Source organism: Bufo bufo, chromosome 7 (genome assembly GCF_905171765.1).
Source record: "Bufo bufo chromosome 7, aBufBuf1.1, whole genome shotgun sequence".
NCBI lineage: Eukaryota > Metazoa > Chordata > Amphibia > Anura > Bufonidae > Bufo > Bufo bufo.
The window spans coordinates 187,232,739-187,376,917 of record NC_053395.1 but is presented as its reverse complement, the minus strand read 5'-3'; positions in this window follow the sequence as shown (position 1 = coordinate 187,376,917).

Here is a 144,179-nt window from a genome sequence, read left to right as displayed (position 1 = left end):
TTTGCAGGAGACCATAAGGTCATCTGTCCTCCAGCTGAAGCTCAACAGAAGATGGGTGTTGCAACAGGACAACGACACAAAGCATGGAAGTAAATCAACAACAGAATGGCTTAAACAGAAGAAAATACACCTTCTGTAGTGGCCCAGTCAGAGTCCTGACCTCAACCCGATTGAGATGCTGTGGCATGACACCAGACATCTCAAGAATATTGCTGAACGGAAATAGTTCTGTAAAGAGGAATGGTCAAGAATTACTCCTGACCGTTGTGCACGTCTGATCTGCAACTACAGGAAACGTTTGGTTGAAGTTATTGCTGCCAAAGGAGTTTCAACCAGTTAATAAATCCAAGGGTTCACATACTTTTTCCACCTGCACTGTGAATGTTTACATGGTGTGTTCAATAAAAACATGGTAAAATTTAATTCTTTGTGTGATTAGTTTGAGCAGACTGTGATTGTCTATTGTTGTGACTTAGATGAATTTTATGATTACGCCATCACCTATAGATCAGGTCTTGTCCACATCAAATTCAAAGGCATTCTCCAGAAATAAAACCTAAAGGGGTTGTCCCATGAAAAATATTCTACAGTTTTCAAACCAGCACCTAGATCTTAGTTCTTTTCTAATTGCATGTAATTAAAAATTTGGCATGGCCACTGAGTTATTCAATAAAATGTATCTGTATAGCGCCACCTGCTGGTTTTTTTTTCTGATTTCTTTTACCTGCTCACTGAGGTGGCCGCACATGCTCAGTTTCATCCTTCAACTGCCTCCTGAGCTGTGATAGGGAGAGCTGAGACACACCCCCTGAGCTGCAGCAGAACAGACACTCCCCTTGAGCTGCCAGCTTGATATAAATCTAGCAGAGTAATAAATGGGGAGATCTCTGGATCCATGTGAGGTACAGGGCTGGTTCTAGCTTTCTTAGAAAAAGATTGTCATGTCCTGTATGATGTCTGATTTTCATTTTTTGCATTATTCATGGAATAACTTCTTTCAGGGGTTGTGCAAGTATTTAAGACTCATGGATAGGTTATCAATATATTATCGGTGGGGGTCCAACTGCTGTCATCCTTGCCGATCAGTTGTTTGAAGAGGCTGTACACTATAGCGAGGCCCGTGGCTTCTCCCTAAGGCCTCATACACATGACCGTATGTATTTTGCAGTCTGCAAAAAACTGATCCGCAAAAAATACGTATGACGTACGTGTGCATTCGGTATTTTGCGGAATGGAACAGCTGGCCCCTAATAGAACAGTACTATCCTGGTCCGTAATGCGGACAATAATAGGACATGTTCTATTCTTTTGCGGAATGGACAAACGGAATGCACACGGAGTACCTTCCGTTTTTCTTGCTGACCCGTTGAAATGAATGGTTCAGTGTACGGTCCGCAAACAGAATGGACACGGAAAGAAATTACTTTTGTGTGCATGAGCCCTAAGTCAGTGACGTCACATTCATTGGTCACAAGGCTTAGACGCAGCTCAGTTCCATTCAAGGGAATGGGGCTGAGCTGCAATACCAAGCACAGCCGCTATCAAATGGACGGCACTGTGTCTGGTATGCTGTGAGGAGTCCATCCTACAAATGACAGAACGTTTCCTATACTTGTCTGTTTTGATGACAAGAATAGCCATTTCTATAATGGGGACTGAGGAAAATGCGACTTGCACAGAGAAGGTATTTATACATTGAGGACTGAAAAACAGATATCGTCTTGTGCATGAGGCCTTAGGTTTGGTTCACACATAGGTTTTTAATTGAGTTATTTTTTTTTTTGCAATTTTAGTGGCCTTTTTGTTGTAAAAACACCAGCTCCAGATGTCTGAACGTCTGTGGGAAATATGAAATGCAGGACACACAAGCGTTTTTTTTCCACTGGGACTTTTATTAGCCTGGTGGCATATTTTGGGTCTATGGCATTTCTTTTAAATGCAGCATGTTGAAACTTTTGGAAACTCTACTATGGGGAAAAATGCCAGGAAAAAAAAGTTGAATAGAAAAAAAAAAAAAAACACTAGCGGCTCTTATGGCGGTTGTTAACCTGGCGCCCCATGCTTGTGATTCTGTCCCCACATGCAGGCACGAGCGTCTGGCTTTCTCACCACCCTCCGCTGCTGCGCGCCGCACTGACAGGAGCGGGCAGCGGGGTTCTTAGCTGCAGTCTGTGCTCCTGCTGCTGGCATTCACCTCCTGGCTCTGAGCAGAGCTTGTGCTCCAGCTCAGAGTTCCTTGTGTGCATATAGGGTGTGTGCAGGCGTGTCTCTCCTCCTTATGTGAGGCAACACGCACACACACCCTATCTTCCCCAGCCTATGGCTGGTCTGCAGGATGTATTTAAAGGCGCTTCCTTCTACAGGAAGGCGCCTGAGCAACTTGGTCACTAGCTCTATTGTGTGAAGGGGTTTAGTGTGATTCTGCATTACTGTGTACCGGACACTGCCTCTTGTTTAAACAGACTTTGCCTATTTGCTGTCTGCCCCTGAGCTAGGACTACATTCACAGACTTTGCCTCATTACTGCCTGCCTTGACCTTGGACTTCGTACCCTGACTACACTTCCACCTGATCAGCCTCTGGCCTTCCAGGGCCCTCTGGGTGTACTGTACCACTTGGAGGTCAATCCAGTCGGTCCACACCCAGGTCCTGATTCCCTTGTGTCCCAACCACTCTGAGGTAGCACCTGGTGTGCCCCTAGAGAAAGTCTCTCCTTACCATCAGAGGTATTGTGAAGAATGAGGGGTGTACTTAGACATCGCCCTCTGAGGGAGTTGGTCCCATGGGATGGGTTTTTTTAAGAAACAAAAGATGCTAGAACAAATTTGAGTGTTAAGGAGCCCCAAAAGAGTATGCGGTTAATGGTTGATGTACGTCACTGTATATCTCGACACAGAGTACTGTAGGCATACCTCCCAACTTTTTTGATGGTCAAATAGGGGCACTTTTGGTTCATTGTATGAAAGATAAATTTTTGCTGAATATACACTTCAATAGTTTTATTTTACACAATAGCGCAATAGGACTTGGGTCAAAAGTAGGGACTGTCCCTCCTAAAGAAGGACACTTTAAGGTCTGCTGTAGGAGGTATTGTTACGCTTCGGTGTGGGAGGGAAACACCACACCGAGCATAAGAGGGAAGGGGGGAACAGGGAATTAGGCCTGAGAACTAGGGAAGGAAAATAGACACCTAGTAAAATCCTGACCGACTACCAGTATGAACAGACCCCAGAGGTACAGTAGGTGTGTTCATACGCAGGAATACCTAGAGACCTATCGGACCCTGGTAATAATGGCAGGGACGAGACTACCTGTTTCTCCAAAAGGAAGGACAAACAGGAGTCTTCTTCAGGCCTAATACAAACAATAGGGAAATGCAACACACAGATCCCAAACAAAATACAAAAAAGAAAGGAAAGACTTAACTTCAAAGGGGCTATGGAAGCACCAGGAACTCCGCCGAGATCCACACACCAGCAACACTGAAGTTTTGAATTCCGTTTGTGAAATCCATTTCAGGGATCTCACAAACGGTTCAAAACAGATCAGTTCAGCCCCAATGCATTCTTAATAGATAAGGATCCGTTCAGAATGCATCAGTTTGGCTCCGTTCCGCCTCAATTCCGCTCTGGATGCGGACACCAAAACGCTACTTGCAGCGTTTTGGTGTCCGCCTGCGATGCGGAGCCAAACGTATCCATCCTGACTTACAATGTAAGTCGATGGGGACGAATCCGTTTTCACTGACACAATATGGTGCAATTGAAAACGGATCCGTTTTGACTTTGTTCTTCATAATGCAAACGGATCCGTTCTGAACGGATACAATCATTTGCATTATAGGTGCGGATCAGTCTATGCAGGTACCAAATGGATCCGCACCTAACGCAGGTGGGAAAGTAGCCTTAGCAACACCTGAGACAAGGTGGCGGGAATGTCTGTGACAGGTATACTCCGACACATATCTATTAAAGATGATAACCATTGTCACGTGACGTGGTTTGTGCCCCCTCTCAGGCGGTATCGTCTCCCAGTGGGTATTCAGGTCTGTTGCGCCCTTGCGTTCTGGCTGCGGCGTTCCGTGGTTGCTAGGGGCAATGTCCTGTATCGCAGCTTCTTTGCTGTGGTTCCTTGTTTACCCCTGACCTGATTAGGTACCTCCCTGCTTGGTTCTGACGGGGTTAAACTCCCTCTTCGGTTCCTGAGGTGTGTCCTTTCATGTGCGGAGCGTGGAGATTCAGGGCTCAGTCTGCATATCTTGTGGTCAGTTCTGTTAATTCAGGCTGTTCCTGTTCTTGTGTGCATTTTGGGGGTCAGTACTGTTAATTCAGGCTTTCTGTTTCTCCTGTCCATGCCACACCATGCCATGCCTTGAGGGCAGGGGTGGATTAAGTGCATGATAGGCCCAGGGCTGTTTACCCAACTTGGGCCCCTCCCTCCATTTTAGTTTAGTTTTTTTTCTTTATGAAGAGGCTGCGGAGCTTCAGGAGCGCCACAGTCTCTTCCTAGGCCATATGACATCTTCAGACTAAAAAAAAATACCCCAAATTGGGTCCTAAACTGAAAATGAGACATGGAGGAGAATACAGCACCACATACCTCTTACATCCAGTGACATCTCCTGTCATGTAGACCTTCTCTTTCCTCTTCTCCTCCATTTGACCCAGACCACCATGGCAAATTCTTTCAGCCACATCTCGACTCTACAGTTTGTAACACAGACACGTTAGATTTCTCAATTTTTCCATCAACCTCCCTATCCTGGTGTCCCCACAGTGTCATCCTGCTGCCACTCCCAATACTGTGCCCGTTTTGCTCCCCAATGCCCCAGGTACTATACTGCTGAAAAAATAGTGACCCTAATAGACATAATTGGAGTCATTTATCAAACTGGTGTAAAGTAGAACTGGATTTTCAAAAGAGCTGTCAAATATGAAAGGTGGAATCTGATTGGCTGCTATGGGCAACTAAGCCAGTTCTACTTTACACCAGTTTGATAAATTACCCCAAATGTCCCTATAGTGTCCACAGCAGCTATAATGTCCCCTAGAGTGCCCCCAGTAATAATACCACCCTCTATTGTGCTCCAGGCAATAATCCCTGTATAGTGTCCCCAAAAATAATAGAATTGCTCCTACAGTGCCTCCCCAATAGCAACACCCCCATATAGTAATCCCCCCATAGTAATTTCCCCCTACACAGTAATTTCCCTCAAACTGCCCCCATATAGTAGTTTGCCCCCACACAGTAATTTCCCCTACATAGTAATTTGCCCCAGACTGCCCCTACATAGTAATTTCCACCACACTGCCCCTACATAGTAATTTCCACCACACTGCCCCCACATAGTAATTTCCACCACACTGCCCCCACATAGTAATATACACCACACTGCCCCCACATAGTAATTTGTCCCCACATAGAAATTTCCCCACACTGTCCCGACATAGAAATTTCCCCACACTGTCCCGACATAGAAATTTCCCCACACTGTCCCGACATAGAAATTTCCCCACACTGTCCCCACATAGAAATTTCCCCACACTGTCCCCACATAGAAATTTCCCCACACTGTCCCCACATAGAAATTTCCCCACACTGTCCCCACATAGAAATTTCCCCACACTGTCCCCACATAGAAATTTCCCCACACTGTCCCCACATAGAAATTTCCCCACACTGTCCCCACATAGAAATTTCCCCACACTGTCCCCACATAGAAATTTCCCCACACTGTCCCCACATAGAAATTTCCCCACACTGTCCCCACATAGAAATTTCCCCACACTGTCCCCACATAGAAATTTCCCCACACTGTCCCCACATAGAAATTTCCCCACACTGTCCCCACATAGAAATTTCCCCACACTGTCCCCACATAGAAATTTCCTCACACTGTCCCCACATAGAAATTTCCCCACACTGTCCCCACATAGAAATTTCCCCACACTGTCCCCACATAGAAATTTCCCCACACTGTCCCCACATAGAAATTTCCCCACACTGTCCCCACATAGAAATTTCCCCACACTGTCCCCACATAGAAAATTACCCCTCACTGTCCCCACATAGAAATTACCCCTCACTGTCCCCACATAGAAATTACCCCACACTGTCCCCACATAGAAATTACCCCACACTGTCCCCACATAGAAATTACCCCACACTGTCCCCACATAGAAATTACCCCACACTGTCCCCACATAGCAATTTCCCCCACACTGTCTCCACATAGCAATTACCCCACACTGTCCCCACATAGCAATTTCCCCCACACTGTCCCCACATAGCAATTTCCCCCACACTGTCCCCACATAGCAATTTCCCCCACACTGTCCCCACATAGCAATTTACCCCACACTGTCCCCACATAGCAATTTACCCCACACTGTCCCCACATAGCAATTTACCCCACACTGTCCCCACATAGCAATTTACCCCACACTGTCCCCACATAGCAATTTCCACCACATAGTAGTCCCTCCCATAATAATTTGGCCCCACAGCCCCAATATTCCCCCCCCCATGTACTCGATGTCTCATAATATGTCCTACTGTTTGTCACCCACCCCCCACATGTCCCCCAAAGTAGGCACATGAAAAAAAATATTAAAAAAAAATGAAAAGCTAAATACTCACCAAGTCCAGGGCAAGGCGCTTGCTCGCAGAGGAAGGCGGGATGAGGCAGTGCTGCGTCCTGGCACAGGCGCGCGATGATGTCATCACGCACGCCTGCGTCAGGATTTCACTACCGCATAGGCCTGAAGCCTATGGCGGTGATCAGCGACGGACAGGGAGCTATGCGCTCCCGTGCCCCGACGCAGTATTTGGGCGTTCGGGGCGGTGCTGGGCCCGGGGCTGCCGACCTGAATGTCCCTATTGTAATCTGCCACTGCTTGAGGGTGTCTGTACCCTGCTATGTCTATGTTCATGTATGTCCTTGTCCATGCCCGGTGGGTGTCATGCCCTTTTGGCTTTGTCATGTCTGTCTATGTTTTGCTTTGCCAGGTTTTGCCTTTGCCTTTGTCCGGCCACCTATGTCTCGGTATGGGTCGCCTGGTTCTGCATTGTTGTCTTCTGTTCCGTTCCATGTCCTGTACCTCGCTATGCCCGTTCATGTTTCCATGCTATGTTCATGTCATGATGGTTTCTTTCCTTGTTCATGACATGATGGTTGCTTTCCTTGTTCAGGACATGATGGCTGCGCTACTAGACGGTTCCAGTCGGCTCCAAGTTCCATGATTGTTGCGTTCCTAGTCTGTTTTGGTTGATGTCGTGATGGTTGCGTTCCTTGCTCACGACATCATGGCTGCGCTCCTAGATGGCTTCAGTCGCTACCCGGTCCGCCTCCGAAAGGGGGCTCCATGAATTCCCCAGAGGGGGAATTCCCGTTCCAAGCGATGCCTTGTCCACGCCTTGCTCGCCATGCGTCTCGGAGGTTCCCTGCGGGCCCTCCGGCACGTGACAACCATCAGTATGAGCTAACTTTTTATAGACTTTGTATCCATTTTACTTGTTTATTATCACACATGTTGCCACTTGTCTCTTCACTTTGTCTTATTGTCCCTGCTACGGAGGAATGCCCAACATGCTCTACAGCAGGGATGCCCAACAGCTGGATGTTCCTCCAGCTGTTGCAAAACTACAACTTCCTTTATGCCTGGACAGCCTTCAGCTATCAGGGAATGCTGGGAGTTGTAGTTTTGCAACAGCTTTAGGGCATCTCTGCTCTATAGTATATGTCTGGTGACAGCAGTTGTAAACTTGATAGCTGCCAAGATTTCATTAAGATGAGATGCCCCTAGTGGCCACAATTCCAAAAAGAAGATATAGTCAAAAGAAACAACCCCTTAAAGGGATTGTACCAATAAACAACTTAGGGTTCCGCTGGTCACTAGAACAGGGGTCATGTTCCTCCATGTGAAAGGAGAAGCAGACACACATGCATGTCTGCTGCTCTATTCAAATGGAGGAACATGGGATCCCTGTTTTTGTGACTCGTAGGGGCCCCAGCAGTTGGTCCCTGAACGATCAGACATTTATCTCCTGTCCTGTGGATAGAGGATAAATTGTCACTGCACAACCCCTTTTTTACAACTCAGTCATTAGCTGATCACCCCAGGTTCAGTTTCTCTAGCCCAGGCTATGAGCTGTTATGTCTAAGTATCTGGCCTTTCTAATATGCAGTGAATATAATATTGTGGGACGGTCATTTAAGTGAATGGGGATGGGCCTGGACCACAAGAGCAGCACTGGGGAAATCCTTCTATGACATCCAGGGCCAGCGTCAGCACCCAGCAAAGCAGCCCACTCATGTCTAATTGCTGAACAGTGGGGAATCCCAAAGAGTCAGGACTCCTCCTGGCTTAGGAGTCCCTGCTCTGACTCCATATATGGATATGTGGAATCAGTGCTATAACCATGAAGGGGGTATACCTAAGCATTTTTCAGTATGCTTTGGGACTCCCTGTGTATTTAAGTCGAATTACCCTCTCTTTCTATAATGTTCCTGCTGGGATTTGAACTAGAACCTTAACCACTGAGCTATTGAGCTCAATGCTAAGCTGTGACAGAAAAACATCACAGTAGTTTCTCACGTATTAGGTATTCCTATACAACAGAAGTATAATTTTTTTAATTTTTTTTGTAATTGTAAAATCTGAAAGAAGAAATATGTAAAATCATACCTCTGATATATATGAATGCATAATATGTTGGCCTACTAGGCCTGAAGCCATATTATAGTGATCCTACTGAGGTTTTTAGCCATAATATAGCTACAACAGGTTAACATAAAGCTTTTTTGACTTTAACCCGTGTACGGAGCTGGAAGCTGGGACAGAAATCCCAGCGCCATACAGTTACAGGACCTTTACCCCTTAAGGACCCACGCCGTACATGTACGGTGCTGGTGGCCGTGATTTAAGGACCAGTGCCGTACATGTACGGCGGGCTGATCGGGCGAGTGTAGGAGCTGCGCCCCTCCCGATCAGCTGCAGGGGTCCGGCAGTCACTGATAGCCAGACCCTTCTGTATGCGCCGGCATCGGTTAAAACACCAATGCTGGCGCAATAAACCTCACACTGCCGCGGTCATCGCTGACGGCAGCATGTGGGGGATCCTGCGGGGTGGCCACCAGGTCCCTGCGCTGCTGTGATCGGGACCCGATGGCTGGGAAGGCAGCCCAATGCCTTCCTTAGGCCTCTTTCACACGGGCGAGTTTTCTGCGCGGGTGCAATACATGAGGTGAACGCATTGCACCCGCACTGAATCCGGACCCATTCATTTCTATGGGGCTGTGCAGATGAGCTGTGATTTTCACGCATCACTTGTGCGTTGCGTGAAAATCGCAGCATGCTCCTCTTTGTGAGTTTTCCACGCAACGCAGGCCCCATAGAAGTGAATGGGGCTGCGTGAAAATCGCAAGCATCCTCAAACAAGTGCGGATGCGGTGCGATTTTCACGCACGGTTGCTAGGAGACTATCGGGATGGGGACCCGATCATTATTATTTTCCCTTATAACATGGTTAGAAGGGAAAATAATAGCATTCTTAATACAGAATGCATAGTACAATAGGGCTGGAGGGGTTAAAAAAAAAAAATTCAAATAATTTAACTCACCTTAATCACCTTAAGCCCGGCTTCTCATTCCGCAAAAAAATAGCCCCTACCTAAGACAATCGCACACAAAAAAAAAAATATGGCTCTCAGACTATTGAGACACTAAAACATGATTTTTTTTTTTGTTTCAAAAATGCTTTTGTTGTGTTAAATGTAAAAAAAAAAATTAAAATAGTTTACATATTAGGTATTTCCACGTCCGTAACAACCTGCTCTATAAAAATATCACATGACCTAACCCCTCAGGTGAACACCGTATAAAATAAAAACAGTGTAAAAAAAAAATCACCTTATATCACAAAAAGTGTAATACCAAGCAATCAAAAAGTCCCAAGTATGGGGTGTTTCTGTAAACTACAGAATCAGGGCAATAAATATTGAGTTTTGTTTGGCTGTTAACCATTACTTTTTTACTGGAAAAAATAGATTAAAACGTAAAATCTGCCAAAAAAGTGAAATTCTGAAATTTGATCTACTTTTTCCTTAAATTTTTGTGGAACACCTAAAGGGTTGACAAACTTTGTAAAATCAGTTTTAAATACCTTGAGGGGTGTAGTTTCTAAAATGGGGCATTTATGGGTGGTTTCTATTATGTAAGCCTCACAAAGTGACTTCAGACCTGAACTGGTCCTTAAAAAGTGGGTTTTGGAAATTTTCAGAAAAATTTCAAGATTTGCTTCTAAACTTCTAAGCCTTCTAGCGTCCCAAAAAAAGAAAATTTTATTTACAAAATGATCCAAACATGAAGTAGACCTATGGGAAATGTAAAGTAATAACTATTTTAGGAGGTATCACTATCTGTTTTAAAAGCAGATAAATTGAAATTTCGAAAATTGCGAATTTTCCCACATTTTTGGTAAAAAAAAAATTTTTTTTTATAATTATTATAATTTTATAATTATTATTAAAAATAGCGGCTAAAAAAAACTTAAATAGACACACCAACCTTTTTAATTTGTGTAACTATTATTTTTTGTTGGGAAACGTGGCAACCCTAACAGAACCCCTGCTCCCCGGTGACCACCATAACTTTTTTTATAAACTGCAAAGAGGAAAAGGGGGGGTTAGTTAGCACATCCCAATGCGCAGATGCACATTGCTATGGCTAAAAACACAACATAGAACAAAACATACCAAACAACAGCACTTTGTTGTTCAATCAATTTTATTAAAGATGAAAGCACAAATAGATAAGACATCATGTCCATTTACATTGCAGAATGCACGTCAAAGTATTGTTCGTTTAGGCTACTGAACGTGGTTTGTAAGACATATTCAGAATAGCATCCTGCAATCCCAGGAATAATTGACCCGTAGTAGACATACATACATAACAAGACAGTAACACTACAAGACACACAAGGGAAGGGAGACAGACAAGGAAGGTATCCTTACATGAAACCTCATCTAGTCATTCCAGAGCAACTGGAGAGTTATTGGCCCGATCTAGCCAATCATGGAACGCTTGAGACCCCTTAAAAAGAAGCCATGGCGTCCATAATTTGATATACTTCTGGTCCTAACCTTTATCCTCTGCTATTAACTCGTCCATCCTATGTATATTTTCGAACGTCTCCAACCATTCCCCCACATGTGGGGCATCCCGAGACTTCCAGTGCCTCGGCACCACCAAACGGGCCACCTGAACAAAAAATCTCAGGAGGCCCTGCTTTAATAAACAAATGGGACCTGGAACCAGCGATAGCAAAGCCCTTTCCAGTGTCTATCGGGTCGTGGAACCTGATACCTGATTATATAGATCATTCAGTGCTGTCCAAAAAGGAACAATTTATGGGCACTGCCACCAAATATGGGACATCGTGCCAACAGCCCCCTCACACCTCCAACATATATTTGAGCATGTCGGATAAAAGGAGTGTAAGACCGCAGGAGTCCTATACCATCTGGAGAGGATCTTGTAATTTTTCTCCTGCAGCCCGCAACAGATGGAGGACTTGTGAGACAGCGTAAATGCCTTAACCCATTGTTCTGCAGAGAACTCCCTGCCTAATTCTTTCTCCCACGCCCGTACATAGGGCAAGGAGGAGGGAGGTCCACCACCCTCCTGAAGCAGTCCGTACACCAGAGACCCCAAATGAGTAGTCGGGGATTTTTGCATACATAGCGCCTCAAAGGATGTTAGGTCCCTGGATAGAGTAGCGATCGAGCCCAGGGATAAAATGAAATTCTTGACCCCGTTATAATGTATCCAAGCCCCCCTCTCACTTCGTCCCGGGAAAGAGTCCAAAGGGCGAACGGAGGTCTTCGTTACCAGCTGATACACTCTAACATTATCCTCCTTGCGTAAGCCCAATATCTCCCCCCGCTCCACTCCCATCGGGAAGCTAGGGTTATCAAATATGGGCGTCATAGGACCTGGGAAGGACCTACACCCTGAGGAAACTGCGCATCTGTCCCACACCTGAAGAACACCCGCCGTAAGGAACGGGAGCCTGCTACTGCGTAAAGATTTAGGTACCCATAGAAGATTCTGAGGTGGTTCCCCAACATCGCTCCTCTCAAAACTAACCCACCTTTTAGAGGCCCCACCATGGAACCAATCCAATATATAAGCAAGGATCGCCGCTCTATGGTATGAAGGTATATCAGGGACTCCCGCCCCTCCCCTCACCTTCGGTCTCATTAGAAACTTTATCCCCAGTCTAGGGGATGAACCCGTCCAGATAAAGTCAAGAAACATGGTTTTGAAGAACACACACGGCAGTGGGATGGGAATGGTCCTAAGTAGGTACAAAATCCTGGGTAGTACATTCATTTTCAGCGCGTGTATCCTCCCAAACCACGACAATAGTAATTGTTTCCAAGCAGACAAGTCCCTCCTAATCTCTGAAAGCAATGTGGCAAAGTTCAACTGGTACAGGTCCTTAAGTCGGGATGAGATAGTCACCCCCAGATAAGATATGCTATCAGTTTTCCATTGAAACGGAAAAACCTGTCTCAGGGATTGTACAGTAGTGTGTGGAACCGTGATATTCAAGATCTCGGATTTATGGAAGTTCACCTTGAAGTTACTTAAATCCCCAAATAAAGAGAACTCTTTCACAATGTTCAGTAAGCTGACAACTGGGTCTGAGCAATAGATTCATAGGTCATCTGCATAAATAGCAATTTTAGATTCTAGGGATCCAAAACAGAGACCCCGTATAGACGCGTTAGCCCTAAGCGCCCTTGCCAGAAACTCCACGACCAGAATATACAGCAGAGGAGACAGAGGACACCCCGGCCGGGTCCCATTATGGATCTCAAAATGGCATGATAAAGCACCATTCACCCTCACCTGGGCTCTTGGCTTATGATATAGAGCCATTATTCTTAGCACCATATTAGGACCAAGGCCGAATGTCCTCAGGAAATCCCAGTCGACGCGGTCGAAAGCCTTTTCCGCGTCAACTGAGAGAAGGCATAAAAACGAGTTCGTGGACGTAGCCCTTGCAATATGTGCTAGGGATCTAATAGTATTGTCTCTCGATTCACGACCAGGGACATACCCCACTTGATCTGCGTATATCAGGGAAGGTATATGGACCTTCAGTCTGTTAGCTAGAATTTTAGCATAGATCTTTACATCTATGTTAATTAAAGAGATTGGTCGGTAGTTACTACAAACCGAAGGATCCTTTTCTTGTTTAGGAAGTACGCAGATGTGTGCCGTCAGGGCCTGCGTCGGGAAAAGAGAGCCCTTCAAAATGGAATTACACATATCCGTCAAAGGACCTGTCACCTCGTCCAGATTATTATTTTTTAAACGTGGTGTGAACCTGTCCGGGCCTGGGCACTTACCCACCTCTAGCTGCCTCACAGCCCCCTGAATCTCCTGCTCAGACACTTCCCCCTCTAGGGCCTCCCTTTCCTCAGCCGACAGTTTTGGCCCCTTCAACCTTGACAAGTCCTGTCTGATCTTCTGAGCTTTAAGTTCAGGGGCCAAGTCCGCGTATTTCCCCATCAGATTATGCAGATTCTCATAGTAGGCCTGAAATTCCTTCAGTATGTCCCTGGTAACATGCACCTTCCCTCCCACTCTGCAGTTAATGGATTGAATATAACCAGAGGCCACCCGCGGAAGCAATGTCCACGCTAGAAGCCTGCCACTTTTGTCCCCCAGTCCATAAAATAACCGTTTAAGCTTATCTCTGGCCACTGGATATTTCTGGTCAATGAGTTTCCGCAAGGCGGACCTGGCATCGCACAGCTCCTGATAGACCCTCAGGTCAAGGCTGTCTTTATAGCGCCCTTCTAACGCGACCAATTTCTGTAACGGCTCAGCAATCTGTATGGAGCGCATCTTCTTCAACCTAGATGCTTGTGAGATCAATCGACCCCTAATCACACATTTAAGAGCCTCCCACTTAGGCTCCATTCACACGTCCGCAATTTCGCTCCGCATTTTGTGGAATGGAATTGCGGACCCATTCATTCCTATGGGGCAGCACGATGTGCTGCCTGGACACGGAATTTGCGGATCCGCACTTCCAGGTCCGCAAAAAAATAGAACATGTCCTATTCTTGTCCGCAATTGCGGACAATAACAGGCATATTCTATTAGTGACGGCAATGTGCGGCCCGCAAAATGCGGAACGCACATTGCTGCTTTCCGTGTTGCGGACGTGTGAATGGAGCCTTAATGGTAGGAGTAGAGGGGTCCGATTTGTGAACTTCCACAAAATCCGAGATAGCTGTTTTAATGTCAGCTATGCATACACTATACCTCAACACATTATCATTTAACTTCGAAGAGCCCTTTGTACTGGTGGGATCCCCCAAACCCAAAGCAACCCACGTCAGCGAATGATCAGAGAAGAGGACAGGTTCTATGCCCGCTGTCGGGCGCAGGTCCAAGAGTTCGTGTGAAATGAATATATAGTCCAGATGGTGGTACGAGTTATAAGCTAGGGAGAAGAACGTGAAGTCCTTCACCATAGGGTGGAGAACCCGCCAGACGTCCACCAAACGGAGCGAATGTAGGTGTCTCTGGAAGCGCCGGGCCACCCCAGAAGAGATAGAAGACCTACATGAAGACGTGTCTAATTTAGCGTCCAGAGGGAGATTAATATCCCCGCCCAGGACAATCGGCAGGCTGTCCGCAAAGTCCTCCAACGCCGCATCTGCAAAACCCATCTGTCCTGTGTTGGGACAGTAAATGTTAGCAAGAACCAGCAATCTAGAGGCAATATTCACTTTTAAAAACAGATAACGGCCTCGACCGTCCTAGGTAGAGTTCTGAATGGTGCACGGGACATATTTGTGAATGGCTATGGCAACCCCCCTGGACTTAGAATCAGCATAAGTACTGTGAGCCCACGTGGAGAAATATCTATTTCTACAGGTGGGGACATGGCCCGTTTTAAAGTGGGTCTCTTGCAAAAAGGCGATTCCCACTCTCTGTTTGTGGATGTTTATATAAAATCTGGTTCCTCTTAACCGGTTCATTCAGGCCGTTAACATTGTAAGAGCAAAACTTAATGGAAGACATAGAGCTGTAGTATGATATTCACAAAAGGGCATGGATACCACACTTTGTGGGGTAGGAACAACACACAAGGGAAGACAGGACACACCGGGGGAAGCACAAAACTAGGAGGAACTTGGGGAGGTCCTCCGGGTCTCTGAACACCGCCGTTCTGCCGCCTTTCCTGGCATGCAGCTGAAACGGATAGCCCCATCGGTATAGAATGTCTTTCTCCTTCAATACTGTGAGTAAGGGCCTAACCGCCCTCTGGAGTTGTAGAGTGTGCCTGGAGAGATCCGGCAATATTTGAACAACAGACCCCCCTAGCTCTAGTATGTCCGCCTGTCTGGCCGCTCGCAAGATATCCTCCTTAATCTTGAAGAAGTGCACTCTGCACACTATGTCCCTTGGTCTGGAGACATCATTGGATTTGGACCCAAGGCCCTATGAATACGGTCCAATTCCACCGGTAGAGACACAGAGTCCCCTAGTAGAGAACCAAAGAAGGTTTGGATCGTCGCCTCCAATTCAGATATGGGGACAGACTCTGCCACCCCCCGTATCCGCAGGTTATTCCTGCGATGGCGATTCTCGAGGTCATCCAGATGAGATAGCAGGTGGGTGATCTGCTGAGAATGGGCTGATAGTACCGTATGCTGGTCCTCCAGCTGGTCTTGTAAGGCCTCCTGCGTCTTCTCAGAGGCCTCCACCCTGGCGCCCAGGTGCTTAATCTCCCCCTTGAGGGTCTCCATCTCAGAGCGGTAAGTCCGCTCCAGTCTCTGAACCGACTGCGCCAGATCCTCCTTAGTGGGCAGCGCTTGTAAATAAGAACGGAGGTCCCAGTCCCCGTCCGGGGCACTAAATGCCGGGCTCCTGGTCTCCTTGTCGGAGGAAGGCGGGCTTGTGGTTCCGTCTGCAGCGGGGAGACTTCTCCCGGTCGCCATCTTGGGTGTCTCTGGAGGTCCCGTAGCGGTCGGCTGTGAACCGAAAAACTTGTGGATACCGGAACCCTCCGACTGATGAGCGGGCTCCTGTGGACCCTTGGTTGTTTTGCGCCCCATTTAGACCTTTGTCAGGCAGGTAAGCTCGTCAGAATAGCGAGAGATGGCGGGAGAGCTACACTTCCATGCGTCCTACGCTGCCATGAGCAAGCCACACCCCCCTGCAACAGCACTTTGCAAACCAAATAAGTACAAAAATGTATTATATTGCTAATGCTATGCTTAAAAATTAGAGATGCTTGGCAAATACATTTTGTACAAAATTATTTGAGCCCATCTGCCACACGTCAAGGCGATCTCCTTAAGACGGAAACCTAACACTAAGTTCAACCTGTTATGTGCCATGACAGCGACCATGAAGTGCTGTTGCATTGTATGTTTTGTTCTATAACTTTTTTTATAATTATGTCTATGAAGATATGTGGGGGCTAGTGTTGATCGAGCACCAAAGTGCTCGGGTTCTCGAGTAGAACACTTTGGGATGCTCGGGTGCTCTACAGAGCACCCGAGCACAATGGAAGTAACAATGGGAGAACTCGAGCATTAACCTGTTAGGGACACAGGGTGTACAGGTACGCCCTGATGTCCTGATACTTAAAGACACAGGGCGTACCTGTACGCCCTGTGCATTTCCGATTACCCCGGCGGGCGGTGATCGGAACCATCATTGAGCAGGCACCTTGGCTAAATGCGAGGGGGGGGGGTCCCCCCGTGTCGGCGATAGCCGCAAACCGCAGGTCAATTCAGACCTGCGGTTTGCGGATTTTCAATGGTACGGCGGCAGCGGTGCCATCGGGTCCCCATGTGGCTGTAGGGGGGACCCGATGGCATGGAAGGCAGCGAGATGCCTTCCTGAGGAATCGCCGCTGCCTTCCGGTGACGAGCCCCCTGGATCTCACAGGCCGGAAGCTGTATGAGTAATACACACTGTATTACTCATACAGCCAATACATTCCAATATGGATTGGAATGCATTGTAAAAGGGATTAAAATAGGTAAAAAAATAAGTTGACATATTAGGTATCGCCGCGTCCGTATCGACCGGCTCTATAAACATATAACATGACCTAACCCCTCAGATGAACACCGTAAAAAATAAAAATTAAAAACTGTGCTAAATAAACAATGTTTTTGTCACCTTACATCACAAAAAGTATGTAAGGTAAGCGATCAAAAAGGCGTATGCCCACCAAAATAGTACCTATCTAACAGTCACCTCATCCCGCAAAAAATGACAATCGCCCAAAAATAAAAAATAAATATGGCTCAGAATATGGAGACACAAAAACATAATTTTTCTTTTGTTTTAAAAAAGCTGTTATTGTGTAAATATAAGTAAATAAAAAAAAGTATACATATTAGGTTTACCACGTCCGTATCGACCGGCTCAATAAAAATATCACATGACCTAACCCTTCAGGTGAACATCGTAAAAAAATTTAAATAGAAACTGTGTAAAGAAAAGCCATTTTTTGTCACCTTACATCACAAAAAGTGTAATATAGAGCAACCAAAAATCATATGTACCCTAAACTAGTACCAAGAAACTTCCACCCTATCCCGTAGTTTCTTTGGGGGGCTTCAAATGGGACATGGGTGTCAAAAAACCAGTCCAGAGGGGGGCGTGGCCTGGACGTCTACAGAGATGGCGGCGTGATCTCTGAGCTCCGCTGCTCCTGCTCCTAACTCAGGCCGAATTTGCTCACAGCGGCGCGTCACATGGGGAAAAAGTTACCCCTGAAGAAGCCTACTACCCACCCGTCCTCTCGAGGGGAGAGAACCCTCGATACTTACCTTACCCGCTGATGGGATATATGTGACTCCATTTTGTCTCATTTAGCCACGTGTATTACATTTGGTTAGTGCACTACAAAACCTTCCTTCCCCCTATGGAATGTGAGACACTTCCTTAAACTGTTTCAGGAAATCCATACATGTTGAAAGTATGAACAGCCTTCTAGCCATAAAAGGACATCTGGCTCAAGTGTCTGCTAGCTTATGTGTATATACCTGATTGGTCAAATGCTGTTACTATGAGTCAGCTATGATGTTAATGCAGAGCTTATGTGTGACCATACTATTGGTCAAATACTAATGCTAACATATGATTGGATGTAAAGGAAGCTCAACCCCCTCTATTAAAACTGTTTGCCAGCTGTGAATAAACCAGAATGGATTGGAAATAGACATGTGTTCATATGGTCTATCTTCTTCATTCTCCCGGTACCGGTAAGACTTAATTCAAGCTGGCCACTGAAATCATGTGTCAGGGACACACCGTTAGGGAAGAGAGTAAATTTTCCTTACACCCGCGGCTCCCGGCTCCCGTCTTCCCAGTGCGGCCTTCTCCAGCAACTCGACACAGGCGCCATTATAGTGCCGGCGGCTCCCGCCTCCTCTACCACGGCAGGTGAGAGCAGCAGCGTGATAACAGGGGAATCACCTCTTTACCTGTAGATTTGGCTGTAGATTTCGTGCCGATTCGGCTCGCTGATACCCCTAGCTTCAGCCTGGAGTCCCCTGGCTGGTTACAGGGCTCCCAGTTTATAAACGCTAATATGCCACCCAAAACAGCTCCTAAACAGGCCAGACAGCCTGCGGCCATAATCTCCTCTTTAAGAGTGGACTTTCAGCAAGTATCTGCTCGTGTAGATCAAATTGAAACGGAGCATGATAACACTAGAAGATATGTGTCTAAGCTACAGTCTATTATAGCCACTCAATCCCAAGCTATTAAAGAAAATACTAATCATCTAGAAGATCTGGACAACAGAGGACGCCGTAATAATATACGGGTTAGGGGTTTGCTGGAATCGGATTCTGATGAGGACTTGGACATTATATTGAACGAATTGTTTAATCTGATTTTGGCGCCCCAAGCACCGCTGGCCATTTAAGCTTGATAGGGCCCACAGAGCGCTTAGGCCAAAAAGCACCACGTCACAACCACGGGATGTGATCTGTTGCCTACATGACTTCCGCCTGAAAGAATCCATTATGGCTAAGGCCCGCGCTTTATGTACGATCTCTTTTAAAGGCTCAAGTGTTCACCTATACCAAGACTTGTCTTGGCTGACCCTACAGAAAAGGAGAACTCTTCAACCTCTCTTAGCATGTCTGAAAGATCTCAAAATCCCATACCGTTGGGGCTTTCCCTTTGCTTTAATTGCTACAAAGAATGGCAAATCCTCAGTTTTGCGCACACACGCAGACTTATCCCGTTTTTGTTCCTCTTTGGGCCTTAACACTCCGGTCCTTGATAATTGGGAGATCCCGGACCCTCCACCAGCTCCTGCCCCATCATGGCACACAGTCCAGCGGAAGAGAAACCGACCTCCATCCCAAACGGGAGCATCTGGACCTCCCCTTCGTGACGCGCCTCCTTGAAAGTTTATTTTTGAGGGATTGACCCCCTCTGAGGCCTTCAGATGACTGTTTTAAGCAGCAGCTCTAAGAATTAGTGTAATTGTTTTTCATTACATTGTTCATTTCTTTTTCTTGTGAACTGATCTGTCTCCGGTATCCCCTGGGCTATCGTTCTTGCCATGCCTGTCATGACGTCCAGTCAGGTCCCTACCGACGGGACTCTATTTGTTGCCCTCTCTCTTTCCCTCACTCTGGTTTTTGAGGTGGGACAGACGTGGGCTTTATTTTTCATTTTTGCTCACGTTATATCGAGTCTTGACTGGGTGATTACACCCATTGTTCAGAATTATATGTCATGTTCTCTGTCGTATATGTTGTCCTTTATCTTCCCTCCTTCCCTTTTGTCTCTTCCCCCTAGGTTCCTTAATGATATTACACTGGGCAGGGGCGTACACAGAAATCATTGGGCCCCATAGCAAGAATTTAGATTGGGCCCCCATGCCCGTTCCAAGTCTCCCCCACTATACGCCCTGGCTCCTCTCACTACCCTCCCTAACTTCTCCCCTGCCCCATCTCGTGCAGCAGTACTCACGCTGGAACCCAACAGACCCATTATAGTGAAAGGGATCCGGTAGGTTCCAGCAGTGTTCAGCATATATTGACAAAAATCTGGGGCAATACATGATGTAATACCACCCAACTTTCCTGCTGTCCAGCATGGCACATGCACATGAGAAAAGACATGAGAAAAGTTTGATGAAGTGAGTGTCCCCCTTCCCCCATCCTCTGTGTCATGCAGGACAGCTGGGATACAGTGACATTACTTGCTATCCTGCATAACACATGTGCAGAGACATGAGTCTTTGGGAAAGCTGAGTGAACCCCTCCCCCTGCCTTTCCATGTTCTTATTATCTGCTTTTATGCCTTGCAGGATAGCAGGAAATCTGAGTGACATTACATGATGTAATAGCACCCAGCTTTTCTGCTCTCCTGCATGGCACATGTGGAGAGACATGAGAAAGCTGAGTAAGGCTACTTTCACACTAGCGTTCGGAGCGGATCCGTCTGATGTTTCATCAGACGGATCCGCTCCGATAATGCAGACGTTCGTCAGAACGGATGCGTCTGCATTAAAACTTAGAAAATTTTCTAAGTGTGAAAGTTGTCTGAGCGGATCCGTTCAGACTTTACATTGAAAGTCAATGGGGAACGGATCCGCTTGAAGATTGAGCCATATAGTGTCATCTTCAAGCGGATCCGTCCCCATTGACTTACATTGTAAGTGTGGACGGATCCGCTCGCCTCCGCACGGCCAGGCGGACACCCGAACGCTGCAAGCAGCGTTCAGGTGTCCGCTCACTGAGCGGAGCGGAGGCTGAACGCTGGCAGGCGGATGCATTCTCAGTGGATCCGCCTCCACTGAGAATGCATTGGGGCCAGACGGATGCGTTCGGGGCCGCTCGTGAGCCCCTTCAAACGGTGCGCACGAGCGGACACCCGAACGCTAGTGTGAAAGTAGCCTAACACAACCCTCATATCTTCTCATGCCTCTGCACTTGTGCCATGCAGGACATCAGGAAAGCTGAGTCACATTACATAATGTAGTGACACCCAGCTTCCCTCCTGTTCTGAATGGCATATGTGCAGAGGAATAGCCTGGGAAAGCTGAGTGACCTTGCCCCCTTCCACACACATACACCTCTGCACTGTCCTCACCTACAAGTCCTCACTTACTTCATTACTGGTTGTGGCAATCCAGATGAATCAGGCGGGGGCGGAGCTAACAGGCAGGGGGTGGAGCTAGGAGGCGGGGCTAGCAGACGGGAGACAGTTAGGAAGATAGACAGGGGCGGGGACTCTCCTCCACTGCAGGGCCCCCCCTTCCTCACGGGCCCCATAGCAGCTGCGTGGTCTGCCTATATGGTAGGTACGCCACTGACACTGGGACGAGTTTCAGTATATGGAGGAGGATGCTCGCTGCAGCAGGGCCGGCGCTTCCATAGAGGCAAGAGGGGCAATTGCCCCCGGGCCCCCGAGTCCTTAGGGGCCCCCTCGCGCCGGCCCGCAACTAACTTTAGACAGGCAGGACAGTCAGTAGGAGATGAGCGCTTCCATTGTGAAAGCGCTCATCTCCAGTAATCTGTATCGCAGTCCTCAGGACAGCGATACAGATGGCTGTGCGGCAGGGGAGGGAGAGGTGTGTCCCTTTCCCTTCCTCTGATAAGCTGCAGGCACTAGACCGGCAGCCTATCAGAGGCCGGCGCAGGTGGTGCGATGACGTCATCGCGCCGCCTGACCCCTGAGCCGTACACAGCGCGGGACACAGGCCGGAAGAGGCCTGCATCGCATCGCTGCCAAGGAGGTAAGTATAAGTGTTTTTTTTTCTTTTTTTTTTCTTTCTGTACAATACTGGGGGGGCGGCTGGCTATGGCTATGGCTAGTGGCACATGATGGGGGGCCGCTTATGACTACTGGCAAATGATAGGGAGGGGCCCTATGGCTACTGGCAAATGATAGGGGGGGGGCCCTATGGCTACTGGCACATGATAGGGGGGGCCGCCTATGGCTAGTGGCACATGATGGGGGGGCCGCCTATGACTACTGGCAAATGATAGGGGGGGGGGGGGCTATGGCTAGTGGCACATGATAGGGGGGGCCCTATGGCTAGTGGCACATGATAGGGGGGGCCCTATGGCTAGTGGCACATGATAGGGGGGGGCCCTATGGCTACTGGCACATGATAGGGGGGGAGCCGCCGCCTATGACTACTGGCAAATGATAGGGGGGGGGCCCTATGGCTAGTGGCACATGATAGGGGGGGCCCTATGGCTACTGGCACATGATAGGGGGGGGTGCCTATGGCTACCGGCACATGTTGATGGGGGCTCAGGCTACTGGCACATGATTGGGGGACATCTATGGGGGACACTTCTTACTGGCACATTATTGGTGACACTATAGGGGCATCTACTGAGGCCACAAAGAACGGTTATTTTATATGGGGGGCTCTGTATAGGGGCATTTTATACTGGGACACATTGTGGTGGGTACTATGGGGAAGGGGGGAGAGGACTACTATGGGGTCATTTACGGGGGCACTGAGAAGGGGTATTTTATGCTTACAAATTATGAGGGACACTGAGGGCATCTACTGGTGCACTATATATCGGGCATTTTATACTGGTACATTATGGGGGGCACTAGGGGGGAGAGGAGCACTATGGGGGCATTTACTGGGGTCACTATATAGGGGTATTTTACATTGGCACATTATGGGAGCACTTTGGGGACATTAGCTCAACTGGGGGCATTACAAGGGGGTATTTTTTGCACATTATAAGGAGAATTATTTCTACTGGGGGGGCATTATGATGGGCTTTATTACTCCCCCATGGTATGACCCCCTAGTAGCAGCGCCATCCTCTCCCTGCTCTGCTATCCCTCTGCCCCTTCTCCAAATCCTTATTATGAAATCTTTCTCATTAGGATAAAGCACAACATCAGCTCCGCCGAGCCCCCGGCCAAAGTGTTGAAGTGGCGTCCGAGATCCCCAAGGGTCAGGTAACTGTAAGTGTTCATGTGAAATATGTTTATGTTATACACATATAGCCTCCACTGTGCCCCAAAATATACAGTTTCTTCTGTAAAAGTCATCAAGTGTCATGGGGGGGGCCCCTTATTGTTTTTCGCCCCAGGGCCCCATTTCACCTAGAACCGGCCCTGCGCTGCAGGGTCCCTCTCTGGTCATTGGCAAGTATGGTTACACCACATTCACCCATGATTAAGTGCATTTCCTTGAACGTTAAAGGTCTCAACTCTAATGCAATGGTAGATATATAATACTCCAGGCCTCCCTCCACGGTACCCCACTCATCTTATGTAATATTTATGCTCCAAATTCGAATCCGATCCCATTTCTGAAAAGGGTCTTTCGAGAACTAGAGGAATACCTGCCGGCAGCGCTTGTTATAGGCGGAGATTTTAATGTTGCTTTTTCAGAGCACTGGGATAGATTGACCCCCGGAAACACACCGCCGTCTAGAGCCCAACGGAAATTATCACGCCTCTTTAGAAAGCTCATCAGACAATATGCTCTGTATGATCTGTGGAGGGTTAATAATCCTTCGGCTAGGACATATTCATTTTATTCCCACCCTCACAAGACCCATACTCGTATAGATTATTTTTTTGGGAATACACCTGCTCTTAGGATGTTGACAGATGCTGAATTAGGAAATATTACGTGGTCAGACCACGCGCCAATCTCAGTCACGTTTAATCCAAAAGGTGCTCGCCCTAGGGTGTGCCACTGGCGGCTTAATGAATCTCTACTAACTAAATTTCCTCCAAATTTCCTTGGAGGAATACTTTGCTTTTAATCAACCCTCGGCCCCATCTGTAGCTATATTATGGGAGGCGCATAAGGCCGTTTTCAGAGGCAAGTGTATTAGTGTAAGCACCAGACTGAAGAGGGATTATAATCTCCGTTATAATAACACCCTTGCCCAGTTAAAACAATTAGAAGCCCGTCTGGGGTCTCATCGCTCCTGTCACTTGCTACGGCGTATAGTACTCCTCCGTGCCCGATTGCGTGAAATGGCTTTTGAAAAAACTGGTAAACTCTTACTGTATTCGCGACAGCGATTCTACATGTGGGGGAATAAATCGCACACTATTTTGGCCCGTCAGTTGCGGGAGTCAGCCGCGGCTACTACCCCAATGTCTCTGAGAGCGAGCAATGGAGACATGATGTATGACCCCAAAGCAATACTTGACCAATTTCAGAAATACTATGCTTCCTTATACTCCCTTACACCGCAGACACCCTCCGACCCAGTTGATCGACAGACACTATTTAACTCTTTCTTGGCTCAAAGTAGTATACCCAAACTGTCTTCAGAAGCAGGGTCTGCGCTTAATGCCCAGATCACAGCTGAGGAAATTCAAGGAGTAATTTCCCAGTTACCTAATGGCAAGTCGCCTGGGCCGGATGGGTTACCCTATTCTTATTACAAAGCTTTTTCATCTCTTCTCATACCCCATTTATGTACGCTTTTTAACTCATTCCTACAAGGGACAGCTATACCTGAAACCATGCTTCATTCCCATATAACTCTTATTCCGAAACCGGGAAGAGATCCCTTGGATTGCGCAAATTACCGCCCTATTGCTCTTCTAAATTCTGATCTAAAAATATTCACCAAGCTATTAGCGGACCGGTTGGCGTATTGGCTTCCACAATTGATACACTTAGACCAGGTTGGCTTTGTGAGAGGCCGTCAGGGTGGAGATAATACGAGAAAAATTATCAATCTGATAGATATTGTCAATAGACAGCAACAACAGGCATTACTATTGCGCCTAGACGCTGAAAAAGCGTTTGACCGCTTAAGCTGGCCGTTTATGTTTTCCACCTTGCAGGCTTTTGGATTCTCTGGCCCCTTTCTCGCAGCCCTCCATTCATTATATAGCCATCCTACAGCGACAATTAAATTACCACATGCAAACTCAGCTCCCTTCTCGATTAAAAATGGCACCAGACAGGGATGTCTGCTTTCCCCTCTTTTGTTCGTGCTTTGCATTGAACCCTTAGCCGCAGCAGTCAGATCCCACCCAGACATCCATTGAATCGTGGTTAACCGAGTTGAATATAAAATATCATTATTTGCAGACGATGTTCTACTCACTCTATCAGACCCACATATTACTTTGCCCAATTTATTTGATTTGTTAACACTATATAGTCTGCTTTCTGGATATAAGATTAACTCCTCGAAAACAGAAGCCCTTCCCTTGAATATACCGGCAGTCGTCCTAGCTACGTTGCGATCTAATTATCGTTTTCGGTGGCAAGATGCTGCCCTGCGATATTTAGGTGTGAATTTGGCGGCAACGTATTCTTCTATATATTCCCATAATTTCCCCGCCCTCTTTCAAGAACTTAGGCGCCAGATGGCTCAATGGATGTCTCTTCCCATATCTATGTTCAGGGATGGACTGGGACAATAAAGTGGCCCTGGACTTCAGCCAGACCGGCCCACTTTATTTTTCCCAAACACACTCAAAAAAAAACATAAGTAAAAACATTCCACTGTAAGTATAAGTATGTTTCCATCTCCTCTGTCATCTACTATCTCATGCGTTATGTCTTCTCCTCTCTCTAATCCTCTGTCTTTTTTCAGAACTTCTCTCTCTTGTCTACACTCATGTTCCTGCTCATCTCCTCTATCGTCTTCACATTCATCGCCTGCCTCATGCTCCCTCTCCTCTCCACTCTCCTCTATTGTGGACCCAGCCTGAGAATAGACATATAGTAAGTCACAACTGTAGGCTAAATATGTTCCATAAAGTCCACAAATCTGTATGTGGTTTAAGAAGGAATAAATAATAATGTCTGACTTACCATAGCAGTCAGGCCCGCACTGCTCTCAGCTTTTGCGGACGTTCCAGCAAATAATGCATCTAATTTTACACATTTAGTGGCATCTGCCTCAAGTGCTTGCCTTTTTTTGTCTCTTAACTTCTCGGCTCCTCCCTTACGTTTAGTCTTGTGTTTTAACATGTTTGTTGTTGCAAGTCACACCTAATGGCAATAGGTAACACTTGTTGTTAACCTTACTTGCTGACGCTGTGGTGGTGGCACTGAATTATCGCTGTACTCGTACACTTTCTCGTTCCTCCTCGTTCCTCCTCGGCGGCGCTGGCTCCGCCTCCTCTTGTTGCTTGAACGGGCTCGGCTCCTCCCATACTCCTCCTCTCCTCCCGCATACGGCCGTGAGCGTGACCCCTGAGATACCTCACGTCGCTGGGAGGTGATCAGGGCCGCTCTAAACATAGGAGGAGGCGGAGCCGGAGGGAAGTGGCAGGCCAGCGCAGCTTGATGGACGCCGGTCATTGGCTGACGGCGCCGCCGACGCCAGCCGCCAGGTAAATGAATCAAAATCACACAGAAAATGACAGTGATTGACAGCCGGCCCATAATTCGATCGGCCCACCGGGATTCTCCCGGTACTCCCGATGGCCAGTCCATCGCTGTCTATGTTCGGCCGCATAGCGGCAGTTAAAATGTCTATTTTGCCAAAACTGCTCTACTTATTTGAGACCCTTCCGGTGCATGTACCAAGGACGGAGCTACGAGCATTGCAGGCTGGTATATTTAAGTTCATATGGAATGGGAAGAGACATAGGATAGCTAGTAGTACCCTTATGGCCCTGAAATCTCAAGGGGGGTTGGCAGTTCCAGATGTTGCCAAATATTACTGGGCCACACATTTTAGACGATTACCGGCATGGTCTAAACTCTATGCTTATTCCAGGTGGATGGAAATTGAAAAATTGTGGATTGCTCCGATACATCCTAACTCTTTGTTGTGGTCCCCAATTCCCCAAGTTCAATTACCAGAATTGTTAGGACCAATGCTACATACATACAAAATATGGCAATATTGTAAGCACCGTTTCTCTCTGGTCTCTGAGAAATCCTCCATGACATCTTTTCTGTTTACACCGCTTCTCAATGTTGGGTCAAAGGTATCCTTTTTTAAACCTTGGTTTGCCAAGAAAATGTTTAGGTTTGCAGATATGATTGATTATAGAACGCTACAACTACTTTCATTTGATGAACTTAGAAATTCTAGGTCACTTACGGAAGTTACTAGATATCAATACCTGCAAATCCAGCATTTGTTTAATACGTTGTTTCATTCAAAACAGGTATCTGTCCCCACGTCTTTTGAGAAGACATGTAAGCTTTCGGAGTCTACTAAGGGTCTTATATCTGAAATATATGTGCTCCTCTCCTCCCCGGCCTCTCCTGCATCTATCCGTCATTCGTACATGTCTAAGTGGGAATCGCTCTTACGCCGTTCTATTTCAGTGGATGACTGGAGGATAATCTGGCAGAGAGCAGCGATGACATCAACTTGTGCTATTCATAGAGAAAACACTTACAAAATAATGATGTTCTGGTACCACACTCCACAATTACTACATAAGTTTAATTCTGATATTTCGGATCGTTGCTGGAGATGCAATACGGAAGAGGGTTCACATATTCATATCTTCTGGGAATGCCAGATTCTAACCCCATTCTGGACTATGGTGCAGGAAGTCCTATACAGCTTATTTGAAGTAAGGTTCCCCTTAGATCCTTACATATATATACTGAATATGCCACACATACCTTTGAAGAAACACCTACTAAGGTTGATGTTATACATCTTGACTGCTGCTAGGCGTTTGCTAGCAAGATTTTGGAAAAGGACAGATTGCCCGTCACGAGCTGAACTCATAAATAGTGTATTAGAAGTCAGACACTTCGAATATATGTCGGCTACACTGCTTGCCTCGGTGGATAGATTTGACCGAGTCTGGAAGCAGTGGGACATGGTGTTTGATGTCTCAAACTGACTAAGTTGACACCTTACCCCATCCATCCTAACCCTAATGTGTCTAGTCTTGTCACTCCCCCTTGTATGTCCAAATCTTTCTTACAGTAAATTTTGTATAACTCTGCATAGTTATTGCAAATATAGATATTTTGTTACTTTAATAGCCTATAGGCTTGCACTATAGTAATATTCATCCATGACCATTGCGTATGTTTTTTCTCAAACTTATTCAATGTAAGGATATATATGCATAAAAACATGATGCATGCTATCTTTATGCTCAAATGCCCTTAGATATATCTTTGTATCATGAATAATGCACCCCAAAGTAATGTGTTTTTTTTCCCATTATATGTACATGTTTATTCTTGGAAAATCGTCAATAAAAAGACAATTGATAGAAAAAAAAAACAGTCCAGCAAAATCTGCCTTTCAAAAAACGTATGACATTCCTTTCCTTCTGCGCCCTGCCGTGTGCCCGTACAGCAGTTTACGACCACATATGGGGTGTTTCTGTAAACTACAGAATCGGGGCCATAAATATTGAGTTTTGTTTGGCTGTTAACCCTTGCTTTGTAACTGGAAAAAAATATTAAAATGGAAAATCTGCCAAAAAAGTTAAATTTTTAAATTGTATCTCTATTTTCCATTAATTCTTGTGGAACACCTAAAGGGTTAACGACGTTTGTAAAAACAGTTTTAAATACCTTGAAGGGTGTAGTTTCTAGAATAGGGTCATTTTTGAGTGGTTTCTATTATGTAAGCCTCACAAATTGACTTCAGACCTGAACTGGTCCTTTAAAAAGTTGGTTTTTGAAAATTTCTGAGAAATTTCAAGATTTACTTCTAAGCCTTGTAACGTCCCCCCCCAAAAAAAAGTCATTCCCAAAATGATCCTAACATGAAGTAGACATATGGGAAATGTAAACTAATAACTATTTTTGTAGGTATTAATATGTATTATAGAAGTAGAGAAATTGTAACTTGGAAATTAGCAAATTTTTCCAAATTGTTGGCAAATTTGGTATTTTTTTTATAAATAAAAATGAATTTCTTTGAACTCAGAATGGCCTGGATAAGTCAAAGCGTTTTAAAGTTATCACCATTTAAAGTGACACTGGTCAGATTTGCAAAAAATGGCCTGGTCCTTAAGGTGAAATAGGGCTGTGTCCTTAACCCCTTAAGGACTCGGCCCTATTTCACCTTACGGACTTGGCCATTTTTTGCAAATCTGACCAGTGTCACTTTAAACGCTTTGACTTATCCAGGCCATTCTGAGATTGTTTTATCATCACGTATTGTACAGTCGTGGCCAAAAGTTTTGAGAGTTACATAAATATTGGAAATTGGAAAAGTTGCTGCTTAAGTTTTTATAATAGCAATTTGCATATACTCCAGAATGTTATGAAGAGTGATCAGATGAATTGCATAGTCTTTCTTTGCCATGAAAATTAACTTAATCCCCAAAAAAAACATTCCACTGCATTTCATTGCTGTCATTAAAGGACCTGCTGAGATCATTTCAGTAATCGTCTTGTTAACTCAGGTGAGAATGTTGACGAGCACAAGGCTGGAGATCATTGTCAGGCTGATTGGGTTAAAATGGAAGACTTGACATGTTAAAAGGAGGGTGATGCTTGAAATCATTGTTCTTCCATTGTTAACCATGGTGACCTGCAAAGAAACGCGTGCAGCCATCATTGCGTTGCATAAAAATGGCTTCACAGGCAAGGATATTGTGGCTACTAAGATTGCACCTCAATCAACAATTTATAGGATCATCAAGAACTTCAAGGAAAGAGGTTCAATTCTTGTTAAGAAGGCTTCAGGGCGTCCAAGAAAGTCCAGCAAGCGTCAGGATCGTCTCCTAAAGAGGATTCAGCTGCGGGATCGGAGTGCCACCAGTGCAGTACTTGCTCAGGAATGGCAGCAGGCAGGTGTGAGCGCATCTGCACGCACAGTGAGGCGAAGACTTTTGGAAGATGGCCTGGTGTCAAGAAGGGCAGCAAAGAAGCCACTTCTCTCCAAAAAAAACCATCAGGGACAGATTGATTTTCTGCAGAAAGTATGGTGAATGGACTGCTGAGGACTGGGGCAAAGTCATATTCTCCGATGAAGCCTCTTTTCGATTGTTTGGGGCATCTGGAAAAAGGCTTGTCCGGAGAAGAAAAGGTGAGCGCTACCATCAGTCCTGTGTTGCCAACAGTAAAGCATCCTGAGACCATTCATGGGTGGGGTTGCTTCTCATCCAAGGGAGTGGGCTCACTCACAATAATGCCAAAAAACACAGCCATGAATAAAGAATGGTACCAAAACACCCTCCAACAGCAACTTCTTCCAACAATCCAACAACAGTTTGGTGAAGAACAATGCATTTTCCAGCACGATGGAGCACCGTGCCATAAGGCAAAAGTGATAACTAAGTGGCCCAGAAGTTGATTGAGAGCATGCCCAGTCGAATTGCAGAGGTCCTGAAAAAGAAGGGCCAACACTGCAAATACTGACTCTTTGCATAAATGTAATGTAATTGTCGATAAAAGCCTTTGAAACGTATGAAGTGCGTGTAATTATATTTCACTACATCACAGAAACAACAGAAACAAAGATCTAAAAGCAGTTTAGCAGCAAACTTTGTGAAAACTAATATTTTTGTCATTCTCAAAACCTTTGGCCACAACTGTACTTCATGACACTGGTAAAATGGAGTCAAAGAAATTCATTTTTCTTTATAAAAAAATACCAAATTTGCCAACAATTTGGAAAAATTTACTAATTTCCAAGTTTCAATTTCTCTACTTCTATAATACATAGTAATACCTCCAAAAATAGTTATTACTTTACATTCCCCATATGTCTACTTCATGTTTGGATCATTTTGGGAATGATATTTTATTTTTTGGGGATGTTACAAGGCTTAGAAGTTTAGAAGCAAATCTTGAAATTTTTCAGAAATTTTCAAAAACCCAATTTTTAGGGACCAGTTCAGGTCTGAAGTCACTTTGCAAGGCTTAGATAATAGAAACTACCCAAAAATGACCCCATTCTAGAAACTACACCCCTCAAGGTATTCAAAACTGATTTTACAAACTACTTTTTTGGCAGATTTTCCATTTTTAATAATTTTCTTCCAGTTACAAAGCAAGGGTTAACAGCCAAACCAAACTCAATATTTATGGCCCTGATTCTGTAGTTTACAGAAACACCCCATATGTGGTCGTAAACTGCTGTACGGGCACACGGCAGGGTGCAGAAGGAAAGGAATGTCATACAGTTTTTGGAAGGCAGATTTTGCTGGACTGTTTTTTTTTTTTGACACCTTGTCCCATTTGAAGCCCCCCTGATGCACCCCTAGAGTAAAAACTCCAAAAAAATTGCCCCATTTTAGAAACTACGAGATAGGGTGGCAGTATTGTTGGTACTAGTTTAGGGAACATATGATTTTTGGTTGCTCTATATTACACTTTTTGTGAGGCAAGATAACAAGAAATAGCTTTTTTGGCACCATTTTTATTTTTTGTTATTTACAACATTCATCTGACAGGTTAGATCATGTGATATTGTTATAGACCAGGTTGTCACGGATGCGGCGATACCTAATATGTATACTTTTTTATTTTTATTTATGTAAGTTTTACACAATGATTTCATTTTTGAAGCAAAAAAAAATCATGTTTTAGTGTTTCCATAGTCTGAGAGCCATAATTTTTTCAGTTTTTGGGTGATTACCTTGGGTAGGGTATGATTTTTGCGGGATGAGATGACTGTTTTATTGGCACTATTTTGGGGTGCGTGTGACTTTTGGATCGCTTGCTATTACACTTTTTGTGATGTAAGGTGACTAAAAATGGTTTATTTAGCACAGTTTTTATTTAAATTTTTTTTTTGTTCATCTGAGGGGTTAGGTCATGTGATATTTTTATAGAGCCGGTCGATACGAACGCGGCGATACCAAATATGTATACTTCACTCAGGAAGCGAGGCTGCATGACGTAGGGGTGCGTACCGCGTTCCTCCCTTCGCCACCTCCCCCTCTCTCCCTGCCTCCCGCTCTGATGTGGTATACGGAAACCTGTTTGTGCCCTGCCGGGAGCGTGCGCCTGTGTTAAGCCGGGAGCTGCTTTGTGTGGAGCCTGGTGGCGCTGATGTTGAAGCTGGAGCCGGCGTGGGCCCTGAGGACGATGCCCTAACCTTCCTAACGGTCGTGGCCATATTTTCCTACCTAGCTGTAAAGCGACAGATCCCGCAGTTTGGACCGGCTGAGGTACAATTGCTTGCCTTGGGTGGGTGTCGGGAGTTGGTGGGATCCCTGTGGAGCTGGCGTGTGGGCGCTGCTGCGCTTCATCCCATCCTGGCCCTGCTGACCCTGCGGTGGATGCTCTGCGCTTCCTCCCTTCCTGGCCCTGCTGACCCTGCGGTGGATGCTGGTGAACAGCGCGCAGGCGCCGCTGCGCTTCTTTCCTTCTTGATCTTGCGGTGGATGCTGGCAAGCGGTGGTACCTGGATGTGGATGACGGTGGAGCCTTGAGTAGAGGCTGGATTTAGTTGGTCTGCGGAGGCAGGGGTCCCCCTGGATACGCTGTGCAGTGTGCTTGCGAGGGGTTGAGACCACGGTTGAAGTTCTGCTGCGACCTGCTGTGCCACCTGTGACTTTCAGGTGTATTTGTGGGTATACCTGGTTGGTCTTGCCCTTTGAATAAATACCAGGTGCCGGGAGGATTCCGGCTGGGTGACTTGACAATTTTGTCTGTTTGTCTGCTGGGTGGACCAGGCCTATCTGGGGGCTCTATTGGTCGGGCAGGATCGTGAGGTCTGAGGAGGCATCTGCTTGATCCACTATAGATGACCTATGTGTTAAATTATTTCACTCTTATAAGACTCTTATGTAGTGGGTTCTTCAGGCCCACAGTGACTTTTGTTTGATGCCCTCTGGACTATTTGAATCATACTGTTATCTAGAGTTAAAGGAGCCCCTCGCCTGTATAGTGCGCCTCCAAGTTGGTATAGCGGTGGGAGGGTGTCCGTATACTGCGGAATATCTGCATGTCTTTGTCTTAGTTACGGTAACATGTACCCTGTCTCTATGCCTTCCCTCTATAGGTATTCAGCTCTCTCTCTGTAGCCAGGCGCCATATTCACCTATTTAATCTAAGTGTGGGTCATTAGTGTTTTTATGACTGTGAAGTAGGCTCTCTGGGTCTTATAGTTGATGACGGGTATCTCCCTTTCCCGATCCGGACTACTGGTGGATCTGGTATTGGAAATCCCTCTGTGTGCTATATTTCCAGGCCTTAATATTGTTTTTTTCCCGTGTTAATTGTCCTTACGGGACCCTCTAAAATGCCGCCTAAGTACCGTAAATCAGGAGGGATGGCCTCGCCGAAAGGTGGTCAGGGGGGAAGCCCGCAGACTCGCTTAGACAAATCTTTAAAGTCCCCTCCACCTAAAACTAGGGGAGGTACACATAGATCTGCTCTACAGGTTGAGCAGGGCGTGGGTGGTACGGACCGGCCAGAGCTAGGCACTATAAAGGTTAACATATCCCAGAGCGAAGGTTTTGAGAGTATTAATAAAAAGCTCTCTGATATTCTGGGAGTAGTAACACCTCCGTCGCAGAGATGGCCTTGTCCCTCTCAGCAGTACAAGGTGATGTCGCGATAATTAGAGATGAGATGGCTAAACTAAGAGTGAAGGTGAAGGAGCTGGAATCTGCAGTGGATTTTGCCACTTCAGAGAACAGTCTATTAAAAAAGAGACTGGAAGAGGTAGATGTAGACCGATCCTGGCTTAGAGGGAAACTGATAGATTTGGAGGATAGGTCCCGCAGATATAACTTGCGATTAGTAGGTTTTCCAGAAGGGACAGAACGGGACAACCCTGCAAATTTCATCCAAAAATGGTTAGTGGATAACTTGGGGCCGGATAATGATGCATCTACTTTCTGTGTGGAAAGGGCCCACAGAATCCCCTTCAAGAAGCCCCCACCTAGGGCAATTCTGGCGAAACTAGTTTGCTCAAAAGACCGGGATTGGGTACTTAGGCGTAAAAGAGAAGTATTAGAGACACACTTTGATGGTAATTTGATATCAATATATCCAGACTTCTCACGAGAGACCCAAATTAAAAGAAGATCTTTTCTGGAGGTTAAAAAAAGATTAGGTGCAGCTAATATTAAGTAATCAATGATGTATCCAGCCAAATTGAGGGTCGTACATAATGATATGGTTCGTTTTTTCTCCACACAGGCGGAGGCTGTTCAATGGATGGACACGGCAGGGCTATAAAGAAAATAAGTTTGTGGGAGGAGGGAGATTAGGGGGAAAAGTGGTTTGGGGGGAGGTTTGGTGGATTGGAAGAGGTTGATGGGTAATGTACCTCTCCTTATCAACCATGGAGGAGGTATCTTGGGGGTGGGTATAGGGGAGGGATTGGCTGTCGTCACTCGCTTTGTAGCCTTGTGTGTCTCTCTCCTAGATAGGAGATCAGAATTATCAGTCATTTACTGTGTATGTCAGGTAACATTCTATTCTGGAATGTGAGAGGGTTGGGAGATAGGGTGAAGAGGACGGTGGTGTTTGACCAGGTGGCCCGTCATTTGCCGGCAATTGTTGTATTGTTAGAAACCCATGCAATAGTGGACAGGCTCTATACATTGAAAAGAAAATGGGCTGCTTTTGAATATCATGCTTACTTCGTCTGAATGGAGCCTTACAGGGGGGTGATCACCCCATATAGACTCCCTGATCACCCCCCCTGTAAGGCTCCATTCAGACGTCCGTATGTGTTTTGCGGATCCGCAAAACATAGACACAGCGGATCCGCAAAACACGGACACCGGCAATGTGCTTTCCGCATTTTGCGGATCCGCACATTGCCAGAACTATATAGAAAATGTATTTTCTTGTCCGCAATTGCGGACAAGAATAGGACATGTTCTATAGGCTCTACAAAAAACACAGTGTTCGCCCGATCAGGCCTGATCTTGTGTGCACACTTGCATTCAGTCCGCCCCACCGCAGTAACAGAATTTTTTTTTTATGATCACTGCAAAAACACCGTAAAATCGCTGCGGCGCTATAAAAAGATCACTTTTGAGGGGCATGGCGAGTTCATAGAAGATTTATTTATTTTTGTCACAAGTTAGCGGAAATAGATTTTATTTTTATTTTTTTTCCTTACAAAGTCTCATTCCACTAACTTGTGACAAAAAATTAAATCTCACATGAACTCACCATACCTCTCACGGAATCCAAATGCGTAAAAAATTTTAGACCTTTATATTCCAGACTTCTTCTCACGCTTTAGGGCCCCTAAAATGCCAGGGCAGTATAAATACCCCACATGTGACCCCATTTTGGAAAGAAGACACCCCAAGGTATTTCGTGAGGGGCATGGCGAGTTCATGTAAAATTTTATTTTTTGTCACAAGTTAGTGGAATATGAGACTTTGTAATAAAAAATAAAAAAAATCATTTTCCGCTAACTTGTGGCAAAAAATAAATATTCTAGGAACTCGCCATGCCCCTCACGAAATACCTTGGGGTGTCTTCTTTCCAAAATGGGGTCACTTGTGGGGTATTTATACTGCCCTGGTATTTTAGGGGCCCTAAAGTGTGAGAAGTAGTTTGGAATCCAAATGCGTAAAAAATGCCCTGTGAAATCGTAAAGATTCTCATTGGAATTTGGGCCCCTTTGCGCACCTAGGCTGCAAAAAAGTGTCACATGTGGTATCGCCGTACTCAGGAGAAGTAGGGCAATGTGTTTTGGGGTGTATTTTTACATATACCCATACTGTGTGAGATAAATTATCTCCTGTAAAAGACAACTTTTCCCATTTTTTTATACAAAGTTGTCAGTTTACAGAGATATTTCTCTCACCCAGCATGGGTATATGTAAAAATAAACCCCAAAACACATTGCCCTACTTCTCCTGAGTACGGCGATACCACATGTGTGACACTTTTTTGCAGCCTAGGTGCGCAAAGGGGCCGAAAGTCCAACGAGTACCTTTAGGCTTTACAGGGTTGCTCACAATTTAGCCCCGCCCAAAATGCCAGAACAGTAAATACACCCCACAAATGACCCCATTTCGGAAAGTAGACACCCCAAGGTTTTCGCTGAGGGGCATATGGAGTCCATAAAAGATTGAACTTTTTGTCACAATTTAGTGGAAAGGGAGACTTTGTGAGAAAAAACAAAATATCAATTTCCGCTAACTTGTGCCAAAAAAAAAAAACTTCTATGAACTCGCCATGCCCCTCACGGAATACCTTGGGGTGTCTTCTTTCCAAAATGGGGTCACATGTGGGGTAGTTATACTGCCCTGGCATTTTAGGGGCCCTAAAGCATGAGAAGAAGTCTGGAATCCAAATGCCCTCCTAAAAGATTCTCATTGGAATTTGGGCCCCTTTGCGCACCTAGGCTGCCAAAAAGTGTCACACATGTGGTATCGCCGTACTCAGGAGAAGTTGGGCAATGTGTTTTGGGGTGTCTTTTTACATATACCCATGCTGGGTGAGAGAAATATATATAAAAAAATGGGAAAAGTTGACTTTTAGAGAGATTTCTCTCACCCAGCATGGGTATATGTAAAAATACACCCCAAAACACATTGCCCTACTTCTTCTGAGTACGGCAATACCACATGTGTGACACTTTTTTGCAGCCTAGGTGCCCAAAGGGGCCCAAATTCTAAAGAGCACCTTTAGGATTTCACAGGGCATTTTTTAGGCATTTGGATTCCAGACTTCTTCTCACGCTTTAGGTCCCCTAAAATGCCAGGGCAGTTTAAATACCCCACAAGTGACCCCATTTTGGAAAGAAGACACCCCAAGGTATTTCGTGATGGGCATAGTGAGTTCATGGAAGTTTTTATTTTTTGTCACAAGTTAGTGGAATATGAGACTTTGTAAGAAAAAAATAAATAAATCATCATTTTCCGCTAACTTGTGACAAAAAATAAAAACTTCTATGAACTAACTATGCCCATCAGCGAATACCTTAGGGTGTCTACTTTCCAAAATGGGGTCATTTGTGGGGTGTTTCTACTGTCTGGGCATTGTAGAACCTCAGGAAACATGACAGGTGCTCAGAAAGTCAGAGCTGCTTCAAAATGCGGAAATTCACATTTTTGTACCATAGTTTGTAAACGCTATAACTTTTGCGCAAACCAATAAATATACACTTATTGCATTTTATCAAAGACATGTAGAACAATAAATTTAGAGAAAAATTTATATAGAAATGTAGTTTTATTTGAAAAATTTTACAACCGAAAGTGAAAAATTTCATTTTTTTGAAAAAATTTCGGTCAATTTCGATTAATAACAAAAAAAGTAAAAATGTCAGCAGCAATTAAATACCACCAAATGAAAGCTCTATTAGTGAGAAGAAAAGGAGGTAAAATTCATTTGGGTGGTAAGTTGTAGGACCGAGCAATAAACCGTGAAAATAGTGTAGTGCAGAATTGTAAAAAGTGGTCTGGTCAATAAGGGGGTTTAAGCTAGGGGAGCTGAGGTGGTTAAATACAGATTATAAGATCTTTGCCAAAATATTGGCTAGTCGCCTGAAAAGGGTCATAGCCTCTCTGGTACATAATAATCAGACGGGATTCATTCCGGGCCGACAAATACAGATGAGTCTCTATAGGGTGTATCTTAACCTCTCAGTTGGGGGCAGTGTAGACCACTCCATCCTGTCTTTAGATGCCGCAAAGGCGTTTGACAGGATGGAGTGGTCTTTTCTGTGGGCTACTATGTCTCATTTTGGATTGGGACCGTATTTATAGAGATGACTCAAATGCTATATGAACAGCCGTTAGCCCGGTTAAATATCAACGGTATCTGTTCCTCCCCCATTATGATGCGGTGTGGGATGAGACAGGAATGCCCTTTTCTCTCCCCTTCTCATTGCCTTATTTATTGAACCATTAGCCTGTAAGATCCGTTTAGATAATAGTATAGACGGCTTGGGGTGGCGGGAGTGAGCGATAAAATAAGCCTCTATGCCGATAACGTTATTTTTTTTCTGGACCAGGGATGGAAAATCCTCCCTTATGTGATGGCAGTAATAGAGGACTTTGGTAGATTCTCAGGCTATTTGATCAATTGGTCCAAGTCATCTCTCCTCCAGCTTAACCGCAAGGCTGTAGATGAGGGGAGTGGAGTAAGGGTTCTTGCTCCGAATGATACCCTGGATTATTTGGGGATTAAGATTGGTCTTCCTATAAAGAGGTTTTATGAGCTTAATTTAGCTCCAGTCCTGAACAAAGTAAAGTCTAAAATATGCGCTTGGCAGAAACTGATTCTGGCCCAGACGGATCGAATAGCGTTGATTAAGATGATTATCCTTCCTATTGTGATGTACCCGAAGTGTGCTTCCCCAGTTTGGATCGATGATATCTTCTTTTATAGATTGAAGACCCTTATTAACGATCTAATATGGGGAAGAAAGAGGGTGAGAATAAAACAAAAATATCTATGGTTATCGGAATTAGATGGTGGGCTATCACTCCCTTTTTTTCAGGGATATTATTTATGTGCACAGGTTCAGCAGTGTTGTAGATTCACTGATAGTTTATTAGCACAATATTTGATGCAGGTTCTGGGGAAACCAATAGAGAATATTTTTACATGTTTGGAGTCTGGTTATTTGGGGGTGAGGAAGTCCCTATTGATCCCTTGGTCCCTACAAATGGTTTGGAATAAGTTTAAGAGGATTTTGAAAGTCTTTTGCTTTTACCCCTGTGTGGGAGAACAGGAACTTAACGGAATTCTTCAAAATCACAGATTTTGCTTACTGGTCACGCAGGGGGGTGGTTAATATGTGTCATCTTTTTGTACGTGGACACTTTAAATCCTTCTGATTATAATTTCACGGATAATACATTATTAGATGTGTTTATGTATTCACGTTTAAAACACGCTTATGAGGCCTCTAGGAACAAAGGCTATATTTGTCCACGGGAGAATGTATTTTTTGATTATTGTTACGGCCAGATAGATGAGAGGGTTAAGATAGCTAGCCTATATAGTAAATTTCGAACAGCATTAGCAACTGTAACTTTATATAAAAGCTCAAGTAAATGGGAGCAAGAGTTGCATTGCTCACCATTACAATGGTCTAGTATTTACAGGAATGTAAGAAAGGCTACATTTTCTAATGCCCATAGATTAATCCAATTTAAGAGCCTCCACCGGTTGTACTATACACCAAAAACCCAAGCAAAATTTTCCCGGAATAAAGGCTGAGACTGCTGCTGCCCGAAATGTGGGTATGTGAACGCGGATTTCAGGCATTTACTCTGGGAATATAGTAAAATAAAAAGGTATTGGGAACACGTTTTTGAAGCAATACAAAAGAAGTCCTCCTCGAGGTATAGCCCTGGGATGGTGACAGTGCTGCTGGGAGACTATGCGTTAGATATGGAAGTCCCGGCCTGGGTTAGACAGATCTGGACGAGGGGTTTGATGGTGGCAAAAGTTATTTTAGTCAGACATTGAGGTTCTGTCTCTCCACCCTCGATAAATGAATGGATTCTATACCTTCAACAAATCAAAGTGTATGAAGATATGGAAAGGAAACTGAGTGGCACGTAAGACTGTTCAGACATAGCTACTGGTGAAACTGTGTTGGTTTTTACTAGAGCTGGTAGTGACGACAGCCAATAGGGGGGGAAGGGATGGGTGCTCATGGTTTTTTATATGTAGTAAATATGAATTTGCAGCCCTATTTATAACTTTTGTAGGATTTTGCTAATCGTTTATAGGATAGCTGTCTGTTTTTGTATATTGGCTTCTTTGTATTGGCTGTTTTTTCTATTATAATGTGTGTTGTTTTCTATTATGATAAAAATAAAAAATAAAGTAAAAAAAATAAATATGTATACTTTTTTTTTATTTATGTAAGTTTTACACAATAACAGCTTTTTTAAAACAAAAAAAATTATGTTTTAGTGTCTCCATATTCTGAACCATAGTTTTTTTATTTTCTGGGCGATTGTCTCAGGTAGGGGCTCATTTTTTGCGGGATGAGGTGACGGTTAGATTGGTACTATTTTGGTGGGCAAACGCCTTTTTGATCGCTTGCTGTTGTACTTTTTGTGATGTAAGGTGACACAAAAATTGTTTATTTAGCACAGTTTTTATTTTTTACGGTGTTCATCTGAGGGGTTAGGTCATGTGATATGTTTATAGAGCCGGTTGATACGGACGCGGAGATACCTAATATGTATACTTATTTTTTTCCCCTATGTATTACCAATTTTTTTTAACTTTTATTTGGGAAAATGATGTTTTTGTTTATTTTTACTTGAAACTTTTAATTTTTTGGGGGGGAAAACTAAATTTTTTCAACTCTTTTTTTTCCCCTTTTTTTTTTGTCCCACTTTGGGACTTGAACTTTTGGGGGTCTAATTCTTTACAATGCATTCCAATACTTCTGTATTGGAATGCATAGGCTGTATGAGTAATACTGTGTCTATCATTCATACAGCTTCCGGCCTGTGAGATCCAGGGGGCTGGATCTCACAGGCTCTTCACCGGAAGGCAGCGCGATTCCTTCCTTAGACATCGCGCTGCCTTCCATGCCATCGGGTCCCCCCCACAGCCCCATGGGGCCCCGATGGCACAATAAAAAGCCGCAAACTGCAGGTCTGAATTGACCTGTGGTTTGCGGCGATCGCCGACACGGGGGGGTCACGGGACCCCCCCACGCATTTAGCCCAGGTGCCTGCTCAATGATTTGAGCAGGCACCAGGTTCCGAGCATTGCCCGCCGGGCGGCGGTGATCGGTACTATACATGACGTACCGGTACGTCATGGGTCCTTAAGGACTCGGGATCCATGCCGTACCGGTACATCATGGGTCCCTAAGGGGTTAAGGAGTTAAACCAGGCACCCCCTGCTCTGAAGAGGGGATGGTGTCTGGTTCATAGGAAACAGTCATAAATTGATGGAAACACCACTAAAATGGTTCAGGAACAGCATAGAGAGGGTGTCTGGATGCATCTTGGACTCCCAGGTTGCTGCTGAGACCGATGTTGTCTGAGTAGTACGCCACTCTTACAGACTGACCATAATACGCACAAAACCGAAGATAAAATCGATTTTAGAGAAAAAATTGTTAGGAAACATTCTTTCCTGTGTATTTACTGGTATATAAAGTGCAAGTGCTGCCAAAAATTACAAGGAAGAGGCACTCCGATACAACCTGTATATCACATAAAGGAGGGCCTCATTCACATTGTGGTACAATTGTTCAGGTAGTGGGGCTCCTACACTCACAAAGCCTATGCAGTAAGTGAAAGGGCTGCCAAAAATTACAAGGAATTGGCACTCCAATACACGCTTTATTACACATAGAGGGCATTATACACACCCTTGAAAAATTATGATTGATGGCCTGCTGGTGACCCTCAAAAACATTACGAGCAAGGGCCTGCTGCTGATCTGACCATCTAAAACATTAGGGGTGAGGGTCTGCTGCTGAGCTGACCCACTAAAACATTAGTAGCGAGGGCAGCCTAATAAGCATGTTGCTATGATGGAGGAGGAGGACGAGAAAAGGAAGATTGAACCATATACCCTTTTTTGTGGTGGAAGGGGTGCATGGGAATACAGTGTATTCAATACACCATAAAAGCCACATTTAAAGTGCCATTATGTTCAGCCGCTTTACTCTGGTGGAGTAGAGAAGTCAGGGGCAATCCAGGCCTTGTTCATTTTGATAAGAGTCAACCTGTTAGCATTTTCAGTTCACAGTCGGATGCGCTTATCAGTTATTATGACTCCAGCAGCACTAAATACCTGCTCTGACAAAACACTAGCGGCAGGGCAGGCCAGCACCTCCAAGGCGTAGAGCGCCAGTTCGTGCCACATGTCCAGCTTGGACACCCAATAGTTGTAAGTCACAGAGGGATCAATGAGGATGCTGACACTGTCTGCTACGTACTCCTTCACCATCTCCCAAAAAAATTCTCTCCTTGTGACACTAGGCCGCACATCAGGGTGAGGGTGCTCGCAGGGTGTCATGAAACTGTCCGAGGCTTTGGAGAGTGTTGCCTTGCCTCTGTTGGAACTGTTGTGTGTTTCCCAAGGAACTACGTACTCTGCCACCATCGTTGACAGCTGGAAATTTTTGGAGCAATTTTTCCACAAGGACCTTCTGGTATTGCACCATTTTGCTAGTCCTCTCCATCACAGGAATGAAAGATGAGAAGTTCTCTTTGTAGCGGGGTTTGAGAAGGGTGAACAACCAGTAATCGGTGTTGGCCAAAATGCCTATAACGCGAGGGAAAGGCAGCATAACATAAAGTCAGCCATGTGTGCCAGAATCCCAACAGACACGATTTCGCTGTCCTCATCAGGAGGATGACTCTCAATCTCCTCATCCTCTTCGGCCCATCCATGCTGAACAGATGGAATAAACCTGCTATGGGTACTACCCTCTGTAGCGGAAGCAACCGTCTCCTGCTCCTCCTCCTCATCATCATCCAATTCGCGCTGAGAAGACAAACTGAGGGTGGTCTGGCTATCACCCTGCATACTGTCTTCCTCCATTTCCACCTCTTCCACATGCAAAGCGTCCGCCTTCATTGTGAGCAGCGAGCGTTTCAGTAGACACAGAAGTGGGATGGTTACGCTGATAATAGCGGCATCGCCGCTCACCATCTGTGTTGATTCCTCAAAGTTGCTTAAAACCTCAGAGGTCAGACATTCATGCCCACTTGTCACCTGTGAAGAGCGGAAGCTGACTGGAAAGGCGATGACCATGTTGCAGCTGGTATTCCACTACTGCCCTCTGCTGCTCACAAAGCCTGGCCAACATGTGGAACGTGGAGTTCCAGCGCATGCTCGCGTCACACAACAGTTGGTGAGCTGGCAATTGCAAGCACTGCTGTAGCGTTGCCAGATCGGTGGCAGCTGTAGATGACTTTCGGAAATGGGTACACACGCGGCGCACCTTCACCAGTAGCTCAGGCAAATTGGGGTAGGTTTTGAGAAACCGCTGAACCACTAAGTTGAACACGTGGGCTAGGCATGGTATGTGTGTGAGCTTGCCGAGCTCCAAAGCCACCACCAAGTTACGGCCATTATCAGACACAACCATGCCTGGTTGTAGGTTGAGTGGTGAGAGCCACAGCTCAGTCTGGTCCCTTATACCCTGCCACAGCTCTGTGGCGGTGTGCTGTTTGTCACCTAAGCCAGTGGTCGGCAAGCCGCGGCTCGCGAGCCACATGCGGCTCTTTGGTGCGGGCTGGCGGGTGGGCGGCCGCGCAGCCATATCGCGCCGCTCAAGCTTGCAAAATGTCCGTCATGCGCCTCCTGCCCCGTCTGTCTGCTCCTTCCACTTTATGAATGAAGCAGGCAGGCGGGGCAGGAGGCGCATGACGGAGGGTGAGATGTCACGCTGCGCACAGCAGCAGAAGGGCGGGCAGCGGCGGACTTTCTGCAGAACACCGGCCATGTGAGGAGTGGTGAAGAGGCCGCCGCTCAGGTCCAGGAGGAGCGAAATGTCCTGCACCAGAAAGGTAGGAGCTGCCCCCGGTGTGTGCACAGCGCCAGGCACTGCACCGGCCCCGCCGCAAGTGTCCCTGCCTCCTCCCTTCCCCCCCACTAATACATTACTTTACTTACTGGAGGGCACTTATGGGGGATATCTGTGGAGGGCACTTATGGGGGATATCTGTGGAGGGCACTTATATAGCATCTTATGCTATATATGTGTCATCCACAGATATCCCCCATAGGTGTGTCATCCACAGATATCCCCCATAGGTGCGTCATCCACAGATATCCCCCATAGGTGCATCATCCACAGATGTCATCCACAGATATCCCCCATAAGTGCGTCATACACATTACATCCACATCTGCAGACAAGTTTAATAAAAGTAAAAAATGATAAAGATAAAATGAAATAATAATCAAGATCCAAATAAAAGAAAGTACATCTAAAAGTATGTAAAAACACACTCTGGGCTCATGCCCACGAATGTAAGGGCGCCGTGCCTGTGCTCTGGACCGCAAATAGCGGTCCGTCCGCAATGCACGGACACAGACCATGGGGCAGCTGCATGAGGATCGCGGACCTATTCACTTGAATGGGGTTCGCGATCCGCATCCGACTGCCCGCACCGCAAAAAAGTAGCGCATGCTGAAGTGAATGGGTCCATGATGCGGGCTGCACAAGGCGTGTGCATGCGCTACTTTATTGCGGTGCGGAGGCACAGCCAGAAGTACCACGGAAGCACTCTGTAGCACTCATATTCCGGATCCTGGACCCATTGAAGTGAATGGGTCCTTGATGCGGGCTGAACACGGCCAGTGCCCGTGTATTGCGGACCCGCCGTATGCGACCTGCAATATGGCAACGGCGGGCACACGGTCGTGTGCATGAGCCCTAATAGTCCTCACTGGTACTGTTGACGCAATATTTTAGGTTTTAAAAATGTGGCTCTCCAAAGAAATTTCAATCGTGGTTTTGGCGATATTTGGCTCAGTAGAAAAAAAAGGTTGCCCACCACTGACCTAAGCAAACTAGTTTCAGCACGGCCTGTTGCCGCTTCCCCACTGCAGTGCTACACTGCTTCCAGCTACTGACTGATGGCTGACTGGTGCTGCAAGATGAGAATTCACAGGTGGAGGAAGGGGGGGTTGCAGCCACTAATGTAGGTGGTGGCGGAAATCCTTGGCATCGGTAGCACCTGTGCCATCCCAGAGTACGACTTGCTCCTGGCCTCCACAACGTTCACCCAGTGTGCCGTAAGGGAAATGTAGCATCCCTGGCCAAAAGCACTTGTCCATGTGTCAGTCATTAAGTGGACCTTCCTAATAACTGCGTTGGTCAGGGCACGGGTGATGTTACGGGACACATGCTGGTGTAAGGCGGGGACGGCACAACGGGAAAAATAGAGGCGGCTGGGGACTGAGTAACGAGGGACGGCCGCCGCCATCAGGCTGCGGAAAGCCTCAGTGTCCACAAGCCTAAATAGCACCATTTCCAGGGTCAGCAATTTGGAAAGGTGCGCATTTAGTGCTATGGTCTGTGGGTGGGTGGCTGGGTATTTGCGCTTTGGTTCAAAGGCCTGGGGTATGGACAGCTGTACACTGCGCTGGGACACAGAAGTGGATGAGCTAACTGATTGTGCTTACGAAGGTCCAGGTGCAGGGCGGGAGGCATCCGGGCCTGCGTCTTGGACAGGGAATTGGCCAGCACGTAACACAGGGGAAGAGGAGGCAGTGGTGTGACCCGCAGACACTGATTGTGGACCCAGGCGTTCGGCCCACCTATTAGGGTGCTTTGATGCCATGTGGTGGATAATGCTGGTGGTGGTGAGGTTGCTAGTGTTCATGCCCCTGCTCATTTAGGTACAGCACAGGTTGCAAATGACAATTCTTTTATCGTCCGCACTTTCCTCAAAAAAGTGCCAGCCTGCGGAACACCTACCCCTTGGCAAGGGAGATTTCCGCAAGGGGGTGCTTCGGGGAACAATTGCAGGCCTGTTTGGTGTGGCCTACTTTCTCCCTTTTGCCACCCCACTGCCTTTTCCAGCCTGTTGCAGTTCTGCACATCTTTCCCCCGCTATACTGCTGTCCTCGCTCGGCTTGCCACCTTCCCAGGTTAGGGTCAGTGATTTCATCGTCCACCACCTCCTCTTCCACTTCCCTACTCTGGTTATCCTCCTGACTTGTTGACCTAACAAGAACATCACTTATTGACAACTGTGTCTCATCCTCATCATCAACCTCTTGAGACACTAATTGCCGTTCACTTATTGGCAACTGTGTCTCATCATCATCATCCACCTCGTGAAACACTAATTGCCGTTCCCCACCATCATCATCTTCTGACTGTGGATGCTCAAGAGTTTGGGAATCAGTGCCCAATATTTCCTCATGTACCTCTTCAAGTGGGCTTGGTGAGATGCCCAAATCAAGGAATCGCGATGAAAAGAGCTCCTCGGAATATCCGAGTGTGGGATCACTTGTTTGCCAAGACTCTCCATGGTGGGAGGAAGGAGGAGCAGGGTGAGGATTCTCTTGACCAGACTCTTGGCTACTGAGACTGGACTTTGTGGAAGACAGGGTGGTGCTTACCCGACTGGAAGCATTATCTGCTGCAATCCAACCGACCACCTGGTCGCACTGGTGTGACTTTGAGAGTGGTGTCCTGCGCCGCCCTGCAAACTGGGACATGAAGCTAGGTATCGTGGATGAGAGTGTTTCTTGTGCTCTGGCAGCAGGCACAGTTTCACCGCGCCCAAGGCCACGGCCTCTGCGTGCATCATCAACAGCATGGCCACTTCCCCGTCCCTTACTGCTCGCCTTCTGCATATTAAATGGTATATATGCTTGCAAGTATGTCACACGTACAGTAGCGCAGGTTTTGTAAGTGTACGCGCAAATAAATTAGACTGAATGTCACAGATTTTTAGGATGCACAAACATTATACAGGAGATGTAGCGCAGGCAATGTCGCTGTCACCAATGGCCAAAAAATTTGGCAGAATGTCACAGATATTTAGGATGCGCAAACGTTATACAGGAGATTTAGCGCAGGTAATGTCCCTGCCACAGGCAGCGAAAAAATTTGACTGAATGTCACTGATATTTAAGATGCGCTAACGTTATACTGGAGATGTAGCGCAGGTAATGTCGCTGTAACGGGGTTCCGAAGGTGCACTCGGTCGCCCATTACCCGCAGACCTGTTGCTTAGCTTTGGGAATGAGGAGGCTGGGTGGCTCCCTGCTCACTCGGTGCTCAACTGGTTGGTCTGTCGGTCATGTGACGCTGGCCATGTCACATGCCCCTCACTCCCCACTATAAATACAGGCAGCCTGCTAGCCACAGGTTGCCTGTTAATTTCTAGGTTCCTGGCTATTTGTTGGACTACTGAATACTCACCTGATTCCGTTCCCTGACATTCCTTTGCCTGCTCCTCCTGTACTGCGCATCCGTCCTGGTATTGTGACCTCTGCTCCCACCTGACTACTCTCCTAGGACTCCTCTTGTACTTCTCTACTCTCCTGGTATTTGACCCTGGCTTCTCCTGACCATTCTTTGCTTAACCCTTTGTACTGCATAGCTCTCTTGGTTCTGACCCGGTCCGTTCATGTTCCGTATTTTGTCTTGTCTGTCTTCCCTGCACGTATCCTAAGTTAGGGACTGTCGTCCAGTTGTCCCCTGTCATCAGGACTCGTGAGGCAAGTAGGCAGGGCCAGGGGTGAGGATGGAGCGCAGTGGTCACTATCCTTCCCCCTGTGTGTGTGTGGACGTGACCGTTACAGTCGCTGTCACCAGCGGCCAAACAATTGCGCTGAATTTCACAGCGCAAATATAACACAACAGATGTAGCAGAGGTTGTATCACTGTCAGCAGCGGCCAAACAATTGCACGCAATTTAGCGCAGGTTGCGCTAATAATATATATGGCAGCCAAATAAAACAATAGTCCTTAAAAAGACTTTTGGGTCTCTAACACCTTGATAATTTTTTATTTGATTTTCTTGGGAGATATTGTAATGATTATCCGCTCATCTAAATCCACCTTACGCCTCATGCACAAGTGTTTGGGTCCGCATCCAAGACGCATTTTTTTCTCTATGTGCTGCCCGCATCCGTTGCTCCTTTCCATGGCCCCACAAAAAAATTAAAAATAGAAAATGCCCTATTCTTGTCCATTTGGCGGACAAGAACAGGCATTTCTATTATGGCTGGTCGGCCCGTTCCATTCCGCAAATTGCAATTTGCCTACCGCAAAACATGGCACGGTCGTGTGCATGTAGCCTTAAAGTGGTTGTCTCACAAATGGTATTTAACATGTAGAGATAGTTAATACAAAGCACTTACTAATGTATTGTGATTGTCCATATTGCTTCCTTTGCTGGCTGGATTCATTTTTCCATCACATTATACACTGCTCGTTTCCAGGCACTGCAGCTCAGACAGGAAGTGGCCAGGTTGGGATCTGCTGTGCAAGCATGCCTATGCACACTCCCAGCGCTCATCTATTTTCGGAATGTCCATAGAAATGAGCGGCAGCACACATGCCCGACTGGCCACTCCGTTCATTTTGGGGGACAGCAGGAGATACAGGGCCCCCGTGCTCATGATCAGTGGGGGTCCCAGTGGTAGGACCCCCAACGATCTAATAGTTATTCCCTATCCTGTGGATAGGGGATAACATCTAACAACTGGAATACCCCTTTAAGCATCAGTAATTGTAATGAAGAAAATGGTCACATTAGGTCTCCACTGTGTGCAACAAGGAGCCTGTATAGAGACACGCTGAATCTCTTGTACTCCATGAACCACCATATGGACACATAATGACAAATAAATGAGCAGATTATGATTTTGCATATCAGAGCTTGTTTAGAATATTTAAAGGGGTTGTCTAATCTCAGACAATGGGGAAATATCGCTAGGATATGCCCACATTGTCTTATAGATGGAGGCCCAACACCACTGGAACCCGCACCTATATCGAGAACGGAGCCCCGAAAGTGGTGGAGGGTGCACTCCGCATGCGCAGCCACCCTCCATTAATTTTCTAAGGGGTCGCAGAAAATAGCCTAGCACTGGCTCGACTATTTCTGTCGGGCCCATAGAAGTGAATGGGAGTTCTGGCCGGTCATGCACCGTGTTCTCCCATTCACTTCTATAGAGAGCGATTGGTGGTGGCCGGACCGGAGTCTTCCAGTCACCACTTTCCCTGCTCCGTACCTGATATAGGTGTGGGAACTCAATCTATAAGACAATGGGGGCATATCCTAGCAATATGCCCCCATTGTCTGAGATGAGACAACTCCTTTAAATATTCTAAACAAGCTCTGATATGCAAAATCATCATCTGCTCATTTACCATCAGCCTTTTGAAAAAATCTCAGACAACCCCTACAATGTCTTTAAATAAATAAATAAAAAATCACTGGATACGGCATGCGATTGCTCCAAGCAGTCACTGTCCTCAGCAGGAGGAGCGCCGCAGAGAACAGCACTGGAATAAAGGGTGAATATATAACTTTTTTATTTTAAGACGGGTTGACTAAGATTTTTTATTTATTTTTTTCAAAATATTTTTATTTAGTGCACTTTCAGAAAAACAATGGTAAGCAAAAGCAATAATCACAGCGAAATGTGCACAATAGTTTTCCATATCAATATATCAAAGACAAACTAATAACAGTTTGGAGATATAAACAAAAGTTAAAGTTAAAACCTTTCCCTCCCCACACCCTCCCTGGCCCCCTAGGATGTCTGTTATTTCACCAAAATTTTCTAAATTTTACTAATTCAAAGGTCCCTCCACATTAATCTCCTATTTTGAGCTTCCCCAAGGTGCCTCTTAGAGCCTCTGTGGCATACCATTCTGTGTATTGAAAGGTCTGTATGATTTTCGTAATTTCCGACTGAGTAACATGGTTTACAATAAAGCGCCTCCATTTGTTGAAAAACGTTGTCGTTTTTCTGTCTTTTTGGGTTTCGGTATCTAATTTGTCAATATACATGGAATAAGACATTTGAGATAAAACTTCTTGAAGCAACGGGACTTGCTTTTCTAACCATTGCCTCAGAAGGCATCTCAAGGAGACCAAAAGGGCCACATCCACGATCAAATTGAGTTTAGGTGTATCTTTTTAAAGATATGGAAAAGGACATTCTCCGGAGAGCGAGGCAGTGAGAACCCCCATGTCTTTGCTATCCATCCAACAATCATTTCCCAGTAGTCTTGTACCTTGGGACATGACCAACTACAATGGACCAAGTCTGCCCCCATCAGATCCCATTTTGGACATGCCGTGATATCGTTTTGATCTGCCTTCTTTTTAGCTATGTTAAATGCATATATGGCCTGGTGGATCAGACAAAATTGTGACTCTCTCCATCTCTCACACGGAACCACCCTACATATCCTGTTCCATCCCTGCAAGATATCTTCAGCAGGAAGCGTCGTGCCCAGATTTTTTCCCCATTTTTTAAATAACGTATTTGTCATCTTTTTGTCGCTAGTATCCCTGAGCATGTTATAGATATCTGAGAGCAAGTATTTTGCACCACCCTGTCTCATGGAGACAATTAGTGACGGGTTAGTGCATTCCTGCGATACATCCAGTAGTCTATGTTTGCAGAAACTGGTAACCTGTTGATAGGCCAGGTAGTGGCCTGCACTTAGGTTATATTTAGTAGACAACTCTGAGAACGTCAAATATCTTTTCTCTGGGACATGTAGTAAGTCCAAGAAAGTAGCAATACCCTGCTCTTTCCTGGTTTTGAACATTTTATTCTGGGTGCCCTGAGGGAACTCTGGGTTTTGCCACAAATTAACCTCCCTAGAAAGCAGATAGGGCCTTTTAGAAAGTTTCCGAGTCTTCTTCCAAGCTATCATCGTGTCTCTAATGGTGATTGAGTGTTTTTCAAATGAGGCGGTAAAACCTGTCTTTTAGAGTGTAATAGATTCACCAAGGGCCATCTTACATCTAATTGTTGTTCCAATGCAGAGTTGGAATGGTGGTGGGTTTTGTAGACCCAATCAATGCAGTGCCTGAACAGGCATGCAAGGTTGTACATTCTAATATTCGGCAAGTTCTGGCCTCCTCTGACTCTCGGTAGCATCAATTTAGACCAGGCTATTCTTGGCCGTTTCCCTACCCATAAAAACTTTGTGAACGCTGAGTTAAGGATTTTAACATCTGAATGCTTCAGTAACAATGGTAACGTCTAAAGGGGGTATAATAATTTCGGGAAGCATATCATTTTTATTAAATTACCCCTTTCCGTCAGCGATAATGGAAGATTTCGCCATCTTTCAAAATCTTTAATGATAGTTTTAAATAACGGTGGATAGTTAAGGTTATAAAGGGAGACCAAGATTTTTAATTATCTCAGCCAAACGCCTTTAAGGCTGGGGCTAGACAGCAATTTTGGCCAAATCACAGTGCAATGCTACTCTACTGTACATCACAACATAATGAAAGAGGATGGGGTCACATCGTGAACTCGCAAGTTGCAGCCACACAATGGTTGCAATAAATGCAGCGGGCTTGGATTTCTTGAAACTGTCGGGTCACATCAACCTGCGTGATGCACATTATGTTGGAATGTACAATTCTGATTATTGTTCACATGATGGGATCAATTGTTAAACCAACATTTCCACATAGGCAATTGCATAATTAGTAATTCCCTTACATATACTAGTTATTGAAATTGCTTCCCTTTATATTCCAATGAACCAGTATTTAGATATAATGAACAAGGGGTTGCTACTGGATTTGGCTTGGACTAGTCTGGGGTTCAGAGTCTCCTCTGATCTGATCTTCAGCGTCAAACTAAGATTATACCAACTAGAGGGGGTTATCTAAGTCTTGAAGGTGAGCAAGACTGGTTGCCTCCATTTGCAGAGCTGCCCAGTGGAGTGAGGGTGTGTGGCCATGCTGCACACTACACAGCTCTACAATAGATGGTAATTATGGGATGGTGCCTACGATATGCCATCATGGCTGAGTAGCCTGACAGGAACACTCACCATTATGTAGTATATACAAGAAGTACCAGAGCTGTAGCGTGTAGTGAGTCACTCCCAAGGCAGCTCTGCAAGTGGAGGCAACCAGTCCTGCTCACATTCTAGGACAGGTTGCTAGCAGCCATTTTAAATCATTCCCAGAGAACCCATTTAATCATGAATGGCAGAGCATATTCACAAATGGGTACAGGTCAGCACTTTCAGATATAATCAACAAAGCTAAGAGATTGACAAAATCAGGTAAGAGAGAGAACCTAAATGAAATGTTACACAAATGTATAAAACTTAGTAGACACTGCCCTACATGGGCCTTCACATCATTTATGGCATATCCATGGGTGGTATTGACCACTCATGGCAGCAGTGTGTCAGATATCCATGGTCTGCACCATAGAAGGGGGCACCATGACTGTTGGAAGGGTTTTGACCAACACAATGGTAATTCTCCCCTTCATGAATAGAAAACAACATGAAGCAGAAGCCACAATTCATACTGAACATAGCACAGACAATACAGCTCTAGAAACCTGCACTCTCATTTATTGCATTCAGTCGACAGTTGGGTCAATCCAACATGAAATTGCCTTCTGACTTGTTAAAGAGTGATATCAGATGTGAGTGGTCTTTGGTGGTAGTCACTAGAAATCGCTCATAGACCATTGTGACATAGCTGTAATACACATTTTGCCACAATTTTGACCACACAGCTATGCTCCTACTCATCCAAACCGAGAACTTGGGAAAACTGCAGTAAGATCATTTTTGTATGAGTGTGTGCTGCGAGAGGAATACGGTCTATGGACTAACTGCGGCTTGGCTCACCCAAACTACCTGCATCGTATTTATTTACACAGGTAAACCGATGTGAGTTTGCACACACTTGCGTTAAACAGGCCATACAAGTGTTGCAGCTGTAATACAGACAGTAAAATAGACCTAAACTGTCCATATGCTGTGTTCACACTGCATTTGTTAAGACAAAACTACACATTAAAGAGGACCTTTCATCTGGCAAAACATTGTGAACTAAGTATCATGATATATACAGCGGCGCCCAGGGATCTCACTGCACTTACTATTATCCCTGGGCGCCGGTCCGTTCTCCTGTTATGCCCTCCAGTATGTTCGGTCACTTGGTTATAGTAGGAGGAGACTGCCCTGGGAGAAAAAACCTCCCAGGCTGTGAGTTCTGCGCTGGGAGAAGAAGACGCCCAGGAGAACAAGGGCAGTCTCCTCCTACTATAACCAAGTCCCCTAAGTCTCCGTCTACTATAACCAAGTGACCGAACATACCGGAGGGCATAGCAGGAGAACGGAGCGGCGCCCAGGGATATTAGTAAGTGCAGTGAGATCCCTGGGCGCCGCTGTACAGATCATGACACTTAGTTCACAATGCTTTGCCAGATAAAAGGTCCTCTTTAACCACCTCCGGACCGCCGAACGCAGCGACGCGTCCTGGAGGTGGTTGATTCATTCCGAGTGGACGTGCCGGCGCGTCCTCTCGCGAGACGCGAGATTTCCTGTGAACGCGCGCACACAGGCGCGCGCGTTCACAGGATCGGAAGGTAAGCGAGTGGATCTCCAGCCTGCCAGCGGCTATCGTTCGCTGGCAGGCTGGAGATGTGATTTTTTTTAACCCCTAACAGGTATATTAGACGCTGTTTTGATAACAGCGTCTAATATACCTGCTACCTGGTCCTCTGGTGGTCCCCTTTGTTTGGATCGACCACCAGAGGACACAGGTAGCTCAGTAATATGTTGCACCAAGCACCACTACACTACACCCCCCCCTGTCACTTATTAACCCCTTATTCACCCTTGATCACCCCTGATCACCCCATATAGACTCCCTGATCACCCCCCTGTCATTGATTACCCCCCTGTCATTGATCACCCCCCTGTAAAGCTCCATTCAGACGTCCGCATGATTTTTACGGATCCACTAATAGATGGATCGGATCCGCAAAACGCATACGGACGTCTGAATGGAGCCTTACAGGGGCGTGATCAATGACTGTGGTGATCACCCCATATAGACTCCCTGATCACCCCCCTGTCATTGATTACCCCCCTGTCATTGATCACCCCCCTGTAAAGCTCCATTCAGACGTCCGCATGATTTTTACGGATCCGCTGATAGATGGATCGGATCCGCAAAACGCATACGGACGTCTGAATGGAGCCTTACAGGGGCGTGATCAATGACTGTGGTGATCGCCCCATATAGACTCCCTGATCACCCCCCTGTCATTGATTACCCCCCTGTCATTGATCACCCCCCTGTAAGGCTCCATTCAGACGTCCGCATGATTTTTACGGATCCACTGATAGATGGATCGGATCCGCAAAACACATACAAGTGTCTGAATGGAGCCTTACAGGGGGGTAATCACCCCATATAGACTCCCTGATCACCCCCCTGTCATTGATCACCCCCCTGTCATTGATCACCCCCCCTAAAGGGTGCATTCAGATGGCCTTATGATTTTTACGGATCAACGGATACATGGATCGGATCCGCAAAACACATACGGACATCTGAATGGAGCCTTATAGGGGGGTGATCAATGACAGGGGGGTGATCACCCCATATAGACTCCCTGATCACCCCCCTGTCATTGATCACCCCCCCCCTGTCATTGATCACCCCCCTGTCATTGATCACCCCCCTGTAAGGCTCCATTCAGACAATTCTTTGGCCCAAGTTAGCGGAAATTATTATTTTTTCTTACAAAGTCTCATATTCCACTAACTTGTGTCAAAAAATAAAATCTCACATGAAGTCACCATACCCCTCACGCAATCCAAATGCGTAAATTCTTTTGGACATTTATATTCCAGACTTCTTCTCACGCTTTAGGGCCCCTAGAATGCCAGGGCAGTATAAATACCCCACATGTGACCCCATTTCGGAAAGAAGACACCCCCAGGTATTCCGTGAGGGGCATATTGAGTCCATGAAAGATTGAAATTTTTGTCCCAAGTTAGCGGAAAGGGAGACTTTGTGAGAAAAAAAAAAAAATAATCAATTTCCGCTAACTTGTGCCAAAAAAAAAAAATTTCTATGAACTCGCCATGCCCCTCATTGAAAACCTTGGGGTGTCTTCTTTCCAAAATGGGGTCACATGTGGGGTATTTATACTGCCCTGGCATTCTAGGGGCCCTAAAGCGTAAGAAGAAGTCTGGGATCCAAATGTCTAGAAATGCCCTCATAAAAGGAATGTGGGCCCCTTTGCGCATCTAGGCTGCAAAAAAGTGTCACACATCTGGTATCGCCGTACTCAGGAGAAGTTGGGCAATGTGTTTTGGGGTGTCATTTTACATATACCCATGCTGGGTGAGATAAATATCTTGGTCAAATGCCAACTTTGTATAAAAAAATGGGAAACATTGTCTTTTGCCGAGATATTTCTCTCACCCAGCATGAGTATATGTAAAAAGACACCCCAAAACACATTGCCCAACTTCTCCTGAATACGGCGATACCACATGTGTGACACTTTTTTGCAGCCTAGGTGGGCAAAGGGGCCCACATTCCCAAGAGCACCTTTAGGATTTCACAGGTCATTTACCTACTTACCACACATTAGGGCCCCTGGAAAATGCCAGGGCAGTAGAACTACCCCACAAGTGACCCCATTTTGGAAAGAAGACACCCCAAGGTATTCCGTGAGGGGCATGGCGAGTTCCTAGAATTTTTTATTTTTTGTCACAAGTTAGTGGAAAATGATGATTTTTTATTATTTCTTTTTTCTTACAAAGTCTCATATTCCACTAACTTGTGACAAAAAATAAAAACTTCTAGGAACTCACTATGCCCATCACGAAATACCTTGGGGTGTCTTCTTTCCAAAATGGGGTCACTTGTGGGGTAGTTATACTGCCCTGGCATTCTAGGGGCCCAAATGTGTGGTAAGGAGTTTGAAATCAAATTCTGTAAAAAATGCCCTGTGAAATCCGAAAGGTGCTCTTTGGAATGTGGGCCCCTTTGCCCACCTAGGCTGCAAAAAAGTGTCACACATGTGGTATCTCCGTACTCGGGAGAAGTTGGGGAATGTGTTTTGGGGTGTCATTTTACATATACCCATGCTGGGTGAGAGAAATATCTTGGTCAAATGCCAACTTTGTATAAAAAAATGGGAAAAGTTGTCTTTTGCCAAGATATTTCTCTCACCCAGCATGGGTATATGTAAAATGACACCCCAAAACACATTCCCCAACTTCTCCTGAATACGGAGATACCACATGTGTGACACTTTTTTGCAGTCTAGGTGGGCAAAGGGGCCCACATTCCAAAGAGCACCTTTCGGATTTCACAGGCCATTTTTTACAGAATTTGATTTCAAACTCCTTACCACACATTTGGGCCCCTAGAATGCCAGGGCAGTATAACTACCCCACAAGTGACCCCATTTTGGAAAGAAGACACCCCAAGGTATTCGCTGATGGGCATAGTGAGTTCATGGAAGTTTTTATTTTTTGTCACAAGTTAGTGGAATATGAGACTTTGTAAGAAAAAAAAAGAAAAAAAAAATCATCATTTTCCACTAACTTGTGACAAAAAATAAAAAATTCTAGGAACTCGCCATGCCCCTCACGGAATACCTTGGGGTGTCTTCTTTCCAAAATGGGGTCACTTGTGGGGTATTTATACTGCCCTGGCATTCTAGGGGCCCAAATGTGTGGTAAGGAGTTTGAAATCAAATTCTGTAAAAAATGGCCTGTGAAATCCGAAAGGTGCTCTTTGGAATGTGGGCCCCTTTGCCCACCTAGGCTGCAAAAAAAGTGTCACACATGTGGTATCTCCGTATTCAGGAGAAGTTGGGGAATGTGTTTTGGGGTGTCATTTTACATATACCCATGCTGGGTGAGAGAAATATCTTGGCAAAAGACAACTTTTCCCATTTTTTTATACAAAGTTGGCATTTGACCAAGATATTTCTCTCACCCAGCATGGGTATATGTAAAATGACACCCCAAAACACATTCCCCAACTTCTCCTGAGTACGGCGATAACAAATGTGTGACACTTTTTTACAGCCTAGGTGGGCAAAGGGGCCCACATTCCAAAGAGCACCTTTCGGATTTCACCGGCCATTTTTTACAGAATTTGATTTCAAACTCCTTATCACACATTTGGGCCCCTAGAATGCCAGGGCAGTATAACTACCCCACAAGTAACCCCATTTTGGAAAGAAGACACCCAAAGGTATTCGCTGATGGGCATAGTGAGTTCATAGGACTTTTTATTTTTTGTCACAAGTTAGTGGAATATGAGACTTTGTAAGAAAAAAAATTAAAAAATCATCATTTTCCGCTAACTTGTGACAAAAAATTAAAAGTTCTATGAACTCACTATGCCCATCAGTGAATACCTTAGGGTGTCTACTTTCCGGAATGGGGTCATTTGTGGGGTGTTTGTACTGTCTGGCCATTGTAGAACCTCAGGTAACATGACAGGAGCTCAGAAAGTCAGAGCTGCTTCAAAAAGCGGAAATTCACATTTTTGTACCATAGTTTGTAAACGCTATAACTTTTACCCAAACCTTTTTTTTTTTTACCCAAACATTTTTTTTTATCAAAGACATGTAGAACAATAAATTTAGAGCAAAATTTATATATGGATGTCGTTTTTTTTGCAAAATTTTACAACTGAAAGTGAAAAATGTCATTTTTTTGCAAAAAAAAACGTTAAATTTCGATTAATAACAAAAAAAGTAAAAATGTCAGCAGCAATGAAATACCACCAAATGAAAGCTCTATTAGTGAGAAGAAAAGGAGGTAAAATTCATTTGGGTGGTAAGTTGCATGACCGAGCAATAAACCGTGAAAATAGGGTAGGTCAGAAGTGTAAAAAGTGGCCTGGTCATTAAGGGTGTTTAAGCCATAGGGGCTGAGGTGGTTAAAGAGCAGGCAAAAAAATTATAATCTGGGCAAAAACTGCCAGCATTAACTAAAAATCTTGCTCTTCTGTACTATTGAACTCCACCAATAAGCTCAGACAGGGCACTGTGACAGCGCCAGAATGTAATATAACTGAATATTATTATTAATAATACTATAAAATTTTGCAGAATGTAATACAAACATGGACAAAACTGTTGGTATGCTTCTGTTAAAGAAAGAAAACCCCACAATTGTCACTGAAACAACTGACAAAAGTAATAATAAATACAAATTTACTGAAAATCAGCTCATGAAAATCAGACATTGCTTTTGAATTCTGGTTCAACAGAATAATTAAATTAAATAAACTAATGAAACTGGCCTGGACAAAAATGCTGGTACCCCCTAGAGAAGGTTGAAATTTTTTTTGACCATGGGGACGGATGTGTCTTGTAATTAGCAGGTGTCTTCAAACTTGTAATCAGCCAGTCTATCTGTTTAAAGGGTAAAAAGTCATAACTGTGCTATTTGGTGTCATGGTGGGTACCACAGTGAACATGGACCAAAGAAAGCTAAGGAGAGAGTAATCTCAGGAGATTATAAAGAAAATTATAGACAAACATGTTAAACGTAAAGTCTATAAGACTATCCACAAACAGCTTGATGAAGTTTAAAGTCTACGGGACTGATGAGCCAAAACTGGCGCTTTTTGGCAAGTCACATCAGCTCACAGATGCAAAAATGTGAGAATACAAAGAAAAGAACATTGTACCTACTGTGAAACATGGATTAGCCTTGGTTATGTTTTGGGGCTGCTTTGCTGTATCTGGCACAGGGTGTCTTGAATCTCGACACTATCAAGGCATTCTGGAGCAAAATGTGCGGCCCAGTATCAGAAAGCTTGGTCTCAGTCGCAGGTCATGGGTCCTCTAACAGGAACACACAGCGACAACCCAAAACACACGGCTAGAAACATCCAAGAATATCTAACAGCAAAGCATTGGAATATTCTAAAGTGGCCTTCTAGGAGCCCTGATCTAAATCCTATTGAATATCCGTGGAAGAAGCTGAAACATGCAGTCTGGAGAAGAAAAACGTCAAACCTGAGACAGCTGGAGCAGTTTGCTCATGAGGAGTGGGCCAAAATACCTATGGACAGATGCAGAAGTCTCATTGTTAGTTACAGAAATCGCTTGATTGCAGTAATTGCCTTAAAAAGTTGTGCAACAAAATATTAAGGTAAGAATACCATCATTTTTGCCCTGGCCAGTTTCATTAATTTGTTTTAAAAATTATTCTACTGAGCCACAATTCAAAAGAAAAAGTCTGATTTTCATTAGTTGATTTTCAGTAAATGTTTATTTATTATTACTTTTGTCAGAGTTAAGTTATTTCAGTGACCATTGTGGCTTTTTCTTTTTGGAACAGAAGGGGGACCAACACTTTTGTCCATGTGTATACAGTATATCATGTAGGATGTAAACAGGGAGATGGATATGGAGGGTTGACAAGTCAACCCTCTCAATTGTCATATCCAAAATGGAAAAAACTTGAGACGTCGTCTGACTTCATTTACCTCACATGCAACAACTCTGATGTTTCATTTTCTGTAACGGTCGCGTACACACACACACAGGGGGGAGGGAAGTGACCACTGCGCTCCACCCTCACCCCTGGCCCTGCCTACTTGCCTCGCGAGTCCTAATGACAGGGGACAACTGGACGGCAATCCCTAACTTGGAATAAGTGCAGGGATGACAGACAGACAAACAGGACCGAGTCAATACCAGGAAAGCTACAAAGTACAAATGGAGCAAGCAGAGAATTGTCAGGAGAAGCCGGGGTCATAAATACCAGGAGAGACGTGAAGTACCAAAGGAGTCAGCAGAGGATCATCAGGAGGAAGCCGGGGTCAGAATACCAGGAGAGCAGCAAAGTACAGGCAGAGCAGGCAGAGGATCGTCAGGAATTCAGCAGGAGGTAAGTACGCCAGGAAAGACCAAATCACAGGTGGAACCTAAATTAACAGGCAACCTGTGGCCAGCAGGCTGCCTGTATTAATAGTGGGGAGTGAGGGTCATGTGACGTGGCCAGCATCACATGACCGACAGACCAACCAGTCGAGCACCGAGTGATCAGCTCGGCGCTCAAGGCAGACTTAAGAGCAGGGAGCCACCCAGCTAGTAAAGCCGCCCTGGGAACGAGGTAAAACACAGATCCTCGTTCCCGAAGCTAAGCAGCAGGTCTGCGGCTAATGGGGGACCGAGTGTACCTTCAGAACCCCGTTACAGTACACCCCCCTTTTACAAGGGGCCACCGGACCCAAGACTTCAGGCGATGGCCTTTCAGGGTGTTCTAAATTAAATTTTCGAACAAGTCTAAGAGCATGAACCTCCCTGGCAGGTACCCAAGATCTCTCTTCAGGTCCATACCCCTTCCAGTGAATCAGGTACTGCAAGGAATTGCGCACCTTCCTGACATCCACTATTTTAGACACCACATACTCGACAGCATCATTAACAAGAACCGGCAGAGGCGAGGCTTTCGATGGTACTACCGGTTCAAAATATTTTTTAAGTAGAGATTTATGGAACACATTATGAATGTGGAATGACTCGTGCAGCTCCAAGCTAAATGATACCGGGTTAATCACCTCCGTGATCTTATATGGTCCAATAAAACGAGGAGCAAACTTTTTAGAATCTACCTTAAGAGAGAGATTCTTGGAGGACAACCATACCTTATCCCCAACCTGAAAATTCACCCCCCTTGAACGTCTCCTATCGGCCTTGAGTTTCTGAGAACTTTGAGCCTTTTCTAAGTTCGATTGAACCCGGGCCCAAACTGTGCACAGTTCAGAGGAGAACCTATCCGCCTCAGGGTTAGAGGAGGAGACGGATGACCCAGAATGAAAACGGGGATGGAAACCATGGTTACAAAAGAAAGGTGAAACCCCAGCAGAAGAATTGAAACGGTTATTCAAAGCAAATTCAGCCAATGGAAGAAATTTCACCCATAATTGCTGGTCATCAGCAACATACAACCTCAAGAATTGTTCCACAGACTGATTAAGGCGTTCAGTCTGCCCATTACTCTCAGGGTGGTAGGCAAAGGAAAAAGACAATGGAATTTTAAATTTTTGACAGAAGGCCCTCCAGAATTTGGACACAAACTGCACACCCCTGTCAGAAACAATATTTTCCGGGATACCATACAATCGAACTATTTCTTTCACAAAAATAGATGCCAGGGTTTTGGCATTCGGGAGTTTAGACAGGGGAATGAAATGGACCATCTTGCTTAACCTATCGACCACTACCCAAACTACAGTCTTACCCTCCGCCGGCGGTAGGTCAGTTATAAAGTCCATCGAGATATGGGACCAGGGTCTACTGGGAATGGGTAGGGGTCGTAGGTTACCAGCAGGGCGAGTCCTAGGTGTCTTGGACCTGGCACAAACCTCACAGGCTGACACATAGGACTTGACATCCCTAGTTAGAGTGGGCCACCAATAAGATCTAGAAACCAGATCCTTAGTGCCCTCAAAACCCGGATTTCCACAAAAGGCAGAATCGTGACACTCACCCAACAGCTGGAGACGAAATTGTACGGGAACAAACAACTTATCTGTTGGGGTGGATACCGGTGCCAGATGTTGTTCAGACCTAATGCGAGCCGAGATATCCTGGGTAAGAGCTGCTAAGAAGATTTTTGCTGGTAGGATGGATTCAGGTGGTACCTCAGTAGGTTGAAAAGCCTGGAAGCTCCGAGATAATGCGTCCGCCTTCACATTTTTACTTCCCGGCCTGAACGTAATGGAAAAATCAAAACGAGTAAAAAACAGAGCCCATCTGGCTTGACGGGGATTCAACCTCTTAGCAGACTCGAGAAACATAAGGTTTTTATGGTCAGTGACAACAGTTACACAATGCCTTGCCCCCTCCAGAAAATGCCTCCACTCCTCAAAAGCCCATTTAATGGCCAGCAGCTCCCTATTCCCTATGTCGTAGTTTCTCTCCATGGGAGAGAATTTCCTGGAGAAGAAGGCACATGGTCTCAGGTTAGTGAGGCTAGCAGGACTTTGTGAAAGGACTGCTCCTGCGCCGTCCTCGGACACATCCACCTCCACAATAAAAGGTTTCTCCTGATCAGGCTGGATCAGAATGGGAGCGCTACTGAATGCCTTTTTTAATTTTTCAAATGAAGAAATGGCCTCAGTAGACCAATTCTCCAAATCCGCCCCTTTCTTAGTAAGGTCGGTCAACGGTTTAGCAATTACGGAAAAATTTATAATAAATTTACGATATTAATTGGCGAAACCTAAGAACCGTTGTAAGGCCTTTAAGGATGAAGTTCTTACCCATTCCTTAATTGCTAGTACCTTACCAGGATCCATCTTGAAGGCGTGAGGAGTCAGAACATGCCCTAGAAACAGAATCTCCTGTACACCAAAGACACATTTCTCTTGCTTAGCGGATAGCTGATTCTCCCTCAACACCTCTAATACTTGTTTAACATGAGACACATGGAATTCAAAGTCAGGAGAGAATATCAAAATGTCGTCAAGATAGACAATAACAAATTTACCTAAGAACTCCCTAAGAATGTCATTCATGAAGTTTTGTAACACAGCTGGGGCATTGCTGAGTGCTGAGTCCAAAAGGCATCACCTGATATTCAAAGTGTCCTACCGGGGTATTGAACGCCGTCTTCCATTCGTCTCCCTCCTTGATTCGGATTAGATTGTATGCCCCTTTCAGGTCAATTTTGGAAAACCAGGTTGCCCCCAGAACCTGGTTAAATAAATCCGGAATCAATGGGAGGGAGTATCTATTCTGGACAGTGATTTTATTTAATCTCCGGTAATCGATACATGGCCTAAGACCACCATCTTTTTTCTTAACGAAGAAAAACCCCGCCCCCATAGGAGAGACAGAAGGTCTAATATGCCCTTTACCAAGGATCTCCTTAATATAATCTTCCATGGCCTTGCGTTCGGGCATAGAAAGATTATAAATTTGTCCCTTAGGAAACTTGGCCCCCTCTACTAGCTCTATGGTACAATCATAAGGTCTATGGGGCGGTAGAACCTCCGGGGTTGGTGATGAGAATACATCAGAATATTCTCTAACAACAGAGGGTAAAGTATCAGACTTTACTGAGACCCCAGCCTGTACCACGGACAAGCACGAGTCACACTTAGGCCCCCATCTCACCAACTCCCCATTGGACCAATCTATAGTGGGGTTACGTAGTCGGAGCCAAGGCAACCCTTGTACCACCTCAGCCGGTAGGTTCTCCAGGACTAAAAGCGAACATCTCTCTGAGTGGCACACACCCACGGTTAGAGAAATCTCCGAGGTACATAAGCTCACCGTACCACCAATAAGAGGAGTAGCATTAATAGCCATGACATGAATAGGAGTTGGTAAGGCAAACATAGGAATACCCAATCTTACAGCATACTCAGAGTCAATAAAGCTAGCCGCTGAGCCAGAATCAATAAAGGCCTTACCCGGCCATTTATCTACTCCCAGAGAAATCGTAATGGGTACCGAAAGCTTACATCTAGAAAATTCAGGGTGTACCTGGTCTTTAGGTTGCCTTGCCTTAGAAGACTTGACAGAGAGGACCTTCTTAGGACACTGGTTGATCCAATGGTCAGGATCTCCACAGTAAAAGCATTCTCCACGTCTGCGGTGAAGATTCCCTCGGGTCATGCCAACCTGCATGGGTTCCTCGGTGGAGACCTCAGCATTGTCTCTGGGATAGGCCTCTGGCTGGACCACCATCTGGGAAGAGAACTGTTGTTCCTGTCGTCTCTCTCTAACTCGTCGGTCAAGTCGGACAACAAGGGTCATCATCTCCTCTAAGGTCTCTGGAAGTTGATAACTGACCAGAAGATCCTTTAATTTATCAGACAGACCTGACCTGAACTGACTGTTCAGGGCTGGTTCGTTCCATCCTGAGGGGACACACCACCTTCTGAATTGGGTGCAATAATCCTCCGCTGGTAGATTGCCCTGAACCAGTGCCTTTAGAGCCGTCTCGGCTACTAGAGCCCTGTCTGGTTCATCATAGAGGGTACCCAGGGCCTGAAAGAACCCCTCCACAGAAGATAAACAACTGGCGCCAGCAGGTAAAGAGAACGCCCAGTCCTGGGGATCACCCTGTAATCGGGAAATGATAATGCCCACGCGTTGACTCTCGGGGCCAGAGGACACGGGGCGCAAACGGAAGTACAGTTTGCAATTCTCCTTTAAAAGAGAGAAACTTCTTCCGGTCTCCAGAAAAGGGTTCTGGAGCTTAATCTGGGGCTCAAAATGCGGACTGGAGGCCTGAGGAGTGGAAAAACCTTGCCCTAACTCAAAAGAACTGAGTTTTTCCCTAACTCCTGCACCATCTGCGTCAGATTAGAGACATGGTCAGTCAGGGTCACCAGAGGATTCATTATACAGTGGTTATTGGGCCTGTTAATCTGTAACGGTCGCGTACACACACACACACAGGGGGGAGGGAAGTGACCACTGCACTCCACCCTTACCCCTGGCCCTGCCTAATTGCCTCGCGAGTCCTAATGACAGGGGACAACTGGACGGCAATCCCTAACTTGGAATAAGTGCAGGGATGACAGACAGACAAACAGGACGTGAACGGACCGAGTCAATACCAGGAAAGCTACAAAGTACAAATGGAGGAAGCAGAGAATTGTCAGGAGAAGCCGGGGTCATAAATACCAGGAGAGACGTGAAGTACCAAAGGAGTCAGCAGAGGATCGTCAGGAGGAGGCCGGGGTCAGAATACCAGGAGAGCAGCAAAGTACACAAGGAGCAGGCAGAGGATCGTCAGGAATTCAGCAGGAGGTAAGTACGCCAGGAAAGACCAAATCACAGGTGGAACTTAAATTAACAGGCAACCTGTGGCCAGCAGGCTGCCTGTATTAATAGTGGGGAGTGAGGGTCATGTGACGTGGCCAGCGTCACATGACCGACAGACCAACCAGTCGAGCACCGAGTGATCAGTTCGGCGCTCAAGGCAGACTTGGGAGCAGGGAGCCACCCAGCTAGTAAAGCCGCCCTGGGAACGAGGTAAAACACAGATCCTCGTTCCCGAAGCTGAGCAGCAGGTCTGCGGCTAATGGGGGACCGAGTGTACCTTCGGAACCCCGTTACATTTTCTTTGTATTAAATGTGATAAAGCCTCTTGCTATAGGACCAATATTAGTTGCAATATGTGGGGCTGAATAGTATGCTGAAGCCTTACGTTTCTTCTGTCAGGGCATGGTTGGATGGTTTCATGCTGGACTTCCCCTTTAATAGATCAATTGAAAAAGACAGACTGGAACCAAGATTAAATGACAATGGAGTGACTATTAGGAAGTCAAGAAAGAATTTTACCCATAAATAAGCAAATGACTCACCAGGGGTTTTGTTTTTTTCTTCCTATGATTCAGTAAATCACATTTAAGTGACCTTTGTCTTTTTTTCCACCTTTGTAAATGTTTATGTGTCATTTCTTCCATGATTAATATTATCTGACTTAATCATCTTATCGTAAAACAAATTTCCAGCAAAAATACTGTCAATATGGGGGATGCAGTCAGAAATCTTTTACCAATATTCCATTGGGCTTCAAGAAATTGTTTGTTTATAAAGGGAACTGCCACCTGGAAAATGCTGTGCAATGTATGAGTAGCACGTTATAGAGCTGTGGAAGCTATACCGATATACACTGCTCAAAAAATCAAAGGGAACACAAAAATAACATCCTAGATCTGAATTAATTAAATATTCTTCTGAAATACTTTGTTCTTTACATAGTTGAATGTGCTGACAACAAAATCACACAAAAATAAAAAAATGGAAATCAAATTTTTCAACCCATGGAGGTCTGGATTTGGAGTCACACTCAAAATTAAAGTGGAAAAACACACTACAGACTGATCCAACTTTGATGTAATGTCCTTAAAACAAGTCAAAATGAGGCTCAGTAGTGTGTGTGGCCTCCACGTGCCTGTATGACCTCCCTACAATGCCTGTGCATGCTCCTGATGAGGTGGCGGACGGTCTCCTGAGGGATCTCCTCCCAGACCTGGACTAAAGCATCTGCCAACTCCTGGACAGTCTGTGGTGCAACGTGACGTTGGTGGATAGAGCGAGACATGATGTCCCAGATGTGCTCAATTGGATTCAGGTCTGGGGAACGGGCGGGCCAGTCCATAGCATCAATGCCTTCATCTTGCAGGAACTGCTGACACACTCCAGCCACATGAGGTCTAGCATTGTCTTGCATTAGGAGGAACCCAGGGCCAACCGCACCAGCATATGGTCTCACAAGGGGTCTGAGGATCTCATCTCGGTACCTAATGGCAGTCAGGCTACCTCTGGCGAGCACATGGAGGGCTGTGCGGCCCTCCAAAGAAATGCCACCCCACACCATTACTGACCCAATGCCAAACCGGTCATGCTGGAGGATGTTGCAGGCAGCAGAACGTTCTCCACGGCGCCTCAAGACTCTGTCACGTCTGTCACATGTGCTCAGGGTGAACCTGCTTTCATCTGTGAAGAGCACAGGGCGCCAGTGGCAAATTTGCCAATCTTGGTGTTCTCTGGCAAATGCCAAACGTCCTGCACGGTGTTGGGCTGTAAGCACGATCCCCACCTGTAGACGTCGGGCCCTCATATCACCCTCATGGAGTCTGTTTCTGACCGTTTGAGCAGACACATGCACATTTGTGGCCTGCTGGAGGTCATTTTGCAGGGCTCTGGCAGTGCTCCTCCTGTTCCTCCTTGCACAAAGGCGGAGGCAGCGGTCCTGCTGCTGGGTTGTTGCCCTCCTACGGCCTCCTCCACGTCTCCTGATGTACTGGCCTGTCTCCTGGTAGCGCCTCCATGCTCTGGACACTACGCTGACAGACACAGCAAACCTTCTTGCCACAGCTCGCATTGATGTGCCATCCTGGATAAGCTGCACTACCTGAGCCACTTCTGTGGGTTGTAGACTCCGTCTCATGCTACCACTAGAGTGAAAGCACCGCCAGCATTCAAAAGTGGCCAAAACATCAGCCAGGAAGCATAGGAACTGAGAAGTGGTCTGTGGTCACCACCTGCAGAACCACTCCTTTATTGGGGGTGTCTTGCTAATTGCTTATAATTTACACCTGTTGTCTATCCCATTTGCACAACAGCATGTGAAATTGATTGTCACTCAGTGTTGCTTCCTAAGTGGACAGTTTGATTTCACAGAAGTGTGATTGACTTGGAGTTACATTGTGTTGTTTAAGTGTTCCCTTTATTTATATTTTTGAGCAGTGTATATACTATATTTTCCGCTTCATAAGACTCACGTAGGCTTCAGAGGAATAAAAATAGAAGAAAAAAGATTTTTCATCAGACCTCAGATCAGACCCTCAATCTTCATCAGATCCCCATATCAGACCCGATATCAGAACTCAGATCAGACCCCCATATCAGAGCTCAAATCAGATCTCAGATCAGACCCCCAATCTTCATCAGACCCCCATATCAGACCTCAGATGAGACCTCCATATCAAATCGGGCTGCATGTTTAATGTGACAGGTTCCCTTCAATGCCCTATTTTAGCTTCCCACAACCTCCATGTATGAAGCTTTAAAAAAAAAAAAAAAAAAGAGGCGCTGATGTTCCACCTGTCTCCAATTTTATATGAATCCAACATTGTCTTGCATTAAAACTACATGTGGCCATACACATCAAATAACAGTTGGATTAAAGGGGTTTTACAGGAGTTTAATATTGATGACCTATCCTCAGGATAGATCATCAATATCAGACCGGCAGGGGTCTGACACCCGGGACTCTTGCCAATCAGCTGTTTGAGGAGGCCGATTTGCTCTGATGAGTGCCAGAGTCTCCTATCAGCTTATCAAGCACAGCACTGTCCATTGAATAGCTTGGTATTGCAGCTCAACCCCATTCACTTGAATGTGAATTTAGACCTGTGATGGCTAACCTCCGGCACTCCAGCTATGGTAAAACTCCCAAGATGTACATTTGCTTGGCTGTTCTGAGAACTCCATAGAAATGAATGGAGCATGCTGGGAGTCGTAGTTTCACCACAGCTGGAGTGCCAGAGGTTAGCCATCACTGGCCTAGACCATGTGACCAATAGACATGACGTCACTGGCCTAAGAAGAGGCTGCAACGCTCATTGGACCACCACTGCCTCTAGCAGCTTATCAGTGGTGGTGGCGGGAGTTGGACCTCCACTCAGATATTGATGACCTATCCTGTAGATTGGAAACCCCTTTAACGATCGTTTAACAGGTATGTCTCCCAACTCCACTGGCCAAGGCAAGCCTGCACAGTAATTTCGAAGAGGAGAGGGTAATAGACCACTGCCAAACACATCTGGAAGAGGCTTATCTTCTATTATACTGTAAATCCAATCTGAACAATTTTTCTTCCCCAGACATCTGGCCTTGGGTATAGTTGAGTGGATGTTCCCAACCTATATACTGTATAAGCATTGAACCTCTCTGTGAGAAACACTAAGCTTTGCTTCCACCACTGTGAGAGTAACCAGAGTTGTGAATAACCGCCACACTTGTCCCAATGAGTAATTACTGCCAAGAATCAAAGGGGCACAAGTTTTGGTGGGTAAAAGCATGTTCACATACCGTGGATAGCTGAGAAAAAATTCTGCCTTACCTTATGCATATGATCACATTTACCACATTATAAATATGCATGTTTTCTTTTCTGTATAAGGATTTACATGTAGATTGAGATGCAAATTTCCCCCACTCAGTTGACATGCAAGAAATCCGCATAATTGACGTATGGAACATGCAGCATTTTCTTTTTAAATGCCGTGATTATTTCCACAATGTAAGGATGGGATTTAGAAAAATTCTATTTAATTCAATGGATGATAATATTAAGGCAAAAGTTTTCTGCACTAAAAAAAAATATGCACATTTTATGCAAGATAAAAATATTCTGTATGGTATGCTGTTTTCGATGTATTTTGGATTATATTTTTTTGAAGAAATTCAGAGAAATACAGTCAGGTCCATAAATATTGGGAAATCGACACAATTCTAACATTTTTGGCTCTATACACCACCACAATGGATTTGAAATGAAACGAACAAGATGTGCTTTAACTGCAGACTGTCAGCTTTAATTTGAGAGTATTTACATTCGAATCAGGTGAACGGTGTAGGAATTACAACAGTTTTCATATGTGCCTCCCACTTGTTAAGGGACCAAAAGTAATAGGACAATTGGCTTCTCAGCTGTTCCATGGCCAGGTGTGTGTTATTCCCTCATTATCCCAATTACAATGAGCAGATAAAAGGTCCAGAGTTCATTTCCAGTCTGCTTTTTGCATTTGAAATCTGTTGTTGTCAACTCTCAAGATGATATCCAAAGAGCTGTCACTATTAGTGAATCAAGCCATCATTAGGCTAAAAAAACAACAACAAACCCATCAGAGAGATAGCAAAAACATTAGGCGTGGCCAAAACAACTGTTTGGAACATTCTTAAAGGGATTCTGTCACCTCGTATAACACAAATTCAGATTTTAAACCAGTCATGCTCCACAGCTTACCTTGAATCGGCTGTGCTGTTTTTTATTGTAATCCGTCCAGCAGTTTTGCAGAAAAACGACTTTTATAAAACCCTGACCGCCCACAGCGTCTCATCCCTCTCCTCCCCCTCCCTGACGGCCGAGCGAAGTCTCGCGCGAGCATCGGACGTCACTGGGCTCGGCGCATGCCCAGTGACGACGATGCCCAGTGACGACGATGAAGCTCCTGCCCTCAGTCTCCAGCAAATCAGTGGGTACTGCGTCTGCGCGAGACTTCGCTCGGCCGTCAGGGAGGGGGAGGAGAGGGATGAGACGCTGTGGGCGGTTATGGATTCTGGAGGAAGGCGTTTTGGGCACTGTAAGAGGGGCGTTACTGGGCACACAAAGGAGAACATAACGCCCCTTTGGGCACCTTCAGGGTTTTATAAAAGTCGTTTTTCTGCAAAACTGCTGGACGGATTACAATAAAAAACAGCACAGCCGATTCAAGGTAAGCTGTGGAGCATGACTGGTTTAAAATCTGAATTTGTGTTATACGAGGTGACAGAATCTGTCACGAGGGTGTCGAGGACCACGCCTGACTCCGTTATACCCGGGGTCAGGAAGTCGCAGCGGTTGGCTGCACGCTCTATTTAAGATAGGGCTGTTTTCCTTATGGTAGCTTTCTGGGTTTGCTTAGCAAACCCTTTTGGCTCACTCAGGGATCCGTAGCTCCTTCTCCTCAGCTGTTCCTTGTCCAGCACTCCCAGACCTCCTTATATTTCTCTCTCACACTTCTCTGGTTGCCAGAGATAGAGCTTCCTGCCTGGACATCTATTCTGACCTTCTGGAGCTGTGTTGCTGCGTTCGCTGGTAGTTGGTCCAGTACGCTACCCTCCAGATCCCTGTTGGACCTTGTTGGTTTATTGTGGTCGCCCACCTGGGTGTATGTGTTTGTATGTTTTGTCTGTCCTCTCCCTGGTGTTTCCCTGTTAGTGATAGTGGTGTGGACTAGCGATCCCACCGGCCTGTTCACTATCCAGGGCTCATATTAGGGAAAGCCAGGGTTTAGGCACGCGATCGCCGCACGGGTGAGGAACCCGTCTAGGGACGTCAGGGCAGTCAGGTGCCAGCCGCAAGGTGAGTTAGGGGTCACCACCTTTCCCTCTCCCTTGGGCAGGGCTTTCCCTGTTTTCCTCCCTGTGCGTGTCGTCGGTCATTACATTATCTCTGGCCATTATTTTGTGTAGGTAAAAAAAAAAAAAAAAATTTTTTTACCTACTTAGAATCCAGTATGGATCAAATTGCTGCTCTGTCCAAACAATTTCATGGCCTGTCTTTGGAGGTGGTAGGATTGAAGGCGTCGGTCCTCCAGCAACAGCAGCAATTACAACTGACTGCAAGCCCAGCGGTTGCTACTGGTAACCAGGTTGTTGCGGAACCCAAGGTCCCTCTCCCTGACAGATTTTCTGGGGGAAGGGACAAGTTTTTGACATTCCGTGAGGCCTGTAAGTTATATTTTAAACTGCGCCCTTACTCCTCTGGTAATGAAGATCAGCGGGTGGGGGTTGTTATTTCCCTGCTGCAGGGGGATCCGCAGTCCTGGGCGTTCTCTTTACCTACTGATTCCCAGGCTCTTCGGTCAGTGGATGAGTTTTTTGGGGCCTTGGGTCTCATATATGATGACCCTGACCGAGTCGCCCTGGCTGAATCAAGATTACGGGGACTCTTACAAGGAGAGCGGCCGGTAGAGGAGTATTGCTCTGAATTCCGTAGGTGGGCTACGGATACCCAATGGAACGACCCGGCTCTCAGGAGTCAGTTCTGCTCTGGGTTATCCGAAAGGGTTAAGGATGCGCTTGCATTATATGAGACCCCCTTTTCCCTTGATGCGGTTATGTCCCTTTCTATCCGAATAGATAGACGCCTTAGGGTCAGGTTGAAAAAACCGGAGCAATTGGTAACCCCTCCCAAGCAGCAGTTAGTCTGTACGGACTTAGACGAGCCTATGCAGCTAGGAGGAACTACTCGTCAGGTCCGTCCTCCTGAGGCTCGCCGTAGGCGTGGGGTTTGTTTTTTTTGTGGGGAGAGGGGTCATTTCATTAATGTCTGTCCTTCTTTCCTCAGAAACAAAAGACCGTCGGAAAAACTACTAACCCCAGGCTGTGCGGAGGATGTCAGCCGGGGGGTATACGTTTCCTCCATACGTACATCGCAATTTGTGTTGCCAGCGGTTATTATTTTTGGTGATAAGACAGAGACTATTTCTTTCTTTCTAGACAGTGGAGCAGGGGTAAATTTGATAGATGCCCATTTTGCCCGCACTTTGGGTTTGTCTCTCTGTACTTTACAGAGACCCATTCCCATATTCGCTATTGATACTGCTCCCCTGTCTCAGAGAAACCTCACGCACATGGTTCATAATTTACACCTTCGGGTAGGGGACCACCATAACGAGATGCTTTCAGGTTATGTTCTGGAGGGGCTTCCCACTCCGGTAGTGCTGGGTCTTCCCTGGTTGGTAGCGCACAATCCAGTGGTGGATTGGCAGGCCAGGGAGATATTGGAGTGGAGTGAGCAGTGCAGAGAAAATTGCTTAAATAGCAATTGCTTAGTCGCCTCCATAACTACCCTACCTACATTTATTTCGGACTTTAAAGATGTTTTTTCTGAAAAGGGTTGTCAGAAGTTACCACCTCATCGTCCTTATGATTGCCCGGTTAACCTTATTCCCGGCGCAAAATTACCCAAGACCAGGTTATATAATCTTTCGGGTCCAGAGAGACAAGGCATGAAAGATTATATCTCCGAGAGCTTGGCTAAGGGACACATCAGACCCTCTTCTTCACCCGTGGCTGCAGGGTTTTTCTTCGTTAAAAAGAAAGATGGGGGCCTGCGTCCTTGCTTAGATTTTCGCGAATTAAATCAGATAACCATCCGAGACCCATACCCTCTTCCTCTCATTCCTGACCTGTTTAATCAGATTGCGGGTGCTAGGTGGTTCTCCAAACTTGATCTTAGGGGTGCCTACAATCTGATTCGCATTAAGGAGGGGGATGAGTGGAAGACAGCGTTTAACACCCCTGAGGGGCATTATGAAAATCTAGTTATGCCTTTCGGTCTGACCAATGCTCCTGCCGTCTTTCAACATTTCGTTAATGACATTTTTAGTCATCTAATCGGCAGGTTTGTGGTAATATACCTAGATGATATTTTAATTTATTCGTCCGATCTGAAAATACATGAGGTGCATGTCAGACAAGTACTGCAGGTCCTACGGACGAATGAATTATATGCTAAAATTGAAAAATGTGTCTTCGCCGTTCAGGAGATACAATTCCTGGGTTATTTTTTATCTGCGTCAGGTTTCCGTATGGATCCTAGGAAGGTCCAGGCAATTTTAGATTGGGATCTTCCTGAGAACCTCAAAGCACTACAACGGTTCTTGGGCTTCGCAAATTTCTATAGGAAATTCATTAAAAATTATTCACTTATTGTAAAACCGCTTACTGACATGACTAGGAAGGGGACTGATTTTTCTAAATGGTCTGACGCCGCTAAAGTTGCTTTTTCCTCTCTAAAAGAGAGGTTTACCTCAGCACCTGTACTGGTCCAACCTGATGTCTCTCAGCCTTTTATTGTTGAAGTCGATGCGTCAGAGGTGGGAGTGGGGGCAGTGCTGTCTCAGGGTCCGTCTCCTGGCAAATGGCGTCCTTGTGCTTTCTTTTCTAAAAAACTATCTGCAGCAGAAAAGAACTACGATATTGGCAATAGGGAACTATTAGCTAATAAACTTGCGTTTGAGGAGTGGCGTCATTTCTTAGAGGGGGCAGTCCACCCCGTCACTGTAATTACGGACCACAAAAATCTTCTGTACCTCGAATCAGCTAAGCGTCTCACCCCTAGACAGGCTAGGTGGTCGCTATTTTTTACCAGGTTTAACTTTGTGATTACCTATCGTCCTGGGGCAAAGAACACCAAGGCTGATGCACTATCTCGTTGTTTCCCTGGAGGGGGTAATGTGAGTGATCCGGTACCCATTCTTCAAAGAGGAGTGGTTGTTTCTGCGGTACACTCTGTTTTGGAGGGGAAGGTGTTAGAGGCCCAGGGGGACGCCCCGGTCTCTTGCCCCTCAGAGAAATTGTTTGTACCGTTGAACTTACGTTTCGAATTATTAAAGGAACATCATAATTCGGCACTTGCTGGGCACCCGGGTAGTAAAGCAACCTTGGAACTATTGTCTCGTTGTTTTTGGTGGCCAAGGTTGCGTCAGGATGTATTGGATTTTGTGTCTTCTTGTTCTACCTGTGCGCGCGCAAAAGTTTCACATACACGTCCTGCAGGGTCTCTATTACCACTCGTCATTCCCAATAGACCGTGGACACATCTGTCAATGGATTTTATCACTGACTTACCTTTGTCTGCGGGTAAAACAGTTATTTTGGTAGTAGTGGACAGGTTTAGCAAAATGGTACACTTCATTGCGTTACCCGCACTACCTAATGCTAAGACTCTCTTGCTCAGGTATTCGTCAGTGAAATCGTGAAGCTTCACGGGGTCCCCTCCGATGTTGTTTCGGATCGGGGTACCCAGTTTATTTCTAAATTTTGGAAAGCTTTTTGTTCTCGTTTGGGGGTACACTTGTCCTTTTCCTCTGCTTTCCATCCTCAGTCGAATGGACAGACTGAGCGTACCAACCAAAACCTTGAGACATATCTAAGATGTTTTGTGTCTGAAAACCAAGAGTTGTGGTCATCATATTTACCGTTAGCTGAGTTTGCCATAAATAATCGTCGTCAGGAATCCACTGGCAAGTCACCATTTCTTGGTGCATATGGTTTTCATCCCCAATTCTGTACTTTCAAAGAGGGGGGGTCTTCTGGGGTTCCCGAAGAGGAACGGTTTTCGTCATCTCTTTCATCGGTATGGCAGAAGGTGCAAGCTAACTTGAAAAATATGGGAGGTAAATACAAATGCATAGCTGATAAGAGACGGTCGCCAGGTCCGGACCTAGGAGTGAATGACTATGTGTGGTTGTCTACTAGGCATATTAAATTGAAGGTTCCCTCTTGGAAACTGGGTCCTAGGTTTATTGGCCCTTACAAAATTGTAGCCATCATCAACCCCGTGGCTTTTCGCCTGGAGTTACCTCAGACTTTTAAAATTCATAATGTTTTTCATAAGTCGTTACTCAAAAAATATGTTCCACCTCTAGAACCATCACCGCTGCCACCCCCTCCTGTTGTCGTGGATGGTAACCTAGAATTTCAGATATCCAAAATTGTTAATTCTCGTCGGGTCCGCCGCTCTCTTCAATATCTGGTGCATTGGAGAGGTTACGGTCCCGAGGAAAGAATGTGGGTTCCTGCGTCTGAGGTAAACGCCGACAGGTTAGTTCGGGTTTTTCATGCCTCTCATCCTGGGAGACCTGGTCCTGAGTGTCCGGAGGTCCCTCGTAGAGAGGGGGGTACTGTCACGAGGGTGTCGAGGACCACGCCTGACTCCGTTATACCCAGGGTCAGGAAGTCGCAGCGGTTGGCTGCACGCTCTATTTAAGATAGGGCTGTTTTCCTTATGGTAGCTTTCTGGGTTTGCTTAGCAAACCCTTTTGGCTCACTCAGGGATCCGTAGCTCCTTCTCCTCAGCTGTTCCTTGTCCAGCACTCTCAGACCTCCTTATATTTCTCTCTCACACTTCTCTGGTTGCCAGAGATAGAGCTTCCTGCCTGGACATCTATTCTGACCTTCTGGAGCTGTGTTGCTGCGTTCGCTGGTAGTTGGTCCAGTACGCTACCCTCCAGATCCCTGTTGGACCTTGTTGGTTTATTGTGGTCGCCCACCTGGGTGTATGTGTTTGTATGTTTTGTCTGTCCTCTCCCTGGTGTTTCCCTGTTAGTGATAGTGGTGTGGACTAGCGATCCCACCGGCCTGTTCACTATCCAGGGCTCATATTAGGGAAAGCCAGGGTTTAGGCACGCGATCGCCGCACGGGTGAGGAACCCGTCTAGGGACGTCAGGGCAGTCAGGTGCCAGCCGCAAGGTGAGTTAGGGGTCACCACCTTTCCCTCTCCCTTGGGCAGGGCTTTCCCTGTTTTCCTCCCTGTGCGTGTCGTCGGTCATTACAGAATCCCTTTAAAAAGAAGGAACGCACCTGTGAGCTCAGCAACACCAAAAGACCTGGAAGACCACGGAAAACAACTGTGGTGGATGACCAAAGAATTCTTTCCCTGGTGAAGAAAACACCCTTCACAACAGTTGGCCAGATCAAGAACACTCTCCAGGAGGTAGGTGTATGTGTGTCAAAGTCAACAATCAAGAGAAGACTTCACCAGAGTGAATACAGAGGGTTCACCACAAGATGTAAACCATTGGTGAGCCTCAAAAACAGGAAGGCCAGATTAGAGTTTGCCAAACAACATCTAAAAAAAACCTTCATAATTCTGGAACAACGTCCTATGGACAGATTAGACCAAGATCAACTTGTACCAGAGTGATGGGAAGAGAAGAGTATGGAGAAGGAAAGGAAATGCTCATGATCCTAAGCATACCACCTCATCAGTGAAGCATAGTGGTGGTAGTGTCATGGCGTGGGCATGTATGGCTGCCAATGCAACTGGTTCTCTTGTATTTATTGATGATGTGACTGCTGACAAAAGTAGCAGGATGAATTCTGAAGTGTTTCGGGCAAAATTATCTGCTCATATTCAGCCAAATGCTTCAGAACTCATTGGAAGGCGCTTCACAGTGCAGATGGACAATGACCCAAAGCATACTGCAAAAGCAACCAAAGATTTTTTTTAAGGGAAAGAAGTGGAATGCTATGCAATGGCCAAGTCAATCACCGGACCTGAATCCGATTGAGCATGCATTTCCCTTGCTGAAGACAAAACTGAAGGGAAAATGCCCCAAGAACAAGCAGGAACTGAAGATAGTTGCAGTAGAGGCCTGGCAGAGCATCACCAGGGATGAAACCCACCGTCTGGTGATGTCTATGCGTTCCAGACTTCAGGCTGTAATTGACTACAAAGGATTTGCAACCAAGTATTAAAAAGTGAAAGTTTGATTTATGATTATTATTCTGACCCATTACTTTTGGTCCCTTAAAAAGTGGGAGGCACATATGCAAACTGTTGTAATTCCTACATTGTTCACCTGATTTGGATGTAAATACCCTCAAATTAAAGCTGCACATCTTGTTCATTTCATTTCAAATTCATTGTGGTGGTTTATAGAGCCAAAAATGTTACAATTGCGTCGATGTCCCAATATTTATGGACCTGATTGTATTTTCCCGCCACCAGCTAATCATGAGAAATATAATAAATAATATAAGTATAATAAAATAATAAGGTGAATGCAACTTTTTTGGTTTCGTGCTAGATATAGGTGCTCAGAAAGGAAACTGGTGGTCCATCAAAGGGGTTGGCCCATCTCATACATTGGTGGGATCGCCAGGACATGCCACCAGTGTCTGATAGGTGCACCTACAGGACCCGCATCTATCTCCTGAATGGAGGCCGCAGTGAAGGAAAGACTGCAAAGTGACGGAGGGCACACAGCGCGTACACTGCCACCCTCCATTTATTCCTATGGGACAGCCGAAAATAGCCTAGCATTGGCTCGATTATTTCTATCAGCCCCATAAAAGTGAATTGGCAGTGGCCCCGCTTTTGCGGTGCGCTTCTCATTAATTTCTATGGGACTTCCGAAAATAACTGAGCACAGCACTCAGCTATTTTCAGCACTAGAAATGAATGGAGGGCGGCTGTGCATGCGCGGTCTGCTCTCCTTCACTTTGCGGCCTCCACTAGAGAGATAGGTGCCAGCCCCAGAGGAGCGATATGCCACCAATGTAGGAGATGGGCCAACCGCATTAATTATGATGGATAGATAGCTTTACCCATTAGGCCTTTTTCACACCTCAGTGAATCACAGATGTGTGCTGTCCGTGGTCTGCACAGACCATTCACACATTTATTGACTTTATTGGTTTTACATGGATCGTGGGTCTGTGGTGACACCACGGGAGCATGCCCTGTTTTTGTCAGTGATTAAAGACCCCTCACGCACATTATAGTCTATGGATCTGGGAAAACCACGGACACAACATGGATGCCATCCATGTTTGGTCTATGGTTCTCATAGAAACATAGAATGTGTCGGCAGATAAGAACCATTTGGCCCATCTAGTCTGCCCAATATACTGAATACTATGATTAGCCCCTGGCCCTATCTTATATGAAGGATGGCCTTATGCCTATCCCATGCATGCATGGGATATGCTAGGAAATGCTCTGAAAATTAATTTTTATCCTAGCAGTGTCTGTGGAATGTAGATGACACACGGAGGGCAGACACACAGATCACAGACACCTTCACAGAATAACCACTGACCATCTTGTCACAGACGTATGAGAGAGGCCTTACTAGTGATCATTGGAAGAGGGAAGAATTTTACTGATGTATATATTTTATAGATATCATATTGCAATATTTATTACAAAAAGAACACCATATAGACATCCGCCCACAAAACCCATTAAATGCAATTTCTTCAAAAAAGAAAGATTGAGACTATTTTGCGTTCTGGCTCTTTTCACCGTAAGATCTGCAGTAAGTCTAAAAGTGCATTATTATGTATTTTTATGTCTAAAATATAGGCCAAGTGTGTTAGTCAGACCTGTTTCCATGGCACTCTTCTGAGCAATCCCCCTATCAATGCTACGGTTCATCTGTCTGTTATGAAATTGAAATCAACACAGTCATTTATTACGTGGGGCGATGTGAAAGACCAGGTTATTACAGCATTAAAAGTCATGCAAGATGTGCATTAGGAAATAATAAGTTAATCAACTCCTTCAAGGTGCTGGATATAATAATCCTCCTAACATCAACTGCTTAGGATCAGGAATGCAAACACAGGACTTAGGGGGTCATTTATTAAGAACGGCGATTTATATGCCCAGATGCGCCAAAGTTATGTAGAGGTGCAGGCCTTTACATAACCTTGGTGCTTAGTTCCGCCCAGAGCAGACTGGGAACTTAAAGTGGCCCTGGAAAAATACTAAAAGTGGCCCCGTTTTGTAGTCGAGTCAAAATTTTTGGAAGACAGGGCCAACACAAGTATGTGGGGCAAACAATACCATATTGTGGCACAATATACCACCCCAGCGGAGCCAAATACCACAGTCCATGACAAAATGCTGCCCCCAGCAGCACAAAATACATCCCCAAAAACTTCCACTGGCCAGCTGTGAAGAGGGCTCAGGATGCCCCCTGGGCTTCTGCCCATTGGGAAATTTCCTTGTAAGGTCTATGGCCAATCCGCCCCTGGTTCCGCTGGCCATGCGACTTGGTTTAAACTACGCTAGCTTCCTTGCTGGCGTAGTTTAGGACCATTTTTCACGCCATAAACTGGTGTAGAAAATGATAAATGAAACGGGCCGGCCGTCCCACCCTATTTCCCGCTCATGCCATGCCCCCTTTTTCTGCCATCTTGGAAAAGTGGCGTGAACGGGGAAAAGTCGCAGATTTTGCCGCAAAACCCCTTTACGAAAAAATCTGCACCTTAAATACGTCATAATTGGTCTATATTTCTTAATAAATGACCCCCTTAGTTTTTAGTAAATGATGTAGCTGAATATAAAATGTGCAGATATACAGTATATTGTGCCGTGCAACCCACTGGTCTTTATCATCATGTATCATCATCTTCATCATTTCGGACCACATATAATCTATGGTTCAATTTATTTTTTTATTATTATATCTTCATATAACCAAACCCAGCACAACCTTGTACAATTTATTGTGTGCTTCATAAGAAATGTTCGATTTCATCCTATCTCCCTCCTATTCCCTAAGAGCTTGTTCACATGGCAGATTTTCTGTGTTGATTAACGTGTGGAATCTGTGCAGAATCTGCCTGTTTCAGTGGGAATCCTCAGTGCCGTTCATGGGACCACATATTATTTCCGTGTGCATTCGCAAACCGTGTCAAGAAGGCAAAACAGCCTCGGTCAGCCGCAGATTTCTGATGCCGATTCTATAGTTGAATTTTTAACAAAGAAAGGAATACTTGCCATAATTCTTGTTTATAAACTCAATATCTGAGTCCCATTTACCCTTGGAAGGCAAAGGATATAATTTTATATATTTTTATCATTTCGAATTCTATAGAAGGCCTTCAACATCCAAAATCTAGTAGACGTGGTTCTTAATCCCATATTAGGGTCAAATTGACAATCTCCCACCAAGTTAAATGCAACATTATAAAGGTAGAGTTATCAGATGGGGGCTTAAAGGGGTTATCAAAGACTATAAAAATGTCCCCCATATGGCGGGCCCCTCACAGGTAATATACTTACCCCACTCCCTGCGCCGCTCCTGGTCTCCGCACCGCCGCTGCTGCTTCTCCCCGTGCGCAGATGAAAACATCAAGTGTCGGGGGGAGCAGCCAATGGCAGGCGGGGACGGTGACGAGCCTCCCTAGCATCGCAGGTGACGCTAGGGAGGCCGCCTGTCATTGGCTGCTCCCCCCGACACTTGATGTTTTCATCTGCGCATGGGGAGAAGCTGCAGCGGCTATGCGGGGACCAGGAGTGACACGGGGAGCCATGTAAGTACATTCATTGTGAGGGGCCCGGCATTTTTATAGTCTTGGATAACCCCTTTAATCCCTAATATTCCTGTTCCAAACCTTTAAAATGTATTGTAATTGCCAAAATTGGCACCCATTTTTTTTATATTTATCTTGATTTTATGGCTTCATAATCTGAAACTAGGAAGCAAAAGATACTAATATTTGGGATTGCTAATCTCCCTTTCTGTATTGATGTTTTAAGATGTATACTTCTATATACACTGCGTGCAGAATTATTAGGCAAATGAGTATTTTGACCACATCATCCTCTTTATGCATGTTGTCTTACTCCAAGCTGTATAGGCTCGAAAGCCTACTACCAATTAAGCATATTAGGTGATGTGCATCTCTGTAATGAGAAGGGGTGTGGTCTAATGACATCAACACCCTATATTAGGTGTGCATAATTATTAGGCAACTTCCTTTCCTTTGGCAAAATGGGTCAAAAGAAGGACTTGACAGGCTCAGAAAAGTCAAAAATAGTGAGATATCTTGCAGAGGGATGCAGCACTCTTAAAATTGCAAAGCTTCTGAAGCGTGATCATTGAACAATCAAGCGTTTCATTCAAAATAGTCAACAGGGTCGCAAGAAGCGTGTGGAAAAACCAAGGCACAAAATAACTGCCCATGAACTGAGAAAAGTCAAGCGTGCAGCTGCCAAGATGCCACTTGCCACCAGTTTGGCCATATTTCAGAGCTGCAACATCACTGGAGTGCCCAAAAGCACAAGGTGTGCAATACTCAGAGACATGGCCAAGGTAAGAAAGGCTGAAAGATGACCACCACTGAACAAGACACACAAGCTGAAACGTCAAGTCTGGGCCAAGAAATATCTCAAGACTGATTTTTCTAAGGTTTTATGGACTGATGAAATGAGAGTGAGTCTTGATGGGCCAGATGGATGGGCCCGTGGCTGGATTGGTAAAGGGCAGAGAGCTCCAGTCCGACTCAGACGCCAGCAAGGTGGAGGTGGAGTACTGGTTTGGGCTGGTATCATCAAAGATGAGCTTGTGGGGCCTTTTCGGGTTGAGGATGGAGTCAAGCTCAACTCCCAGTCCTACTGCCAGTTTCTGGAAGACACCTTCTTCAAGCAGTGGTACAGGAAGAAGTCTGCATCCTTCAAGAAAAACATGATTTTCATGCAGGACAATGCTCCATCACACACGTCCAAGTACTCCACAGCGTGGCTGGCAAGAAAGGGTATAAAAGAAGAAAATCTAATGACATGGCCTCCTTGTTCACCTGATCTGAACCCCATTGAGAACCTGTGGTCCATCATCAAATGTGAGATTTACAAGGAGGGAAAACAGTACACCTCTCTGAACAGTGTCTGGGAGGCTGTGGTTGCTGCTGCACGCAATGTTGATGGTGAACAGATCAAAACACTGACAGAATCCATGGATGGCAGGCTTTTGAGTGTCCTTGCAAAGAAAGGTGGCTATATTGGTCACTGATTTGTTTTTGTTTTGTTTTTGAATGTCAGAAATGTATATTTGTGAATGTTGAGATGTTATATTGGTTTCACTGGTAAAAATAAATAATTGAAATGGGTATATATTTGTTTTTTGTTAAGTTGCCTAATAATTATGCACAGTAATAGTCACCTGCACACACAGAAATCCCCCTAAAATAGCTAAAACTAAAAACAAACTAAAAACTACTTCCAAAAATATTCAGCTTTAAAATTAATGAGTTTTTGGGGTTCATTGAGAACATGGTTGTTGTTCAATAATAAAATTAATCCTCAAAAATACAACTTGCCTAATAATTCTGCACTCCCTGTACTAGTTCCTTTAAGTTTTAACAACATTATTTTAGCATTTTTTGTAGACTGTAGAAATAGCATACAATATAGCAAATAGAAGAACCAGTTAATGCCACTGTACCTGACATATTGCAGATCTATTGCAGCCAGATTTTTACCCTGGTCTTCTGCACAATTGGCACAGCATTCATGTCCAATAAACCCTCGATATTATCTGTAATATTTATGTCTAGGTATTTAAAGTTTTGATTATTTTCAAAGATAGTGGTGCTTGAAAGTTTGTGAACACTTCAGAATGACCTAAAACTAAGGGCTCATACACACAAAGGCATTTTCTTTCCGTAACCGTATGCTGAACCATTCACTTCAATGGGTCCCCCAAAATAAAACCGAAGTTACTCCGTGTGCATTCTGTTTCCTTATGTCCGTATTTCCGTTCCACAAAAAAATAGAACATGTCCTATTATTGTCCGCATTACGGACAAGGATAGTACTGTTCTATGAGGGGCCAGCTGTTCCGTTCCGCAAAATACGGAACGCACACGGATGTCATCCGTATTTTTAGCGGATCCATTTTTTGCGGACTGCAAAATACATACGGTCGTGTGCATGAGCCCTAAATGTTTCTGGTAACTGTTGAGTAGTCCTGAAAATTGGAGGAATCTTATCCCATTCTTCGGTACAAAACAACTTCAACTCTGTTATGTTGGTGGGTTCCTTCCAAGGAACTGTTTGCTTCAGGTCTTTCCGCAACATTTCTATTGGATTAAGGTCAAGACTTTGACTTGGCCATTCCAAAACTTTACCTTTACTCCTCTTTAACCCCTTTCCGACATATGACGTACTATTACTTCATAGAAGTCAGTGCTTTCCCGTATCCTGACATAATAGTACGTCATGGTGGTCCCTGATAGCCGGGCCACCTGCTGTATCCGCTGAAATCGCTGTAAAAGCCGATGCCGGCGGATTAACCCCTTCTATGTCGCGGTCAGCGCTGACCGCGACATAGAAGGGTTTTGCTGCAGGTGAGGGATCCCACCGTGCAGAGGCTCTATAAACATATCACATGATCCACCCTGTCCGATAAACACCATAAAAAAAATAAAAATAAAAACGGTGTCAAGAAAAGCCATTTTTGCCAGCTTACATCACAAAAAGTGCAACACCAAGCGATCAAAAAGGTGTATGTCCCACAAAATAGTACCAATAAAGCAGTCACCTCATCCCCCAAAAAATAAGCCCCTACATAAGAAAACCGCTAAAAAAATAAAAAACTATAGCTCTCAGAACATGTAGACACTAAAACATCATTTTTTTTGTTTCAAATATGCTATTATTGTGTTAAAGTGAAATAAAAAAAAAAGTATACATATTAGGTATCGCCGTGTCCGTTACAACCAGCTCTATAAAAATATCACATGATCTACCAATCAAACCGTCACCTAATCCCGCAAACAATTAGACCCTACCTAAGACAATCGGTCAAAAAATAAAAAAAACGATGGCTCTCAGACTATGAAGACACTAAAACATCATTTTTTGCATTTCAAAAATGCTATTATTGTGTAAAACTTAAATAAATAAGAAAAAGTATACATATTAGGTATTGCCCCGTCCGTAATGATCTGCTCTATAAAAATGTCACATGACTTAACCCCTCAGCTGAACGCTGTAAAAATAAATAAATAAAAACTTTTCCAAAACAACCAATTTTTTGGTCACCTTGCCGCAGAAAGTGTAATAATGAATGATCAAAAATATTATATGTACCCAAAAATGGTACCAATAAAATCATTTAAAAAATGAGCCTCTGCACAAGACACTCGGCAGAGAAATGAAAAAAAAAGGCGTTCAGAAAATGGAGACACAAAAACATTATTTTTTCTTCAAAAATGCTTTATTATGTAAAACTGAAACAAACAAAGAAAGTAGACATATTTGATATCATTGCATCCGTAACAACCTGCTCTATAAAAATAGCACATGATCTACCCTGTCAGATGAATCTTGTAAAAAATAAAAACAGTGCCAAAACAGCAATTTTTTGGTTACCCTGCCTCACAAAAAACTTAATATAGAGCAATTAAGAATCATACGTATCCCAAAATAGTACCAATAAAACTGTCACCTTATCCCCTAGTTTCCAAAATGGGGTCACTTTTTTGGAGTTTCTACTCTAGGGGTGCATCAGGGGGGCTTCAAATGGTACATGGCATCTAAAAACCAGTCTAGCAAAATCTGCCTTCCAAAAACCATATGGCGTTCCTTTTCTTCTGCGCCCTGCCATGTGCCCTTAAATCAGTTTACAACCACATGTGGGGTGTTTCTGTAAAGCGCAGAATCAGGGTAATAAATATTAAGTTTTGTTTGGCTGTTAATCCTCTATGTGTTAAAGAAAAAAATGGATTAAAATGAAAAATCTGCCCAAAAAGTGCAATTTAGAAATTTCATCTCCATATTCCGCTAATTCTTGTGGAACACCTAAAGGGTTAACAAAGTTTGTAAAATAATTTTTTTGTAACTTGAGGGGTGTAATTTCTACAATGGTGGTCATTTATGGGGGGTTTCCACTATGTAAGCCCCACAAAGTGACTTTAGACCTGAAATGGTCCTTTAAAAAGTGGGTTTTGGAAATTTTCTTAAAGATTTTAAGAATTGCTTCTAAAATTATAAACCTTCTAACGTCCTAAAAAAATAAAATGACAAACAAAATGATGCCAACATAAAGTAGACATATGGGGAATGTTAAGTAATAAATATTTTATGAGGTATCACTTTCTGTTTTAAAAGCAGAGAAATTGAAATTTTTAAGATTGCTAAATTTTTGGGTAAATTTGGGATTTATTCATAAATAAAGGTGAAACATATTGACTCAAATTTATGACTATAATGAAGTACAATGTGTCACAAGAAAACAATCTCAGAATGGCTTGGATAAATAAAAGTGTTCTAAAGCTATTACCACAAAAAAGTGACAAGTCAGATTTGCAAAAAATGGCCTGGGCAGAAGAGTGAAAACTGGCCCGGGGTAGAAGGGGTTAACCATTCTTTGGTAAAACGACTTGTGTGCTTAGGGTTGTCTTGCTGCACGACCCACATTCTCTTGAGATTCAGCTCATAGATAGAAGTCTTGATGTTTTACTTTAGAAATTTCTGGTATAATTCAGAGTTCATCCAAAGCATGATACTACCACCACCATGATACACAGATGGAATGAGGTTTTTATGCTGGAATGCAGTGTTTTACTTTCTCCAAACATAATGCTTCTCATTTAAATCAAAAAAATGTATTTTGTCTCATCCATCCACATAATATTGTTCCAATAGCCTTTGGGCTTGCCCAAGTGATATTTAGCAAACTGCAGGTCGGCTGTAATGAGCAATCCTGCCATGCACACCATTGTTGTTCAGTGTCATCCTGATGGCAGGCTCATGAACATTAACATAAACCAATGTGAGAAAAGCCTTAGAAGTTACCTTGTGTTCCGTCTAAAACGACGGTCTTAATAAATGTGCCCCAATGTGTCTGTTGATTAGTGGAATCCAAACTCCAGCCTCTGATGAGCATCAACAACTCTTCTTCTGAGGTCCTCAGAAATCTACGTTGTTCATTCCACAAACATGTCTTGTGAACATCAGGCTTTAATAGAATAGGTTGCCCACTCACACCTCATTGTCATCCCACTGATTGAAAACAAACGACTCTAATTTCACCTTCAACTTAACTTCTAATGTTAAACGTTCATATACTTTTGGCACTCACAGACATATAATTTTCCTCAATAAAAGACTATGTCTAATATTTTTGACTCATTTGATTGATTTGATTATCTTTATTTTCTTTTAGGACTTGTGTGAAAATCTGATTTAGTTTTAGGTAAAATGTTTTCGGAAATATAGAAAATTCTATAGGGTTCACAAACTTTTAAAAACCCCTATATATCCAGTGTTCTATCGACAGATTTATGGGATCCAAAAAGTAATAGAATGTAGGGGGCACATTTATTAAGACCGGCGTTTTAGACGCGGGTCTTAATAAACCCCTGCGATGTCGGTGGATTGCGTCGGCCTCTACATGACTTCGGCCTATCCACTGCCGATACTAAATGTAAGCCAGCTCCCTTGCTGTCTTACATTTAGTCTTAACCCTTAAAGGTGTTGTCACACAAAAAATATTCAACATTTTTCAAAGAAACAGCTGGGTCTGAATACTTTTGGAATTGCATGTAATTAATAATTTACTATAACCAGTGAGTTTTTCAAGAAACTGTATCTGTATAGCGCCACCTCGCTGAGGTGGTCGCACATGCTCGGTTCTATCCTTCAACTGCCACCAGTCATATCTACGGTTCGAAGCTGTGACAGTGACACCCCATGAACAAGCACACGCTCCCTTGGCTGCTAGTTTGAAATAAATCTAGCAGAGAAACTAGAGCAATAAATGGGGAGGTCTCTGGATCCATGTGAGGTACAGGGCTGGTTTTAGCTTTTTTGGAAAGAGATTGTCATGTACTATATGATGCCTGATTTTCATTTTTTTTGTATTTATCATGGAATAACCCCTTTAAGTTGTGTCCACATCTTGATTGGAGGTTTTTTAAGGTCCTATGTTGCACATTAATTAAAAATAGCAAATGATGGACGCAATGATGAAAAACCAAAACAGATTCCATTTTAGTCAATGGGATCTGTTGGGTGCTATTGGTGACTGCCTTTTCGCCGGGAGAATTTATCTGTTCCTATGATGGAGCAGAACAATGGAAATAATGCAGAAGTGAACAAACGAATGTAAAGTTCTATATCTATCTATCTATCTATCTATATATATATATATATATATATATATATATAGTCCAGCAGTTTAGCAATAGTACAAATGATTTAATCAATCTTGTTAATGAAAAGTGCTGACAAAGCTTCAAATGTGCTTGGTACAGCCAGTAAATTGTTGCATTGATTTTTTGATTTCTTTCACATTGTTGAGATCGCCCAGCTGGTCCAACAACAAAAAAAAGGAAAAATTGTATATATTTCCTTTTGCTTTTTTTTTATTAACTCATAGAACTACGTTCAGTGACGCCTGGCAGCCTACAAGCCAAAGAACTGAAATTTCTAACAGGAAATGTAATAAATGGTACTGTACTGTTCGACCAAATGTCACCCATGAATAAAATGAACTAAAAGGGTTAAAGTCAATTCTGCAGGAGGGAACAATGCATGCTGCAAGGTTACAGAAGATCCTCGGTGCAGACCTCGCAAGATGAGTTTTCACAACGCTCCACCTTTAACTCTTTAATTTCTAGACTGTCGCAACCTCAGACTTCACACCACCCCTCTGTACCTCGTAAGCAAAATGTACTATGACACTGCTATATTACAATTTTTTTGGGGGGGAAAAAAACACTAATAATGGGTAGTTAAAATATTAACTGTATCAATTAGTATTATTTTAAAAAATGGTTATTTAAAAAAATATATATATATATTACCCTTCCAGCACACAGAAATCATTTGGTTCTTGGTGCCATAGCAAATAATACCAAGAAGACTGGGGAGGGGAAAAAAAAAAAAAGACGAGGGAAGAACAATATTTTCAACAAAGTAATAGCATTGTGCAGAATGAAAAAAAGTGTGCAAAGGATTCTGGGTACGGTCATACATATTCATGAGTTTACATTGTGATGCGGTGAAATCAGGGACAAGCTGGGATCCTGTGCGAAGCAGGCGAATATAATGTTACAGCTGACTATCTACAATGCATAAGACATAGAGAGGCTGAGAATCCCATAAATATCAGTCCGATTTCTAAAATCAGGCAACTTGCGCCGAAAATAATTTGAAATATTTATAAAATCCATAAAAAAAGAAATCTATCAATGGGATTGATTTTTTTTTTTTTTTCAAATTTAGGAGCAATAAAATCTATTTGATTTCAGGTTCTCTTGCTGAGTAATTTCCTGTCCTATTCACATGAGACTTAGTTTAAGAATACCACAGGAATCTATAGAAATATATTCCAACATACCTTCTGTAAAGCCAGAGGATACAAAGCATTTTTTTTTCCTGCAGATCCGTTGGGAGGTGACAGCCGTAGGGAGCTCTATGTTTGTGAACAGGCAGCCAGGGAATGCTTAATCCACTGTCTGATTTCCTTGAAAATCTCAGTCTGTGGGTGACATAAGATGGGCTACATTATACATATCAACACTCTCTTGTTCTATGCTTCTGGGTTTTTGCATTCCACAAAGGAAAGAAAAATTTAAAGTGAAACCTGCCACAATAAGTTTAGTTTCGGTTATTTGGAAAACATTAGTAATATATATTTTTTTTTAAACTGACGGCATATTTAAGAAAAATAAAAAAAATATAGTAGGAATGTAAAGCAGGTGGAGACTTTCTAGCATCTATGCAATGGATACACAATTTAAACCTCTTTTATCCACTCAAGCAACATTGCTATGAAGCAACCAAAACCGGTAGTGTGCACATAAATCATAAGACCCCATAGCAAAATCCCTAAATATATTTATATCTATAGTGGGGTTTCGCTCTGGTAGACAGGATTAGCGGACACAGTATAGAGGCAACAAGTTATTTGGATCAAACAATTCAGTGTTTTGTTCACACTTTAGGCAGGTGACAAAACAAGCAGTCATAATTAAGCAAAAAATCACCTTGCTGTGTTGGTGGTAATTCACACCATGCGGCAATTCTGCCTCAAAGAGTCCTTGACCATAACAGCACCAACCTGTTTTCACGCCAAACAGATAGCAAGCCTTCATCCAGACACAAGGCTCCCAGATCCGAACACAGAGACATGGCTTCTGAGCCCAGCTGCCTATTTAAGGACAGCCAGGTGCTGCCAAAACCCAGACCGGCACTTAAAATCTGGTCCGGTATTTGACCTCACCTGGCTGCAAATCAGCCCAGCAGCACATGCTGGGAGGTAAATACCTGTTTTCCCAGACCAAACCTCTCACTGTGTCACATACCCCCCCCCCCCTCCTTTGTTTAACCCTGAGGGGGTGAACACACACCAGACAGTGTACTAGGGACAGGGCATCCGTGTTTCCCTGTAACTGGCCTGCTCTGTGTTCCACCAAAAACGTAAAGTTTTATAGGGAGAGAAACCATCGGGTGACCCGGGCATTTCTGTTCTTGACCTGGCTCATCCACTTTAGAGGGGAGTGGTCAGTAAACAGGTGGAATTTTTTTGCCAATAAAAAATAGCGGAGAGATTCTAGTGCCCACTTGATAGCCAGGCACTCTCTCTCCACTATACTATACCGTGTATCGACTGGGGTGAGCTTACAGCTGAGGAAGACAATGGGATGCTCCTCCCTGTTGACTTTCTGAGACAGTATACAGAACAAAGGCCTACTTCGGAGGCATCGGTCTGTACTATGAACTCCCTTTTGAAGTTGGGCGTCACCAAAACCGGGGACCCGCACAGGGCCGACTTCAAAGCGGAGAAAGCCTGTTCCGCCCGATCATCCCAGCGAACCATCGTTGACTTGTGTTCCTTCAAGAGTCCTGTCAAAGGCGCGGCTAGAGTAGCAAAGTGGGGAACAAACCTCATGTAATAGCCCACCATTCCCAGGAATGACTTTATTTGCCTAGTTGTGACAGGTCAGGGCCAATTCCGTATCGCCTCTATTTTGTTCACTTGGGGTATGATGACTCCGCGCCCAATGACATACCCCAGGTACTTAGACTCTTCTAACCATATCGCACATTTTTTGGGGTTAGCAGTTAGGCCAGCTTTCCGAAGGGAGTCCACTACAGCATGCACTTTGGGTAGGTGACTTTCCCAGTCGGTATGTGGATAACAATATCGTCCAGGTAAGCCGAAGTGTACAGCTGATGTGGACGAAGCACAATGTCCATGCAGACCAAAGGGTAAGACCTTATATTGATACAGCCCCTCAGGTGTGATGAAGGCAGTTTTCTTTTCGGCAGCCTCCGTTAAGGGCACCTACCAGTACCCTTTTGGTGAGGCCCAAAACAGAAAAATAGCAGGCTTGTCCTAACCTCTCGATGAGCTCATCCACGCGGGGCATGGGATATGCATCGAATTTGGAAATCTCGTTAAGTTTTCAAAAAGTCATTACAAAACCGCAACGTCCCGTCCGGTTTGGATATCAATACTATAGGACTGGCCCACTCACTTTTTGACTCCTCAATGACGTCTAGCTGCAACGTCTAGCCTCGGGTACCCGGTATGGTTTTAATCTGACTTTTGCCTGAGGCTCAGTGACAATGTCATGCTGGATTATGGAAGTGCGTCCAGGGAGGTTCGAGAACACATTCGTGTTCCGACTAATGAACTCCCTGGCCTCCTGAGTCTGTTTAGAGGAGAGGCTGTCAGCAATTTTTACTGTGGCAGCCGCCTCTCTTGCATCAGACAGAGGGGCAGGTACCTCTTCTCCTAGAAAACCCGGCTGCGGGCTGTCTTCTGTACAGGTTTCCATATATTTCCATGGTATGAGTAAATTCATATGGTAAACCTACTCCGGCTTTCGCCGCCCTGGCTGGTGTACCTTGTAGTTTACATCTCCAATTTTCTCGAGTACCTGGTAGGGCCCCTGCCAGCTAGCCAGGAACTTACTGTCCACGGTTGGCACCAGAACCAAAACCTGATCACCCGGGTTAAAGATCCAGACCCAAGCCTGCCGATTATAGACCCAACTCTAGGCTCGCTGAGCTGCCACCATATGCTCACGAACAAGAGGCAACACTGTCTCTCTGACTTCCTGAGACAGTACAGCACCGAGGCCTACTTCGGAGGCATCGGTCTGTACTATGAACTCCCTTTTGAAGTTGGGCGTCACCAAAACCGGGGACCTGCACAGGGCCGACTTCAAAGCAGAGAAAGCCTCTTCCGCCCAATAATCCCAGCGAACCATCGTTGACTTGTATTCCTTCAAGAGTCCTGTCAAGGGCGTGGCTAGAGTAGCAAAGTGGGGAACAAACCTCATGTAATAGCTCACCATTCCCAGGAATGACTTTATTTGCCTAGTTGTGACAGGTTGGATCCCGACGTTGGGCGGTACCAAAATTATTCCTGGAGACATTGAGGTTTGCCAATTCAGGACCCGGCGGCAAGTCCTCCACGTCTCTCACCATCACACTTAGTGGGGTTGTTTCCCCTTCTGCCATCGAAGTGGCGGCCACCCCTATCGTTGGCCCATCGGTCTCAGGTTCCCAGGGTTCTGGTCTCCCCCCTGAGCCGGGCCACTCTGCTAGGGTTGCCCCTGTCTCATGGGTATGAGTCACTCTCGTAGCAGGCCACAGTGCCGGGAAGCCCCGGGAAGTCTCTCCCTAGTATGAGTTCATAATGTAGATTTGTGGCGACTGGCCACTGTGGTTAGAGACGCCAGCACGGTGGGGTAGTCTTTTAAGTCTCTGTGGATGCACATCACCCCGACTTTCCGGCCAGTATACTCAGTGGACCGCACTAGGGTAACCCTTACTAGGGTCACCAAACTCCAAGAGTCTAGAAGAGCCTCCGCCGGAGTGTCTCCCACTTCCACCTGGCACAAGTGATCTAGAGACTCTGGGGTACCTGTTGCACACAGCCTCTAGGCATATAGTGACTGACGTTAGCCATAGTTAGTGTCCCTGGGCGCAACCCGATGGGGACAGTCAGCCCTTACATGGCCAGGCTCCTGACACCGCCAGCAGACTATAGGAGCCAGGTCAGCCGTGGGTACATCCTGGTGTTTGCCGACCTCCCTCCCGACAGAACCCACCTTTAGATTCTTGGTAGCTTCATAGCGTTCCACCAGGTCCACCATCTCAAGGGAATTGCCGGGAGACACCTGGCCGATCCAGTGCTGGAGAGGGTATGGCAAAGCCTTCCAAAACATGTCGGCTAGCAGACGATCCAGCATAGCCATGGGACTCAGCACGTCAGGCTGTAGCTATTTTTGTAAGAGGTGAAGTAAGTTTTCATACTGGGGTCTTGCAGGCTCAGCTGGTGAACCCCACCAATGCACCCGCTGGGCCCGGACCAACACATTCACCCCCAGTCTTGCCAGAATCTCACCCTTGACTTTCTGGTAGTCGGCCGCTTGATCGTCTGGCAAGTCGATCACCCGCTGGGAATTGGATGCCAGGAATGGAGCGACGACCTCAGCCCACTGGTCACGGAGTAGATTTTCCCTGATGGCCACTTTCTCGTACATCGCCAGGTAGGTTTCGATGTCGTCTGCGGGGGTCATCTTAGGAATTACAGCACGGACTACTTTCTGGGCATCATGGACGCTCAGGGTTGCTCCTGCTGTCTGAAAAGCCATCACGTGTTGTAGCAGCAACTGGTTAGTCTCCTGCTGTTGCTTATTAGCCTCGCGTTGCTGCAGGTTTGTCTCTCGCTGCTGCAGATTAGCCTCCATAAGGGCCTTCACAACAGCCTCCATTTTGTCGTGGGGCACTGGTTGTAATACAGCTGGTTTAATGTACGACTGTGCCTGAAAAATGCAGAAACCAAAAATATCGGTGTTCACGCCAGCCTCACTGCTCTTGCCCACATCCTCCACCAATTGTGGGGTTTCGCTTTGGTAGACAGGATTAGCAGACGCAGTATAGAGGCAACAACAAGTTCTTTGGATCAAACAGTTAAGTGTTTTATTCACACTTTAGGCAAGTGACAAAACAAGCAGTCATAATTAAGCAAAAAGTCACCTTGCTGTGTTGGTGGTAATTCACACCATGCGGCAATTCTGCCTCAAAGAGTCCTTGACCATAGCAGCACCAACCTGTTTTCACGCCAAACAGGTAGCAAGCCTTCATCCAGACACAAGACTCCCAGATCCCAACACAGAGACATGGCTTCTGAGCCCAGCTGCCTATTTAAGGACAGCCAGGTGCTGCCAAAACCTGGACCGGCACTTAAAATCCGGTCCAGTATTTGACCTCACCTGGCTGTAAATCAGCCCAGCAGCACATGCTGGGAGGAAAATACCTGTTTTCCCAGACCAAACCTCTCACTGTGTCACTATATATTTATTTATATATGTAGTGTACGGGGACTGTAATGCCCGTCACTACAAAAGTGTCACTTGGTGTGCTGTCGTCCCTCCTTAATTATGAGGAAGTTGGTATATGTCATCTTTATAAATTGTCATGTAATGTAATGCTATGTATTTCCCTGTTACTGTGAAACTTGCATGTACAGGCCTGCTAGGGGTGTCATTCCAGCTCTTAGTCACTAGAGGGAGCTAGGGAGCCCTAGTTTATATAAGGCCCAGACAGGGAAAGGAAGGGCAGTTGAGTCTAAAGTTGAGTCAAAAGTTGAGTCTGAAGTTGAGTCTAGAGTTGTGGTTGGAGACTAGACCATGTCAGAGACAAGTCCAGGCCTGAAGCCTGCGGTCCAGGAGAGGGTTTTTCAGTCCCTGTAACCGGGTTCCAGATTCGAGGAGAAGGTTCCCCTGCTATGGCTCTTGGAGAGACTTCTTTCAACCCTCTTTCAAGTGGTCGTCACTTATGGCAGAGATCCGGGAGGCCGCTATAAAGCGGAATACAAAGACCAAGACAATCCATGAAAGACACACCAACACCCAACCCCGCCTGGAAAGGAGAAAGGGAGTGGTGGTGTCCTTTGACAAAACCCGTGGCTACGGGTTCATACAAGATTACCTGACTGGCAGAGACTTATATGTTAATAGAAGGTCTGTCAAGAGAGACTACCTCCCTTCCTATCAGCACAGCCTCCGCGAGGGAGAAGAAGTGGAGTTCACCCCTGCCGAGAGCCTGAGAGGCCCTTATGCCACTGCCGTGACCCGTCCCAAGCGAGAACCTGAGGACTGGGAGGCAGAAGAAGAAGACTACTCTGGCTGCGAGCGGGAACCGGAACGCTCTCCAGAGCCGGCCCATCACGCCTTCCAGGAGCGGAGCTCCTTCATTGGGCCTAACGTCTTCTGGCAGCCAACCGTGTTGGAAAAATGGGTGAGCCCTTACCCTTCCCCCGAGCTGCCTCGTCGGGAGAAGACCATGCAAGAGATGGAAAATCTAAAGGGACTTCGAAATACCTTTGAGAACATCCGGAGGGGTCGGAGACCCGATGCATCACCAGAACCTGCAGAGGCCGAGTCCGTGCCATCGGTGACAGTACCTGCGCCGGCGGCGCCAGCAGATGACCGCGACTCTGACACGGAGAGCATCGGTGAGCAGATTGTCCGGCTGGAGGAGAAGTTGCGGGAGCTGCGCAAGATCGCGACCGCCAGGATCCAGACGCCGCCGAAGAAGGACGAGGTAAGGGTGCCTGTCACCACCCGTAGACTACCTTCTGCTGCCACCGCTCCGCCAGTGCCCCAAAGAAGACCCCCTGTTGCTGTGAATTGCTGCACAGAGCCCACCGGACCGCTTGCGGCGGCGGTATCCACTCCACTTCATCCCACAATTATCATGCCGGGACCGGTACGGTCCACCCAAAGGTTTACCCCTAGGCCCATGGGGCCAATACCTATTAGGGGTCCCTTCACGTTGCAGCTTCCCCCTAACACTGTTATGTGGGCACATCCTCCCGTAGAGGACTACTACAGGCCGTACTTGCCAGCAGAGCCGGGTAATGATGACATACCCCTGTGAATCAGCCTGCTAGGCCTTTGATTTATTGCACCAACGAAAAATGCTGTTAACCCTTCCAGGACAGGAGTCCTATGTTCCCTGGCCGTTTGTTGCTGCTGCCAGTTTATCCACGGCTCAGTGGTGGGTGTTGACCACTGAAGTATTAAAGTCAACAAAGCCAAGTTTGTTTCCAGGACCTCCTGCCTGCTTTTGCTATCCCACGCCAAGTTGTGCCTGTTCCTGAGTTGCACCTTTTACCCTTAACCCCCTTTTCAGGTTGATCAGGGGTATTACAGCACTTGTCTTTGCTGTCATTTTATTGTGCAACTTGATACTAAGGAACCGTGCCCGGAGACAGACTCAAAAGAACCTGAGCCTCTGAGATTTTTGCTCTTTCAAAAGGAAATGTGCCCAGAGATGGACTCCACCGCACGAGAGCCTCTGTGATTTAATAGGAAAATAACCTGGGTACGGACTCATGTTTGTTCTTTGAGCCTCCAAGAACTTTTATACTGTTTTATCTATTTTGCTGTTCTATTATGGACTTATTCATTGTCATGGACTATGCTGGTTATAATGTTACGCTGTGCCAGGTCAGCGCCCCAGTTCCATTCACTATCCTGAGGAGAAGAGACTGACGCCCCTTGTCACCACCCTTCATCTTTGCCAATTGGACCTGATATGAATGTAAATGCAGATGAATTACATGTATGTATGCCTGCATGTCTCTTTTTTCTGTTTCAGGTAGAGATTCCAGTTGGGCGAGCCCTGATGGAGTACGAGGTCGTACTCAGCTTAAAGCAGTGGGGTATGTAGTGTACGGGGACTGTAATGCCCGTCACTACAAAAGTGTCACTTGGTGTGCTGTCGTCCCTCCTTAATTATGGGGAAGTTGGTATATGTCATCTTTATAAATTGTCATGTAATGTAATGCTATGTATTTCCCTGTTACTGTGAAACTTGCATGTACAGGCCTGCTAGGGGTGTCATTCCAGCTCTTAGTCACTAGAGGGAGCTAGGGAGCCCTAGTTTATATAAGGCCCAGACAGGGAAAGGAAGGGCAGTTGAGTCTAAAGTTGAGTCAAAAGTTGAGTCTGAAGTTGAGTCTAGAGTTGTGGTTGGAGACTAGACCATGTCAGAGACAAGTCCAGGCCTGAAGCCTGCGGTCCAGGAGAGGGTTTTGCAGTCCCTGTAACCGGGTTCCAGATTCGAGGAGAAGGTTCCCCTCCTGAATTCCCATATGCCGAAACAGGAATACCTCAGTTTCTAGAGGCTGAGGAAGCTGAGAGGGAGACAGAGGCAAAGCGCAGAAAAGCAAGAGGTACTCAAGATAACAGAGGAGGTACTTTATAAAGAGAGAACCAAGGATATACGCCAGAGTTAAGGTATTGGGCCTTGGAGAAGATTTTCTATGTCCCAGGATCAGTCAGGAATAGAGTGCAAGCTCCTGTACTGCAAGTCCTGTGTTTCACACTCTGAAGTCACCTTGCTTAATCTGTATTGCCTGCATCGACCGTATTGAAAAATCAACTGTATGCAAAGGAACTGTGCTTCCGTTAATGTCTCTATATGGAAACTACTAAAGTTGGAGTTTTGTTTTAACATCACGTGGTTCCTCAGTTATTCCTGCTATCAGCAAACGGCGTGCCACCGTTTAATTGGCACTGGCGTCACAGTCCTGTCCTGACCTCAGTATCTGAGGAAAGGGATTTAGGATTAATTATTTCAGAAGACTTAAAGGTGGGATGACAATGTAATAGAGCAGCACGAAATGCCAGCAGAATGCTTGGATGTATAGGGAGAGGTATAAGCAGTAGAAAGAGTGAAGTGCTTATGCCGCTGTACAGAACACTGGTGAGACCTCACTTGGAGTATTGTGCGCAGTACTGGAGGCCATATCTCCAGAAGGATATAGATACTCTAGAGAGAGTTCAGAGAAGAGCTACTAAACTAGTACATGGATTGCAGGATAAAACTTACCAGGAAAGGTTAAAGGACCTTAATATGTATAGCTTGGAAGAAAGAAGAGACAGAGGGGATATGATAGAAACTTTTAAATACATAAAGGGAATCAACTCGGTAAAGGAAGAGAGCATATTTAAAAGAAGAAAAACTACCACAAGAGGACACAGTTTTAAATTAGAGGGGCAAAGGTTTAAAAGTAATATAAGGAAGTATTACTTTACTGAGAGAGTAGTGGATGCATGGAATAGCCTTCCTGCAGAAGTGGTAGCTGCAAATACAGTGAAGGGGTTTAAGCATGCATGGGATAGGCATAAGGCCATCCTTCATATAAGATAGGGCCGGGGGCTATCCATAGTATTCAGTATATTGGGCAGACTAGATGGGCCAAATGGTTCTTATCTGCCGACACATTCTATGTTTCTATGTTTCTATGTTTCTATGTCACGAACATTTTCCTACCATCACCTGCCTATGCAGAGAGTCAGCCGTCTCAGGTTAGTGTCTATTGCACTACTACACCCAGGAACACATTTCTACACACAACTTGAGTACGCTGCACCTCTACACACATTAAATGACTATATAACTATACTAGTATGTGTATGATGTTTTATTTATGTTTCCTTTTTTCTCTGCAGCTCCCATTTTCTAATTGAGTTATATTTGACGGACCACCAGGGGGAGCTCACTGCATAAGGATTTAGATTTTATCTAGTGCTCATTGAAGCCATAAATCTGTATGCAGTGAGCTCCCCTAGTGGTGACTGCAAGTAGACAAAATTTCATAATTTTACATGTTCATGGTGTGAAGGAGAGAAGCAGAAGTATTACAATGGGGTAGCTCTCTCACAATAGGCCCTATAACAGTGGACTGTAGTAAGAGGATTAGACCCCCTATAGGTCTTCCGTTTCACCCCTTCACACTCTCATTGTATAAAATTATGTAATTATTTATAATTACATGAGGGGGAGCTCACTGCATACAGATCTATAACACTCGCAGAGTGTTCAACAGATTGATACATGTATATATGTGTATATATATATATATATATATATATATATATATATATATATATATATAGTTATATATACAGTACAGACCAAAAGTTTGGACACACCTTCTCATTCAAAGAGTTTTCTTTATTTTCATGACTATGAAGGCATCAAAACTATGAATTAACACGTGGAATTATATACATAACAAACAAGTGTGAAACAACTGAAAATATGTCATATTCTAGGTTCTTCAAAGTAGCCACCTTTTGCTTTGATTACTGCTTTGCACACTCTTGGCATTCTCTTGATGAGCTTCAAGAGGTAGTCACCTGAAATGGTCTTCCAACAGTCTTGGAGTTCCCAGAGCACTTGTTGGCCCTTTTGCCTTCACTCTGCGGTCCAGCTCACCCCAAACCATCTCGATTGGGTTCAGGTCCGGTGACTGTGGAGGCCAGGTCATCTGGCGCAGCACACCATCACTCTCCTTCATGGTCAAATAGCCCTTACTTTCAAAGTTTTCCCAATTTTTCGGCTGACTGACTGACCTTAATTTCTTAAAGTAATGATGGCCACTCATTTTTCTTTACTTAGCGGCTTTTTTCTTGCCATAATACAAATTCTAACAGTCTATTCAGTAGGACTATCAGCTGTGTATCCACCTGACTTTTCCTCAACGCAACTGATGGTCCTAACCCCATTTATAAGGCAAGAAATCCCACTTATTAAACCTGACAGGGCACACCTGTGAAGTGAAAACCATTTCAGGGGACTACCTCTTGAAGCTCATCAAGAGAATGCCAAGAGTGTGCAAAGCAGTAATCAAAGCAAAAGGTGGCTACTTTGAAGAACCTAGAATATGACATATTTTCAGTTGTTTCACACTTGTTTGTTATGTATATAATTCCACATGTGTTAATTCATAGTTTTGATGCCTTCAGTGTGAATCTACAATTTTCAGTCATGAAAATAAAGAAAACTCTTTTAATGAGAAGGTGTGTCCAAACTTTTGGTCTGTACTGTATATATATATACAGTGGATATAAAAAGTCTACAGACCCCTGTTAAAATGTCAGGTTTCTGCGCTGTAAAAAAATGAGACAAAGATAAATAATTTGTGAACCTTTTCCACCTTTAATGTGACCTATAAACTGTACAACTCAATTGAAAAACAAACTAAAATCTTTTAGGTAGAGGGAAGAAAAAATATAAAAATAAAATGATATGGTTGCATAAGTGTGCACACCCTTAAACTAATACTTTTTGAAGCACCTTTTGATTTTATAAATCTGTTAGATTGCGAGGGCGTCTCCTGTGCACAGCCCTCTTCAGATCACCCCACAGATTTTCAATCGGATTCAGGTCTGGGCCATTCTAAAACTTTAATCTTCTTCTGGTAAAGCCATTCCTTTGTTGATTTGGATGTATGCTTTGGGTCGTTGTCATGCTGAAAGATGAAGTTCCTCTTCATGTTCAGCTTTCTAGCAGAAGCCTGAAGGTTTTGTGCCAATATTGACTGGTATTTGGAACTGTTCATAATTCCCTCTAGCTTAACTAAGGCCCCAGTTCCAGCTGAAGAAAAACAGCCCCTTGGCATGATGCTGCCACCACCATGCTTTACTGTGGGTATGGTGTTCTTTTGGTGATGTGCAGTGTTGTTTTTGCACCAAATATATCTTTTGGAATTATGGCCAAAAAGTTCAACCTTGGTTGCTTCAGACCATAACACCTTTTCCCACATGCTTTTAGGAGACCTCAGATGTGTTTTTGCAAAATTTAGCCTGGCTTGGATGTTTTTCTTCGTAAGAAAAGGCTTTCGTCTTGCCACTCTACCCCATAGCCCAGACATATGAAGAATATGGGAGATTGTTGTCACATGTACCACACAGCCAGTACTTGCCAGATATTCCTGCAGCTCCTTGAATGTTGCTGTAGGCCTCTTGGTAGCCTCCTAGACCAGTTTTCTTCTCGTCTTTTTATCAATTTTGGAGGGACGTCCAGTTCTTGGTAATGTCACTGTTGTGCCATATTTTCTCAACTTGATGATGACTGTCTTCACTGTGTTCCATGGTATATCTAATGCCTTGGAAATACTTTTGTACCCTTCTCCTGACTGATACCTTTTAACAATGAGATCCCTCTGATGCTTTGGAAGCTCTCTAACCTCTCTAAGACCAACTAGAGCAGCTGACCTTTATCTGGGTTAATCAGAGGCACTTTAAATGATGGCAGGTGTATGCTGACTCCTATTTAACAGGATTTTGAATGTGATTGCTTAATTCTGAACACAGCTACATCCCCAGTTATAAGAGGGTGTGCACACTTATGCAATCACATATTTTTTTGGTTTGTTTTCTTCCCTCCACCTAAAAGATTTCAGTTTGTTTTTCAATTGAGTGGTACAGTTTATAGGTCACATTAACCCCTTAAGGACCAGGCTCATTTTCACCTTAAGGACAAGGCCCTTTTTTGCAAATCTGACCAGTGTCACTTTATGCGGTGATAACTTTAAAACACTTTGACTTATCCAAGCCATTCTGAGATAGTTTTTTCGTCACATATTGTACTTCATGACACTGGTAAAATGGAGTCAAAAAAATTAATTTGCCAAATTTGCAAATTTCCAAGTTTCAATTTCTCTACTTCTATAATACATAGTAATACCTACAAAAATAGTTATTACTTTACATTCTCCACAGAGGTCGCGCTACATTTTTTCTGGAAGAGTAAAAATACTCCTCTTACCATTTTTGAGGAGTATTTTTAGCCGATGAGGAGTACGAAAATAGTTAATACGAAGGCCTACGTAACATTAAGGGTTTGCTATTTATGCAGGGAAACCATTACTAGTATTCTAGAACTGTCGTTCATGCATAAATAGCAAATTTAGACCATTTTTAATTTAGCTGACATCATATACTAAACATAAGACCACTGCCACCTAAACAGTGCCACCAGTTTTTGCTGGTATAGACGTGAACAGTAGACTCCTTATTACAGTCATTCCTCCAACGCCTAAAGCTGGGGACACTGTTACATGAGAGCTTCCCCCTCTGCAGTGATCTCAGATTGTAGTTAACTGCTTTTTGATAGAAAATGGACGTCTTACTATTAAAAACTATTAACTGCCTGAATAAGGTACGTTAAAAATAACTTTATTGTGTTCTTTTATAAAAAAAAATCGGTTCTCCACCAAATCTGGCAATCAGGCTAGTAGTGTGAACTGGTGTATAAAGGATATTTATAAATACTTCCTCCTCAACTCACACCAGAGTGAGTTGAGGAGAAAGTATTTATAAATATCCTTTATACACCAGTTCACACTACTAGCCTGATTGCCAGATTTGGTGGAGAACCGATTTTTTAAATAAAAGAACACAATAAAGTTGTTTTTTAACGTACCTTATTCAGGCAGTTATTAGTGGTCTCAGATTGGATGCTAATGCTACGTAGTCTTAGGGTGGCACAGAGGGCTCTGCAGAGTCAGGGTGGCACAGTATGAGGCTATGTAGGCTTAGGGTGGCACAGAGGGCTCTGCAGAGTCAGGTTGGCACAGTATGAGGCTATGTAGGCTTAGGGTAGCACAGGGCTCTGCAGGGTCAGGGTGGTAGGCTTAGGGTAGCACAGTGTGATAATGTACTGTATGTAGTGCACATAGTGGGATGTAGTGTGATTGTGTACTGTTATACTATTATAGTGTACATAGTGTGATAATGTACTGTATATACTGTTATAGTGTACATAGTGATACAGTATACGGTATATAGTGTGATAGTGTCCTGGACAATAGTGCACATTGTTTAATAGTGTACGGTATATAGTGGGACAGTGATGCTTTTCCTTGGTCACTACTGTCTGTGTGTGAACCCGACCCTAACGCTCATGCAGCCTCCTGTTTCATGGTGCTTGCAGCCTCCTCTCTTCTCCCCTGCTATCTCCAGGATTAGCATTGGCAATGAGAGTAGGGGTATCTGTAAGTCAGTCATGCTGTGACATCTGTGTATCAGCCAGGAGGCATGTGCTGGGCCCCGCACCGGGTACACAGGCACATCACAGTCTGCTGCACCTATAAGCTGCTCCTCCTTTATTTTTATGGCTATGGGACAATAGAAAGACCTGCCCTGAGGGTCTCCCTCCCGTGTCCTCGCTGTCTTGCAGCTGGCGGTCAGACCCAAGTCTGAGGTTGGTGTTGCTTGCTGCTGGTCTCCTGTTGGCGTGTCTAGCGCTGAGACCCTCGCTGACTTCTATAAGCAGGAGTCTGAAGCGCTCAGCCACTTTTCCTTACTGCTAAGCGTGGTAGTGAAGACGGTCCCCTAGACCTTCTATTGAGGCTGTCTTCAGTACCGCACTCAGCAGGGAGGAGAGACGGTGCTCGGCTGAGCGCTGCAGACTCATCACTATAGAGAAAAACAAAAAAATTCCGCCTTTTGGACGTGCTGTCTCCATTTTTTTTTTTTTGACATTTATAGGGAAAAACAAGGCGCTCAGATCCGGGACCCCCACTAAATTTCACTACACAGCAAGGCCACTTACCCCGCCAGTGAGGATCGTGCACCTGCTTCCTTACTTCAGAGCGGTGTGGCATAAGTTCCGGCAGCCCGCTCAAACTGACCAATCACTAAGCTCCTTACTGTAAGGAGCTTTGTTATTGGTTGTTTCAAGCAGCAGCATCGGTGCGCTGCCCTTGCCGTTCACAGCGCTCACTGCGCTGATGAATGGCAGGGAAAAGTCTAAGGTGTATTGGTACGCCTTAGACTTTTTCCAGGGAGTAAAATGGCCTGAACAGGCATCTATGACGCTTGTACAGGCGTTATTGCGACCTCTGATTCTCCATATGTCTACTTCATGTTTGGATCATTTTGGGAATGACATTTTATTTTTTGGGGACGTTACAAGGCTTAGAAGTTTAGAAGCAAATCTTGAAATTTTTCTGAAATTTTCAAAAACCCACTTTTTAAGGACCAGTTCAGGTCTGAAGTCACTTTGTGAGGCTTACATAATAGAAACTACCCAAAAATGACCCCATTCTAGAAACTACACCCCTCAAGCTATTCAAAACTGATTTTACACACGTCGTTAACCCTTTAGGTGTTCCACAAGAGTTAATGGCAAATGGAGATAAAATTTCAAATTTTCCATTTTAATCCATTTTTTTCCAGAAACAAAGCAAGGGTTAACAGCCAAACAAAACTCAATATTTATTGCCCTGATTCTGTAGTTTACAGAAACACCCCATATGTGGTCGTAAACTGCTGTATGACCAAATGGCAGGGTGCACAAGGAAAGGAACGCCATATGGTTTCTGAAAGGCAGGTTTTGATGGCCTTTTTTTTTTACACCATGTCCCATTTGAAGAACCCCTGATGCACCCCTAGAGTAGAAATTCCATAAAAGTGACCACATCTAAGAAACTACACCCCTGATGTCTGTATAATACAGTACAGTACACTATATAGTGTACTGTACTGTATTTTTACTTTACTTAGTCTGATCAGACTTCTGCCTTTAGCAGATGTCTGATCAGCACCATGGAAGCCTGTGATGGCGTCTGGTTGCCATGGTCACCATCACTAGCTGCCACAACAGAGCAGCGGGTGATGGGGAGGGAGGGGGGCCTCCTCCCTCTGTGATCCCGTCAAGAATCGGGGGCTGAAAAGGCACAGCAGCTCCCGATGGGAGAGGGAGGGAGCTCCCTCCCTGTTAACCTCTTCCATACAGCGGTCCCTACGGACCGCGGCATGGAAGGGGTTAAATGGCTGACATCTGTGTGATGATGTCAGCCGTTTCAAGCAGAGTGTCAGCAATGTGCTGACACTCTGCTTTACAAGCTCGGCCATACTGAGAGAGGGGGCAGGCGGATGATCGCGCGCATGCCCGCCCCCGCACCTCCCCCCCCTGCACAGGGGTTAAACATATGAAAAAGCATTTTGAAGTTTCTGATCCCCACGGTCACTGACCGTGGGGATCTGTGCGCGAGACCTCGACGCGCGTTTCACCTCAGCGACTTCGTCAGGAGGTCAGCTGACGAAGCCGCTGAGGTGAAACGCGCGTCGAGGTCTCGCGCTCAGGGTCTGTTATCCATCCATTCACCATGTCTTCAGGTACGTCCTGCGTTTAGTACAGCCTGGCATCCCCATAGGGCACTCCCATATGTATCCATAGTGGGTCCTGTATTCTCAGGTTTATCTTGCCATTTTTTTGAGATCTAGATAGTTACTCTTACTAAGGGTTCACTGTCATATTGGTCAGTGTTGTTGCCTATGTATTTTGGGATGTGTGGGATAGCTCATGGTCAACCAGGTAAGATTTTTTGTACCTATTGCACATAGCCCCATTGTGGCGATTATTTTTGTGTCATTTTGGCTGTCCCAGAGCTAATTCCCCGGTTCATTGGCTTTACGACCCTGTGGCTTAATTTGCACAGGTCGATAGGTGTATGGATTGGTGTTGCATGGCCCTTTGCTTTTCTGTATACTGTATACCATCCTGTTGTTTCCCCATACTTTATAAGGTTATGTATCACGTCTGATATTACAGATAACAGACGTGCGGCGCAGAGAGGAGGGAAGGAGGGTACCCTTTCACTAGGGAGAGGGAGGAGTGGTGACCCCTATCTCACCTAGCACTGGCATCTGGCTGCCCTGACGTCCCTAGACGTGCTGCTCACCCGTACACCGATCACGTGCCTCGTCCCTGGCTTACCCTGAAAGAAGCCCTAGGTAGTGAATAGGGCGATGGGAGCACTAGTCCTTCCCACTGACACCTAGGGTAACAACAGGGAAAGGACAAACAACACTAACACCACATACAATCCCCGAAGGGAGACAACAAATAGGAGACAACAAACAGGAGAGAACCGGAGATCCGACAGCACCAGTTCCAACTGTTCCAACAGCTCCACAGCAACTTCAACTCCACCAGAGGTCAGAATAGAAAATCTGGAAGGAAGGTCTACATCTGGCAACAAGGGAATTAGAAAGGGAGAATATATAGTAGCTGGGAGTGTCTGACAAAGAACAGCCGAAAGGAAAAGCTACCGATTCCTAAATGGGACAAAAAGGATCACAAACCAAAGCAGGAAAACCTGGATCGGAATCCATTCACACAACTAGGTCATGGAGCGATCCCTTGAAACCGAGCGAGTAGCCACACACTGCGACCTTCTGACCCCAGGGACAACAGGGTCAACGATAGGTCGTGACACCCTCGTGACAGTACCCCCCTTTCTACCAGAGGCCACCGGACACTTAGGACCAGGTCTTTCCGGATGAGAAATGTGGAAAGAACTAATTAACCTGCTGGCGTTTACTTCCGATACTGGCCCCCACATTCTTTATTCCGGAGTTTCTTGCCACCTGAAACTCCAAATTGCCATCGACAATAATTGGAGTGGGCGATAACGGTGATGGTTCCGGAGATGCAACATACTTTTTGAGCAACGATTTATGAAATACATTATGAATTTTCAATGTTTGAGGCAGCTCCAGGCAAAATGCCACGGGGTTAATGACAGCGACTATTCTATAGGGACCGATAAACTTAGGACCCAATTTCCAAGGGGGAACCTTTAACTTAATATTTCTAGTCGACAACCACACAGTCATTCACCCCTAGGTCTTGACCTGCCAAACGTTTTTTTATCAGTAATACGTTTATCTGCCTCCCATATTTTTCAAATTGCTTTAAACCTTTCGCCATACAGAAGAGAGTGTTGACGTAAACTATTCTTCCTCAGGGATCTCAGAAGGCTCCCCCTCACTGAAAGTGCAAAATTGAGGATGAAAACCATATGCACCCAAAAATGGTAACTTACCAGTTGATTCTTGACGGCGATTGTTTATAGCAAACTCTGCTAAAGGTAAGTACTGTAAGAGGACCATTCCTCCTGATTTTCAGACACAAAAAACCTAAGGTAAGTCTCTAGGTTTTGGTTGGTGCGTTCGGTCTGGCTGTTTAACTGTGGATGGAAGGTTGAGAAGAAGGACAAATGTACCCCAAGACGAGAACAAAAAGCTCTCCAAAATTTAGAAATAAACTGGGTTCGCCGATCCGAAACAACATCGGAAGTTTCACTGATAAAAACCTGAGCCAGGGTTTTAGCATTTGGCAACGCGAGTAAGGCAATGAAATGCACCATTTTACAGAACCTGTCTACTACTACTACTAGGATAACAGTTTTACCCGCAGATACAGGTAGGTCAGTAATAAAATCCATCGACAGGTGTGTCCACGGTCTGTTGGGAATGACCAGTGGCAAAAGAGACCCCGCCTGACGAGTATGAGTGACTTTAGCGCCTGCACAGGTTGTACAGGTAGACACAAAATCAATTACATCCTGGTGCAACCTTGGCCACCAAAAACTACGAGACAATAGCTCCGAGATTGTCCTACTACCTGGGTGACCAGCGAGTGCAGAATTATGATGTTCTTTTAATATTTCAAGGCACAAATTCTAGGGCACAAACAACTTTCCTGGGGGACAGGAGACCGGGGCATCCCCCTGAGCCTTCAACACCATCCCCTCCAGGTCTGAGTGTAACGCAGAGACAACCACCCCCTTTTGAAAAATCGGCACCAGATCGTCAACATCACCCCCAACACACAGGAGAGAACAAACAGGAGAGAACCGGAGATCCGAAAGCACCAGTTCCAACTGTTCCAACAGCTCCACAGTAACTCCAACTCCACCAGAGGTCAGAATAGAAGATCTGGAAGGAAGGTCTATATCTGGCAACAAGGGAAGTAGAAAGGGAGAATATATAGTAGCTCGGAGTGGCTGACAGAGAACAGCTGAAAGGAAAAGCTACCATGGAATCTGCACCAGAAAACCAAGACTGACCCTCAGGAGTGTTCTGCAGATTTTTAGTTTGTCATTTCATGGATGTGAACGTGAATTAGCCCAATTCAATGAGGCTAACCTGTGCATTGACAACTGCCACCATTTCCATGCCCAGCAGAGGCATTTTTTTTTCCAGTAGTGTGCTGCATGTTGTGCAAACTAGAGTGCGGAGTCCTCATTGGAAACGATGGGTAGCAGATTCTGTACGGATCCTATGCACATTTTGGCACAAACTACACGCATAACGTTTTGAGGACAAAATACTATGTGAACATATCCTAACACAGAGTTATAAGCCATTCATGGTCTATGGATAACAATCAAGAGACAAAATGGTAATAGGCTTCACGAGTGTGAAAAAATATTTATATATATATTGTGACACAGTGGGGGGTTGTGTCTGGCAAGGCAGGCATTTTCCTCCCAACATGTGCGGCTGAGCTGGTTTCCAGCCAGGTGAGGTCAAATACCGGACCGGAGTTTAAAGGGGTTGTCCGGGTTCAGAGGTGAACCCGGACATACTTCAATTTTCACCCAGGCAGCCCCCCTGAGTTCATGCTCCGATGCTCTCCTTTGCCCTGCGCTAAAACGCGCAGGGAAAAGGCATTTTCAGGAGTTCCGGTGACGATCCGGGCTCTCCATGGGGCTGCCAGTAAAGGCTTAGGGCAGCGCTAAAGCATGCCCATCAGAGCCGGTGGCGGAAGCCTCCTCCCGGCAGTGTGTTATTGTAAACAAAAGAGCTTGTGCCCTGCGCTATCTAGCGCAGGGCAAGGGAGCGCATCGAAGCATGAGATGCTCCGATGCTAACTTAAGGGGGGCTGCCTGGGTGAAAATATGGCTTTTGCCGTGCTGGAGGGCTGAGATCCGCATGCTGGGGAAACAGGCCCCCTAAAGCCTGCTGTGGACTACTGGAGGCAGAAATGCCAGCAAGGTGACTTGTGTTATATGACTTGTGTTATATGAACTTTCCATTGTGTGTGAATTAACACCAAGATTGCAAAGTCATGTGCTTTTTTTGTGCAATTGCCTCAAGTGTGAATAAACACTGACGTTTTAGTTAAGAACTTGTATTTTGTCTCTGTACTGCGCCCGCTTACCCTATCTACCAGAGCGAAACCCACAATTGGTGGAGGATGCGGGCAACAGTGAGGCTGGCGTGAACGCTGATATTTTTGGTTTCTGCATTTCTCAGGCACGGTTGTATGTCGTACATTAAACCAGCTGTATTACAACCAGTGCCCCACGACAAAATGGAGGCTGTTGTGAAGGCCCTCATGGAGGCTAATCTGCAGCAGCGAGAGACAAACCTGCAGCAACGCGAGGCTAATAAGCAACAGCAGGAGACTAACCAGTTGCTGCTACAACACATGATGGCTTTGCAGACACAGAAGCAACCCCGAGCGTCCACAATGCCCGGAAAGCAGTCTGTGCCGCAATTCCTAAGATGACCCCCGCAGACGACATCGAAAGCTACCTGGCGATGTACGAGAAAGTGGCCATCCGATTCCGAGCGGGTGTATTTCAACTTGCCGGACAATCAAGCGGCCGACTACCAAAAAGTAAATGGTGATATTTTGGCAAGACTGGGGGTAAATGTGTTGGTCCGGGCCCAGCGGGTACATCAGTGGGGGTTTAAGCCGGCTGAGCCTGCAAGGATTATTATGTTAAGTATTATGACTTACTCAGGGGCAGATTAAGTGCATGATAGGCCCGGGCTGTCTACCCAACTCGCTACCACCCCCTCCATTTTAGTTTTAGTTTTTTTTCTGTATGAAGAGGCTGCGGTGCTTCGTAAGCGCCAAAGTCTCTTCCTAGGCCATATGACATTGTTCACATGGTCTAGGTGCAGCTCTGTCTCATCTGAGTGATTGGCTCTGATCTGTAATACCAAGCGCAGTGCTATCAAATGGACAGAGCTGTGCTTGGTAAGGAGCAAAGGTGCTGTGGCGCTTACTTTAACATCGCGGTCTCCTCAAACAGTTGATTGGTGGGGGTGCCAGGAGTCGGACCCCCACCATCTCATAACTCTCTGAGTACATATTTCATAGATGTTACCTGCAGTCCTATGTAACACCCCACATAACACAGTGAACTATTGTGTTATGTGGGGTGTGACATAGGACTACATGGAACATCTACTACATTATCTGCACACAGAAAGTTATCACTGTTATCTGTGCTGTTACATAGGACTGCAGGTGACACATTTTAATTTTAGTTGCCAAATTTAAAATACATACGATTATGATAAAAAAAAAGACTTGGAGGAGAAGATGAGATGCAGGTCAGAGTAGTGAGCTAGCTCTACATATAGGGGAATACAACATCACATACCTGTTACATCCAGTGACATCTCCTGTCATGTAGATCTTCTCTTTCCTCTTCTCCTCCGTTTGACCCAGACCGACATGACAAATTCTTTAAGCCACATCTCGTCTCTACAGAGTTTGTTACACAGACACGTAAGATTTCTCATAATTGGGGTCATTTATCAAACTGGTGTAAATTACAACTGGCTTAGGTGCCCATAGAAACCAATCAGATTCCACCTTTCATTTTCCAAAGGAGCTGTGAAAAATGAAAGGTGGAATCTGTTGCTATGGGTAACTAACCCAGTTCTACTTTACACCAGTTTGATAAATTACCGCAAAGGTCCCTATAGTGTCTACAGCAATTATAATGTCCCCTAGAGTACCCCCAGTAATAATAACACCCTATATTGTGCTCCAGGTAATAATGCCTGTATAGTGTCCCCTAATAGAAATGCCCCCACACTACCCCCATATAGTAATTTCCCTCACACTACCCCCATATAGTAATTTCCCCCACACTGCTCCATATAGTAATTTCCCCCACACTTCCCCCATATAGTAATTTCCCCCACACTACCCCCATACTACCCCCATATAGTAATTTCCCCCACACTACCCCCATATAGTAATTTCCCCCACACTACCCCCATATAGTAATTTCCCCCACACTGCTTCATATAGTAATTTACCCCACACTGCTCCATATAGTAATTTCCCACACACTGCCCCCATATAGTAATTTCCCCCACACTGCTCCATATAGTAATTTCCCCCACACTACCCCCATATAGTAATTTACCCCACACTGCTCCATATAGTAATTTCCCCCACACTATCCCCATATAGTAATTTCCCCCACACTATCCCCATATAGTAATTTCCCCCACACTGCTCCATATAGTAATTTCCCCCACACTACACCATATAGTAATTTCCCCCACACTGCTCCATATAGTAATTTCCCCCCACACTGCTCCATATAGTAATTTCCCCCACACTACCCCCATATAGTAATTTCCCCCACACTGCTCCATATAGTAATTTACCCCACACTGCTCCATATAGTAATTTCCCCCACACTATCCCCATATAGTAATTTCCCCCACACTGCTCCATATAGTAATTTCCCCCACACTGCTCCATATAGTAATTTCCCCCCACACTGCTCCATATAGTAATTTCCCCCACACTATCCCCATATAGTAATTTCACCCACACTGCTCCATATAGTAATTTCCCCCACACTACCCCCATATAGTAATTTCCCCCACACTGCCCCATACAGTAATTTCCCTCACACTGCCCCCATATAGTAATTTCCCCCTCACTGCCCCATATAGTAATTTCCCCCACACTGCACTCCCATGAAATAATTTGCCCCTGCTCTGGCGCCCATAAAGTAATTTGCCCCCACGCTGCACCCCCTGAAGTAATTTACCCCCACACTGTCCCCATGAAGTAATTTGCCCCCACGCTGCACCCCCTGAAGTAATTTACCCCCACACTGTCCCCATGAAGTAATTTGCCCCCACACTGCCCCCATGAAGTAATTTGCCCCCACACTGCACCCCCTGAAGTAATTTGCCCCCACACTGCCCACCATGAAGAATTTACCCCCACACATTTCCCTCCATGAAGTAATTTGCTCCCAAGTAATAATCTGCCCCACATGAAGTGATTTTCCCCCATTTAATAATCTGCCCCCCCGAACTGAATTGCTACCACACTGCCCCATGTCCTCCTCCTCTGCCCCCCCCCCCCCCCCAAAGTTGGCACACACAGAAACAAACAAAAAATTATTAAAAGCTATACTTACCTGTGTCCGGCATGGTGAGGCAGGCGGCATTCTTCATTGTTCTACGTCCCTCCCGGCACAGGCGCGCGATGACGTCATTACGCACGCCTGCGCCGGGATTTCACTACCGCATAGGCCTCAGGCCTGATAGGATGTCCGTAGCGGTGGGGCAGGGAACTATTCGCTCCCGTGCCCCGCCGCAGTATGTGGGTGTTCGTGTCGGCGTTGGGCCCCCCAGGGATGCTGGGCCCGGGGCTACCGACCCGAACGACCCTATTATAATCCGCCACTGGACTTACTCCACCTCTTGCAAAAGTGGCTACAGCCTGATGTGCTGAGTCCCACGGCTATGCTGGATAGACTATTGGCTGATATGTTCTGGAGGGCTCTGCCAGCCCCACTCCAGCACTGGATCGGCCAGGTGTCTGCTGGCAATGCCCTAGGGGGTGGACCTGGTGGAGCTCTATGAGGCTACTAAGACTGTTACAGGGAGTTCTTTTGGGAGGGGGCAGTCAAACCCCGAAAATCTACATCGCAGACCCGTGACTTGTACCAACCAAACCCACCCGGGGTGTACCCTCTGCGGACCTGGATCCGATAGTCTGCTGGCGGTGTCAGGAGTCGGGCCATGTCAGAGCTGACTGTCCCCATCAGGTGAAACCCATGGATACTAACTATGGCTACAGTCTCTATATGCCAGGAAGCTGTGTGCAGCAGCTACCCCAAAAACTCTAAACCACATGTGCCAGGTGGAGGTAGGAGACACTCCAGCGGAGACTCTGCTGGACTTAGGGAGTCTGGTCCAGTAAGGGCTCCCCTGGTACGGTCAGCGGAGTATACTGGCCAAAAAGTTGGTGTCATGTGCATCCATGGAGACTTAAAAGACTATTCCACTGCCCTGGTGTCTCTAACCACAGGGGCTGGCAGATGGACTCACGAAGTGGCAGTTGCCCCAAATTTACACTACGAACCTATAATAGGGAGAGACTTCCCGGGCTTCCCGGCACTGTGGCCTGCTAGGAGAGTGACTGATACCCATGAGACAGGGGTAACCCTAGCAGAGTGGCCCGGCTCAGGGGGGAGACCAGAACCTTGGGAACTTGAGACTGAAGGGCCAGCGGAAGGGGTGACCGCCACTTCGGTGGAAAAGGGGGAGACAACCCATCTAAGTGTGATGGTGGGAGACGTGGAGGACTTGCCGCCTGAATTGGCAGACCTCAATGTCACCGGGGATAATTTTGGTACCACCCAATGCCGGGACCCAACCCTATCCTGCGCCTGGGAAAATGTGTTAATAGTAGATGGTGAACCACAACAACGTAGGACGGAGTCATTGTTTCCCTATTTTTGTAGTTCACCAGGATATGTTGTATCGGGTAAACCAACTACGGGGTGAGCCTATTGAACAGTTGGTGGTCCCCAAGGCTTATCGCAAGCTTGTGTTAGATCTAGCCCACCAACACGTTCTCTGGGGTCACCTGGGGCTGCAGAAAACTAAAGATCATATTCTACAGCAGTTTTACTGGCCCAGCATATTCAAAGAAGTGGAAGAGTTTTGTAAGTCTTGCCCGACCTGCCAGATAACTAGCCCCCAGACACATTTCCGTAGTCCCCTAGTACCTCTCCCGATTATCAAAGTACCGTTTGACCGAATAGCTATGGACCTCATAGGCCCAGTACCGAAGTTCGCCAGAGGGCATCAACACATCTTAGTCATTCTAGACTACCCCACTCAGTACCTGGAGCCACTGCAACATACCTCGGCCAAACTCATAGCTAAGGAGTTAATGGAGATGTTTTCCCGAGTAGGACTACCTAAAGAGATTCTGACCGACCAAGGGTCCCCTTTTATTTCCAAGGTGATGAGGGAACTCTGTAAGTTGCTGCACATAAAACAACTACGGACATCCGTTCACCATCCGCAAACGGACAGTCTGGTAGAACGGTTTAACCAAACATTAAAAAATATGTTGAAAAAGGTAGTGTCTAAAGATGGGAAGGACTGGGACCTCCTTCTGCCCTATCTCATGTTCACAGTGCGAGAGGTACCCCAGGCCTCTACTGGGTTCTCGCCATTCGAACTGCTATATGGTAGACACCCTCGCGGTCTCTTGGACGTGGTCAAAGAGGCGTGGGAACAACAACCCACTCCACATAAAAGTGTCATTGAGTACGTTACCCAGATGCAAGATCGGATAGAGACAGTGTTGCCTCTTGTTAGGGAGCATATGGAGGCAGCTCAGCGAGCCCAGAGTAGGGTCTATAATCGGCAGGCTCGGGTCCGGAACTTTAACCCAGGTGATCAGGTTTTGGTTCTGGTGCTGACCGTGGACAGTAAGTTCCTGGCTAGGTGGCAGGGGCCCTACGAGGAACTCGAGAAAATTGGAGATGTAAACTACAAGGTACACCAGCCAGGGCGGCGAAATCCGGAGCAGGTTTACCATGTGAATTTACTCAAACCGTGGAAAAATAGGAAAACCTGTACAAAAGACAGCCCGCGGCCGGGTTTTCTAGGAAAAGAGGTACCAGCCCCTCTGTCTGATGCAAGAGAGGCAGCTGCCACAGTAAAAATTGCTGACAGCTTCTCCTCTAAACAGACTCAGGAGGCCAAGGAGTTCATTAGTCGGAACACGGATGTGTTCTCAGACCTCCCTGGATGCACTTCCTTAATCCAGCATGACATTGCAAAAGTCAGATTAAAACCATACCGGGTACCCGAGGCTCGGCGACAAGCAATATCGAAGGAAGTGCAGCTAATGTTGCAGCTAGACGTCATTGGGGTGTCAAAAAGTGAGTGGGCCAGTCCTATAGTATTGATACCCAAGCCGGACGGGATGTTGCGGTTTTGTAACGACTTTTGAAAACTTAACGATGTTTCCAAATTTGATTCGTATCCCATGCCCCGGGTGAATGAGCTCATCGAGAGGTTAGGACAAGCCCGGTATTTTTCTGTTTTGGACCTCACCAAAGGGTACTGGCAGGTGCCTTTAACGGACGCTGCCAAAGAGAAAACTGCCTTCATCACGCCTGAGGGGCTGTATCAATACAAGGTCCTGCCCTTTGGTCTGCATGGCGCCCCCGCCACTTTTCAGCGACTAATGGACATTGTGCTTCGTCCACATCGTCAGTATGCTTTGGTTTACCTGGACGATATTGTCATCCACAGTACCGACTGGGAAAGTCACCTACCCAAAGTGCAGGCTGTAGTGGACTCCTTTCGGAAAGATGGCCTAACCACTAACCCAAAAAAACGTGCGATAGGGTTAGAAGAGACTAAGTACCTGGGGTATGTCATTGGGCGCGGAGTCATCAAACCCCAAGTGAACAAAATAGAGGCGATACGGAATTGGCCCCGACCTGTCACCACTAGGCAAATAAAGTCATTCCTGGGAATAGTGGGCTATTACATGAGGTTTGTTCCCCACTTTGCTACTCTAGCCGCGCTCTTGACAGGGCTCTTGAAGGGACGAAAATCAGTGATGGTTCACTGGCATGATCGGGCGGAAGAGGCTTTTGTTGCTTTGAAGTTGGCCCTGTGTGGGTCACCGGTTTTGGTGACGCCCGACTTCAAGAGGGAGTTTGTGGTACAAACGGATGCCTCTGAAGTAGGCCTTGGTGCTGTACTGTCTCAGGAAGTCAACAGGGAGGAGCATCCCATTGTCTTCCTAAGCTGCAAGCTCACCCCAGCCGAAACTAGTTACAGTATAGTGGAGAGAGTGCCTGGCTATCAAGTGGGCACTCGAGTCTCTCCGCTACTATTTGTTGGGGAGAAAGTTCCGCCTGGTGACCGACCACTCCCCTCTCAAGTGGATGAGCCAGACCAAAGACAGGAATGCCCGGGTCACCAGATGGTTTTAAAAAAATTAGAGGCCATGGGTTTATGGACAAGAGTTTTCTAAAAACTATATTTTCTCTATTCTTGGAAAAGTTTTTTTTACCATGCCATGTTGATTAAAAATCCACCCTCACAGAGGCACCTGCAACTCAAAATCTACCATAGTAGTGTATGATAAAACAATGCTGCCTACAGCGACCACTAGGGGGAGCCAAATACATAAGTATTCATACACCCCTTAGTATTGAAGTATTGAAATTAATGGGAACTGTGTAAATCTATCCTCAGTGAATTCCCCCTAGTGGGGCTGCAGAGAGTGGGAAACTGCAAAATGTCATCAGTCTGAGCAGCCTGACAGGAACACTCTGCACTGTAACTTTTCCCCTCTCTCTCACCCTCCCACTCAGCTCTGCAGCAGGATGTAACCCACCCTGTTTATACAGTATATTAGGATGTGTAACTGGTAGCAATGTTTAATAATTCACAGAGAATCAGGACTGTTGTTTGCCTGACTCTCCTGCATGCCAAACTTGCAAAGGTTATATGATTTCTAGGATTCGACTATCCCAGTAGACTGAGTTATAAAGCAAAATCAGTATTGCTTAGATGATTTGCATACTCCTTTAGGTTTATTTAAATGAGGAAAAATGGTGAACGATTCTCTTTTAATAGAACCTTAGGTAGTGAGAAATACATCCATTTAATATAGATACAAATGATTACAATATATTGAATATTTTTTCTATGTGAACTTAAAGGGAACGGAACTTTTATTTAATTTTACAAAATACAAGAAATGTACTGACCATTAGAGCATCCACAAGAGGTTGGCATAAAGTCACACAAAGACTGGTTACTGACAAATCTGTTCTTCTCAAAAAAGATTGGTTAGTGGGAACCGTGCCTCGATGCAAACAACTTTCAGAAGACCTCAGAAGATTATAGAAACGAATGTTGCTATAAAAGGCTCTGAAACCATTGCTAAAGACCTGGGTGTACACCAATCCGTGATTAGACACATTTAATACAAATGGAGAAAATTAGAACTGTTGCTGCTCTAACTAGAAGTGGGCATCCTGCTAAGATAACTCCAAGTGCACAATAGGCAGTCCTGAAAGAGGTGAGAAAGAACCCAAAGGTAACAATGAAAGTCCTACAGAAAATGCACAAGCTGCAAATTGGTCACTATTAGGAAAATAATGAACAAGAATGGTGTTCATGGAAGGACACCACAAAGGAAGTAGCTACTGTACAAAAAATAAATACTTTTTTTTGGCCCTTCTGAAGTTTTCCCAAGACCAGCTGGATGTCCCAGAGTGGACCTTTTTAGCTCAAAGGCACAACCAGGGGCGTACGTAGCTATAGGGGGTGCAGAGGTAGCAGTCACTACCGGGCCCAGGAGCCTGAGGGGGCCCAAAGACCCTTGTGCCACATAAGAAAACCAGTATTATAGAAAGTGCATGCCGGTCAAGTAAGGGTACTTTAACACTAGCATTTTTGTTTTCCGGTATTGAGTTCCGTCACAGGGGCTCAATACCGTTCAAAAACAATCAGTTTTATCCTAATGCATTCTGAATGGAGAGCATTCTGTTCAGGATGCATCAGTTCAGTCCCTCTCACGTTTTTTGGCCGGAGAAAATACTGCAGCATGCTGAAGTTTTTTCTGTGGCCAAAAATCGCCGTATCCGGCATGATTTTCATTGAACTACGTTAATGCCGGATCCGGCCCCAAGTGTTCCGGAAAAACGGAAGCCGGTTTTGCGGTCTGCACTTGCGCAGACCTTTAAAAATGTGAAAAAGATAAATACTGGATCCGTTTTTGCAGATGACAACCGGAAAGACGGATCCGGTATTGCAATGCATTTGTCAGATGAATCCGCATCCGGATCCGTCTGACAAATGCATCCGTTTGTGTCCGAATTGCCGGAATTTGGCATGGGGGGTTGCGGTTTCAATTTTTGCCTCAGGCATCACAAAGGCTATGTGCTTCCCTGCCCCCGGCCACAAAGGACTGAGGGAAGGGGGGCCGAAGCTGGACTCTTGAACCAGGGCCCATGAGCCTTTAGCTACGCCCCTGCGCACAACGCTATGCATGGAGTAAAAAGAACACTGCACGCCAACACCAAACTTTGTGCGATTTGTGTTCATGGTGGAGGGAGCATCATGGTTTTGGGCTGCTTTGCTGTCTCAGGGCATGGTCACTGAGGAATTAATTCTATAGTGTGTGGTATTGTGACTAGTGATGGTTGCAGTAAAGTCCCGGGGAAGCATGAAAAAGGGGTGTTTGCACCAGGAGCGTGTCACCAAGGGGCCCGGCCTTGGTGGAGTAAAGGCCTTAGATATAGGTGGCCACCAAGTTAGTTCGTGGACACCAAGACAGTTAGCTTAGCTGGCTCCAGCTAGTCCGGGGCGGGCTTTTACTGGGAACAGCCAATGTGTTGGGTGGGTGTCTGTTCCCCATGCTCCAGTCCAGGATTTTGGAATATGCCCATGTCCAGGGATGGTATTTGGTCTTGTTGCTGGACTTGGGTGTGGCTCCCACTCTGAGGAAGGAGACAGAGTTTTTGTGAAACACAATCCTGCTGGAGGCTCTGGAACAGTGGTCTCAGCTAGGCTGGCTGAGGGGCCATGTGGCTAGGTGCTAGCCGGATTGTTGGGGGATGCCGTGACGCTTGGGCGCAAGTGGTCACAAGGCCAGAGTCGGGAAGACTACTGGGCCACACTGTCACGGCGGACGTGCACTCAGACTAACAGATAAACCACCAACCAGGCTCTAGGTGAGAGGCAGGGGAAGGGTTACCTCCTAGCTAATCCCTGACCTCTCTCCCTGCACTGCTCAGCCCACATGCAGATCTTGGTGGTAGGTATGATGTGTCCCCGTGCCTGGGCTGAAACACCCTAAATTCCCTGAGATGGTGAAGAGGGGAAATAGGAGCAGCCTGCTCGCACAGAACCTGGATGGGCGAGATGACACAAAACAATCAAACTTGAAACCACACTTATCTTTCTGAGCTGGAACAGACAACCTTCCTTCCTAGCTTCCAAGACCAAAGTGATTCCTATAATCCGCTCAGAGCACTGGGCTGGAGTGCTATTTAAACTAATGACCCCACCCAGTGCACCTGATGAGAGGCGGATCCAGCACGGCTCCAAAACAAAACACTAAACTCGTGCTGCTATTCTGGCCGCCCTCCGCACATAGTCAGGGCGGGGCATGACACACACTCCCCTATAAAGGCACTGGACTTTAGACCGTGTGTGAACAGTGCTCTGTACAACCAGGAGGCTGATGGACATTAGGCTGGGAAAGCCGCAAGTTATGACCGTGTGTGAACGGTGCTTTAGGTGAGTCGGGTTATGTTATGTTTAGTTAGAGCCCAGCCGGGCAGGTGTTTATTTTGTATCATTTATATTTGGTTTGCTGAGGTGCCAAATAAAGCGATGTTTGGACCTGAAACTTGGTGTCTGGCAAAGATACTTGTGTGAATGAGCCCCGGAGAAGAGCTAACCCCCCACAGGTGACAGCAGTCCATGGCCTCAAGCTGAAGAGTCATTGGGTGATGTAACAAGACAATTACCCAAAGCACACAAGTAAATCAACTAAAGAATGGTTGAAAAAGAACATGTGTTTTAAGATGGCCAAATCAAAGTCCTGACCTTAAAGGGTTTGTCCGGGCTAAAGAAATTATGTTCAGGATAGGTCTTCAATATCAGAAAAGTGGGGGTGCAACACCAGGAACCCCCCAGGATCAGCTGTTTCGGGCAGCCATGGCACCGGACACTGTACAATCTACGAATAAGCGCAAAAGATGCTTTTCTATCGAGTCTAACGAGAAAGCAATTACAGGGTACAGTAGAAGCTGCACGCCCATATGCCTGGAGTATAGCAGCACTACGAATGTGAAACAGGACGCTGCACGGTGGGCGTGCAGTACTGTAAATATACAAGCCTCCGGGGCTGTTCTGGCCATGACGCGGCCACGAAACACCGCTGTTTAAATAGATTAAACCACGCCTACTGGGCAGGGCTAGACAGGCGGGGAGCAATTAACTCGAAAGGAGTAGTATGTACTCTCGCCTCTAATACACAGCGATGTGCTACAGTAGGTAAATGTTATATAGGCATCTTATAGTTTATAAAACACAAATGCAATAGCACTCTGCAACCAGCACTCTGCCCTGCCTCTATGCTGGATGTTGAATGAGGCATTGGTGTCACGAGTTGGAGGTCCCAGGAGAGACCACCGCGTCGTCAAGCAATAAACGGAAATCAGGTACAGACACATAAGAGTTTATTGCACAAACAAAAACATGAAAGGCAGCACAGAGAAAACATGAGCTCTATGTACCGTCAGCACAGTGGGAGAAGACCCCCACTGCGCCACTGTCTAGTAATACTCCAGAGGGGCGTGACTAAGCAACTCCTGGTGTTCACTAGAGCCCTAGATGGTAGGGTTAGACTTTGCCGCAGGAAGTTGCCAGGGTCCACTCTGGAGCGTGAACTAGATAGTGACAGCAGGAACAAATGGACAACAGGTACCAGAAGGTACCGACGGCACATAGGCAAACATGACAGACAGGCAAATACAAAACAGGGCAACTAATAATACAAGCAGGAGTTCACGCAAGGGAGCAGGAGTGGCAATGAGCAGAGAAGGACTTGCTCCACCAGAGGTAAACTGCGTGGCCTTGCGCATATGCCACTCTGCTGCAAACGCTTGCTGAACACAGACATCAGAATAAACACAAAGTAACTAAAACATAACTGGCAGAACAGATAACAGAAAGACAGGAAAGAGGACATCAGTTAGGACGGGAGAGAGGACGACAAATGAACAAGTAGGGAAACCCACAGAGCACAGACAGACACGGATCCCATGGGTCAGCAGCATGGGAGAGAGAGTACAAACCAGGAGCAGGACAAGACAACACACACCAGGAGAGCTGACACAGAACTGAGGAAACCTCAGCCTTATATACAGGTTCCATGGGTGCAGCAGAGAGGCCACACCCATGGAGCAGACAGAGGATTAACTCCTAATAGGAACACAGGGGAGTTAACCCATACAGAACCACAAATGACACACAGAAACAGAACTTCAGCGAGGAGCACCGAACGAGCAAGAACGGAAGGTCACAGCCAGAGATAGTGGCTGTGACACTCCCACCCCTCAAAGCCCCCCCCCCCCTCTCCTCCCAAACAGAAAGGGGAAGAAGGCAAGGGGACAGAAATCAGGCAAGGGGACAGAAATCAAAGGGGTGACAAGGTACAAGGGCAGGAACACATACGACGACCGCAACCAGCCCAACCCCTGAAAACCAGCCTACACGGAGGGTTCGCAGCCAGTACGCCAGAGGAAGATAGCCAGCCAACACGGCATACACGTCAAGTGAACCGCACCAAGAAGTTACCTCCCCCTCCACTCTCCCTCTGGAGAATGACATGTCTGCCAAGAACTAATTGGCCAGACATGCAGACACCCCCTTCCGGAGGATTGGGGCCAGGACCAGGAACCAGACAGGAAATGAAAATCAGAATCAAAGGGGTACAGAGGTACACAAGCAGAACACATAAGACGACCGCAGCCAGCACGCAGCCCCTAGCAACCAGCCTACACGGTAAACGCAGCCAGTACGCCAAGAGGCATGCAGCCAGCCTACACGGCCACAAAAGTCATGGTAAACTGCAGTGTGCTAACACCTCCCCCTCCACTCTCCCTCCGGAGAATGGCATGTCTGCCAAGAACTGATTGGTCAGACATGCTGACACCCCCTTCCGGAGGCCCAGGAGCAGATACCTGCGCCGACAACGGAAAACACGGCCGTAGGCAGAACTGCAACCAAAAAAGGTTAAACCGGACATCACCCCTGGCAACCAGCATACACGGAGAACACCGCATCCAGTACACCAAGGCAACCAAATCCGATACCAAAAAGGCACCATAAAGAGGGAAATACAGAATGCACACACACCACAGATAGCAGAAAACAGAACAAAAAAAAACTCTGTGAAAGTTTACTTGTTCATTCTGTCACGAGTTGGAGGTCCCAGGAGAGACCACCGCGTCGTCAAGCAATAAACGGAAATCAGGTACAGACACATAAGAGTTTATTGCACAAACAAAAACATGAAAGGCAGCACAGAGAAAACATGAGCTCTATGTACCGTCAGCACAGTGGGAGAAACCCCCCACTGCGCCACTGTCTAGTAATACTCCAGAGGGGCGTGACTAAGCAACTCCTGGTGTTCACTAGAGCCCTAGATGGTAGGGTTAGACTTTGCCGCAGGAAGTTGCCAGGGTCCACTCTGGAGCGTGAACTAGATAGTGACAGCAGGAACAAATGGACAACAGGTACCAGAAGGTACCGACGGCACATAGGCAAACATGACAGACAGGCAAATACAAAACAGGGCAACTAATAATACAAGCAGGAGTTCACGCAAGGGAGCAGGAGTGGCAATGAGCAGAGAAGGACTTGCTCCACCAGAGGTAAACTGCGTGGCCTTGCGCATATGCCACTCTGCTGCAAAGGCTTGCTGAACACAGACATCAGAATAAACACAAAGTAACTAAAACATAACTGGCAGAACAGATAACAGAAAGACAGGAAAGAGGACATCAGTTAGGACGGGAGAGAGGACGACAAATGAACAAGTAGGGAAACCCACAGAGCACAGACAGACAGACACAGTTCCCATGGGTCAGCAGCATGGGAGAGAGAGTACAAACCAGGAGCAGGACAAGACAACACACACCAGGAGAGCTGACACAGAACTGAGGAAACCTCAGCCTTATATACAGGTTCCATGGGTGCAGCAGAGAGGCCACACCCATGGAGCAGACAGAGGATTAACTCCTAATAGGAACACAGGGGAGTTAACCCATACAGAACCACAAATGACACACAGAAACAGAACTTCAGCGAGGAGCGCCGAACGAGCAAGAACGGAAGGTCACAGCCAGAGATAGTGGCTATGACAATTGGTGTACATTTTGGCCAAAGCGTAATAAGCCACTCACCACGTCAAGGTCGCCTCTATGAGTGGTCCCTAACACTAGTTCCTACCTGTTTATGGGCCATGATAGCCACACAAAGTCCAGGGAGCGCAGGTACAGCATGCACGCCAGGCACACTCTGCTTTTAACCCCCATCCAGCATAGAGGCAGGGCAGAGTGCTGGTTGCAGAGTGCTATTGCATTTGTGTTTTTGCGTTTGTATGTGTATTTCACCATAGCGATGTGCACCTGCATACAGGGTTGTGCTGACTGAATCCCCCACATTTTTCCTTTGCAGTATATATTGGAGGCGTGGCGATCTCCATCCAGTCATGCACACCTGACCAATTAGTCTGCCCTGGAGGCTGGTTTTAAAGTCAGTATAAAACTGAGTCTACTTTTACAGCGCCTACCAGTAGCCATTTGGCTCCAGGAGAAGTATATAGTGGGCTCAGCATGCATGTTGGTACTTGTATCCCTGGATCCGATGAAAGCTGTCACGGCACCGGACGGAGTTAAAAGCAGAGTGTGCCTGGCGTGCATGCTGTACCTGCACTCCCTGGACTTTGTGTGGCTATCATGGCCCATAAACAGGTAGGAACTAGTGTTAGGGACCACTCATAGAGGCGACCTTGACGTGGTGAGTGGCTTATTACGCTTTGGCCAAAATGTACACCAATGCCTCATTCAACATCCAGCATAGAGGCAGGGCAGAGTGCTGGTTGCAGAGTGCTATTGCATTTGTGTTTTTGCATTTGTATGTGTATTTCGCCATAGCGATGTGCACCTGCATACAGGGTTGTGCTGACTGAATCCCCCACATTTTATCTTATAGTTTATGCCTATGGGGACATGAATACATGAATCTCGTAATAATAAGAATCTGTAATTTCTCATCAAAGGCACACATACTGATTATCTGTGATATATCACATCACATACATCGCCTCTCCAATTATAAAGAAGCCATGTATGCAATTTCTGTAATTGCAGACAATTACAGAAATACAAAATGCCACACCATAACCCTAAGGAAGGGTAAATGTGCCCCAGCACTGGCATTACAGATTTAATATGTCCTGGTAATCTCCTACCAGTCTCTTAAATTCTCTTTTTGTCTTACCTACATATTGTTTTTGACACACACACATGTAGCCAAGTACACCACCCCTGTCATTTAACAATTAAAAAACTACCCAATGTCGTATTTCCGTCCAGTGGCAGTACTGTAATTGTGTTGCCTTTTTCAATTACCTTACAGGCAACACAATTGCCACATTTGAAAGTCCCTGGCGGTTTATTTGTTAGCCAAGTTGATTTAATGGGGGAATTGTACATACTATGTACCAATTTGTCCTTTAACCTCTTCACGACCGCAATCTGTATATATACGTGATAGCTGCACATACCCCGTGCAGCTACCACGTGTATAGACGTCAAGCCAGCTCTTTAATCCAAGCGCTGCAAAGCGCTTGGATTAAAGCTTCTGCCCGTGTCCTGCTGCTGTCACGGACAGCATACAGTCTAGTAATGCTGCAAAGGGGCCAATCAGAGTGGCCCCTTGCTGGCAATCGATCCGATTGGTTAGTCTGTGCAGACTAACCAATCGGATCGCGGCAGTGTTAAAATGCCGGTTTCGGGCTCTGATCTGCGCTCTGCAGATCAGAGCCTGAAAGCCGATAGTGTTCCTCATGTGCCCCTCCAAGCCCTTAGTGCCCCTCTGTGCCCCCCCATCTGTGCCCCGACGATCTGTGCCCCTCTCCTGCGCTGATGGCATGCGGTCCGCCCCCTGCATTAATTTTCTAGCCGCCCCTCCTGCCCCAGCCTTCCTCGATATTGTGGGCAGCCTCCCAAACCCCCCCTTTACAGCGCTGCAACCCCCCCCTCCGATCCCCCTGCTGTGTGCGATGGCGGCGGCTCCATTACTGAGCCGCCGCCATCAGCAGAGAGTGTCAGCTCTATGCTGACACTCTCCTGTAACCCCTATAGATGCCGCGGTTGCGGCATCCATGGGGTTAACAGAGGGAGGGAGCTCCCTCTCTCTACCATCGGGGCTGCAGCGCTGTGATTGCAGCACCCGATGGTTGCCATGGCAACCGGACGCTTTGCAAAAGCGTCCGGTTGCCATGGCAAAGGCGTCCAGTGCTGCCACCTACAGGCAATCTGGAAGTACTATACTTTGGAATGCAAGAGCATTGCAAAGTATAGTACCACTATCAGCCCCACTGGATCTTCAAGATCCAAGAGGGAACTGATAAAAAAAAAAGTGAAAATAATAAAAGTAAAAAAAAAAAAAAAAAAATGTAAAATTAGAAAAAAGAAAATTGCCTTTTCCTATAAAAAAAATGAAAAAATAAAATACACATATTAGGTGTCACCGCGTCCCTAACGACCATCTTTATAAATATATCACATGATAGACCCCGTCCGATAAACACCATAAAAATAAAATTAAAAAACAGTGCCCAAAAAGCTATTTTTGTCACCTTACATCACAAAAAGTGCAACAGCAAGCGATCAAAAAGGCTTATGACCCCCAAAATAGTACCAATCAAACCGTCACCTCGTCCCGCAAAAAATGATACCCTATTTAAGACAATCGCCCAAAAAAAAAAAAAGCTATGGCTCTCAGACTATAAAGACACTAAAACATCATTTTTTGGGTTTCAAAAATGCTATTATTGTGTAAAACTTAAATAAATAAGAAAAAGTATACATATTAGGTATTGCCACATCCGTAACGATCTATTCTATAAAACTATCACATGACCTAACTCCTCAGATGAACGCTGTAAAAATAAATAAATGAAAATTGTTCCAAAACAGCCAATTTTTGGGTCACCTTGCCCCATAAAGTGTAATAATGAATGATCAAAAAGTCCTATGTACCCAAAAATGGTACCAATAAAAACCTCAACACTTTCTGCAAAAAACGAGCCCCTGCAGAAAACGATCGGCACAAAAATAAAAAACATATGGCGTTCAGAAAACCAATCCAGCACAATCTACCTTCCAAAAACCGTATGGCATTCCTTTCCTTCTGCGCCCTGCCGTGTGCCCGTACAGAAGTTTACGACCACATGTGGGGTGTTTCTGTAAACCGCGGAATCAGGGTAATAAATATTGAGTTTTGTTTGGCTGTTAACTCTCAATGTGTTAAAGAAAAAAAAATTATAAAATGGAAAATCTGCCAAAAAAGTGAAATTTAGAAATTTCATCTCCATTTTCCTTTAATTCTTGTGGAACGCCTAAAGGGTTAACAAAGTTTTTAAAATCAGTTTTGAGTAACTTGAGGGGTGTAGTTTCTACAATGGGGTCATTTATGGGGGTTTCCACTATGTAAGCCCCACAAAGTGACTTCAGACCTGAATTTTCTTAAAAATTGTAAGAATGGCTTCTAAACTTCTAAGCCTTCTAACGTCCTAAAAAAATAAAAAGACATTTCCAAAATGATGCAAACATAAAGTAGACATATGGGGAATGTTAACTAATAAATATTTTATTAGGTATGACTTTCTGTTTTAGAAGCAGAGAAATTGAAATTTGGAAAATTGTGAATTTTTCCAAATTTTTGGTAAATTTGGGATTTTTTCATAAATAAAGGTGAAATATATTGACTCAAATATATGACTATCATGAAGTACAATGTGTCACGAGAAAACAATCTCAGAATGGCTTTGATAAGTAAAAGTGTTCAAAAGCTATTACCACATAAAGTGACGCATGTCAGATTTGTAAATTTTGACCTGGACACTGGGGCATCAATGACCCTTGGTCATGAAAGGGTTAAATTACTTCCCCTTCTATACGTAATCAGGGGATGATCCCCCACTAGGTGTCCCACTACGGGATCCAATTTAAGGATCCCGTAGTGGTCCTCCAAGATATTTCGGACTCCCTTATGCGCCACATCATACGTTTCTATAATCCGAATCTTGGTATCATTAATAATGCGTTTCTTTGGATGTAGGAGTTCATCCCTGTTGGTCATTGCCACATGTTGGTAGGCTTTTTTAAGGCATAACTCAGGGTATCCCCTTTGAGAAAACCTCCTCTTTAGGTCATTTGCTGCTCACTTGAAGTCTACCCATTCTAAGCAGTTACGACGGGCCCTGAAAGGATAACTGTCACATTTAGACCCTAATTTCAATATTCATATATGTAGTTACTAATAACATGATTATCACGGTCGGCGTGACTATCACATACGTGACACAGAGGGAGGGAACAAGGAAGGCCCTGCCCAAGTGAGAGGGAAGGTGGTGACCCCTGACTCACCTAGCGGCTGGCACCTGGCTGCCCTGACGTCCCTAGACGGGTTCCTCACCCGTACGCCGATCACGTGCCTAAAGCCCTGGCTTTCCCTAAGCTGAGCCCTAGATAGTGAACAGGGCGGTGGGAACACTAGTCTAGCTCTAAAGGAAAACACCAAGGGAAGGACAGACAATACAAACTCAACATATAATCCCAGGTGGGCGACAACAGGAGACAACAAGAAGCCCAACAGGGATCCGGAGGGTAGCACTCTGGAACGACAACCAGGATTCACAACTCCAGTGGGTCAGTATAGATGTCCAGGCAGGAAGCTCTATAACTGGCAACTAGAGAAGAGTGAGGGGAGAATATAAGGAGGTTGGGAGTGGCAGACAAGAAACAGCTGAGGAGGAGAAGCTACGGATCCCTGATTGAGACAAAAAGGATAGCAAGGCAAACACAGAAAACAATCACTAAGAAACAACGTGATCTTTAGATATAGAGCGCGCAGCCACCCGCTGCGACCTCCTGACCCCGGGTATAACGGACTCAGACGTGGCTCTTGATACCCTCGTGACAGTACCCCCCCTTTCACGAGGGGCCTCCGGACACTCAGGACCAGGTCTCTCCGGATGAGAGGCATGGAAAGCCTGAATTAACCTGTTGGCGTTTACCTCTGACGCTGGAACCCACATTCTTTCCTCGGGACCGTAACCCCTCCAATGCACCAGATACTGAAGAGAGCGGCGGACCCGACGAGAATCAACAATTCTGGCTATTTGAAACTCCAGATTACCATCCACAATAACAGGAGGAGGTGGCAGCGGTGATGGTTCTAGAGGTGGAACATACTTCTTGAGTAACGATTTATGGAAGACGTTATGGATCTTAAAAGTCTGAGGTAGCTCCAGGCGAAAAGCCACAGGGTTAATGACGGCTACTATTTTATAAGGACCAATGAACCTAGGGCCCAGTTTCCAAGAGGGAACCTTCAACTTAATATTCCTAGTAGACAACCACACATAGTCATTCACCCCTAGGTCCGGACCTGGCGACCATTTCTTATCGGCCATGCATTTATATTTACCACTCATCTTTTTCAAGTTAACTTGCACCTTCTGCCATACCGAAGAAAGAGATGAAGAAAACCTTTCCTCTTCGGGAACCCCAGAAGACCCCGCCTCTTTGAAAGTACAAAATTGGGGATGAAAACCGTATGCACCAAGGAATGGTGACTTGCCAGTGGACTCCTGATAATGATTATTTATGGCAAACTCAGCTAACGGTAAATATGATGACCACAACTCTTGGTTTTCAGACACAAAACACCTTAAATATGTTTCTAGGTTTTGGTTGGTACGCTCAGTCTGTCCATTCGACTGAGGATGGAAAGCTGAGGAAAAGAACAAGTGTACCCCCAAACGGGAACAAAAAGCTTTCCAAAACTTAGAAATAAACTGGGTTCCCTGATCCGAAACCACATCGGAAGGGACCCCGTGAAGCTTCACGATTTCACTGATAAACACCTGAGCAAGAGTTTTAGCATTAGGAAGTGCGGGTAGCGCAATAAAGTGTACCATTTTGCTAAACCTGTCTACTACTACCAAAATAACTGTTTTACCCGCAGACAACGGTAAGTCAGTGATGAAATCCATTGACAGATGTGTCCATGGCCTATTGGGGATAAAAAGAGGCAATAAAGACCCTGCTGGACGTGTATGAGAGACTTTTGCACGTGCACAAGTAGAGCAAGTAGACACGAAATCCATTACATCCTGACGCAACCTTGGCCACCAAAAACGACGAGATAATAGCTCCAAGGTTGCTTTACTATCCGGGTGCCCAGCAAGTGCCGAATTATGATGTTCTTTTAATAATTCAAGACGCAGGTTTAACGATACAAACAATTTCTCTGAGGGGCAAGAGGCCGGGGCGTCCCCCTGGGCCTCTAACACCTTTCCCTCTAGAACAGAGTGTACAGCAGAGACAACCACTCCTCTTTGTAAAATAGGTACCGGATCACTAGCATTACCCCCTCCAGGGAAACTACGAGATAACGCGTCTGCCTTGGTATTTTTTGCCCCAAGACGATAGGTGATTACAAAGTTAAATCTGGTAAAGAATAGCGACCACCTATCTTGTCTAGGGGTGAGACGCTTAGCCGATTCTAGGTACAGAAGGTTTTTGTGATCCGTAATCACCGTGACGGGGTGGATTGCTCCCTCTAAGAAGTGACGCCACTCTTCAAGCGCCAGCTTAATCGCCAACAGTTCCCTATTTCCAACATCATAGTTCTTCTCTGCAGAAGATAATTTTTTGGAAAAGAAAGCGCAAGGGCGCCATTTGCCAGGAGACGGACCCTGAGACAATACAGCCCCCACTCCCACCTCTGACGCATCTACCTCAACAATAAAAGGCTGGGAGACATCAGGTTGAATTAGAACAGGTGCCGAGGTAAACCTCTCTTTTAGAGAGGAAAATGCATTTTTAGCGGCGTCAGACCATTTAGAAAAATCAGTCCCCTTCCTAGTCATGTCGGTAAGGGGTTTAACGATCACTGAATAATTTTTAATGAACTTTCTATAGAAATTTGCGAAACCCAAAAACCGTTGTAGGGCTTTAAGGTTCTCAGGAAGATCCCAATCTAAAATTGCCTGGACCTTCCCAGGATCCATACGGAAACCTGAAGCAGATAATAGATATCCCAGGAACTGTATTTCCTGAACGGCGAAGACACATTTTTCAATTTTCGCATATAATTTATTCGTCCGTAGGACCTGCAGTACTTGCCTGACATGCACCTCATGTGTTTTCAGATCAGCCGAATAAATTAAGATATCATCTAGGTATATGACTACAAACCTGCCGATGAGATGACTAAAAATATCATTAACGAAATGTTGGAAGACAGCGGGGGCATTGGTCAGACCGAAAGGCATAACTAGATTTTCATAATGCCCCTCAGGGGTGTTAAAAGCTGTCTTCCACTCATCCCCTTCCCTGATACGAATCAGATTGTAGGCCCCCCTAAGATCAAGTTTGGAGAACCACCTAGCACCCGCAATCTGATTAAAAAGGTCAGGAATGAGAGGAAGAGGGTATGGGTCTCGGATGGTTATCTGGTTTAGCTCACGGAAATCTAGGCAAGGACACAGGCCCCCATCTTTCTTTTTAACAAAGAAAAACCCTGCAGCCACGGGTGAAGAAGAGGGTCTGATGTGTCCCTTAGCCAGACTCTCGGAGATATAATCTTTCATGGCTTGTCTCTCGGGACCCGAAAGATTATACAACCTGGACTTGGGTAATTTTGCACCGGGAATCAGGTTAACCTGGCAATCATAAGGACGATGAGGTGGTAGCTTCTGACAACCCTTTTCAGAAAAAACGTCCTCAAAGTCCGAAATAAATGTAGGTAGGGAAGCTATGGAGGCGATTAAGCAATTGTTATTTAAGCAATTCTCTCTGCAATGCTCACTCCACTCCAATATCTCCCTGGCCTGCCAATCCACCACTGGATTGTGCGCTACCAACCAGGGAAGACCCAATACCACAGGAGAGGGAAGGCCCTCCAGAACGTAACATGAAAGACACTCATTATGGTGGTCCCCTACCCGAAGGTGTAAATTATGAACAATGTGGGTGAGGTTTCTCTGAGACAGAGGAGCCGAATCTATAGCGAATACGGGAATAGGTCTCTGCAGCGTACAGAGAGACAAACCCATAGTGCGGGCAAAATGTGCATCTATCAAATTAACCCCTGCTCCACTGTCTAGAAAAAAAGAAATAGACTCCGTCTTAACACCAAAAACAATAACCGCTGGTAACACAAATTGAGATGTTCGTATGGAGGAAACGTATACCCCCCGGCTGACATCCTCCGCACAGCCTGGGGTTAGTAGTTTTCCGACGGTCTTTTGTTTTTGAGAAAGGAGGGACAGACATTAATGAAATGACCCTTCCCCCCACAGAAAAAACAAGCCCCCCCCCCACGGCGAACCTCAGGAGGACGGACCTGACGAGAAGTTCCGCCTAGCTGCATAGGCTCATCTAAGTCAGTACAGACTAATTGTTGCTTGGGAGAGGTAACCAATTGCTCAGGAATTTTCGATCTCTCCCTAAGACGCCTATCTATTCTGATAGAGAGGGACATAACAGCATCAAGGGAAAGGGGGGTCTCATACAGCGCCAGTGCATCCTTAACCCTTTCAGATAACCCAGAGCAGAACTGACTCCTGAGAGCCGGGTCGTTCCACTGAGTATCCGTAGCCCACCTACGGAACTCTGAGCAATATTCCTCTGCTGACCGATCTCCCTGTAGGAGTCTCCGTAACTTCGACTCAGCCAGGGCGACTCGGTCAGGGTCATCATATATGAGACCCAAAGCCCCAAAAAATCCCTCCACTGACCGGAGAGCCTGGGAACCAGGGGGTAACGAGAACGCCCAGGATTGTGGGTCCCCCTGAAGCAGGGAAATGACAATCCCAACCCGCTGTTCTTCATTACCTGAGGAGTAAAGTATAATTTGCAGGCCTCACGGAACGTCGCAAATTTGTCCCTTCCCCCAGAAAATCTGTCAGGAAGAACAACCTTGGGTTCTGTAACAACCTGGTTACCCATAGCAACCGCTGGGGGTGCGGTCTGCTGCATTTGCTGCTGTTGTTGGAGGACAGACGCCTTCAATCCTGCCACCTCCAAAGACAGGCCTTGAAGCTGTTTTGCCAAGGCAGCAATAGGATCCATATTGGATTCTAAGTAGAGAAAAAAACACAACAAAAAGAAATTTTTTATTTTATTTTTCTCAAAAAGTAAAGGCCAGTTATAATATCACGGTCGGCGTGACTATCACATACGTGACACAGAGGGAGGGAACAAGGAAGGCCCTGCCCAAGTGAGAGGGAAGGTGGTGACCCCTGACTCACCTAGCGGCTGGCACCTGGCTGCCCTGACGTCCCTAGACGGGTTCCTCACCCGTACGCCGATCACGTGCCTAAAGCCCTGGCTTTCCCTAAGCTGAGCCCTAGATAGTGAACAGGGCGGTGGATCCCTGATTGAGACAAAAAGGATAGCAAGGCAAACACAGAAAACAATCACTAAGAAACAACGTGATCTTTAGATATAGAGCGCGCAGCCACCCGCTGCGACCTCCTGACCCCGGGTATAACGGAGTCAGACGTGGCTCTTGATACCCTCGTGACAATGATATTCCAGAATCAGTTACTATTAGACTAACTTACCCCATATTTAACCCCTTAAGGACTCAGCCCTATTTCACCTTAAGGACTTGGCCATTTTTTGCAAATCTGACCAGTGTCACTTTAAGTGCTGATAACTTTAAAACGCTTTGACTTACCCAGGCCGTTCTGAGATAGTTTTTTCATCACATATTGTACTTCATGACACTGCTAAAATTGGGTCACAAAAGTAAATTTTTTGCACGATAAAATACCAAATTTACCCAAAAATTTGAAAAATTTGAAAATTTCAGACTTTCAGTTTCTCTACTTCTGTAATACATAGTAATACCCCCAAAAATTTAGATTTTGACTTTACATTCCCCATATGTCTACTTCATGTTTGTATCATTTTGGGAATGTCATTTTATTTTTTGGGGATGTTACAAAGCTTAGAAGTTTAGAAGCAAATTTTGAAATTTTTCTGAAATTTTCAAAATCCCACTTTCTATGGACCAGTTCAGGTCTGAAGTCACTTTGTGGGGCTTACGTAATAGAAACCATTCAAAAATGACCCCATTTTAGAAACTATACCCCTAAAGGTATTTAAAACTGATTTTACAAACTTTGTTAACCCTTTAGGTCTTCCACAAGACTTCATGGCAAATGGACATCAAATTTAAGAATTTCGATTTTTTGGAAAATTTTCCAATATAATCAATTTTTTCCAGGAACAAAGCAAGGGTTAACTGCCAAACAAAACTCAATATGGGTTGCCCTGGTTCTGTAGTTTGCAGAAACACCCCATATGTGGTCGTAAACTACTGTTTGGCCAAAGGGGAGGACATAGAAGGAGGGGAACGCCAGATGGGTTTTGGAAGGCAGATTTTGCAGGACTGGTTTTGTTTATACCATGTCCCATTTCAAGCCCCCCGTTGCACCCCTAGAATAGAAATTCCAAAAAAGTGACTCCATCTAAGAAAGTACTCCCCTCAAGGTATTCAAAACTGGGTTTACAAACTTTGTTAACCCTTTAGGTGTTCCACAAGAGTTAATGGCAGATGGAGAAACAATTTTGGAATTTCAATTTTTTGGAAAATTTTCCATTTTAACCAATTTTTTCCAGTAATAAAGTAAGGGTTAACTGCCAAACAAAACTCAATATGGGTTGTCCTGATTCTGTAGTTTGCAAAAACACCCCATATGTGGTCGTAAACTACTGTTTGGCCAAACGGGAGGATATAGAAGGAGGGGAACGCCATATGGGTTTTGGAAGGCAGTATTTGCAGGACTGGTTTTGTTTATACCATGTCCCATTTCAAGCCCCCCGTTGCACCCCTAGAATAGAAATTCCAAAAAAGTGACTCCATCTAAGAAAGTACACCCCTCAAGGTATTCAAAACTGAGTTTACAAACTTTGCTAACCCTTTAGGTGTTCCACAAGAGTTCATGGCAGATGGAGAAACAATTTTGGAATTTCAATTTTTTAGAAAATTTTCCATTTTAACCCCTACTTTATTACTGGAAAAAATGGGTTAACAGCCAAACCAAACTCAATATGGGTTGCCCTGATTCTGTAGTTTGCAGAAACACCCCATATGTGGTTGTAAACTACTATTTGGCTAAACGGCAGGACATAGAAGAGGGGGAACGCCATATGGTTTTTGGAAGGCAGATTTTGCTGGACTGGTTTATTTACACCATGTACCCTTTCAAGCCCCCTGATGCACCCCTAGAGTAGAAACTCCATAAAAGTGACCCCATCTAGGAAACTACGGGATAAGGAGGTTGATGTTTTGGGACTATTTTAGGGTAAATATGATTTTTGGTTGCTCTATATTACACTTTTTTGAGGCAAGGTAACAAAAAAATTTAATTCTAAAATTGTTTCTACATTCGCTATTTAGTTTTGTGGAACACCTAAAGGGTTAACAAAGTTTGTAAAGTAACTTTTGAATACCTTGAGGGGTGTAGTTTCTTAGATGGGGTCACTTTTTTGGAGTTTCTAGTCTAGGCTACATCAGGGGGGGCTTCTAAAGGGACATGGTGTAAATATAACAGTCCATCAAAATCTGCCTTCCAGAAACCATATGGCGTTCCCTTCGTTCTATGCCCTGCCGTGTGGCTATATAGCCATTTGCGACCACATATGGGGTGTTTCTGCAAACTACAGAATCAGGGCAATAATCGTTAATTTCTAACGATAATTTGTTTTCCCTTAGTCCTAACAGCAGCACAGATGGGGTTAACTGCCCCTGTGGACTGGTAGGACCGGCGGAATTTTTAATGAGCCCAAGAACCAATAAACGATCTTCAGCTCCCTGAAAGGGAGGAGATCGCCCACCGTGTTTTTAACAAGCATAATATACCTAGGGTGGGATATTTGTGTGCTGCTGTTAGGACTAAGGGAAAACAAATTATCTTTAGAAATTAACGATTCCCTTATGTCCTACCAGCAGCACAGATGGGGAGATAGCAAGAAGAATCCCCTAGGGAGGGTCCTCATGCCTGGCAGAAGTAAGAACTGTCTGCCCAAAAGCCGAAAACTCTGCCATCCTAGCATCTATCCTATAATGGGAGATGAAGGTTGACTCAGAGCTCCAGGAAGCCGCCTTACAGATCAACTCTAAGGGGAGCAGTCTTCTCTCCGCAACAGAGGTGGAGACAGCCCTAGTAGAATGGGCTCTCACAAACTCCGGAGGATCTAGGGATTGGGAGACGAAAGCCTCCCCAATGGCTTCCTTGATCCAGCGACTAATGGTAGCTTTAGACGCTTTACGGCCTTTAGACTTACCGGCAAACAGGATGAGGAGATTCTCATCTATCCTGAACTCTCTGGATCTATCCACATAGACCTGGAGGCACCTTGAAATATCCAGCGGGTATCTAGCTGGAGTATCAGAGGAGGAGGCTGAAAACAAAACTGGTAAAGAGATTACCTGGTTGATATTTTGGAAGGTAGGCACCTTAGGCCTGAAGTAGGGTAAAAACTTCAGGAGTACTCTGTCTTGTAAGAAGATAATGTAAGGGTGAATTGCAGAAAAGGCCTGCAATTCAGAGATCCTTTTGGCTGAAGCTACAGCCAGAAGAAAAACCATCTTTAAGGTCAAAAATCTGAATTCCACCTCCTCCAATGGCTCGAAGGGGGGAGATGCTAGCCCCCTGAGCACTACTGAAAGATCCCACTGGGGAATAGGTTTCAGTATAGTAGGCTTTAGTCTTTCAGCTCCCTTCAGGAAGCGTTTGATGAGTGGGTCCCGAGAATGTGGCCTGTTAAGACAGGCCGAGATGGCACAAATCTGTACCCTCAAGGTAGCTGGAGAAAGACCTTTATCTAATCCATCTTGAAGGAATTGCAATATCGCAGGAAGGGACGGATCTGCAGACGCCACCTGTTTGGAATCACACCATGACACGAAGATTCTCATGATCCTGGAGTAGGCCTTCTTTGTAGACTCTGCTCTGGAATGCGACAAAGTTCTCAGGACCGACTCAGAAAGCCCTTCTAAGTTGGGAAGGGACTGATCAACCTCCAGGCTGTCAGGTTGAATCTGTGCAGATCTAGGCAGAGGTGAGTGTCCCACGACACCAGGGTCTGCTCCGGGGGGAGTCTCCAGTATTGTCCCCGACTCATCTGAATGAGCTGGGTAAACCAGGATCTCCTGGGCCAGAACGGTATGATGGCTATTACCGAGGCCTGATCCTGACGGATTTTCGTCAATACCCTCGGTATCATGGAAAACGGAGGGAAGATGTAAGCCAGCCTGAACCTCCACGGTATCGACAGAGCATCTATCGCCAGGGGGTTGTCTTCCCTGTACAGGGAACAGAACCTCAGCACCTTGGCGTTGAACCTGGTCGCCATGAGATCCACCTCTGGCATACCCCATCTGTGAACTAACTGCCTGAAGATCTCCGGATGCAGAGACCACTCCATGGTCGGTAATCCTCGACTTAAGCGGTCCGCTATCATATTGAGGGAACCTCGAATATGAGTGGCAGATAGATGGGAAAGGTTCGTCTCTGCCCACTGAAGAATTACCCCGATCTCTGAAAGAAGGGGCAATGATCTTGTGCCTCCCTGTTTGTTTATGTAGAGAACCGCAGTCATATTGTCTGACTGGACTTTCACTGCTTTGCCCCGGATCTGAGGGGCGAAGTGAAGGAGGGCTAGCCGGATAGCTCGCATCTCGCGAAGATTGGAAGAGAGACGCCGCTCCAGAGGAGACCAAGATCCCTGTATTGGGGATCCGTCCAGGTGAGCGCCCCAGCCTACAAGGGACGCGTCTGTAGTCAATATGGTTGGGTCATAGACTTCCCTGCTGGTAGCTGGAACCACCATCTGAGGGAATTCCGGGTTTGACCGGACAGGGAGCACAGGGAATCTAGCCCCGCAGGGCTGCCGTTCCATAAGTGTAAGACCTCCGACTGAAGAGGACGGAGGTGCCATAGCGCCCAAGGGACTGCGTCCGCAGCCGCTGACATGAGCACCAGCATCTTCATGAGAGTCCGGATGGAGACTCGACGAGGGACATAAAGGACCCTTGCCAGGTCCTGAATCCGCGCTCTCCTTTCTAAAGTCAACCGGAGGGACATCTCCACAGAGTCGACCACGAATCCTAAAAATAGATAGAAGTCGATGGGCTCACATTCGACTTCTGCCAGTTGATAATCCAGCCCAGGCGGAGGAGAAAGGAGATTGCGATCTGAAGATGGTGGGTAAGGATCGGAACTGAAGAGGCTATGAAAAACCAATCGTCCAGATAAGGAATAATAGTCAGTCCTTGAAGTCTCAAAGCTGCCACCACCGACACCACCACCTTGGTGAAGATAAGAGGGGCAGAAGAGATTCCGAAAGGAAGCGCGGCAAACTGAAAGTGCCTGCAAACCCCTAAAATCTGGACTGCGATCCTGAGGAACTTCCGGGAAGCGGAATGGATCGGGATGTGAAGGTACGCATCCTTGAGGTCCATAGTAGCCATGACGTCCCCAGGGTTGAGGATATGGCTGACTGACCTTATGGTTTCCATCCGAAACCTGGTTTTCCTTATAAATCGATTGAGAAATCTCAAGTCGATGATCATCCGGAGATCTCCCGTCTTCTTGGGAACCAGGAACACTGGAGAATAAATCCCTAGGCCTCTCTCCCCTGCCGGCACCTCCCCCAGGGCTCCCTTGGAGATATAGTCCTGAATATAAGACTCTAGGATCTTTTGTTTGGCAGACCCGAAGTTTCGCGTGGCGATGAATCTCTCTGGGGGGGGGCGGGGGAGATGAGATCTACCCGGTAACCGGCAGAAATTATACCCTGAACCCAGGGGTCTGCAATCTGCTGGGCCCAAAAGTTTTTGAAGTGGGAGAGACGGCCCCCCACGGGAATCTGGGGGAGGGGTACGGGAAAGTCTAGAGGAGATACTTCTGCAGGGGCAGCAGGGCTTATCCAAGAGCCTCTGGGAGGCCCATAGTCAGGAGGGTTTCGCCTCCTTGGTGGGTTTGCGGGGGCGTCTCGAGAATCTACGAGACGCCCCCCCCCCCCCAATCTCTGCGCCTAGCCTGCTGCCCTGAACGGCCTCCGCCTTTTTTATCCTGTCTGGGGCGTCCCCGAAAGGGCTGCTGGGGGAGACTCTTCCCTTTCTTGTCGGAGAGTCCCTCCATGATCTTGTCCAATTCAGACCCGAACAGCCTATCCGGCTCGAAGGGGAGCCCACATAGATTAAATTTGGACGCGTTGTCCGCGATCCATGGCTTCAGCCATAGTGGTCTGCGGGCAGCTAAAACTAGAGCCATTGTTTTGGCGGCCAGTTTCAACTGCATCTGGGTGGAATCACACAAGAAATCCATAGCCAGATTGACTGACTTAAAAGCTGTCAAGATGTTGTCTCTGGAAACGCTCTAGTCCACGTCTGTCTGGATCTGATTGAGTTTGGAGCGTAAGAAGGAGGCTACTTCAGTGGCCGCAATGGATGTCGATGCGGAGGCAGCAGCCGCCGCGTAACCCCTTCTAAGGGTGCACTCTGCCCTCCAGTCTAGAGGGTCCTGCAGACTAGACCCATAGTCTGCAGGGACCAGAGTGCGCCTGGACAACTTGGCTATAGCCATGTCCACCTTGGGAACGGAACCCCACGATTCCACCAAGGTTTTAGCCATTGGGTACATCAGCTTGAATTTCCTGGTGAGGACTGGACCTTTTTCAGGCTTTCTCCACTCTGTACGCATCACAGAGAGAAGGGTCTCATCCGCTCTAAAGACACGCTGTGTCCGTTTGGCGGGATCGGAGGACTCCCCCATGTCAACATCCTGGTCCCCCGACCTGATGGACTTCAACAACTTCTGTGTTTTCTCTGGAGGAAAAAAACAAGAAGTTAGTTCTTCTTCCTTAGAAGAAGACCCCACCGAACAAGGGGTGGGCCTCTCGACTGGTGCCGCCACTTCCATGGGGGTCTGGGAGGATCCGGGTAGCCTCTCATTAAGAAGGCGCACAACTCCCTTTATGGAATCATCCACGTAGGTTTTCGTCCACTGGAACATCTCCTGCATTGTGGGTTCCGTGGATGCCTGTGTGCGACAACCTTCACACCTTGAGTAAGGGCAGTTGTCGTCCAAGGGTGTGTTACAATCGTAACAGGCCAAGTGCTTTCTTTTGGCCCCGGACTTCCGCTGTTGATCAGAATCCCTAGGGGAAGCCATCACTGTAACAGAAAAAAGAGACAGGTCATAACACCTACAAACACCAGGAGAGGTGAAAGAGAGACCATATGGGCGCCCACCAGCACTTGAAGCAAATAGAGCTGGAAGAAAATACCCAAGCAAAGCAATATATCCAATATATCCAATATATCCAAGCACAGGGAACTCTGGAGCTAGCTTGTGAAAGCGATGCAACCAGAGACTGAATGACCGGCTCTGGGCGTTCAAAAAGGGGAAGCCCCGCCCCCAGGGCGGACCTCTCCTTGAACAAAGCCCAGAGATGTAATGGAGCCTTATTCTAGACTCAGTCTTAAATATATGTGTCCCCCTAACTACCCTGACATTCAGGATGTCACAGAAGGAAAAAAACAACCGAGCGGTGAGAAACAAAACCCCACCACATCGGAGATACGAAAAAACCGGAAGAGGCGGCGAGAAAGAAAAACGGGGCACCGCAGGTCGCCGAAAACCAGGCGGAAAAAGAGGGGAGGGATGCCACCCCCCCCCCTTCCCCCGACGGTACACTGTTTAAAATATAGCCGCACTTAAGCCTAAAATAAAGGCAAAAAGAGGGGTGATTTCTCTAGATAAAAACAAGAGCCCCCTCAGCACTCTTCAGCTCCCTAAAGGGGGAGCGACACGCCAGTCCACCTGTCCAAAGGACAGAAAAAAACACGGTGGGCTGGGGGGCGATCTCCTCCCTTTCAGGGAGCTGAAGATCGTTTATTGGTTCTTGGGCTCATTAAAAATTCCGCCGGTCCTACCAGTCCACAGGGGCAGTTAACCCCATCTGTACTGCTGGTAGGACGTAAGGGAAATATTTAGTTTTGTTTGGCTGTTAACCCTTGCTTTATTACCAGAAAAAAAGGATTTAAATGGAAATTTTGCCAAAAAATGGGTGTTTTGGCACGGTTTTTATTTTATATTCTTAATGCTGTTCATCCGAGGGGTTTGCTCAAATGTTATTTTTATAGGGAAGATTCTTACGGATGCGGCGATACCTAATATGTCTACATTTTAAAATTTATTTAGATTTTACACTATATTATCATTTTAGGAACCCCAAAAAATTATTTTAGTATCTCCATAGCCTGGGAGCTACATTTTTATTTTTCTTTGTTGGGCGACTATGTAATGGAAAGGCTCATTTTTTGCGGGATGAGATGGCGGTTTTATTGGCACTAATTGGGGGTGCATATGACATTTTGATGGCTCGCTATTACACTTTTTGTGATGTTAGATGACAAAAAATAGCTTTTTTTTACACGTTTTTCTTTTAACGCTGTTCATCCGGGGGGGTTGGGTTAAATGTTATTTTTATAGAGAAGATTTTTACGGACGCGGCGATGCCCAATATGTATGGCTCTCAGACTTTGGAGACACTAAGCAGGCATCCTCAAACTGCGGCCCTCAAGATGTTGTAAAACTACAATTCCTGCCATGCCCTGCTGATAGCTGTAGGTTGTCTGGGCATGCTGGGAGTTATAGTTTTACAACATCTGGAGGGCCGCAGTTTGAGGATGCCTGCACTAAAACTAATTTTTTTTTGGGGGAAAAAATTGTTTCCGTGTCTCCAAAATCTGAGAGCCATAGTTTTTATGTTCTCTAGGGGACTGTTGGGGATTATAAAAATGTTGTACTCCATGGAAATGTGATACTCCCTGAAGCAATCGATAACGCAGAGGCCCGGATGATTTGGGCAAGTGTCACATTGAGTGGTGGTGTCCTTCCGTATCCCCCTCTTGTGACACACTCTGCACTTTTTTGGGGTTCGTCCCTTCTTTCCAGTATGGGGGACCACACCTGGAAAATGTTGGCCAGGGACGATCCGGGCGCCTCCAGTTCCCGAGGTACTCCGGCCTGCTCTTTCCCGGTCTCAAAAGATCAGGTCCTTGAGGACTGCCTCATAGAATTGGAGGAATGTCCCTGTGCTGCCAGCGCTTCGGGATAGTACAAAAGAGTTGTACAAGGCAACCTGTACCAAGCAACTTTTTTGTACCATGCCTGGGTTTTGCGCATGGCGTTATATGGCTTGAGAACTTGATCAGAGAGATTAACTCCTCCCATATACTGATTGTAGTCGACGATACAATCGGGCTTGAGGACCGTTGCCGCGGTACCTCGCACAGGGACAGGGGTGGTGCTGTTACCGTGGATTGTGGACAGTATAAGGAAATCCATCTTGTCCTTATACCTGACCAGCAACAGGTTTCCACTGGTAAGGGCACGGGTCTCACCCCTGGGGATAGGTACCTGTAGGGGGTAGGAAGGGAGGCAGCGTTGATTTTTTCCGCACGGTCCCCACAAGCGAATGTGGATCTGGCGGCCAGGGACCTGAGCAAGGGAATGCTAGTATAAAAGTTATCCACGTACAAGTGGTAACCCTTATCTAGCAGTGGGTACATAAGGTCCCACACGAGTTTCCCGCTAACACCCAGAGTGGGGGGACATTCTGGGGGTTGAATACGGGAATCTCGCCCCTCGTACACACGAAATTTGTAAGTGTACCCTGAGGTACTCTCACAAATTTTCTACATTTTCACGCCATACCTCGCCCGCTTAGTGGGAATGTATTGGCGGAAACAGAGTCTCCCCTTGAACGCAATGAGAGACTCATCAACCGCGACCTCCCTTACAGGTTCGTCTGCTCCACCATTAGATTCACAAATGGGTCACTGAAAAAAAACCTGAAAAAGTCAATTTCAGTAAACCCCACTGTGGGAATCTGGATTTCTGGATTGCCAACAAAATCCGGAATCTCGGGCTCAAAATCCACTGGGGGACACCAGCTAAGTTCACCGGCAGGGGGCTTCGGTGGGCTTATTTGGTGGGCCGGGAAACCAGTACAAGCCCCAGGGCGGCTTGTACTAGGGTGGGCCACAGGGTCCCTAGCATGTGGGTCCCCTGGCTCTGCTTGGCGGCGTCTCCGCCGCCTTGGGGGCTCATCGTCATCAGATGATGATGAGGAGGATGCGGATAACAAGAGGAACGTGGGGTCATCCTCATCCTCACTGGGGCTCTCGGAGTCGGAGGCAATCTGGGCGTATGCCTGATGGTGGTGGTGGGGGAGCTGGTGGTGGGGGAGCTGGTGGGGGGGGGGGCTGGTGTTCGGAGGCTGGTGGTGGGAGGGGCTGGGGGGGCAAGTGGCAGGGGGGGTCTAGGGTCTGAAAGCTAGAAAACAATAAATTCAGATAAAGTGTTTTGTTTTGTTTTTTTCCTAACTAACTTTTCCCTTCTATCTCTGCCTAACGGTGCCTCTCCCTCACTGACCCTAACCTACCTGGAGGGTGATGGGTGCAGGAGGGTGATGGGTGCCGATGGGGGGATCGCAGGAGCCTGGTGAGGACGGTGCTGCACGGTGCAGGTGCTGAACAGGAAGAGGAGGGGAGAGAGGAGCGCCGGGAGTTTGAATCTCGCGCCTCTCTCCCTGCACCAATCAGCACCCTGGACAGCGGCATTCAGCACCACGGCCAGCACCGCCTCTCCCAAATGTTCGTACTGTGATTGGTGGTGTGTAATCACGCCACCGATCACAGTCTTTTTCCGGTTCATCGGGTCACCGGAGACCCGAATGGACCGGAAACGCAGCAAACCGCAGGTCTGAATTGACCTGCGGTTTTCTGCGATCGCCGATACGGGGGGGTCAAATTACCCCCCCGGCGTTGTGACAGGATGCCCGCTGAATGATTTCAGCAGACATCCTGTTGCGATTAACCCCCGCCGCGCCGCAATCGCGATTTAAAGTTAGGACGTACCGGTACGTCCTGAGTCCTTAAGGACTCGGGAAATAGGACGTACCGGTACGCCCTAAGTCCTTAAGAGATTAATATGATTCAGCCCTTAGCAACCAGTCTGCATAAAACTGCAATTCAGTTAAGATGGCCGCCACTGCCCTCACCCTGAGGCTAATCCCGCCTGCCCTCACTACCCACAATGCATTGAGCTCCTCACATGTACTAGCCAGTAACAATAGCCCCCCAAAAGTGTCAGTAACCAGAGCTCTCCCCCCTAAAGGGTTAATCTCCTGCAGCACAAAGGAGTCCTCTTACCACATGTTGCTTTAATTTATACACTGAGCAGATGGCAGATCTCCCTTCCCTGTTGTGCGCTGGTTCAACTCTGCATTCTCCAAGTCTGCTGAGTGAGGGAGCGTCTGCCAAGCGCAGGGACAGGGAGAAGTGCACACAGCCCAGGCACTGTTATCAGCTGCTGGGGAGGACCTGGCTTTAATAATTTACTTACAGTCCCTGGCTGTCAGTAATGTGACCTTGCAGGCTGCCTGCTCCGTCTATCAACAGATAGACGGACCATGCCTAGCAACCCTATTTTAAGCACAGGTAAAAGTAGGCAGTACAGGGAACAAAAATTTGGAATTAAAGGGTAATTGAATACACCGTGAAAAGTTGAAATAGGGCCACCAAGGTGATATTAATCACCACAATCCAATACTCCAAAAATATATATATATATACGACAGTTATCGTTTAAGTACTGTCTGTTATGCAAGCGGGTATGGACCCACTGCGCCACTGACTGGCTATACTCTGGAGGGGCGTAACTAAGCAACTACCTGGTCTTCACTAGAGCCTCTGATGGTGAGGATAGGCTTGAGCCGTTAGGGTAGTTGCCAGGTGCCAGAGCAGTCCCTGAGTCAGTGGCAGCTGACCAGGGAGTCAGAGATACCGGTGCAAGCACCGAGGGGATGTGCGTGGCCAGGAGGTTCCGGGTCAGGACAGGCAGCGATCAAGCAAGGTCCATAAACGAAGTCCGAGGTCAGAGGCAGGCCGCAAACAGGTAAAGTCCATAGACGAAGTCCGAGGTCAGAGGCAGGCGGTAAACAGGCAAAGTCCAGGAGTTCAATAAGCAGGGTCCAGTACACAGTGAAGCAGACAAGAGAAACACCTTTGCACTTGGAGCTAGACAAGCTAGAGATCATGAGTTGCTCAGGCATCTTCCTGTGGTAGGAAGCTCCTTTAAGTACCTGCTGCAAACCAGCCATAGGCTAGTGAGACAGAGGCGTGTATGTGCTGCTTCATAGGTGAAGAGAGACACACCAGTGCAAGCTCAAACACCAGTACAGGTCTTCAGCAGGAAGGAAACTCTGGCATGAATCATAGATACCATATTTAAGTTACCTGCTGCCAGCGCTTGTCAGCGCGGCCCGCAGGATGGGAAAGAGGGAGCCCGGCGCCCCTGCCCGTGGTTAGGGGCAGCACCGCCGGTATAGACCGCTGGGCTAACACTGTCCTTTTGGTATTCCATTTTTTAGCCTATCCGGATGACCACTCTCCTATCTAAGCAAAGTATTAGTCGCCGTGGGCTTCCGGAACATATTGGTTGGTATTCTTCAGGAATTTTCAATACTGATAGAAAGATCCAAGAAAGTCTTGGGTTTCACTGATTTCACTAGTTAAGAAAAGACCCAGTTTATTCTCATTCAGTTGCGAGAAAAATTCTTTGAACACCAAATTCGTGTTGTTGTTCTACAATATAAAGACATCATCAATAAATCTTATCCATAGGACAATTGAAGATGTCCATTGTTCCATTTCTTCACAGAACACAAATTCCCTTTCCCACCAGCCCAGGTAGAGATGAGCAAAAGTGGGGGAACATGGGCTCCCCATTGCCACTCCACTGAGCTGGTGGTATATTTTGCGATCAAAGGTAAAGATGTTATGGGTCAGTATAAATTCAAGAAATTCCATCACAAAATCAATATGTGCGGACAGATGTGACCCCCTTTCCATTAGGAACGTTCTAACTGCCTGACAGCCTTTGTTATGTGGTATTGAACTGTAGAGCGCTTCTACATCCAGGCTAGCTACAATTGTACCCGTATCGCAATAAATATCATTGAGATGTGTCAAGACGTCCATTGAGTCCCTAACGTATGATGGTAAATTTAACACGAATGGTCTCAATATCTCATCCACATACACAAATTTTTTCAGTGAGACTGTCTACCCCACGATACAATAAGCCTACCCTTCAATGGGGATAACCATTTATGGATTTTTAGGAGACTGTAGAAGGCTGCTAATATCGGGTGTTCAGGTAAGGCTACTTTCACACTTGGGACAGATCCGACAAGCAGTTTCCGGTGTCATCCGGCAAAACGGATCCGGCATTCAGGCAAGTCTTCAGTTTTTTTGGCCGGAGATAAAACCAATTTAAAATGACTGAACGGAAGACATCCTGATGCATCCTGAATGGAATGCTCTCCATTCAGAATGCATGGGGATATGCCTGATCAGTTCTTTTCCGGCATTGAGCCCTTTTGACGGAACTCTATGCCGGAAAAGAAAAACTCTAGTGTGAAAGTACCCTAACAAAAAGGCAAATTCCTCCTTATCTATAAGATGTTGTTGCATTGCTTTTTGTGAAATGCTAGTCAATTCACATTTGAATAATTCCATCGGGTTATGCTCCAGTTTTTTATAGCACCCTTGATCCTCCAATTATTGCATGCACATTTCCACATACTGAGTGTCATCTAGGATCACTATGTTACCCCCTTTATCTGAGGGTTTTATCACTATAGTGACATCCTAATTTAACATTTTCAGAGCCCCAAATTCCTCTTTAGTAACGTTTGACCACATGCCCAGCGTCCTAGGCTTGTATATTACCAGTGCCCACCATCAGAGGCGTGCAGCGTCCTGCTTCCCATTCGTAGTGCTGCTGCTATACGCCAGGCATATGGATATGCAGCTTTTACTGTACCCTGTAATTGCTTTCTGCTCCTGAGGACATGCTAATATAGGGGGCATAGAAACGTGTTGAGAAGACGCAATACATACACAGGGATCTATGTACAAGTGAAGCAGAGTGATGTTTATGAGTGCTTGGGATTGAAGTTTTGGAGGTGCCGTCGGCTGTAATAATTGCCAAAAAAGAGCACCCATCATTTAATAAAAAAACATCCTAGGATAATATTTTAAGCTGTTTGGTTACTCATATATTAATTGGGGAGAGACGCAATATGTAGTGATACATAATGTTTTACTACACAATATAAGAATGATAATAGAGGTCTCCACATATCTCCTGTATGGGGTAGCAATATTTTTGTGTGATAAAATGAGGCTGGGGTCTATATAATGAATTGGACAATAGCCACAATTTTTTAATAAGTACATTCAATAAAATAGTTTTTTAAGGCAGTAAATTGTTTATTTTCACTTTTGGTGGTAACGCAAAACAGTGTATCAAGACTTTAGTGAATCTCAAACTACATTCATGCAATCAGAATAATATTTTAGTTCACATGCAGTAACCTGGTTATAAGCCCAGTTATACCAGTATCAGCCCTTTTCCTTACACCAGTCTCAAACTGGGGTAACGGGGCAACCAGATGAAATATAAATGTGCTAGTCATAAATCATTACATATTCTGCCAGTCATATACTGGTATCCATGCAGTACTGCCAGTCCCAATAATCTCCACTCAGATCTACCAGTCAGGTATCAGCACCCAAAAAGTGGATAAAGCCCTAGCGGCTAGAATGTTTTGTCCTATTGATAGCATTTGCCTTAAAGGAT